This window comes from Pistacia vera, unplaced genomic scaffold (assembly GCF_008641045.1).
Source record: "Pistacia vera cultivar Batoury unplaced genomic scaffold, PisVer_v2 Contig398, whole genome shotgun sequence".
Classification (NCBI taxonomy): domain Eukaryota; kingdom Viridiplantae; phylum Streptophyta; class Magnoliopsida; order Sapindales; family Anacardiaceae; genus Pistacia; species Pistacia vera.
The window spans coordinates 667,129-810,441 of record NW_022196221.1 but is presented as its reverse complement, the minus strand read 5'-3'; the positions used below and the strand labels follow the sequence as shown (position 1 = coordinate 810,441).

Here is a 143,313-nt window from a genome sequence, read left to right as displayed (position 1 = left end):
ATCAAAGGGCTTGGGCCAGACAAGCTGGTGACGAGGCCTAAGAGAATCGGGCTTTTGCTTATTGGGCCCAGTAGTGAGCAACAGGGTAGGTGTACCGAAGGACCTAGTATGCAGACTCAGTTGCAGGCCCAATCAGAATTGGGTCATGGCCCGAGCTTTGTTGAAGTGTCTTCATCTTCAGACCTATTTGGGCCGAGGACCTTTTTTGGCCCTAACATCAACGACAGGTTATTGGCTTTGATTTCATAGTTTGTGAAGCTAGCAAAGGTTGTTAACTTTTAATTCGATATGTTATAAATTTAAGAACATCTACATCAAATACTAACTATATCATAACTCATGTAAGTTTTGTATTAGGAGAAAAGAATATGGATAACTTGATAACATTAATTATTATATTATATATATATATATTGGAAAATTGCTTTTATCCTATGCTTGTTGCGTGACTTATTGTAATAAGTTAATTTAGCCTGTATTTTTTTTCCTTTTTTTTCTAATTTCCCTCTCTTTGTAAATATTGTTTTCTTCCATCACTTCCAAAAATGGTGAATTTTTTTTTTTTAAGTATTAGCTTCATAATTGCATATGAGATTTGGAAAAACGATAAGGCATCCCAATTAGATCCCAAAATCATTTTGAAATGCAAAAATAAAATTAGATATAATCTTTAAAATTAAAGTATACAATACTCGTGAAATAATGTATAACAGAAATCAAACTAAAAGTATCATATTTGAGTAACATGGTATAAACTTTTCCCAAATAAATAATCAAGAGCATCTGTAATTGATAAAACTTAAGTTTAACTTATATTTTAATCTATTTTGACTTCTAGGACAAAATTGTTATGTATTAGAATCTGTGGACCAAAAAATTTTCCCCAAATCTAAAGGGAAAAAATTATTTCTGGAAGACATTAACACAAAACGGTGTTTTGTCTATATATTTACTTTTTTGTCTACATCATAGTTTTTTTTTTTTTTTTTTTTTTTGAGAATATCGAGATCATATATATATACCCTGATATATTGGGTTTGTTTGTTTTAATATTTTGAGTAGATTTCTGAAATATTATTGGTAGATAGAGTTGGGTGAATTTAAAGCTAATTTATAAAATACAAAAAAACCCATAAGTTTGTTAATTTAACTAAACACCCCATATATATAAATTTTATAAAATACCAAAACACTCTCATCCATACCAGTGCCAGATTTCAACCACCACCTCGGAATCTGGTCAGAATCTGGCGTTACAGCTCATGACCGGTCGGATAGGCCGGTCGTGCGTTGATCTAGTTTTTTCCGGCCAGATCCACCACAAATCTGGTCGGAAAAGGCCAGATCTAGGCCACATTTGACCGTCACGATCGAAAAAGGCCAGATATGGCCATCAGCGAAACCAAAGATGGTGTCATTGATTTCAACGATGGTCATTTCTTTGGTCGTTGCTGATGGCCAAAAACCGCTAGATCGGCGCATTACGGCCATTTTCAGCTGGTAGTATGCCGTTGTAACGATTCCGGCCACTACCAACGATGGTGTCAGAATCTAGCAACTAATAGGTGAGGGTGTTTTTGTTAATTTATAAATTTTTTTGTTAAGGGTGTTTTTGTCATTAACAAACCTAGGGGTTTAAAAGGTTTCTTAATTTAAAATAGGATTTTAAAAATAGGGAACAAATATGTATTTTGTATTTGGAGTAAGATAGAATAGTGATAAATATGGAACATATGGAATGTTTAAGTAGGTTATTAAATTTTAAAATGATTTTTTCTCATCAACGTCCTGAGCAAAATTTTTATTTTAATTATATTTTTCCTTCAATTAATGAACTCTTTATCTACTATTATCACATTGAATTACAAGAATATGTAGAGTAGTAATAATTAGATTGAATTCATAGTCCACCATTTTTTTTTTTAATATTATTTTTCATCCCAAACTTTATTCCCTTGACCCTCCTAATTGATTGAATCTTATCTCCACCCTTTCAGATGTAGCTTCAAAATCACTATAACCCCTCATATTCATTGATATTACACTCTGTCCCCCCAAAAAATAATTTTTTTGGATCCGTCCCTGTTTAAAATTACTTTTATTTAATTTATATAGACCCTATAAATTTATTCTCAAGTAGCTATCGGTCCATCAAAGATTGCGGAATAATTAAAAATAATTAGGGCCAAAATAAATTAACTAATATTTGAATTGCACATTGCTTAGGGAGAGCACATAAGAGAACAAATGCCAAATGGCTACAAATTAAGCAAAATAATAACCTAATTGATTAATGATTAGAAACATTAAATTAATTAATTAGTGAATAATTAATCAAGGGCATTTGGGGCCTCCTCTCTTGGTCTTCCAATTGTTGTAGCAAGGGCAAGTTTGCTTGTTGCCATAGGTTCCAGAGGGCACACACAGACACTTTGCACAGCATTTTTGGCAGAAGAACATGCATGGTTTCTTGTATGCTGTGGCTGAGCATCTGTATGTGCATTTTGGGCACATTCTGCACATAAATCAAAACCAATTTCATCAATAAAACTGTTTTCGAAACACTCGAAACACTTTCACAAAACACGATTACAATACTGTACAGTGCATTTACAAGTTTTACGTCATCATACAAGTTTCATCGATAAATTTTGGAACTTACCCTGAGAAGGCTGCCTGGTGTGGTGCCATACTGCAGTAAAATTAATGAACACACACACAACAGAGTTAGCTAAATAATATATAATAATGATATGCAAAAACAAGTTGGCAATTTATGGCTTGAAAATGAGACCACATATTGCCTTAATTAATGAATTACCATTCCATGGTTGCTTTGTGCCTTTAGCTCAGAACTTACACCTTCTACAGTAGTAGCCTGCATTACAAACGAAGAACACGAGACCTTTAGCTTTGATACAATGTTAAAGGATCAAGCTACGACCTCAAATCATGTTATTATGAGATTCGTACTAATTAATGTTTAAGATAATGGGCTAAATAGTTAGGTATTCAATCCTTTTCACCAGTGCAAGGACACATTAAATGTTGTGTTTTGGAATATGCTAAGCCCCCCAGCACAGGCACATGCTATTGTCCAACAATATGGCTTGCAATAGGGCCTCCTTGTAGTTTACTCTCGATGTTTCCGCTGTTACAAGTTTAAACTAACTATCTCGGTTATGATCGATATCAATAGAACTCGATCATAGACTTCTTATATCTTTTTACCGCTAAAGTGTCATTGCTCAACAAACACATGAAGCATAAAAGTAACCCGTTTAGAAGAAGAAACGATGCAAACTTACCCGATTTTCGGCAAGCAAAACAGCATGAAGCCACACAAAGCAGAGAATGCTGAGCAATCTAGCCTTTGTTGTCTGGAGAAGACTAGAAAATGAATGCAAAGAGAGCAAGTGCGAGTGTGAAAATTATGAAGAAACCAATTGATATTTATAGGCAAAATTTGCCAAATTGCACTTGGCGTTTTGCTCTAAGGGTCCCAAAGGAGAGAATTCTTACTCATCCATGTGCACTTTTATCAATTTGGGTCCATTTACATGTGAAATCACATGCCCACCTTGTTCAGATTTTTGGACCCTGAAAAAGCTCAATATATGTAGACAAAATATTGAATTGAATTTTAACAGAAACAAACTGAAACATTGAGAGCTACCCACCACACACTCTCAACCACTAGTTTTCAAGCTTCAAATTATTTCTCTTGGAAATAAAAATGGAGAGGGAATTTTGAGGGGATGACCATTTGCTGTCTTTGTCTTCTTAAATGGGTAATAGGAAGTGGGTAAGACACCATGGGTATTCATTTAACCCTGTCTCTTGCGAATAACAAGTAAGTTATCTGGCTGAGTCTTACGTACACATGTCTTTATTTTTTTAAATCGACAATTCTGTTTACTGTCAGTGACTGTTTGCATTGAAAACGTAAAATTTTGTCTTAATGTTTAGTAATATTTTGCATCTTTTCATTATATATTCTTATCTCTATTCCATTAATCCGATGCAATATATATCTCTTAATTTAGTATAAACTTTGGATCGTGTTAGCTAGAATAATAAATACTAAAAGATTATATTTGGTATACCATATTCATTGTTTTTGTATTATATAATTTATTAATCGGTAACAGTATATATACGAAATATAGTAGGGTGTTCTGTGCATCATCGGTATTAAATTATACTTTTTTTTATTTTAATTAATTATTTTAAACAAAAAATTACTAATTTCATATATTTTTCCTCATTTGATAAAGAAGTTGGAGCCAACTAAATCTTTAAATCTAAAAACATTGGAAACGGATCCTCTTGCACGTGGTGGTGGTTACTGTGACATTAATTTTGCAAATGTTGAAAGCTATATATGCTTCTTAAAATGGGGTGGGTGGTACTGGCCTTTGCAAGCTTATCTCTTTGAATTAGTTATATTATTATTTTTTTTTTAATAATATGCCTGATTTAACACTCTAAAAAGTCAAGAATTATTAGTAATATGTACCATTAAATCCAAAAATAAAAGGGTTATTATTAAAATATTAATATTAAAAATATCATTATAGTTCATCTAGACTCTGAGTTGTGTATTATGTGTGAGAATGACGAATATCATAATAGTAGGTCCAAATTAAGAGTCCATCAATAGTGGCGGAAAAATAACCTCTTCAGCCCTGGCAAGTTAGCAAAAGGAAGGGTCGGGCCTAACTGGCTCACCATAGAAGGACTGGCCAGCCCGACCCGTCAACTGTGAACCCGACGGGTTTTGGTGCGAGTCGGGCCAAGCTAGCCTAGAATTTTTTTAATTTTTTTTTTTGTGTATTGTTTTTAGCTAACTTTTCAAATATTAGTATTCAATTAATTTTTTTTTTTTTGTGTAACATTTCAAATATTAATTAATTTTAATATAATAAATTGTAATATATGAAAAATTAGATTTATTCTTTATCAAAAAATAAAATAAGAAATAAGAAAAATAATAATTATTGTCTCGTTAAAAACATTACCAGAAAAACTCAATGAGACAAAAACTTGGTAAGGAAAAAGAGTGCAATAATTGATAATTAATTTATAAGTTACAAAGTTATAATTTACAAAACAATTAATTTGGGAGTTGACTAGGACCTCCTTCATCTGTATCATCTATATTACAAAATTGAAATAATTTATTAAGTATCGTCGACAACCTTGTATTGATCCTGATGGCGCGATCGTTCCTAATCTCGAAGACATGTGAAGACTTTAATCATTTTTTGTGAATGTCTAGTCCTCCTTTTATTTAAATTCGGTGACCGTGGGTAGAGCCGATAGTTTTTCATATGCTATGACAGGTTGACACGTGTCCAATCAACTAAACTCGGTTGAGAAGCATTAAATTTTAAAGAGGGAACCATCTAATCTCCTGATTGGTTACTTTCTTGACTTTGAGAACACGTGGGGCCGGTTGACTCGTGGAACTACACGCCTCACAAAGAGCAGAAAGCAAAAGGAGTTTTTTTTTTTTTTTTTTTATTGGTGGCGGGGGTCACACGTGGGAAGGGGAGATGAACCTTCATCATGACGTGTAGAGTTAGAGAGAAAGGGTAAAGGCCAATTATATTTATTTTCCTATTCTCAAAATCATATTTTATAATATTCAATTATTTTAAACTCCCATAGGTTTATTAATTTAATTAAACACTCCTAACAAAAAAATTTATAAAGTGACAAAAACACCCCTACCCATCCACATTTGTTAGATTCCGACAACCACCATTGGAAGGTGGTCAGAATCTGACATAACGACGTATTACCTACCAGATCTGGTAGGTAATACGTCGATCTGACCTTTTCCAGCCAGATCCAAGGCTAAAGATCTAGTCATTGAAGGCCAGATCTTTAGCCACATGTAGCCGTCAACGACAGCTAATATATGGCCGTCGTTGATAGTCAACGATGACCATATCTGTGGCCTTCAGTGAGGGCCAGATGTGCCTAGATCTGGCCTTTTCCAATCGAATCTGTGGTGGATCTGGCCGAAAAAAGCCATAACGGCACACGATCGGCCAAATCTGGCTAATCGTGCTCAATGACACCAGATTCCGACAATGGTGGCAGGAATCTAGCAAGTATGGGTTGGTGAAGGTGTTTTTGTCAATTTATATACTTTTTATTATTATGGGTGTTTAGCTAAATTAACAAACCTAGAAGTTTTTTTGTTCATTTTTAAATTTTACCTTGTAATAATAACCAAACCTAATGTCATTTTGTCGGCTCTTATCATTTTGTGGGCTCTTGTGCAGCTACGTAATTAATCTTTTCCACAATGTCCATTATTACCATAAGACTAGAGTAAAGCTTTTAAGTTCTAACATATTAATTTCTTTAAAGTTTCCAAGTTAAAATTTAATTTAACATATTAATCTTCCAATGAGGACACCCTTACTCACTCTTAATTAATTTCTTGGATGTGGGGATGCCTCTTTAGCTGCTGCAGGGCCTCCTCACATGTGGGGGTCCATTCAAATTTCTTGGATTTCTTGAGCATAGCGAAGAAAATGTGGCACTTGTTAGCAGATCTAAAGATGAATCGGCTCAAGGCAGCTACTCGCCCCGCAAGGCGCTAGATGTCTTTAATGCAAGTTGGTGATGGTATGTTGAGGATCGTCTGAATCTGGTCGGGGTTGGCTTTTATCCCATGCTGAGTCACCATGTATCCCAAGAATTTTCCTAATGAGACCCTAAACGAACACTTGGTTGGGTTCAGCTTCATATTGTATTTCCTTAGGATGGCGAATGGTTGGTTGAGGTGGTCAAGGTGTTGTTCGGTTATAAGGGACTTGATGAGCATGTCATCATTTATACTTCCATGGTTTCTCCGAGGTGTTTGGCAAACATTCTGTTGACCAGCTGTTGATAAGTGGCCCCAACGTTCTTAAAACCAAAAGGCATTACTTTGTAGCAGTAGGTTCCCCTCTCTATGATGAAAGTTGTTTTCTCCTAGCATCCGGGTGCATCAAAAGTTGGTTGTACCCTAAAAAGACATCCATAAAACTTAGGAGTTCTTGACCTGTTGTCGTATCGACCATCATGTCGATATGTGGGAGTGGGAAGGAGTCCTTGGGGCATACTTTGTTCAAATCTGTGAAGTCAATGCAAACCCTCCACTTTTTATTCTTTTTCTTCACAACCACAATGTTTGCCAGCCAGTCGGTGTAGTGCACTTCTCTAATCAGTCTATTACTCAGTAGTTTGTCAATTTGTTCATTGATGACCAGTTGCGTTCTAGTGTGAACTTCCTCCACCTCTGCTTCACTGGAGGGTCATCCAGATCTACATAAAGGTGGTGGACGATTGCCTCGATGTTGACTCCTGTCATGTCCATGTGGGACCAGGCGAAGCAGTTTTAATTTTGTTTAAGGAAGTCTATAAATCGTTCTCTCATCTCGGGTCTGAGGCGAGAGCCTATCTGGGTCTTCCGATTGGTATAGTCCGAATGTATCTGCACTTCATCTAACTATTCCATAGATGGTTGATCTGGCATAGTCAGAGGAGTTGGGTGGGACTATAATTGCTATGAAGCATAACCTTTGCCTTTGAAGGCATTTTTGCAGTAGTCTATGGACGCCTTAGGATCGCTCTTGATTTCTCTTACTCCCTATTTTGTTGGAAACCTGATAGTTTGATGGAAGGTGGATGGGACAGCTCGTATATCGTGGATCCAAGGTCAACCCAAAATGACGTTGTATGATGAAGGGCAACCAAGCACTAGGAAGATGGTCTGCTTGTTGACTCCGCTAGCATAGACAGACAAGGCGATTTCACCGATGGTGTATTTCTACTCAGAATTGAACCTGACCAGGATGGTCAGTCATCTGCTGATGTTTGATTCATCCAGTCTCATGGCCTTCACTGCTTCGAGGAAAAGGGTGTTTGTCGAGGATCCCCCGTCTATGAATACTCTCTTGACCAGGATGTTGGCGATCTGGAAGAAGATAACCAGAGCATCGTGATGAGGGGCGGCAAGGGTGATTGGCTCGTCATCTTCAAACTGACTGATCTGGTTGGTATGCACCTAAGGGGATGGATGAATGGACTGAACTTCTAAGTGATGTTTGGCTCGGGTGTAGCGTTTGGCTGAGGAATAACTCACCCCACTAATTTTCAAGCCTCCAGAGATAATGGAGCAGAACCCCTTTGATGTTGGTTCACGTAGAGGGGGAGATGTTTCCTTCGAGCTTCTCTGACCGACTGTATTCTTCCATTTATCTGTCAATAGGTCTCGGAGATGTCCCCTTTTCAGTAGTGCTGCAACTTCCAATCTTAAGGCGATGCAATCGGCGATATTATGACCATGGTCACTGTGGAATTCGCACCACTTGGTCGTGTCGCTCTTCGCGTCAGGATTGAGCTTGGTTGGCCACTTCACAATAGGTCCAATTCCTTTCATGATTGCCATAACCTGGGCTGGTTCGATGTTGAGGTTGTACTATAAAGCCTTGAATTGGTTTGATCCAGATGGTTTATTTTTGGCTCTGGTCGGCTAGCGATCGTATGGTTTTTTTATTCTGCTTGGATTGCGGGGAGGGGGTTGATAAATGGGCTCAAACGATCTCGACTCTAGATTTCTTTCATTCCGCCTTTGGTGACAGTCATCATATCTGGCATGCCTCATCTGGTTCACCTTGTCTTCCTCCCACCTAATTTGGATCACAACTCTGGCTAGGGCGTCTTCCATTGTGGTGTAGTTAAACTTTATCAGGTCTTTGTATAGTTCTCCATCTGAGAGGAGATCATTTCTAAAAGCATCTACCGCTGTCTCTAGATTACAGGATATGATGGAGATTTTTCCTTTATTGAATCTGCTAACGTACTCTCTTAACGGCTCCCCTCTCTTCTGGTAGACTCTGTATAAGGCTGACAGCTTCTCGAGTTTCTTACTGTTGGTGAATTGTTCAACAAAGGTGTCATGTGAGTTGGGTGAATGAGCTGATTGAGTTGTTTGGAAGGTTAGTGTACCATTGAAGGGTTGGTCCGAAAAGGCTTTAGTCGAAGATCTTACACATGCAGGCTTCCCTCAGTGTTCAGGGTATCAAGGCGGCAAACATCCACTGCTTGTATGAGGCTATGTGGTCATCCGGGTCAGTTTGGCCATCGTAAGGTTTCATGCTGGGGATGGTGAATTTGTGTAGCATCTCGTCTAACGCAATTGCATCCACGAAGGGGTGAATTGGTATAGTAGTAAGGTTGGCTCTTTTTGGTTGGGATTGGTACTCCAGGTATACGTCTCATCATTGCGTCTATGTCAGCCAATCTTTTGGCCAATTTATGCACCATGGGCGAGGCGGAGGCCACCAGTTCATCCTGCTTGGCATGATTTGTCACGTGATTCACACTCGATATGTTTCGTTGGGTCAAGTCACTAGGGTAGTTTAGCGAACCATTCCATCGTGTGCCGCTTGGTAACTCGGATCTCCATTTATTCTTTCTAGGTGGTTCCCATTGTGACTGATTAGGTGTTTCAGCCCCAATGGATGGTAAGAGGGGTTATTTGGGAGTCGCTCAGTCCATGGGGATGGACGGACTCAAGTGGGGTGGATTGAAGGTGAGGGAGCCCGCTCGACCCACGAGGATGAGTCGAGCCTAGTCGGGTTTGTGTAGGAATATTTGATTGGATATGAGACGGGATGGCAAGGATGGGTGGCTCTTGTTGTGGTGGGCTTTCTGTTACTTGGATGTCTTGATCTCATGCCTGAAGCAGGTCAACTGAGAGTGGCTCTATTGGCAATCCTCGCTCTATTGGATTATGGGCTGAATCGTCCACTAGCGACAAATAGAGTTGTCGCGATCTTCTGAGACCGTTGGTCTATGATCTGGCGTATAGAGAGGCTGCATGGACAGAACTGATACGCAAAAACGATTAGGTTATACCTGACAAGGCTGAAGCTCAAGGTCATAAAATTGACTTACCTTTTCTTTTAGATACTGGTTTTCGGCCCGGATGGAGACGTTTTTGGTCCGGATGGTAGTATTATTAGCTTCTACTGTTGCCACCTTATCTGAGTGTTGTTGCATAAGGCCAGTCAGAGCTTCGAGTCTGGCCTCGAGGCCAGGATTGGTGTTATCTGAATTTTCAGCCATAGAGAGTTTCCTTACGAAGCAGGGTTTGAAAGATGAATGATTGTCAAATGTAATACCCAAGATGTCAAAGGTATGTTCCTAACTCAAAATAGTCCTTTAGATGTTAATTTTATGTTGAAAAGCATAAAATCTAACTAAGGGCAAAATAGTCAATTCATTTGGAACAGTGTGAATCAATTATCCATAGAAAGGTATTAAGGGCAAAATAGTCATTTTACCTATGGATAAGCATTGAAAAAGTCAAGGATGAGTAGGCTTAATTGCATTTAATGGCATTAATTAAGTAATAATTATGTTTAGTGTGAAATGACCAAAATGCCCTTATATGTAGAATTAAGGACTTATGAGTTATACAATTAAAACAATTGGGCCAATAGCATAATTTTGGAAAATTAATGAAATATTTTCCTACAAATGAGATGAAATTCGTTCAAGCCAGCATTTCTTCCATTTTCTCTCAAATCTTCCATGAAACAAGCTTTCTTTCTCTAAGTTTTAAAGGAGTTTTGCATAATTTTTCAAGGAGAACAAGATGGGAGCCTTGGATCTTCAAATTGAAGGGTTTAAGGTAAGGATTAAAAACCCTAGTTTTGATGTGATTTGAAGATTTGAAGTAGATGTTGATGTATAATGTTATATATGTAGGATTAAGGTGTAAAAGAAGACAAAGGCAAATGATTTGTTGGAGGAATTCTTATAAAAGGTAAGGAAAAACCTCCCATGACTTTAGGGATTATGCTAGGGTTTGTAGATTTTAATGAAACCTCAAATTGAGGCTTTAAGGCATAGAATTAGTTGATGGCAAGTGTAGTTGAACTCATTTATTCTATTTATTGTTTTGAATTCATTATACATGAAGTTATTGCTATTTATGTTTTATGAGTTGTTATGTTTGATTGAAGAAAATGAAGTGTGGATGTTGATTATGGCAAAAACTTATAGTATTGAAAGCTACATGGTGTTGAATGGTTGCTATTAGAAGTGTTGATGTGTTGTTTGCATTAGCTTACAATGTTATAACAATAATGGATGATTATGGGAATGAGATTTTATACTTCCTTTAAGATGTTAAAGACTATTAAGGGAAGGTTTATTTGATCCATAAGTTGACCTATTAGTTGATTGTCAATAGGAATTGATGTGGCATAGTTTAATATGAAATTCGGATTTGGTAAGCTTATGGGTTATGTTAAACATGCTTAAGTATTTCGACCATAACTTGAGTTATAAAAATCGAAATGAGATGATTCTTGAAGCACTAAAAATTTAAGACATAGCCTTACAACTTTTATGCTTAGTCCAAGAGCAATTCGATTATCAAATGGATGGAAAATGGCTTGAATTATAAGCTTCTATTTATTAAAGTTTAAGATTTAACATAATTAATTCTTATGATTATTAATTGATTATATATTGACATGGTTAAGCCATGTACTAATGTTTACCCATTAGTTAGACGCTCTTTAAAAGATATACATGGTCATGATGTCAATGCATGATTAATGTTATGAAATGGCATGAAGATGCAATGTAATACATGTTTTAAGATGATGAATGTGAGCAAGAGGTAATGTAAATGGATTGATAATCCATAGATGAATTAAAAGTGTTAAGCTCACTAAAATATGTATTTACGTACCATAAGATGTTAAAGCTGCATATAGACATGATGGAAAGTGTGTAAGCATATCCTCATATACCGGTTGAGGAAAGATGAATATATGCTTTAGATGCTAAATAACGGGTGAGCATACCTCCCGATGATATGAGCTCTAGATAAATTTGAGACTAGATGATATGAAGTGCTTAAGACGCTAAGAAAAGTTCGATCGCCTACACGTTAATCCTTCATATGCATTTAGTTGCATTACATGAGTTATGATGTTATTTACATCATGAGATGATTTATACTCATGTTAGATGATATTTAGATGTTATATCATGACATGTAATATGTGTGTACTATGTTTACATACTTGTTTGTATGTGTATGCATTGATGTTTATATAGCCATAGGATAAAATAATGAAAAGCATATGAATTATAAAAAATAGGGGGAAGTATACCTAGATGTAAAAGATAAGTGATGTGTTAACGAATATGTTTAAATGAAGGTCAAATAGCACATTTAGAATGAAATAGATCATTCCTTACTGAGCTATTAGCGCTCACCTTTTCATTGTTGATTGCTTTGCAAGTAGACCAAAAGCGAAGGATGCTAGAGACAACGGGGCTACACGTGAGGGGAGATGATTTATTGTCACCTTGATGTTTTTATCTTGATGTAAATAATGTAAATGATACATGTTTGTGAAACACCTTTGGAAGCTTCCACCCTATAAATATGTTTTGATTGTGTAATTTTCGGATAAATTCTTGAAATTTTTGAAATTATAAGTTTGGATCCTGCGTGACATCTTATATGCATGTTTTGGATATTATTATTATTATTATCCTTACACATATTTTTTTTCTAAATACAACTCGTTCTCCAGACATGTATCCCTAGGATTCTCATTGAGAGATATTCAGAGGATACCTGACTGAGGGGGTTTTTACATCAAAGGCCTCACGATGCGCGCCAAACTGTAGATGCAAAAAATCTACCTTTACGGAAATAGGGTATGATCCCGTGAGGTTGAGGCCACCAGCAATCCACTGTACTTGCACACGTAAGAAAACAAGCGTGAAGCGAATGGAAAACACCGAGGTGGTGTTTGCCTTGGACACTCTGACACTCAAGTTAGCAAAGCCGAATGAGGCTAATTTAGTGAGGGTTAGGGAGAGAGAAGGTTACCAAAAGTCTAGTCAGCGACTATAACTACGGCTGTGATACGGAATTCTCAAGAGTAAGAACTGCGGGGTCTGAATGTGTAATGTATGTGTCCTTTGTGAAAGGGTTCACCCCTGTTTAAATAATGACTGTAGGATCTTCGAATCCTAGTAGGACTGTGAGTCCTTGAAGTTAAGGTTTGTGAAAAAGTATAACCTTTGGTTCCCTTACCTTAGTGGGAAACGAAGTCCTAACAGGTCTAAGACATGGATCTTAGACGAATTAGGGTAGTAATGGACCTCTTCAATAGAGTTTGGGTAGTATTGGGGTAAGTAGGCGACCCTGAGCTCCAAGTAGATCCCAAGTCCAAAAGGTGGTCTAGGATCAAAGGGCTTGGGCCCAGACAAGCTGGTGACGAGGCCTAAGAGAATCGTGCTTTTGCTTATTGGGCCCAAGTAGTGAGCAACAGGGTAGGTGTACCGAAAGGACCTAGTATGCAGACTCAGTTGCAGGCCCAATCGGAATTGGGTCATGGCTCCGAGCTTTGTTGAAGGTGTCTTGATCTTCAGACCTATTTGGGCCGAGGACCTTTTTTGGCCCTAACAATCAACGACAGGTTATTGGCTTTGATTTCATAGTTTGTGAAGCTAGCAACAGGTTGTTAACTTTTAATTCGGTATGTTATAAATTTAAGAACATCTACATCAAATACTAACTATGTACATAACTCATGTAAGTTTTGTATTAGGAGAAAAGAATATTGATAACTTGATAACATTAATTACTATAAAATATATATATATAATAAATATATATATATCATAGATAATATATATATATATATTGGAAAATTGCTTTTTATCCTATGCTTGTTGCGTGACTTATTGTTAATAAGTTAATTTAGCCTGTATTTTTTTTCCTTTTTTTTCTTAATTTCCCTCTCTTTGTAAATATTGTTTTCTTCCATCACTTCCAAAAATGGTGAATTTTTTTTTTTTAAGTATTAGCTTCATAATTGCATATGAGATTTGGAAAAACGATAAGGCATCCCAAATTAGATCCCAAAATCATTTTAGAAATGCAAAAATAAAATTAGATATAATCTTTAAAATTAAAGTATAACAATACTCGTGAAATAATGTATAACAGAAATCAAACTAAAAGTATCATATTTGAGTAACATGGTATAAACTTTTCCCAAATAAATAATCAAGAGCATCTGTAATTGATAAAACTTAAGTCTTAACTTATATTTTAATCTAAAATTTTGACTTCTAGGACAAAATTGTTATGTATTAGAATCTGTGGACCAAAAAAATTTTCCCCAAATCTAAAGGGAAAAAATTATTTCTGGAAGACATATAACACAAAACGGTGTTTTTGTCTATATATTTGACTTTTTTGTCTACATCATAGTTTTTTTATTTTTTTTTTATTTGAGAATATCGAGATCAGATTATAGATACCCTGATATATTGGGTATGTTTGTTTTAATATTTTGAGTATTATTTTTGAAATATTATTAGTAGGTAGAGTTTGGTGAATATTACAAGCTAAAATTTATAAAATGACAAAAAAACCCCTAAGTTTGTTAATTTAACTAAACACCCCAATATATATAAGTTTTATAAAATACCAAAAACACTCCCATCCATACACAGTGCCAGATTTCAACCACCACCATCAGAATCTGGTCAGAATCTGGTGTTACAGCTCATGACCGGCCGAATAGAGCCGGTCGTGCGTTGATCTAGTCTTTTCCGGCCAGATCCACCACAAATCTAGTCGAAAAAGGTCAGATCTATGGCCACATTTGACCGTCGACGATCGAAAAAGGCCAGATATGGCCATCAGCGACAACCAAAGAAATGGTTGTCATTGACGTTCAACGATGGTCATTTCTTTGGTCGTTGCTGATGGCCGGAAAACGTTAGATCAGCGCATTAACGGCCATTTTCAGCTGGCAGTATGCCGTTGTAACAGATTCCGGCCACTACCAACGATGGTTGCCAGAATCTAGCAACTATAAATAGGTGAGGGTGTTTTTGTTAATTTATAAATTTTTTGTTGAGGGTGTTTTTGTTAATTAACAAACCTATGGGTTTAAAAGGTTTCTTAATTTAAAATAGGATTTTAAAAATAGGGAAACAAATATGTATTTGTATTTGGTGTAGAGATAGAATAGTGATAAATATGGAAACATACGGAATTGTTTAAGTATAGGTTATTAAAATTTTAAAATGATTTTTCTCATCAACGTCTCTGAGCAAAATTTTTATTTTAATTATATTTTTCCTTCAATTAAATTGAACTCTTTATCTACTATTATCACATTGAATTACAAGAATATGTAGAGTAGTAAATAATTAGATTGAATTCATAGTCCATCAATTTTTTTTTTTTAATATTATTTTTCATCCCTAAACTTTATTCCCTTTGACCCTCCTAATTGATTGAATCTTATCTCAACCCCTTTCAGATGTAGCTTCAAAATCACTATAACCCCTCATATTCATTGATATTACACTCTGTCCCCCCCAAAAAAATAATTTTTTTGGATCCGTCCCTGTTTAAAATTACTTTTATTTAATTTATATAGACCCCATATAAATTTATTCTCAAAGTAGCTATCGGTCCATCAAAGAATTGCGGAATAATTAAAAATAATTAGGGCCAAAATAAATTAACTAATATTTGAATTGCACATTGCTTAGGGAGAGCACATAAGAGAACAAAATGCCAAAATGGCTACAAATTAAGCAAAATAATAACCTAATTAATTAATGATTAGAAACATTAAATTAATTAATTAGTGAATAATTAATCAAGGGCATTTGGGGCCTCCTCTCTTGGTCTTCCAATTGTTGTAGCAAGGGCAAGTTTGCTTGTTGCCATAGGTTCCAGAGGGCACACACAGACACTTTGCACAGCATTTTTGGCAGAAGAACATGCATGGTTTCTTGTATGCTGTGCCTGAGCATCTGTATGTGCATTTTGGAGCACATTCTGCACATAAATCAAAACCAATTTCATCAATAAAACTGTTTTCGAAAACACTCGAAACACTTTCACAAAACACGATTACAATACTGTACAAGTGCATTTTACAAGTTTTACGTCATGATTTGCGAGTTTCATCGATAAATTTTGGAACTTACCCTGAGGATGAAGGCTGCCTGGTGTGGTGCCATACTGCAGTAAAATTAATGAACACACACACAACAGAGTTAGCTAAATAATATATAATAAATGATATGCAAAAACAAGTTGGCAATTTATGGCTTGAAAATGAGACCACATATTGCCTTAATTAATGAATTACCATTCCATGGTTGCTTTGTGCCTTTAGCTCAGAACTTACACCTTCTACAGTAGTAGCCTGCATTACAAACGAAGAACACGAGACCTTTAGCTTTGATACAATGTTAAAAGGATCAAGCTACGACCTCAAAAATCATGTTATTATATTGAGATTCGGTACTAATTAATGTTTAAGATTAAATGGGCTTAAATAGTTAGGTATTCAATCCTTTTCACCAGTGCAAAGGACACATTAAATGTTGTGTTTTGGAATATAGCTAAGCCCCCCAGCAAAGGCACATGCTATTGTACAACAATATGGCTATGCAATAGGGCCTCCTTGTAGTTTACCTCTCGATGTTTCCGCTGTTACAAGTTTAAACTAACTATCTCGGTTATGATCGATATCAATAGAACTCGATCATAGACTTCTTATAATCTTTGTTACCGACTAAAGTGTCATTGCTCAACAAACACATGAAGCATAAAAGTGAACCCGTTTAGAAGAAGAAACGATGCAAACTTACCCGATTTTCGGCAAGCAAAACAAGCATGAAAGCCACACAAAGCAAGAGAATGCTGAGCAATCTAGCCATTGTTGTCTGGAGAAGACTAGAAAATGAATGCAAAGAGAGCAAGTGCGAGTGTGAAAATTATGAAGAAACCAATTGATATTTATAGGCAAAATTTGCCAAATTGCTAATTGGCGTTTTGCTCTAAGGGTCCCAAAGGGAGAGAATTCTTATCTCATCCATGTGCACTTTTAATCAATTTGGGTCCATTTACATGTGAAATCACATGCCCACCTTGTTCAGATTTTTGGACCCTGAAAAAGCTCAATATATGTAGACAAAATATTGAATTGAATTTTAACAGAAACGAACTGAAACATTGAGAGCTACCCACCAACACATCTCAACCACTAGTTTCAAGCTTCAAATTTATTTCTCTTGGAAATAAAAATGGAGATGGAATTTTGAGGGGATGGACCATTTGCTGTCTTTGTCTTCTTAAATGGGTAATAGGAAGTGGGTAAGACACCAATGGGTATTCATTTAATCCCATGTCTCTTGCGAATAACAAGTAAGTTATCTATGCTGAGTCTTACGTACACATGTCTGTATATTTTTAAATCGACAATTCTGTTTACTGTCAGTGACTGTTTGCATTGAAAACTGTAAAATTTTGTCTTAATGTTTAGTAATATATTTGCATCTTTCATTGATATATTCTTATCTCTATTCTCATTAATCCGATGCAATATTATATCTCTTAATGTTTAGTATAAACTTTGGATCGTGTTAGCTAGAATAATAAATACTAAAAGATTATATTTGGTATACCATATTCTATTGTTTTGTATTATATAATATTTATTAATTCGGTAACAGTATATATTACGAAATATGGTAGGGTGTTCTGTGCATCATCGGTATTAAATTTATACTTTTTTTATTTTTAATTAATTATTTTAAACAAAAAAATTACTAATTTCATATATTTTTCCTCATTTGATAAAGAAGTTGGAGCCAACTAAATCTTTAAATCTAAAAACATTGGAAACTGGATCCTCTTGCACGTGGTGGTGGTTACTGTGACATTAATTTTGTAAATGTTTGAAAGCTATATATGCTTCTTATGATGGGGTGGGTGGTAAGACTGGTGGTGCCGTAGTGGCCTTTGCAAGCTTATCTCTTTGAATTTAGTTATTATTATTATTTTTTTTTTAATAGTATTTTATAGCCTGATTTAACACTCTAAAAAGTCAAGAATTATTAGAATAATGTACCATTAAATCCAAAAATAAAAGGGTTTATTATTAAAATATTTAATATTAAAAATATCATTATAGTATCATCTAGATTCTGAGTTGTGTATTTTATTGTGTGAGAATGACGAATATGATAATAGTAAGGTCCAAATTAAGAGTCCATCAATAGTGGTGGAAAAATAACCTCTTCAGCCCGTGGCAAGTTAGCAAAAAGGAAGGTCGGGCCTAACCTGGCTCACCATAGAAGGACTGGCCCAGCCCGACCCGTCAACTGTAACCCGACGGGTTTTGGTGCGAGTCGGGCCAAGCTAGCCTAGAATTTTTTTTAATTTTTTTCTTTTGTGTAATTGTTTTTAGCTAACTTTTCAAATATTAAGTATTCAATTAAATTATTTTTTTTTTTTTTGTTAACATTTCAAATATTAATTTAATTTTAATATAATAAAATTGTAATATATGAAAAATTAGATTTATTCATTTATCAAAAAATAAAATAAGAAATAAGAAAATATAATAATTATTGTCTCGTTAAAAACATTACCAAGAAAAACTCAATGAGACAAAAACTTGGTAAGGAAAAAAGAGTGCAATAATTGATAATTAATTTATAAGTTACAAAGTTATAATTTACAAAACAATTAATTTGGGAGTTGACTAGGACCTGCTTCATCCATATCATCTATATTACAAAATTGAAATGATTCTATTAAAGTATCGTCAACAACCTTGTATTGATCCTGATGGCGCGATTGTTCCCAATCTCGAAGACATGTGAGGACTTTAATCATTTTTTGTGAAAGTCTAGTTCTCCTTTCATTTAAAATTCTTCCACTTGCACTAAATGGTTATTCTGATGAGACGGTTAAGACAGGAACGAAGAAAACATCCAGGGCAAGTCTTAATAATACTGGAAAAATAATTTTTCTGGTTTTCTAATATTCTAAGACATCAAAATTGGCTTTTTGTTGTGGATTTGCTGGTAGCACGTTGGGGGTTCCCAAATATTGGTGAAGATCATTACTCTGTAGCTGTATGGAGGACAGTACATTCGTTGTTGATGCTTCTGAAGATGAGGTTGTGCTTCGGGTTCGGGTCTTCTTCGGCCTATTAAGTGCACTCTAGGAGTCAAAGTCTTCATTTGTTTCTTCTGATACTACTTCCTTAGGTATTTCACCTCTTCGTTGGTTCCCATGCCTGTTTTCATATTACAGAAATACCTCTGCAAGACACTCTCTTATCTCTCATAGTTGATTGGTATATGCTTCGTCTCGTAAATTTTCACTTAATGTGTGTAAACCATTTTCTAAACGCGCTAATTTAATTATATGATCAAATATGACAGCTAAATAATAAAGAAAATGAATAAGTTTCCAATATTTTTTAAAATTTAATTCCATTGCTTCTATTGGTCCCGCCAACATTTTATTGTTTCTGTTTTTTTAAATAAATATGAAATTTTTATAATTATATGTATCACCAATGGACTAGTAAGATAATACACACCAGAAATTTGTAAAGTGAATTGATCAAAATTTTTAAGAAAATAATGAAAATTTTGAGTTATATGTCAATCACTGTCTACTAAATAATGAGGACCTATATTATTTGCTACAAAATAACTAATTAAATTTGCATAAGGTAAACATGAATCAAGCATTAAATAAGTATTTTTCCATCTAATAGACATGTCTAATGTAAAAGTTCTAGGAGACATATTTAACTTTATACAAGTATCTTGAAATTTAGCATTTCTTCTATTACTACTATTAAAAAATCTCTAATTCTATTAATATTATTTCTAATTTTTTTCATACCACTTTTCACAATTAAATTAATAATGTGACATGCAGAGCTTGGTGAAAAAACTTTAAATTGTCATAAAAAGTAAAATTTATTTTTAAAAAAATTCATAGCTCTACTATTAGCACTTACATTATTTAAAGTTAAACTTATAACTTTATGAACAACATCATAATCTTCTAAAACTTCAACAATTTTATTATAAATTTGTTGACCACTATGATCCACATCCATTAATCTAAATCCCAATAAAGATTTATTTAATTTACATTCATTATCAAAATAATGACTAGTCACACAAACATAATCTTGTTTAACTCTACACTCCAAATATCGGCGATTAGAGCCACAATAACATGACAACTGTGTATTTTATTTTTTAATTCTAATTTTATTTTCCCAAACAATTTTATTAAATAATTTCTAATTGCAGTTTTAGAAAAACTTTTAAATCCTGGAAAAAAAGAATTTTTAATAAATCTTTCAAAATATTTATCTTCAACCATATTAATAGGTTGATTGCAGTAATATATAAAGTTAATTGTTTCCTATATACATCAGAATTATAACGTCAAGTAGTACCCATATTAGTTATTTGAGTTTGATTAGTTTCTATATTTCCTTGTTGAGTAATATGTTTATTAACATGTCTTTTTAAAGTACTAGTACCATTATCTGTATCCAGCTTTATAAATATTTCCATAAAACTTACATCTTGCTTTCTTCATGTGAACTCTATTTTCTGTCTCGTAAAACTTATCAAAATGCACCCAAACGTCTGATGTGTGTCTATCGTTAGTTTTGATTACAGTTGATGAACCCGCTTCTGCTTGAGATGAAGTTGGACGAGGATGACTTATAAAACCACCGGGAGCTGTAGTAGCATGGGGAGGAAGGGAGGGAATATTATGAGGTATATCAGATTCTGAGAATGGGAAAATGAGACTATTTGAATCTACTGCATTTATGTTAGTAAATTTAGGGGGATTAGGATAATTTTCTTCATTATCGAAATTGATGGGATGAAAATATTTATCCATTGTTGTTAATAAAAAAAATTGGATATAGAAGAAATAAAAAATTAAAGGAGAATTGGAATTTGAAAATATGAATTGAAAATTGCAAAAACTAATAAAAATTAAAATGAGAGCAAATTGACAACAAAGAGAATAATTTAAAGATTGCAATAGAGAAAATGAGAGAATTTGAGATGTGAGATAATATGAGAGTTTAGGCCCTATTTATAGATGGGAAAAGAAAATGACCAAAAAAAACCCCTCAAACTGCTATAAAATGATTATATTTCAAGGGTACAAGGGGTATTTGCAAAAAAAAAAATTATTATTTTTTTAATTTTTTTGATCCAACCCTCCGAGCTGTCGAGTTGGTCCATGAAGACCCGGCCCGCCCGACGGGGTATATGCCCAATCTGTCTCTTAGGTGGTTCGGGTTAAACCAGGCTTGATGCTGACTGGGTTAGGGTTGACCCGCCTATTCCGGCCCATTTGTTCCACCTCTATCCATAAAGTTGGGAAGAGGCTAGGCCCAATAAGGGTAAGCCCAATCAGGGTCCAAAATTTTGTGTAGCATCACATGAGCCACAATCCACAAAAGGCTCAAACTCAAATCCTGATCCAACACCATTCGACCAAATCTTCTATGGCCTACTATCAACAGACGCTGTAAAAGTGCATTTGGGGATGACCCTCAACGATGCTAGTGGTGTACTTGGACTTGTGGTTGACCACCGCCAACATCTTCATAACTTTACAAACCCTTCTCACTAACTTTCTCTTACAAACGCGACGTGTTAGCTCGTAATTGATTAGCTTATAATAGATCCCGTCTACCCAACAATGGGTTTCATCTGATCAATTACGAGCTGTTACGTCGCGTTTGTAAGAGAAAATTATAAGAAGTATTTGTCAACCTATCTTTATTATTTAATTAAACCATTTTTTAGTATTTTTAATTCAATTTAATTTGTATTTGAATTAATTTATGATAAATTAGTTTTTTTTTTTTAAGTAATTTGCATGTATGGTTATTATCCATAATCTAAACAGAGAAATAAGTGAATGCATGGTCAGCCTAGTAATAATTCCACTTACCACCTATGAAATTGGTTCAAATTTAGGGGTGTTTTTGATAAAAACTCAAACTTCAATTTCATCTTGTTACTTAACACAATGCAGGGGATTTTGCAAAATATTTAATTTTGCCGTAACTTTAAAATTATTACAAAAAAGGCCCAAACGGGCCGGACCTGTTTCATTTTAGGGTTCTAAACTTCTAAGTTGAATCCTAAACACTAAACCCTGCGAATCCCTCCTATTTTCTCACTCACTCTCAACTCTCAGTAACTCGTTTCTTCTTCTTCTCCGCTGAAGAAGCTCAGCTTCAATTCTTTTCCGCCTCTGTTTCCCTCGCTTCTCCCACTTCGCGAGGAAGATAGAGAAACACACACAGAATGAGCAGCTGGAAGAGTCTTCTCTTACGAATTGGCGACAAGTGCCCCGAGTACGGCACCTCCGGCGACTTCAAAGATCATATTGTCCGTACAATTCTTCCTCTCGCATTCTCTCTTCCTCTCCTCTCCTCTCTGTCTCTTTCTTTTCATTATGTTCTTAAACCGAAACCCTAGGTTTTTTTTCTGTTCAATTTTGTTTGTCTTTTTTGTTTTCTTTGTTGTCACGTGCAGTGCATGTGCTGAAGGTTGTTTTTTTTTGTTTTTTTTCTGAATTTTGCAGGAAACATGCTTTGGCGTACTTCGGCGGGAGCTCGAGCACTCAGCTAACGATATTTTGTCGGTAATTTTCTTTTCTTATATATATTTTTTTTTTCTGAATTTTAAACTAATGTTGTAATTTTCGAATTTTGAAGATTGAACTTAAGTGCACTTTATGTGTTTATTTTGCAGTAGAGGATTTGGTTTCCTAATTGATTTTTGTGTGGCAGCAATTTAAGGATCATGAAAAGAAAAAAATAGGTTGTAATGGTGAACAATCGGAAAAACGATTTTGTAGGAATATTTATGATGAATATGGTAGTATTGGCCGAAAAATCTATAAAGCTGCAAAAATCAATTTGAAAATTTTGAATTTGGATGATAAAAATATGTCATTCTACAATCAGTAGGCATTGATTTCGAACACCGTATTTGCAACAATTTACAAGTTTTGGATTCACACATTACAAGTTTTAAGTTCACACATTACAAGTTTTAAGTTTATTCTTCCCAATAACAAAAATGCTTAGTGTTCAACTTAAGTTTTGAATTTGATGCGTAGTTTATTAGAAGTTTTACCTTTAAGTATGTAGGAATTTCGCAAAATATAACAAACTGAGAAGATATATTTTGGAGACGATGGCACTTTCTCATTTCATAGGGAACCTAAAAGTGGCTTTTCTGGGCAGGGTGTGTAAGTGAACCCTCAACCTTATTATTATAGAATTTGAGAGAGAGAAATAAGTGCTTAATATTATCTTAGTACTTGTCAGCAGAATAAAAAGTTCAGTTTCTTGAAAGAAGCTCTAGTAGTTAACAATTTTGTCTGACTTACAACTCTACGTTTTACAGTATTTATGGAATGTAGGTGACAATATTCATAACTGAAAGCTAATCAAAGGTTCTGTTGAGTGATAATAGAGTTTTGGGATTTCTAGTTTGTTGACATGTAATTGTCTGTTACTTATCAGATTCTATATAAAACATTCATTTACAAATCAAGGTTATTCTTGTATCGTCAATGTAACTTTTAGTGCATGTATATAGTGACTAATAAGTTATGGACTTGCACACTTTTTAGGGTCATGCATATCTAGCTGTGTTATTGTCATTTATTTTTTAATTTTTATGTTTGATACTCTTTTCTTTGTATTGCCATACGTATGTTTCTAACAGAGATTTTTGTGTATATATAAATAAGTAATTATTTGTTGCTGAATGTCTATTTTTATGTGGTAAGATGGTTTAACTACCATAAATATGCTGATGTTTTTACTTTGTTCATCTTGACAGTACCTTCTCCAATGTGCTCAACAAATTCCTCACAAAGTTCCTTTATATGGGACATTGGTAGGCTACTTTACGTCCTCATTCTGCTCTCTTCTTTGTTTTAGTGTCTAATCCTTTGAGGATTTTCTTTTTACTTTCACATGTCATGTTTAAACTAATGTGGATTTAGCATAAATGCTTTGTGGATATTTTATATTGGCAGAGTGTATGTATGTATAAGTATTATGGTGTGGGGGAGATATTGAAGTTGCTTTGATGATCTTGAACCCTTTCTAAAGCTTATTACTTGGACTTTAGGCTTGGTACACAAGTTGTTGTATTCCTCTTCAGGACTTGAATACTGAATGCATATGGGAATATTTTTAATCAGTCACTCAGATGAAATGGATGTTGTAAACCTGCTCACCGAATTGTAATTTAGAGAGAAAACAACCATCAGGTAGCATGAACCTCAGAGTAAAAAATTTTCTCTTGGTATCTCATGATCAGGATGGAAATGACCTCTAATTTGGCAATATATACACACATTTTCCTTTGTCTCACAATCAAGGATGACAATGACCCTAAGTTTGCTAGATATAAACACATTTTCCTTTATCAAAAATCGTTGGTTTGTCAAGAGCACTTCTTGTCTGTGGTTAATTACTGTTTTCAGTATTTTCTATGGGTTTTTATTTTATTTTAATTTCATCTTCCTTATTACTGTTGTAAAAAGCAAAGCAATAAGCACCTGAAGCATGTTACTTTTGTTAATTAGTCATCTTTTCTATCTTAGATGTACAGTAAAAGAGCAGCTTAGATTTTAATAGTGTGCTTTTTGATAGTTGATGGGTACTATGAGTCATGTCTGAACCTAGCTTCCTTTTTTCTTTTATCATATTTTTCTTCAGATAAAAAATTTCTGCTTAGTTGGCATATCCTATGTAATTGTATAAACCTCTCTCTAATTTCTCTGTGTCAGGTTGGTTTGTTGAACTTGGAAAATGAGGACTTTGTTAAGAAACTAGTGGAGAATACTCAAACTACTTTTCAGGTGAGAAAGTCCAGTGAAAGTTTACTAGTTATTTTCACAGTGTAGAGTCTATTTTGAATTGATGGGTTGATATGCAAACCAATAATTGAGCTGGTGCCATGTAAATGATATACTTGATTAGATGTTATAGCCTGTTATCAACTGGTACACTGTGAGTAAATAAAACTAAGTACTGAACTGCTGCTCTGTGAGTTTTTTTAACCAGCTCTTCTGATGGCTATATTGGAAATATAGAGAGTTTAGTTTGTACAATTTTAAATTAGGTGGGATGTAAATTCAGTATTTTTACAATAATATATCCTTGTATGATATTCTGACTCTCTCTCTCCCCCTCTCTCTCTCTCTCTCTCTCTCTGTGCGGGGGATTTCACAGGATGCCTTAAATTCTGGAAACTGCGATCAAATTCGTACTTTGATGCGATTTCTAACTGCTATGGTACGTGTGTTGTTGTAACAGTTTTGTTAAGTGGAAAAGGACCAGCATGTTTGCTTTGAATTTTAATTTTTCATTTTGAACCTAAATTCTGAGAGGATAGATGATCTGCCTGTTTTTCTACATCTGTGCTACCTTAGCAACACCAAGGCCTTGTAAATTTTACATTTGTGATAAGCTAGGGCAAAAATGTAGGAAAATATGTTGGAAGAAGTTATAAACTAGGTGCCATGTAACCATGTGATGTGCCTATATAATATGTTTCTTGGTGGATAGTGTTCACTTATTGTGCTATGTGACATGATACATGTTTTGTATAGCGTGTTTTTAGAACCTTTTCACAGCCCTGTTATATGTAAAGAGTTAAGATGGGGGTTTGCATGATGCTTTACTAGGTGTCATCACATGGGCTGGGCTGGCTGTAGGAGGAAAACAATACCAACTAATCATATATATAAAAGATCAGAGGTCTTATATATTTATGAATTTGAGTATCATTCATCCAGATGGAGATGTTAAGTCCTGCTGTTATTCATTATTCTCTCAGGATATTGATTTCAGATATTAGAATTTTTTTGAAATAAGTTGTTAGTGTGTGGTTTTGTTTATATTTATTTAATATTTTTCAAATTTCTAATATGGTGAGAAAATTGTTAATTTTGTTCTTTAATCTATGTCTTTCAGATGTGTAGCAAAGTTCTCCAACCTGCTTCTCTGGTAGTTGTCTTTGAAACATTATTATCATCAGCTGCCACAACAGTGGATGAGGAGAAAGGAAATCCTTCATGGCAAGCATGTGCTGATTTTTATGTAACTTGCATCTTATCTTGTCTCCCATGGGGAGGTGCAGAGCTCACTGAGGTGATGTATATTTTGGTGCCTGGTTGATAGTTTGCTGAAGTTGGCTGACATGATTTCTTATTGGTTTGGATCTTATACTTATTACTGGTGTTGTTGCTTCTTTTATTTGTTATTTTTCTGTACAAAATGGATATTTATTTTTTGTTTGCTAATTATTTATATCAACAAGGATCCTCTGGAAGTCTTGGAAGATCTTATAACTTATTGTTGGTGTTATTGGTTTTTTGTGGAACAGAAATTCAAATAATTTGTTAAGCTTTAACCTAGGGGTTTGATTTCATTAACTGTCTAGGATCTATTGGTTGTAGTGAAGTGTGAATATGGAGTAGCATATCCGATTCTTTGGTTGTAGGATGGAATTACTTTGTTGGTATTCTGCTTGCACTTTTTCTTTTTCAACTTTATTGGATTTTAGTGTTTATAAGCTTAGGCAGCATAATTATTTATCAGCTTTGGTAATAGTTACTTGTAAGTGTGCACGTTACATGTGTGTTTGCTTCTCTATCAGCTTCAGAGTTGTATCGTCCTCACTCAAAATGCATATGATTTCATCTTTTTTGTTGGCTGACTTTACATATTTATGTTCAGCAAGTTCCAGAAGAAATTGAGAGGGTCATGGTTGGTTTAGAAGCATATTTGAGCATTAGAAGACATGCTTCGGACACTGGTTTGTCATTCTTTGAGGAGGAGGAGGATGAGTCTGGGAAGGGTGTTGTTGAAAAGGTATGGTTTCTGTTGTCATTGATAATACTTCTGGGCTATTTGTCATTTATATGTTATAATCTGTAACATTTTCCTTTTGGGAACAAATTATTGAATTTGGATATCAATCATTAGATTTTGAAATGTAGTTCGATGTGTATTTTCTTTTTGTGTATACATTCTTGTCCATGTAATTAACACCATTATTCTTTTCCAATTGAACTAGGAAAATCCAATTTTTCTGTGTCATCTACAGCACTATATGGTTTGTGATATAAATAACTAAAACATCAACTACTTGTGTTCTATGCTTCTATTTTATACTTTATAAATGAGCTGCAGTGTAGCATTTATGCCCTGCAAAGCTGTACGGAATAGCACAAGAAATACACAATTCTCTTAGTATCATTGATAAGTGATAAATGCTTTTTCGGATTCTAAGAATTGGGCTCTGAAGATTTTCTAAACATAGTTCTTCAGAATGACAATGAAGTTAAATATCCTTTTTCAAGTCATTATGTATATTTAGTCCTATTATAAGTTTGAGTTACTTTACTAGCTAGCATTGCCAGGATGCAGTTCTGACCACGTGAGTTGGGGGAAAAATCAAAACATTTATTGCCCAGACTCCTAAAACTGAGTTTTTCCATCATCAATCTGAGGAGGATACATTTGTGAAAAAAACATGATCCTTTCTTCAGATGCTACTATTATTATTTGACTATTTTATTCTTCTATAAGGCTTTGGCCACACACACGCTATCCAGCAAAATTTTAGATGTTGATTTATCTGGGATATACCTTTGCTCCATCAATGTGTTTTGATTTTTTTGTCTTCAGGATTTCTTGGAAGATTTATGGGAGCGGATTCAAACTCTATCAAACAATGGATGGAAAGTTGATAGTGGTAATATACTTTTAGCTCAGTTTATTTCTTTTTCAGTTCATCAATTAATGAGATAGTTCAGTTGATAGTGGTAATATGTCCATTGAGGATGGATATTAAGCCAACATTTACTTATAGTTATTTTTTACTATTGGTTTGCTGTTGAAAATACTTGAAGAGGTTTTGTTATTAATTCTTGAAGTTTCTTGCAACTTTTGTATATGATTTATGTTATTTTACTTTTGTATACGATTGATTTTATATTTCCTAAATTAGCTATTAAAGGTTTTTCTAATCACTGAAACATGTAGAAATAAAGGAATAGAAGAAAAACAAATCCCCTTCACTAATACTTTCTTACCTTTTTGATATCTCAAGTACGTGCTCACTGAGTACTAAGACGAGGGCTACTTCTAGATCCTACAACCTCGGTAGCTAGGAAACTTTTAGATTATAATATCTCAAGTACGTGTCCCCTAGGGGATATGAACTCTTGACCTCTTAGTTGAAAGTAAAAGCTTTTACCATTAAGCCCAACCCCTGGGGTTCAACAGACAAGTGATGCTTAGCTGTGAATTTTTACAGAATGCTTAAAACAATATGAATCACAATTTTCCTTCGTGTGATTGATTGAACCACTTATACACAAATGCATATTTTGTTTCATGATCAACTCTTGTGATAAAGGCTTTTATTTTTTTTAAACCCTTCTTGATCTTGTGTTCTGCACTTTTACTTGCTAGTTCCAAGGCCTCACCTCTCATTTGAAGCTCAGCTGGTTTCTGGAAAGTCTCATGAATTTGGGGCAATCAGCTGTCCTGAGCAACCTAATCCGCCTTCAACTTTTTCTGGGATAGCTTATGGTAAACAAAAGCATGAAGCAGATTTGAAGTATCCTCAAAGGATATGCAGGCTTAATATATTTCCGACAAGTAAGAGTGAGGTAGTAATATTAAAGATCTCTTCCTCATAAGAGTAAATATTTAAGGTCTCAATATTTCAATCTATGTTTTTCTTCTTGGTAGTAAAAAATCTTTTGGTGTATAACGTAAATGCTTCATGGTTGTGTCAACTTTTCTTACTGAATTTGTTGACATCAGCTTCTTATGCCATATATCAGGCTTTTGGGTTGGGAAAAGATTAAGCTCTATCAAGTTCTTTATCCCAAGTTTGATCTGTTTGTGATATCCCTAAGGATCAAAAAACACAGGCTGAAGATTTTCTTTTTTGTGGGAAACAGATTTTTTTACTTTGGCCTCCTTTTCTTTTCATCTGGCTAATTTTGGTTCCTTAATAAGAACATGTGTCTAATTGGACTTCTTGGACAAACCAGGCATTTTTGTGGCAAGAGTAATACTGGTCTTTGAGTAGGGATATTAGACAATTTTTTGTTTAGTTTGTAAGTTTGATACCAAGTTTTGTGACGAGGAACCCACTAGTTTTTCATTTTTGAAGGAAACTGAATAATTTTCTCTTTTTGCATGCAAGCTTTATATGCTATAACGATCAGAATAAATTATGTTATCCAATGTTCTAACGACCGGACCGGATTGGACTGTCCGGTCAGACTGTCCAACCATCGACCGGCCACTTTTCCGGTCCAAGATTTCAATTTCACTGTTCATTCAAATCCTTAGTTTGATTGCTGGTGAACAAGAGGCTATCAAGTGCCGGAGTTAGAAGGCTTTTGTAGAGTGGAGGCCGGTGGTTCAAGGGGTAGTGTTGGATTGAATTTTTGACGCTGGAATAAGCTAGAATTTGACCGGAAAATTCAACCCAATATGGGAGTCACGGCTGGCGAATGAGGGGCTACCAAATGTTGGGGTTAGAGGGGTTTTGTGGAGGGGAGGCTGGTGGTTTAGGTGATGGTGTTTGATTGAATTTTGGAGGCCGGAAAAATCAACCCAATCGCAGCAATGTTCGTGAGTCACGGCTGGCAAACGAAGGGCTGCCAAGTTCCGGGGTTAGAGGGGTTTTGTAGAGTGGAGGACGGTGGTTCAGGTGGTGGTGTCGGATTGAATTTTGGCCTTCGGAATCAGCCGGAATTTGGCTGGAAACGTCAAACCCAAACAGATTGCAGGGTGTATTTGCTATATTTTAAACCTGTAGGGGCTGAAATGTAGTTTTCAGTGGTGTGTTAAAAAGAATTTAAACTTTTTGGACCACTGGTAAACCGGTCAGACTGGTCAAACCGTGAACTGGGACCTTGACCGGGTCAAGGCCCAGTCCGGTTTTCAGAACATTGATGTTATCCCCAGCTTTTCGGGTCTACGTTGCTTATTTAGTGGCCTACTTATTTCTCTACAATGTCATATTTAACTATATAATATTTGTGATGGGATTTAGATTTACTTTTTAAGAAAGATAAAGGTGAAAAAAAGTTATGAACTATCTAAGGCAATGTCGTTTTTTGTTCTGCTTAAGATGTGAGATTGGCTCTTGTTTCACTAGAGTTTGGGGGATGAGGACCTATTCCTGGTATTGGACCAGAAGGAATTGCTTGCATATTAATCCTGTCAAAACTTTAATACTTTTATTATATGTAGATTTTGAGTCTGTACAATATCAGCATGATTCAGACTGCTGAATGTTTTTAAATATACATGTCAACTTGTTGATGTTCATTATGATTGTCCATTGGTGAAAATGTAATATTTTTCTCTGTTTTGCCTTTTTTTTGGGTGACAGGATATGCAACCTATTGATCGCTTTATCGTGGAGGAGTATTTGCTGGATGTGCTTTTGTTCTTCAATGGCTGGTTTGTATATGTCTTTGATAATTATTATTATAATTTTGATTACAGTGTCTTCTTTTTATTGATTGGATAGATAGTACTCTAATTATAGTGAGATTGATGTTAATCAGAAACTTCTCATCCTTGCTATGTTAAATCACAATACAATCAATGTATATGAACAGGATGTTCTCAGGAAGGGCATTTCTGTCTTCTTCTGCCCCAACCAGAAAAAAAAAAAATTGTGATTATGCATGTTTGAGACTTGACTTTTAACTAATTTGCTGCATTTGTCATGACTTAACACATAAGGTCTGTGATTAGAATTGGCTGCTTGTTTTATATTAATGCATTTTTGTAGTTTCTTTCAAATAAATAAATAATATGAAGAGTTTTTTCATGCATCTTCTTCCAAAGGTTTATGCAGCTGGCTTCTGGTTTCTGGTGTTTTTTGTGTGTGTCTGTGTGTTGGTAAAGGTCAGCTTGATTTTATATTCCTGATTTTAAGCCTCTGTTTATTTCTGGCAAATTCTTTGAAAAAAGAGGTTTTAGTGATTAACTTATTTTCCATCCATATCTTTTTTTCACTTTGGAGGTCTTTTGGGCATTTTTAATTATTTATTTTTCTTGATTCATGCAAAGCTAGTCGAAAGGAATGTGCTTCTTTCATGGTCAGTCTGCCCGTGCCTTTCCGATATGAGTATCTTATGGCAGAGACAATCTTCTCTCAGGTAAAATTATGTTACTGTTTCTGTTAGCCAAAGGAAGAACCATTGAATAAATTCTTCAACTTTCCTTTTTGCAATTTGTGAATAGAGTGAAAATCTATTTTATTACAAGTTTGGGGTCAAGGGTTTAAATATGTTTCAAAAATTTGATTTAACCTTGTCCTTTGCTGTTTAATAAGTTATTAAATTTGTGAAAACTGTTGTAATCTCATTTGAAAAATTGGAAAGGGATTGCCCTCCTGAATCCCAGGCTTCAATCCCCATTCTTGTCTGAATCCTGAAAATATATGTAAACGGGATTTCTTTTTATTTGATTGCTGAGAGTAGGTGCGCATAGGAAACAAGTCAAAATTTCAAATTTGTGTTATTCTTTGGGGAGTGTGAAAAATGAGATGGTGTTGTTGAATAAAAAAGGATGACTTAGTTGATTGCTAAAAGATTATTCTTAAATGCTAATTTATTTGGTTTAGGTTAGATGGTAAAAAGTTAAATCTCTATGAAGAAAGTTGGAATTGAACCTTGCGGCAGGTAGAAGGCCTAACATAATATCCTGGCTAACAATGGTTTATTATTTTACTGGCAGTTGCTTTTGCTACCTCAACCCCCATTCAAGCCAATATATTACACATTGGTTATTATGGATCTCTGTAAGGTAATATGGAATATTGACTAAATCATGTCCGTCTTTTTGTCTTTTTTCCTCAATTGTTTTGGGAAATCAACTTTTCTGAGGCACTTAATTAAAGTTTCTGACGATGAGATTTAATGCACAGGCTCTTCCAGGGGCCTTCCCTGCAGTTGTTGCTGGTGCAGTCCGTGCTCTTTTTGAGAAAATAGCTGACTTGGATATGGAGTGCCGGACACGGTTCATTCTGTGGTTTTCACACCACCTGTAAGTGCGGAACTTATAAAATCTACCTGTGTGATACGGGCATTCTGTTGCAGTGACTTGACTCTTGATATTCCTGCCTTTTTAGATAGATGGGTTCTTTTTATTCCAGTGGATACTTGTTCCACTGTCGTTTTCTCTCTTTATAGGATCAACATACATATTTTTGTTTTCCTATCAGAAAAGAAAAATTGTTAACCTCCATGTTTGATCTTCTTACCGAGAGATGGACTCTTTAGATGTTATGTGTACATTTTGTGATGGTTTCTTGTTTTTCAGATCAAACTTCCAATTTATCTGGCCTTGGGAAGAATGGGCTTATGTCTTAGAACTCCCTAAATGGGCTCCACAACGTGTGTTTGTTCAAGAGGTGTTGGAAAGGGAAGTTCGTCTATCTTACTGGGACAAAATTAAGCAGGTAATCAAGCTCACAGCTAGGAGAATTTGTAGACATAGATTTATCCAAAACAGATACAGGTATTTAAAAAGAATGCGAATGAGTCTGTATTAAACATTTCAATATGTAGAGTAGAGCATTACTCTGAAAGCATTATTCAAATTTAGGTTCGAAACAGTTTTTACTGTGTATCCTCAATGTCTAAAATTTTAGTTAGCTTTTGTTATTTCCATTCCTTAGAATTGGTACAGTCCATTTGAGCGTTTCTGTACCCTTGTTTCTTAGGCTCCACATCATGTGACCGATATTTAATCTTTAACAAAACCTTACATGTCGTTGCAGCTAGTATTGGTTGTCATTTTATTTATTTGTTTTGAGATTTACATGCAAAATATTTTTCTTGATTTGTGATAGATAATTTACGTGATTCTTTTGTCCAAACTCTGCAAATTGAAAGTATCCTTGATTTTAGCTGGGTACAAGATCAGGATGTTACCTCTTTTAATCTCTTTCCCTCATAATATTTGTTCTTATAGAGCATCGAGAATGCACCTGCTTTAGAAGAGTTGCTTCCCCCAAAAGGCATTCCAGATTTCAAGTACAGTGTGGAGGATGATCGAGAAAAAAATGAGGGACACACACTTTCTGCAGAACTTACTAGTAAGGTCAAAGGAAGGCAAAGTGCACGTGAAATAATTGTATGGGTAGAAGAAAGTGTATATCCTGTTCATGGTTTGGAAGTAACCCTCAGCGTAGTTTTACAAACACTTCTTGATATTGGATCCAAGAGTTTCACTCATTTGATCACTGTCTTGGAGAGATACGGGCAAGTCATTTCAAGAATTTGTCCTGATCAGGATAGGCAAGTGATGCTGATAGCAGAAGTGAATTCTTACTGGAAGAACAATGCTCAAATAACAGCCATAGCAATTGATAGAATGATGGGTTACCGTCTTATTTCTAATTTGGCCATTGTGAGATGGGTCTTCTCTCCAGCAAACATTGATCAATTTCATACATCAGATCGCCTATGGGAGGTATATCATCACACTTCTTTATGACTTATTTTCTCCTAATGAGCTGTATGATTTTTCTTTTCCACTAAACGTATGGTTTTTACTCTCCTGCACGAGGATAATGATGTCAATCTAGCAATTTTAATTAGATAATATAGGAGGAACTTCCTTTAAATTACTGGAAAAGAATAAATACCTTTTAATACCAATCAAAATATTTCTTGCTTTAACCTTAGCAAAACAAGATCAACTTGCAACCCCTCTCTTGAAACAAATGGGATGTGAAGATTTAGTATTTTTGCTTTGAGAAGTAATTTCTAATATACACTCTGTAAATGTGTGAATTCCTCTTAATTTAAATGATCCAGTTAAGAGTAGAGAAACCGAGGCTTTGCAGTTATTTATATTTTGATCTGAATAAAAATGATTTTTCAAGCTTAAGCAGTTAGGAAAGCTTTGCTCTCCTAAACTGTAATACCTCTTTTATGTTGTGGCATGTATACCTATTAAGCTGAGAGAGGGAAACCTGTCATTTTGTTTGCCCTTCTCTTGTTTGGCACTTAAAACTTGCTGTGCAGAATTGCTTTTCCTCTCTGTATTCCCTGGATTATTTATTATTATGAACTCTCTTTTAAGTTTAATCTGCCCTTTCTTATTCCCCCATTTCAAACTCTACAGATCCTTAGGAATGCAGTTAGCAAGACATATAATCGTATCTGTGATCTAAGGAAAGAGATTGCATCTCTTAAGAAGGATGTTGCATTAGCCGAAGAAGCTGCAGCAAAGGCCAAAGCAGATTTGGAGGTTGCTGAGTCAAAACTTACACTGGTAGATGGTGAACCTGTTCTTGGTGAAAACCCTTCAAGGACGACTCGTTTGAAATTACAAGCTGAAAAAACAAAGAAAGAGGAGGTATCAGCTCAGGAATCTTTAGAGGCCAAGGAGGCTCTTTTTGCTCGAGCTGTAGATGAAAATGAGGTACGTTTTATAGGATTAACTGTTTTCTATCTTTAGATTATCTCACTGCCGATTTTCTGTACATTATTATATTATAACAAAGTGGATGTTGTCATTTGGGAGTTTTAAAAGTTTTGTGGGAACAAAGAAAAAGAAAAAAAGCTTAGATAGTCTCTTGGTAGATGTAGGAAACTAGGCTATATACTTTGTGGCAAGAAAAAAAAAAAGTACTCAAATTGGAATTAGTGATGATGCCTACTCCCTCCTTTGAGTCTCAGTATATTGTCTTTGAGAATGAGCAAGAGAAAGATACTACTTGCCACTGAATGGCAATGTTTATTACAGTCTGCTCATCAGTTAACCTTATTACTCATGTATTGACTTTCCTTGCGTACGTAGTCTATGAGTTCTTGTGCAATTTATAACATCAATTTCCTTATAACAAATGATGGTTGTAAACTTATGATGGCTCATGTCATTTGACAATAATGCTGCATATTTTTAAAGATTTAGTATATTACTAGTCTTCATGTGCTTTTTCTCTTATAATATTCATGTTTCTATTCATCTGATCTTGACTCAATTCATTAACTCTGTTCCTTATATTGACAACAATTGGCATGTACAGGCACTGTTCCTTTCTCTTTACAAAAGTTTCTCAACTGTATTGAGTGAACGCCTGCCTGATGCATCTAGAGCTGGTACATTGCGGGAATTAAAATCTGTCCCTGCAGATGCCATGGCTGTTGACCCTGAAGAATCGTCAGCAATGGACTTGGACAATGAGAATCGAAGACCTAAAAACAGGTTTCCTCCTTGTGATAACTATCATCTTTTCTTTTACATTTTCGATTTCATGTAATGACATTCAAGTCAATCTGATATTTACTCTGCTTGATCACTTAATGATTGCAGTCAGTTAAATGGTGGAAACCCGAATGATGTTTACAATATAGGTGAAAAAGAGCAATGGTGTTTAACAACTCTGGGCTACGTCAAGGCCTTCTCGAGGCAATATGCTTCTGAGGTAAGCATTGCTTATAGATCTTCTGTTCCCTTGTGATTTTTTTTTTTTTTTTTTTTCATTTCTTGCTTATCTGAGTTTCTGTTTCCTTTTGCTCTCTGCCCAATTGGTAGTGGTACACATAATGTGGCATGTGGCTGTGCATTTGGTCTACAGATTTTTTGCATGACTGACGACATATTCTCATATTTGCTGACATGTCTATTTATCACATCATTTATGTGCCTTTTTTTTAAGTTTATTCTTCAAAATAATTATAATGCCTACATGCTCAAAAAACAAACTAGTTTTGTCTCTGACGAATTCAATGCGTTTGCATTTGGTAGATATGGCCCCATATCGAGAAGCTGGACATGGAGGTTCTAACTGAAGATGTTCATCCTCTTTTCCGCAGAGCCGTTTACTCTGGACTACGTCGCCAATCAACTAAGGCCAGTCTACTAATTCACTGTTGCAAGTTACAAAATTTTAACGGTCTTTTTCTCTAATGTAAATGACGTCAACAGATGAAAGTGAAAGAAAGAATTTTTAGCCGGCAACGTTTTCAGTTAGATCTTTTATTTATCCTTCCATTTCACAACTAATTGAACAATCTGGTGGATTAGTGAACAAAACTAACAATAAGAGCTAAGATCATGATAATTCTGTGGAGAAATATTTTTTTGCTTCTTGTTTTGTTTGGCTGTAAGAATCCAAAATAGCTTTAGTTATAAGGAGCTGAGTCTGCCATTAAGTTGTATAATCGCTGTTGTAGAAGTAGAAACATGATTTATTTTAATTTTTTATCTATATTTTCATAGTTGGTGTACATTACATGTTATCTTACGTCGTAAGATTTACATTCAATGTTTAAAAATCTGGGTTTTTTTTTTCTTCTTATTTTTGTGTTTGATTTTATGGAAATAATTCAATGCAATAGTCTACGGTCAAAATTGGGCGGCAATTGGCCTTATTGTAGTTGGATGAACTCATTTTGTGGAAGACAAATGTTTGTACGGTTTTCGATGCTGAAGGCCAATCCCATTGCCATTTAGCTTATTATTGATCAAATAAATATATATATATATTGATTTTGTTATTAAGGACTTTTAAAAAAAAAAAATTATACAAGTCTGATATTAACGGGTTTTTTCTATTAATAAACAATTTTTTTAATTAAAAGTGTTTTTTTATTAATAAAAGTGAGTGTTTCTTTATTATATAAATAAAATTTATGGGTGCGTTTGGTTTAGTATTTGGATAGGATTTTGGGATAGTATTGGTTATTGGATATGGGAGTATTCGAGGTATTTTAAAAATTTATAAAAAGCCCTTAGGTTTACTAATTTAACTAAAGACCCTAACATGTAAAATGACAAAAACACCCCACCATCTGCAGTGTCAGATTCCGCCACCACCGCCGGAATCTGGCCGGAAAATTTCGTTACAGCACCAGACTTGTCGGATCTGTCCGTAACACGTCGTTATGGCCTTTTCCGGCTAGATCCATGGTGGATCTGGCCGGAAAAGGCCAGATCACGTTTGTTTTGGCCGTCGACGCCGGAAAAGGTCAACGACGGCCAGATCTGGCCTTTTCCGTCAGATCCTGGTGGATCTGGCCGAAAAGGCCACAGCGGTGAACTTCCGGCCATTTCTGGTCGGAAGTTTGGCCGTTGAACAGATTCCGCTATCACCGACGGTGGTTGCCGGAATCTGACAAGTTGGGTTGATGGGGTGTTTTTGTTAATTTTTAAACTTTTTTTTCAGGGGGTATTTAGTGAAATTAATAACTTTATGGGTTAAAATGTAATTAAAAAATAGGGTAATATTTTGAGAATATTGTACCAAACGCTATTTGAAAAATAGGATCCAAGGGATAAAAATATTAAACCAAACGCATACTATGTTTTTTAGCTTAATTAAAAAAAAAAAAAAAAAACTGTTCTCCAATTGATAAAAATCTTAACTATTTTGAGGCCTTGTCATTGTTTTAACTCGGATCGGAGGGCAAACCGTTTTGCTATCCGGGTCACAGTTACCGGTCCACCGTTGGACTGGCCGGTTGGATCGATGATGTAAGTAATATTTTATTTTAAAAAAATTATTATTAACCCTTAAATTTTAATTTACAAAATTCTTCTAAAAAAGTTCAAAGTGGTCTCTGAAATTTTTATTTATTTCAAAAATGCCCAATAAAATCACCAATTAATCCTTAAATTTTTGATATATCCCAAAATACTCCTATAAATTACAAAGTAACTCTCATAATTTAAAATATTTAAACCCCCTGAACCTAAACCGGACCGAGAAGCTGTCGGTTCTCGGTCCAACCGGTCCGACCGCCAGTCCGGTCCGGTTTTAAAACAGAGGCCTTGTAGACTGGATTACAAGATCAAGGATTTTTATAACATATTGGTATGGAATTATTATGGATTAATATTTAATTTTTTATTTGGTATCGGAAATTACACTACTAATTCTGCCCGGCAATGTTACTGGGCCAGCACCAGACCATGAAATGTCAATTAGCTCATGGGTTTTCAACTTTCATACAGAAGAGAGGTAAAGTTCACTTCAGGAATAAAATCACAATCAATAAACATCCCAGTTGACAAGTTGGACTAATCTTTTTCATAGTTTGGTTAATCATGTTTCTTATCTCACTCTTCTAATTTCCTTATAATAAAATTATATCAAAATTTAAAAAAAGATCTTAGTTATATTTTTAATATCTTGGATCAATAAATTATGCTTAGCCCCACTTCAAATAAATTATGTTTAAATTTGAGATTAAAAAATGGTTTAATTAATCTAAATGTAAAATTATAGAGGTTTTTTAGACAGTATTGTCTGATTTAATGTTTTATATCTAAATACTTCATGTCAAACTTTTTATATAATTTTTTTATACAAATTAACTGTTCCATATATATATATCAGTGTTTAAAATATATATTGGTTTATGAAATAATTTAATGTAATTTTATCTCTTAAGATTTTTATATGTATTTGTCTATTAATATAATGTTTTCCATGAGCATATGTATTATCTTCAATTATTTAAAAATATCTAAATTATTCATAATTTGCTTAATTAAATTTGAGAATCCATTTCCAATTTAGAGTAAGAAATTTCCAAAATCTTGGAATGATTTTAATAGTGGGTTTTTCAACTTTCTTAGGACTTTCCTCTTATGCATATATGTCAACTTGGATTTTTTTCATTTATTATTATTATTTTTTAATTGGAAACATTTTAATATATTTGGAAGTATTTTTTAAAAGTGTCCATCTTCTCAAATAATAATAATAATGGTTTTCAAATATATTTCCCAATGTTTCAATGAAAAGTAACTTTATTATTTTTGGAGCGTTTTTTTTTTTTTAACATATAATTTGACATCTTAAATTTTTATTATCGTTTAAAAATGGATAAAAATATTTAATAATCCCTTTTGCGAAAATTTGAGATTCATATTTTCAATCCAAAAAAAAAAATTATCCCAATTCTTGGATCAATTACTATTCCCTCCTTTAAAAAATATTTCTACTTTTTTATTTTTGTTTTCAAATATTTTTTATGCTATGTTTTTGTATTCAAATCCATTCCTTTCTCACATAGAGAGAAAAAAAAAGCGAGTCAAAAAAAATTTTTTATTCACATTTTTTTTGGGTCGCCAACGCTCAAGTTCCAAACTTCTTCTTCTTTTCTTCGCACGTCTAACAAATCAAACGGAGCCCTTTCTGCAACTCCCTAACCTTCCCTTTTGACTCATTTTCGTACGGATCCTTTCTAGGGTTTTTCATTTTTTCATGAAAAACCCCAATTCAATTTGTGAGGTTTATTGGCAGAACTCTCAGAAAGAGTTTCAAGGATTTGGGGTTTTCACAGCACTTACAATCATACGACGAGTCGTCCAAATACTTCGAGATCGTCTACGAAGATGGTTCGGAGGAGCTTGATTTCTCGAGGTGGTTTCGTTGTTGGAGAACGATAAGTGAAGTTCTGAAGAAGTTGGTGCACGTGAAGCCGTCACGTGGGGGTCGGAAGCCGAGAAGCGACGTCGGATGGAAGGAAGCGTGGCGAGTCAGGTAAGAGTGATGAAACCCTAGGGAAAGTTGATTTAAATGATGGGTTTGTGGATTTGAATTTAAATAATGGTGATTTGAATTTGAATGAAGAAGTTATGGGGAAATTTAAAGAGGAATGTGGGTTTGAGAATGGGAACATGATTGTGGATGTTGAGATCAAAGATGGGCTTGGGTTTGATTTGAATGCTGGGTTTAATTTTAAGTTGAATGGAGGGGAAGGTTTTAATTTGAATTTGAATGATGAGGGTTTGGAGGAGAATATGGGTTCGGTGAAGAAGGAGAGGGAGTATATTGATTTGAATTTGGATGTGAATGGAGAGATGGAGGAGAGTTTGGAGGTTGTGGAGACTCGGAAGAAAGAGTGTGGTTTTGATTTGAATTTGGGTGTTGATGATGAAGTTGAAGATGATAGTGATGGTGATTGTGTGGGGAAAGTGAAGGAATCGGTTTTGTTGGAGAGTGTGGAAGAGTTAAAAGAAGTTCGTGTGACTCAAGATTTTAGTTATGGATTGGTTGGTGGAATTCGGAGGGAAACCAGTATGTCGGTTGATGATTTTACGGCACGAGATGGTTGTAACGGAGTTCAGTTGAAGGATGAGTCTGTTATTCCTGCTGCTACTGAAATTGATGGGTGCCAAGGTGAAATGGGAAGTTCGCGAATGCAAGGGACTGGTAGAAGAAAAAGAAGAAGAGTTATAGATAATTTGAATTCATCAACTGAACCAGTGTTGAGAAGAAGTACACGTAGAGGGTCTGCCAAAAACAATGTTCTGAGCTCATCAACAACTTGTGATTTTAGTGATTTATCATCTACTGCTGCTGGTGCGTCAATGATGGAGGAGTTGCCAGTTACTCTGGCTGCCGAAAGGTTTGATGAACCTGCGGTTCTCCCTCCAAAGTTGCAATTACCCCCTTCTTCCCAGAATTTGGATTTAGATGGAATTCTTGTACTCGATGTTTTTTCTATTTATTCCTGTTTGAGATCATTTAGTACTTTATTATTTTTAAGCCCCTTTGAGTTGGATGATTTTGTGGCTGCACTGAAATGCAGCTCCCCGAGTTTGTTATTTGATTGCATTCATGTTTCGATTTTGCGTATGCTGAGGAAGCATTTGGAGCACCTTTCAAATGAAGGTTTTGAATCCGCTTCTAGTTGCTTGAGGTATTAATTATGTTTTGCATGCATGTTCTGCTTGCTTAAAGTCATTTTGGTTTGATGTTTAAGTACTCTTTTATCATTGCTTCATAATATATATTTTTTTTGCCGATTATTTGATGTAGGAGTCTTAACTGGAATTTGCTGGATTTGATTACTTGGCCTGTTTTTATGGTTGAATACTTCCTGATTCATGATTCAGTAGTGAAACCTAGTTTTGATCTTACTCGCTTGAAGCTATTTAAAAGTGACTATTACAGACAACCAGTGTCTGTAAAAGTTGAGATGCTTCGGTGTCTATGTGATGATATGATTGAGATGGAAGCCATAAGAATGGAGCTTAGCAGACGATCATCAGGGGCTGAGCCTGACTTGGAGTTTGATCGAAATATAAACAATGAGTTTGGCAAGAAGAGGAGGGTTGCGATGGATATGTCTGGTGGCTCTTGCTTGACAGAGGAGATAATTGAAGATGCCAATGACTGGAATAGTGATGAATGCTGCCTCTGTAAGATGGATGGGAATTTGTTGTGCTGTGATGGTTGTCCTGCTGCATATCATTCGAAGTGTGTAGGTGTTGCCAGTGATCTTTTGCCAGAGGGTGACTGGTTCTGCCCTGAGTGTGCACTAGACAGACATAAGCCTTGGATGAAACCTCGCAGATCACTTAGAGGAGCAGAGCTGTTGGGAGCTGATCCTCAGGGGCGGTTATATTTTAGCAGTTGTGGTTACTTGTTGGTGTAAGTTATTTTTTTTTTTTTCCCAATTTAATATTAATATAGCTGGATAATGAATTATATTTTCTTTGTTATTTGTTAAGATAAGACTGTCAAATTTACCATTTGCCTAAAATTTCATGTAGGGCAAACAAAAAGGTCCATCATCTCCCTTTTTTTACCCAGTGTCTTGTTTCTCTGACATATTAATATAGTTGAAGTTTATTCCATAGTTATTTAAGAAACCAAATGACTTTTGCTTAGTTGGAAGAGTTTTGAGTTTAGATCTTGAGAAATTTTGAATTGCCATCTTGATATTAATAGAAAATGTCGTGTGTATGTGGAATCCTTACATGTGGAGATTCTTTTGTTGATATTGTGTACATGTTGCACTTCATATTTTCTTTTACCTAAATATTTTAAGGACCTTGTGTTTTTGTTATACGATTTTTTTCTTCATGATGTACAATGTTTAACTGTGCATTTGTGCTTACTTCAGAATTACATTTTTTTAATGTGTCATTGTACCTGCAGGTCAGATTCATGTGAGGTAGAATGCACTTTCAATTTCTACCACAGAAATGATCTAAATGTTGTTATTGATGTGCTAAAGTCATCTGAGATCTTTTATGGTGACATAATAAATGCAATATTCAAGCAGTTGGATATTACTGTTGGCTTTAATGGAGTACAGAGTAATTTGGACTCCCTTAACAATGTAAATTCAAGCATGCATACGAAGGCAGAAGCTCCTGATATTAGCATGCCAAATAGCATGCCTTTGGCATCTTCTGAAACTTGTGCAATTATGAGTAAGATTGTTAGAAAGCCAGAAGAAAGTTGTGATGCTGGATATTCTGGTCATCTTGACTCGGATGCTTTTAAATCAGTGAACGTATTGGATTCAGTGACTGCAGCAGAAAGGCCAAATGTAAGTTCGGAAGGATCTGCTGAAACCACCCAACTAAGTTCAGTCATTCAGAATTTTCAGAAGCAAGAGCCTAATTATTCTCATAGAGCTGCTAAATTCTCAAATCAGTCTGACATACCTGGGAAGTCACCACCTCTTGGAGACAGTTCCATGACATCTACTGGTTCAGATGTTAGACAGAAAATTGCATCTCCTGGCAATATTTTATCTGTGATAAACACTAGAAAAGTGGACAGACAAGTGCAATGTGAAATTGCTTACATGAATCACTATAGTTTTGCTCAAACAGCCTCGTCTGTTGCAGAAGAGTTGATGCCTAAGTCATCAAATGAAATCAAAGAAGAGGTTATAAAATCAGAGGAGGAGGTAATTTCGACACAGATGAAGACCATTTTGAAGAAATCGGACAAATTTTGTTGGCCAAATATTCAGAATCTTAATGTAGATACACAGAAAGAAAGATGTGGGTGGTGCTTCTCTTGCAAAGTTCCAACTGATGATATTGATTGCTTGTTTAACATGAATAATGGTAATGTTTTGGGAAGTTTGAAAAGTGAGGTGGTTGGCCTTCAATCAAAGAGGAACAAGAAAGGGCATCTAGTGGATATCATATGTCATATTCTCTCTATCGAAGTTCGGTTGTGTGGGCTTTTAGTAGGTCCCTGGCTGAATCCACATTATACCAAACTTTGGCGTAAAAATGCTTTAAAGGCAGCTGATCTGGCTTCTGTTAAACATTTACTACTTATGGTAATGGGTTTTCCTAAATTTGTAACTTAAAACTTAGGATTTTAGATATTATTTCATGGGATTCAACTTAGCAGTATTAGAAGATTAATGCCACCTTAAATTGAATCAATGATTTAGGAGCATCAGCATAAAATCAGAGCTAACCTATGGCCCCGCTGATATGGTACAATCAAATTAATTTCTATGAAACTTGACAACCTAGTCCAATGCATTACATTTTTAGGATTTTGTCAAATTTCTGTTTGTGGTTGGTTTACAATTTAGTGGATTGATAGTTTTGGATAAATGGTTAATCATGAATACATAATATTTTAAGTGTTTATACTTGGTAGCAGATTAGTTAATTTTGTTATTGAGTTGGGTTGCCCAAATTGTTGGCATTAGCTCAGTGATCCAATTCAGTGGAAACAACTGTGTTTTCCTTGGAATTGTTGTTTAAACAACATCAGTTAAATTTGTAGAAACTATGTTCTGTAGGCAGGCATATCATTGTTGCCTCTTAACTCTGATAATCTTTATTTGTGTTTTTATATCATATGGTTTTTTCCTCTGATACTTGTGCATGTTGTTGTGGCTTTGTACAGTTAGAGTCAAATCTGCATCATCTTGCAGTATCCGCAGAGTGGTTGAAACACGTGGATTCTCTTGCTACGTTAGGTTCAGCTTCTCATATTGTGATTGCTTCATCACGAGCATCAAAGCAGGGAATTGGCAGAAAAAAGGCAAGATTCTTGGATCCTGAGGGTAACCCTTCCTCAAATGGCGCTGGGGGATTGAGCTTATGTTGGTGGAGAGGAGGCAGGGTTTCTTGTCAGCTTTTCAGTTGGAAGGTCTTACCTCACTCCCTGGTTTCCAAGGCTGCTAGACAAGGTCTGCAATTCTTCTTCTTCACCTTGTCTTCAACCTGAGCTGGTGCTGCTTGCACTTTAGTCAACTGAATAAATATTCTGAATTTGTTTGAAGTTTAAAATTCTGCAGCTGGATGCGCCAAAATACCGGGCATATTGTACCCCGAGAGTTCAGATTTTTCAAAAAGAAGCAGAAATGTTGCCTGGAGAGCTGCAGTTGAGTCATCAACCACTGTTGAACAGCTTGCAGTCCAGGTATGATCGCTCAGAATAATTCTTTTTCATCTCCTCTTTGATCCTTATTTCCAGTGGTGATATTCTTCATCTTGATGTTTGAGCATGGAAATCATCTTTTGGAGTTCTTTCTTTGGCATTAGCTTCTTAGAGTTGGACTGTATGTAGGGTTTATAGGGAGCAGGACTAGGAAAGGCAAGCCTTTGCATTCAGATTTTTTTTTTATGTAGCATAGGCAGTGAATATATTTGAAGTAAATTGTAAGCTGTTTTCATCCAACCTTAACTATTTGTACCTTATTTGTCTGCTTTTCCATTTGGACTGCATGGTTTTAGATATGTTGTCTCTATGTTCAGATAGATTTCATCTCTGTTTAAGTTTTGTTTTTTATTTAGGTAGTCACTTCCTGTTGTCTTGGTTTTTCTTTAGCAAGTCTCTTTTCGAACAAAAGAAATGGTAATGGATATAAATGAAGTTCTGGAAAGAAAGAGGCAATATGCCATGCTAATAGTGAATAAATAATTCAAACAGGCAATATTACTTAATATTCATGCTTCCTAAAGTGAATAAATAATTCTCCATTTAGAGATACTAGAGTGGATTAGAAGCCTTCAAGTGATAGTAGATCCCCCAGGTCAAATAGGAAATTGATCTCAGTTAAAAGACCCTGGGCCGGGTATGCAAACAAGCTAAGACAAACACTTGGCTGTCTGAGTCCAGCACAGATAAAATAGTTAAAGAGTTTGAGATTTGCTTTAGCTTGATTGAGCTTGGATAACGAAGCTCAAGTGTGTTTCAATATATGTCAAGAGAGCTTTAAACTCACACTTAGCCCAAAATATTTTTTTTTCCTCTTGAAAAAAATATTGTCTCATAAATCATTACATCTATGTATTATAGATTTACCATAAACAATAGTTAATATAAATGTTTACATATGATGTATTTTATAGTAATTGAATAGATATGATTGCATAGATATAAATTAATACCCGTGGGGTTAACCGAACAGTTAGGCCTGTGGTTTGCTCTTATAAGGTCTGGGGTTTGAGTCTCCTCATGGGCACCTACATGGCCAAAGGCCATTGTTTATTGCTTCCCAAACATTGCAGGGTTTGATGAGAGTTCCAGTTTCGAACTCGGCTTCGTAAAGTGAGGTCGGGGGTTCTCTTGATTATCGAAAAAATTATAAATTAATACATAAATAGGGTACTTGAACTGATGGGCTTGCCCCTGGCAGTTTCAGGTTTTGTTTGTGTTAGTATTTGTTTTTATTTTATTGTCCTTCTCTATTAATCTGTATCCTATATTCAGGTTAGAGAATTTGATTTGAACATCCGATGGGATGACATTGAAAACACTCATCCTCTCTCTATAATGGACAAAGAATTTAAAAAATCAAGTAGGCTGTTCAAGAAGGCTATTATTCGAAGGAAGTGCTTAAAAGAAGGGGAAGGGATAAAATATCTTATTGATTTTGGCAAGAGGAGAAATGTTCCGGACATCGTAGTGAAACATGGATCAATGGTTGAAGAATCATCTAGTGGAAGGAAGAGATATTGGCTGAAGGAATCTTATGTACCCTTGCATCTTCTGAAAAGTTTTGAAGAAAGAAGAATCGCCCGTAAGTCAGCTAAGCTGAAACCTGGGAAACTTTTGGAGGCTAATAGAGCCACAAAGAAGTCCTTGAGAAAACGAGGGTTTTCGTATCTCTTTTCAAAAGCCGAAAAATCTGAGTATTATCAGTGCGGGCACTGCAACAAAGATGTCCTAATCAGGTATTTAGCTAATGTTACACTGCCTTTATTTTGTTTTATTCAAGTGAGTTGCACCAGGATACATCTTTTTTTTTTTTTTTAATATAACTAAAAAATAAAAATAGAAAAAGAATAATAAACAGTGGCATGTTACAGTTAGTTATATTGGAATGAGTATCATTGGTTGCATTCATAAAGAAAAAGGAATGACAACAATTAAATAATTAGTAAATACTGGGCATTTCCTTGAGAGTAGTATTANAAACTTTTGGAGGCTAATAGAGCCACAAAGAAGTCCTTGAGAAAAAGAGGGTTTTCATATCTCTTTTCAAAAGCCGAAAAATCTGAGTATTATCAGTGCGGGCACTGCAACAAAGATGTCCTAATCAGGTATTTAGCTAATGTTACACTGCCTTTATTTTGTTTTATTCAAGTGAGTTGCACCAGGGTACATCTTTTTTTTTTTTTTAATATAACTAAAAAATAAAAATAGAAAAAGAATAATAAACAGTGGCATGTTACAGTTAGTTATATTGGAATGAGTATCACTGGTTGCATTCATGAGGAAAAAGGAATGACAACAATTAAATAATTAGTAAATACTGGGCATTTCCTTGAGAGTAGTAATATAGCTGTGTTGTGTAAGACCTTGATATTAGCCAGTAATGCGACCACATATTTTTTCTATAAAGTATCAATATGGACAATCTCATGTGTAGTTTATAGACTCCACAGTAAACACAAAAATCTTTATGCCAAAGGCCCATTTCTCTCCAGTCATGCTCAACCTTCCCTATCTCTTTTCTTTGTCTTATTAATACATTTCTCTTTCCCTGTATTGACTTAATCTCTTGTTTTTTTCCTTTCTTTCCCTTTTTTTTTTCCTAATTTGGCAGAGAAGCGGTTTGCTGCCAGTTTTGCAAAGGTAAGCTTCTAAGTTACTAAATGTTTCTATTTTGCTCAATCCTATGTTTTGCATAGTTAAAATGGGTTGCTTATAGTCCCATGGTGTTCAGTTTGTGGAGAGAAAGATTCTTCTGCTGTCTTTGTTTTGTATATGGGCACACTTCTCTTTTTCCTGACTATTTCCGAATATTCTTTAATCCTGTTTATATCATAAATTTCTTTCTTATGAAGTGTTTTGCTTTGGAGATGCTCATGATAAATGATCAAGTAGGATTTTTACCTGACTTATTGGCTCTAGAAAGATTTAATGATGGTGTTTGTAAATTTGATGATATTGAGAGGAGGCCAAAAGTACTCTTATAATGAGATTTAATGAAAGGTTGATTTAGGTAGTATTGATGGAAGCCAACCACCAAAAGATAAGGTGTCATTTGAAACAGCTGGAATAAAGTTCTTGTGCAAGTGTTATTTTAAAATATATCATGTTTAGGGATACGATTGTTCTTAAGATTGCCATGGCAATGGTTTTTTCCTTTTTTGTGGTTACTTTATAGGTCTCTGTTCTGTGACAGAATGACCTCACAATCTTTGCCTCTTATTACTCTTTGATGATCAATGATTTTCCTTAACAAAGCACGTTTCTCTTTGCTTGATCTATGTATTTATCTGTCTGGCAGAATCTTGGATGTTGTTATGATTTACTTAATTCTATTTATTTTTAATGGTCGGGCACAATTTAACTCCAGTCAGTGGGGTGAAATTACTTTTCAGAGCTTCCCTATGTAAACATCAATTTGCTTTGTATCTAAGCAGTGACATCTACAGTGTTTTGGGTGTAACAATGTTTTTTCATAGATTCTGTTGTATCGATAACATTCAATTTTAGATGCAAAATGTAATTGCTTTGATTACTTGAAAATTTTGCTTCTCATCCTTTGTGATTTGATTATATGTAGCTGTGTCTGATGTCTTTCATGCACTTCTTTCTTCATGTTAAGTTTGATTTCGGATTATTATGGTCTGTATATCAGGATTCTTCCATAAGAGGCATATCAGAAAGTCTGCTGGGACAGTCACAGCGGAATGTACATATACTTGCTACCGATGCCAAGATGGAAGGTTCATGAAGCCTGGCAAAAAAGCTGCAAAAACTGGCACCAAAAAGGGAAAAGTAAACACAAGAAGTGTGAAAGTTCAGTCTCAAAAAAGTAAAAAGGCAACCACAGATTGCAAGTCAGTGCAACTAAAGAGCCATAAAAAACCAGTGGGCAGGAGACCATTACGATCTAAAAATGATAAACAAATTGCTTCTGTACCACTGCGACGTTCTACTAGAAAAATTAAATTTGTGTCAGTACCAATCAAGAAGCGTGTAGGGCGTAAGAAAGGGAAACAGAAAACTAAAAAGAAGATATCCAGAAAACCAAAGAAGGACCCTTCTTGGCGGAAGCAGAGAACACAGGCCTATTACAGTTACTGGCTCAATGGTCTCCTGTTATCTAGAAAGCCTGACGATGAACGAGTGATGCTATTTAGGAAGAAATTTTTTTTTGATTCTTCTGAAAACTTGACTGATGTCCTTGATAAACCCAAATGCTATCTTTGCTGTGATGCTGGATATACATCTACATCAAATTTTATTGCTTGTGAAATTTGCAGAGGTAATGTATTCTCTATGTTTCTTTCTAGATATTTCTAACCGCTTAACTTTTTTTGAGAGCACTGTCTATCTATTTTTTAGTTTCCTTTCTGGTTTTAAATTTTTTTATAATGTTCCTTTGCACTGGTTCCTCTAATTATGCAGAGTGGTATCATGGGGATGCTTATGGAGTTAATGTGGAGAACATCAATAAGCTTATTGGATTTAGATGTCATGTGTGCCGTAATAGGACTCCTCCTGCTTGTCCTTGTAAGGAACCCTTAGGAAGTGATCGATTGCAACTTGTTGAGGAACAAATTAATAATAAGATGGAATGTTCTGAGGATGTATGTGAACCTGTCCTACCTGAGACTGAGGTGAAATATGACAATCAGTCTCATTCTATTGAAGAACTTCAAGGCTCAGTTCCAGTTGATCAGTGCTTTCATAAAGAAGAGGAATTATGTAGTAGTGTGTTGGAATCTAGGTCGGAAGGAGAAAAAGATCATGCATTTGACAGTTCGGAGTTGAATGTCAATTCAATTGATGTTTCTAACAAGGATTTAAAAGCAGGTGTACTAACATCTAACGAAAATGTTGTGTTAGAAGAAAATACAGTCAGAGTAGTACATGATGACACTGTGATTCATGACCAGGCAGAGCCTAGTTCCTGCAAGGTTGATCTGGATTTGATGGATACTGAATCAACATTGTTACGGCATGATGAGGAAAAGGATGGTTCGGTGAAGACTCCACCCATCCTAAATTCTCCAGTGGATGGAACCCTTTTGGACTCCAAGGAGTTACATTTACAGACTTGTTTGACATCAGAGGAATTGATAGATGAAGGAGAAAAAACAGTGTAGATTAGATTCACAGTTTTATCATTTAATTTGGTGTAGCAAGACTGCCCCTACTGTAGAGGCTAGAGTGATTTGTAAGGCTAGGGTTACTTGTAAATCTTCCTAATATTGTTTAAATCCTTGCAGAATTTTTAGGAGCACCTGGAATGATTCATTTAAACTGAAAAATAAGATCTTATTTGTGACCATAAATCCTTTTGACTTTTTTCATTCCTCTGCTTTTACATCAGTTTAGCAGTTAGAAAATTTGCGAAGAGATGATTTGTGCTTGGGAAGCATATCTGGAGAGTCATTGGACATTCTTGACCAGGTCAGCTGACATCGTATTGTAGTGAAATAGTTATTGATTGTTGTGATGTAGGCATGTCTCATATAAATACTTTTTATTGCCATATTGGTGGTGTTAGTTTTACTTTTTTTTTTCTTCTTTTGGATCCTACCCTTCTCCTGTCTGGGTTTTCAGCTCAGCTCTTTTGTGTGATTGGGCAGGTATGGAGCGGACATGAGGAGTGAAGGCCACTGGGTTGGAAAGGCCAGCGACTTTTACATCTTGATTTGGAAACTTGATTAATGTCTTAAATTCAAGAAGATAATGGAATATTCATCTTCTTGGTTTCTTCATTCTTGGATGTTGTCTTTGGCTAATTTACTTTTTCATTTCATAGAAATTTAATTTGTTATTCATGGTATTTGGAATCTAAACCGTGCGACGTGAAGGACATTGTATGCATAGTGCATAAAACTTTGAGCTGATAATATTACTATTGACATGGCTGAACTCTGAAGTGACTTCATTGTATTTCTGTTGTATGGAATACGATATCAAGTATGCATATCATTTTTTCCTTGTGAATCTTATCATGCAACAGCCCAGTCATGGCTCGCTGCTACATCGACCCAACATTCTTTAGACCAAATGGCATGAGCTTGTAATAGAACATGCCCTCCTCTCTTGGTGATAAAGCTGTTCTCGCCTAAACTTCCTCAGCCATCTTGATTGCCGGACAATTCTTGCGGTGAAAAGGTATTCTCCTTTGCTTCGATAAAGATATCTCTCATCCACATTTTTTTTTTTTAAAGAAGAAACATGTAAATGTCATTAGTTGATTGAAGTAATTACAATAAAGTGGACAAAATATAAATTGCAGGTTATTGAAGGCTTTTTTCTTTTATTTTTGTGGTTCCTTTCGCAGCCTATTCTTGTCCTCCCATTCAGACCATTGCTTTTGAAGCTTAAAGAATAATGATGATGGTCCTTGTGCATTCAATGGTAGAGTTGGAAAAAGTAGACCTAACTTTCCTACCAGCTACAAAATAATTTTTAGGACTGCTCTTTTGTTTTAAATATTATCTTGGGCAATCTGAATTTTCTAGCTAGCCATAAACCAATCCTTGTGGCTAGTATCTTGTATTTTACTTTTGGTTTCTAATGTGTATAATATTTGTTTAAGTTCTCAGCTCATCATCCCATTGTACTTTTGTCTTAACAGGAAGTCATAGCACTCTATTGACCTGCACGGGAACCCAGAAATGGCCAGTAAGGTTCAGATTATGAAAGATTATACAACCAAATCAAAACCAGCTGCAGTTTCTTCTTCTTTCCAAGGCAGTATTCTTGGTTGAGCTTGTATGTTTTCTTATAGTGCCATCGATTGATCTCGGTTAAAAGGCGTTTTATGTCGATCTGATATGCATTATCAAGCATTTACCCCTGTTAATACAGTTTATAACCAAAATCAGAAGCAGTTTCTGCTACTTTCAAATGCAATATTCTTGGTTGAACTTGTATGTTTTCATCTTGTAGTTCCACTGATTGATCTTTGGTTCATACTTCAAAGGTTTTCTCATGTCGATACCATGCATTATCTAGCACTCCCCCATTTATATTCACCGGATTACTTTCTTCTCCTTATTTGTTTATTCTCTATCATGTGATTTATCAGATATTGAATCTTTGATGAGGGGAAAAATTTACGAGATTACTAGCTGCGGAAAATACTCGTAATGCTCGATATACAAACTCATTGTCCATCGATGGATAATGTTGTTAATATTATTGAATTATTTTAGATTGTGAACATGGGAATTGTTGTTTGCTTGCAAAATTGAAGAAGTATATGATTTGTATAGATTGAAAAACCTTACATTAATGTTTGGCTCTACAATAACCAACAAATTAATCAAACCCTTCACAAGAAATATTTATACTAAAAATTTATATTTTAGCATTCGAAATGAAAATTTGTCATTGATTTTCTCTGTTTCGTTATAATTATTATATTTTACTTTTGATCGGTTAAATTAAACACCAAAACTCTAAGGGTCTGCTTGGGAGTATTTTTTTCACTAGTTTTGGGGGGTTTTTTAATTAGACTGGTTTTGAGGTATTTAAAAACCCCCACTTGTCAGATTTTTAATAGGTTGGTTTTGACTGGTTTAAAAAACCTCTCAAAACCAATGTAGTGTATTTTTGAGGAGTTTATAAAACACCTCAAATCGAGGTGTTTTCATTGGTTTAAAACTTTTATCCCCAAAAAACCCCTTTCCACTCCCTTACAAATCTGTCGTGCTGTTCACTTCTCTCTAGCACACAAATCTCTCAAATCTGTCGTTGCTGTTCATTTCTCTCTAGTACACAATTCTCTTGCTGCTGCACACAAATGGTTTTAATTTGTTGCACACAAATCCCTTTGCCGCACACAACTTGTTTGGGTTTGTATTAGATTCTCCTCACTTTCAGCAAATTAGGCGTCAACCAAGAGAATAATTACACGAGATAAGGTGATTTTCCATCTGGGTTCTTGCTTTTTTTATGGATTTGTCAATGTATTTGCATGATTGATCATTCGTCACTTTTGCTTATGTTGAATGTGATTGTCATGATTGGATTTTGATGCCTGTTTATGAGGTGATTCTTTATTTCACTAGCTTTTCTTTGATAATAAGAGGAGATGGTCATGGGTAATGATGTTGATTGATGGACGTTTGGTATTTTCTTGTATGAATTACTGCTTGGTATGACTCCATTTAAAGGTAGTGGAAATCGGGAAACATTATTCAATGTTGGAAGAGTCTGCGGGACTGTGAAGTGTAGGAAAGAAAATATATGTTTTACAATGATTTTGGGTTTGAAGCTGCAGCTCTAGCTGATCGCAAACCCGGGGCCATATTGGGATGAAGTGTAATTACTTATGGCTCACATGTTTTACTTTTGATGTAGGAATTGAATTAATTACAAAGTCAATAAAAGCTGTTTTGTGAAAATTGAATTAAGCTAATGTTTTAAAGTTGAGCCAAAACGTTATCAAGTTCATACTGTGCTGGGGCAAACCATCAATTTTGCAGATACATATTCTTATATATTTCATCAAAATACATTTTAAACTTCAACAAACACGTAATGAGAGAGAGCCTCTTGTTTGATGGGAGAGAAAGAAAATAAAAACAAATAATGTATGCATTATTTGTATTTATCAAAGTTAATTAAGCAAAAGAGAGTGTTTTAACTTTATGGGCATATATGTAAATTTATAATTTTAAAAAACTGTCAGAATCGTTAGAAAATAAACTCCCAATTACAGGTTGGGTGTTTTACAAACCGCTACTAAAAACCTCTCAAAACTATTACGGTGGTTTACCCTCAAAACCGTTACGATAGTTTACTCTCATAACCGTTACCTTGAAACTTCCAAGTAGACCCTAACGGATTAATATACTTTACTTTTGATCCGATAAATTAAGATAAAGGTGGAATTATGAACAATGAGAAGAAATTGTTATTTTAGGTACTAGAGGGGAAAAATGAGTTAACAAATAAATCTCGTAAAATATGATATAATAACAAAAATTATCTGTTGTTAATAAATTGTAAATGAGTTGTTAAAATTTACGCTGACATAAGTTAGTAAATATTATTAAATTATTTTTTTATCGTTGATTTTAACACTTAAAGTAAAAAAACAAAAAGTTTAGGTGTAACGCACGCCCAAGCGATAGCGCGTGGAAGAACAAAAGCAAAATACCATCCTCACCACAAGAACAGTTAAAGCCAAAGAACATCCATAACTGTAACATTACCAGTCCAGAACTCACCGTATCAGATTATGTAGCGGATAAGAATCTCAACTTTCTCTCTCTCTCTCTCTCTCCTCAATGGCATTCTCACAGACGTTTTCTACGCTATCTCCACTCTACTCGGATTCTCTTCTCGTTACTTCACTTAAACCAAACCCACTTCTCTTCTTCTCCTCTTGTTCCTCTTTCAAGCCCCGAAGGTCGTCTCGTCACCGCCCTCTCTCTGTTCTTGCCTCCTCGAATGCCACTCTTGACTCCAAAAACGGCGCCGTTGTTGGTTCTGGTGATGACAGGGGTGACTCCTATGGCCGGCAGTTCTTCCCTTTGGCTGCTGTGGTCGGCCAGGTACTGAACTCTCCCTCTCTGTGGTTTAGAATATCTTTTGGATGAGTGAATTGGGTATGGTGCTTTATAATGCTTTATGGATGTTGGGCATTGTGTCTGTTAAGTGTGGTTTAGTCATTAGTGTGGTGGCTAATGATTTGTTAAGGGTGAAAATGTTTTTTTTTTTTTTTGAGGAGACTTAATGAAGCTGCTGTTAGCTTCGCTAAATGTACTCTTTTCTGCTCAATTAAAGTAGTTCACATAGTGTAATTAAAGAAAAATATGATCTCACTGGTGATAAGTGACCATGACCATGGGGCTTCTGTAAACAGAATTCATCCTTTTTGTGCAGTTGTAATCATTATATATTGTTCTCTCATGCTTTCATATTTTCCTCCCTCCCAACCCAGTAAAAGCCTGAAATAGAACTGGAGATAATTGATAACTCCTTGAGGATAGGTTTTGAGGTGATTAACTCCTTGAGGATAGGTTTTGAGGTGATTTGTTTAAGTCCAAGAATCAGCTTTTCTTATGATGAGAAATTTTTCTTGGTATTAAATACGTCCTTCGGGTTCTATAATGATTTTTTTTTGGTGAAAATTAATGAGAAGGAAACAAATATATGTGGAGCTTTGATCATATGCGCAAGCTCTTAATTCTTTTGATGACAAGTGGCGTTGGCTATGATGGATGTATTTTGTGAATGCAATTGTGTTACAGGATGCTATTAAAACTGCTCTTTTGCTTGGGGCTATTGACCGTGAAATTGGTGGGATAGCCATCTCTGGAAAACGAGGAACAGCCAAGACAGTTATGGCACGTGGGTTACATGCAATTTTACCACCGATTGAAGTAGTTGTTGGCTCAACAGCGAATGTAGATCCTGCCTGCCCAGAAGAGTAAGGCCACCAAATACTTATAGATTGTTTTCCATTTATAGTCTAGATGTTAAGACAGTAAATGGAAGAGAATTTTGTATCAATTTTTCATTCTAACAAATTAAAATTTAGCTACATAAATTGTGCAGCTATAATGAGGGTAGTGATTATAGAAACTTAGCTCACATCACTCATTTGTTGCTATTCCCATGTCAAAATAATTCAAGAATGTATAACCCTTTTCCTTTCATATAATGACTTTTGTTGGTCATCTATTCAAGGTGGGAGGATGGCCTGGCTGAAAAGGTGGAATATGATTCTGCTGGAAACATTAAGACTCAGATTGTTAGATCTCCTTTCGTTCAGGTATATTTTTGTGAAACAAGACCTCTGTATTTAGATCATTTCAATCCTTCAGCTTCCTTATGCCATTTATGCTACAGATTCCGCTTGGAGTTACAGAGGACAGGCTTATTGGATCTGTTGACGTTGAGGAGTCCATAAAAACTGGAACAACTGTTTTCCAGCCCGGCCTCCTGGCTGAAGCTCACAGAGGTGTTTTATATGTCGATGAGATTAATCTGTTAGATGAGGGTATTAGTAATCTGCTTCTTAATGTCTTGACGGAAGGAGTTAATATTGTGGAACGAGAGGGAATCAGCTTTAAACATCCATGCAAGCCACTTTTGATTGCTACCTACAACCCAGAAGAGGGTGCTGTACGTGAACATTTACTAGATCGTATTGCAATTAATTTGAGGTACGGACCTTATATTTTCCTACTGGAATTTGTTTATTTATTTGGTTCTCTTTCGCGTCCCATTAATGTCACACTTCTTCTGCAGCGCAGATCTTCCAATGAGTTTTGAAGATCGTGTTGCAGCTGTTGGGATTGCAACAAAATTTCAGGAAAGCAGTAATGAAGTTTTTAATATGGTTGAAGAGGAGACAGATTTAGCAAAGACTCAGGTAATTATGCCTTGATGATTGCCTGTGGGTGAAATTTTTAATCGTTTAAAAGTGTGTATAATTGGAGTTTAATATTAATATTTGAAATATAGAATAAACGATTGACTACTTGCACATATTTATGCATTGCAGATAATTTTGGCAAGAGAATATTTAAAAGATGTTACTATTGGCAGAGATCAGTTAAAGTACCTGGTTTTCGAAGCCCTTCGAGGTGGTTGCCAGGTGATGGATTGAAACTCTTCATCTCTTTATATGATTTCAGGAGTTTTATTCCCCACTCCCCGGGTTAAATCAAGCCAAACCACTCTGGTCTTTCTGCTCTAAAAATATTCAGACTTCTGCTGCTAGTAGGATCTTTCTGGAATTCTTTGATCACTATATCAAAATTACTTACCACTCAGACTATGATTAATCTCTGGATTTTGTTGTCATCAATGTCACATGTGTACTATTTTGTGGGACATACTTGGCTAAGAGAGCAAATGTTTAGTTAAGAGGTTTCATGGTGATAATTTTAAATATGATATAAGTGATGTGAATTACACTTTATTTGATCAGAAATGTTTATGTATAATAAATATAGTAATAAGATTGAAGTGGAGAAAGACCTTTCTAGTAAAAACCGTAATAAAGATGAAATAGAGTTACTTTGTTTTCATTGGTAAAGATGCACACAATCTTTGCTTTTGACCATGATAACATTTAATCATTACACATTAATGATTCCAGTGTATTTGGAAATTACTAATTATGCAAATTTTGTTGACATTTTAATTTGTTCTTATGATAGGACTGCAATTACTTATCTATTAACTGGCTCTTATGAGTTTCAGGGACATAGAGCAGAGCTTTATGCAGCCAGGGTTGCAAAATGCTTAGCTGCTTTTGAAGGGCGTGACAAAGTTTATGTGGATGACCTCAAAAAAGCTGTAAGTATTCTTCTAAATTATAATGCATAAATGCGTTTCTGTCTTTTGGATATGCAGATGCATTGAAGCTTAATACTTTCGAACAGTCTTCTGTATGAATTAAAATAGAATAAATTTTTTTGTTATTCTGTTTTTGATTGTGGTTGTATTAAATCCACATGCCTTGCATGTGAGGGTGTGTGTTAGAGCTTAAATACTTTTGTTGGGTTATTGCCAATTAAACTTTGGGTGAATGTTTACTTAACAACCACATAATAGTGTAAATGTTACAATCAAACACAGAGTAGGTGAAACCAAGTAATCTGCAGCGTGTTGTTATTATTGTTCACCAACTGCATAGTAACACACAAAGATGGAAAAGGAAATTTAGAGAGATGTTTTGAAACATTATCTACTACAGGTGGAACTGGTCATTCTCCCTCGTTCGATCATTAATGAAACGCCACCAGAACAGCAAGACCAGCAGCCCCCACCACCACCTCCTCCACCACAAAATCAAGATCAAGGGGAAGAACAGGATGAAGAGGAAGATCAGGAGGTTTAGTAAAATGGATCACATTCTACATGATTTAGACTTCATCTTTTACTTTTAAATGAGAAAGGAGTGGCAGTATATGTTTTTTAAAATGTGGTGGTGCACTTTGTCCAGGATGAAAATGATGAAGAGAATGAACAACAGCAGGAACAGATACCTGAAGAATTTATTTTTGATGCAGAAGGGGGTTTGGTAGATGAGAAATTACTTTTCTTTGCACAACAAGCACAGAGACGCCGAGGGAAGGCTGGGAGAGCAAAGAATGTTATATTTTCAGAGGACAGAGGCCGATATATCAAGCCAATGCTCCCAAAGGTTAGCCCTCTAACCTCGCTCCACCTCCCTCTCTTCTCTTAAGTTAGAACTTAAATATTATTGTTGATCCTTACCTACAAACCTGGGATTTACAGTCAAGTGGTCAATCAACATTGTATTAGAGCAAGTTTGACCTAGTGGTCTAGTGCTATAATCCCTTGATTGTTAGTATTCTATGGAAGAAAATCATATTTTTTGCTGCTCTTTGGGTGTCTATTGAAAAAGTTTCCAAAATATCTCATTCTTTAATTTTCTTAACTGGTTAAAGGTTTTGTCTTGATGTCAACTTGCTTTTTTGTGGCTGTCTTGGTTGTTGTGATCTTTCTCTTATTTTTGGGTTTTTCGTAAAGATCTTGCGCTCTTGCTGTGGACATCTGTTCCACCATTGTAAACATTAATTCTCATTATTAATATATTTTTTTCCTATAAAAAAAAAAAAAAAAAAATGTGGAGTCGAAAACTTGATTTTCTTGATGTTGATTTCACTTCATCATTCTGATTAAGCTCCATTATTGTTCACAGGGTCCAGTAAAGAGATTAGCTGTTGATGCGACCCTTAGGGCAGCTGCACCATATCAAAAATTACGTCGTGAGAAGGACACGCAAAAAATTAGGAAAGTTTTTGTTGAGAAAACTGACATGAGGGCAAAAAGAATGGCAAGAAAAGCAGGAGCATTGGTAGGGTTGAGAACTCTTTATCTATCTTTATTTTTTGAAAGAGAAAATATGAAAAAATAATGGAGCTAATTTAAATGCAATAACACGCTTAAAGTTATATATATATCAACTTGGTTGGTGCTTCATAGTTTTATGAACTGTAGTACATTGTTGTGTTGATTTTTTTGTCTTCTATTTTCAGCTGGCATCTCTTGCCTAGAATTTCAAAGTTTTATGTTCATTTGTGTAGTAGACCGGAATCAGATTTTGGACTTATTCAAATTTATTTGATGCTTATGTTTGATTCTGTTTGTTTTATTTATTATGTGGGCACGTGAAGGGAATGCGGTAATTGAATCTAGTAAAAAGTGTAGAAAACTTTTTATGTATTTGTGTTTCTGAATATTTAGTCCTTTGCAGGTGATATTTGTGGTTGATGCAAGTGGGAGCATGGCTCTGAACCGAATGCAAAATGCTAAAGGTGCCGCACTTAAGTTGCTAGCCGAGAGTTATACAAGTAGAGATCAAGTAAGTGCTATGCACATACTTCAATGGCTTGTGTCAAATATGCTGCACATTAATTGGAAGCTGCATGATTTGTATCACAAACTGGGGAACTATTGTTGCTTGCAAAAAAAAGTTAGAATCTGCATGTTTGAAACTTGAAAGTACTATACACATGTTTCTAGAATAAAAGAGTTTTAAATTCTAAAAGATGTATGATCATGTGAAGTTGAGGAAGTATTTAGTTTCTTCCACTTCATTAAATTTTTTTTTTCCCTGGAATATACTATTTCAATAACTTACTTTATTAATTCGATGTGGTACTGCAAAACAAGCAAGCCTCTGAAGCTTGACAGAAGAAGCGAAGCGTCTTTATGATATATTACTGTTTCCACTAATTTCAGCATTTGTTTACTGGCACTACTGTGTAGGTTTCTATTATTCCTTTTCGTGGAGACTCTGCAGAAGTCCTTCTGCCTCCTTCCAGATCAATAGCGATGGCAAGAAAACGTCTTGAGAGACTTCCATGCGGTGGAGGTTCACCCCTTGCTCATGGCTTAACCACGGTGTGTGATTTCAGAATTCTTGAACAAATCTGTTCTTGTGCTTGCTTACCTTTTGTTTTATCATTTTATATTTTTCGTCATTTAATGTATTCCAAGTTCTCAATTTCTCTTTCCTAATTATTCTGTTAACTTTTAAATATGGTAGGCTGTAAGGGTAGGGCTAAACGCAGAGAAGAGTGGTGATGTTGGGCGTATAATGATTGTCGCAATAACTGACGGCAGAGCCAATATATCACTGAAAAGATCCACAGATCCTGAGGCAGCTACTACCGATGCTCCTAGACCTTCAACACAAGAGTTGAAGGTAAATGTTAGAACAATAATTTGACTCCTAGCTTATCAAATATTAACTACAGTGCAGACAAAAAAAAAAAAAAAAAACCTTAATTTCATGATTTTACATGTCTTCTTTTGATGAAGGACGAGATTCTTGAAGTGGCTGGGAAAATATACAAAGCAGGAATGTCCCTCTTAGTTATCGACACAGAAAACAAGTTCGTCTCCACAGGTTTTGCCAAAGAAATCGCGAGAATAGCACAAGGTATGTAATGTGTTTGCTTTAAACATCACTGTTTTTTCTTCATTTACATAAGCTGACTAATACCAAATCTGTTCTGCAGGAAAATATTATTACTTACCGAATGCTTCTGATGCTGTTATTTCAGCTACAACCAAGGATGCTTTATCAGCCTTAAAGAACTCGTGATTTTCAATTTTTTTTCTTTTCTATTGGCCAAACCCCTTGTATAAAATGAGAAAAGAACAGAAAAAAAGAAAAAAAAACGGAGTGAAATCAACCCATTGTGTAACTTCATTGAAATATGTTAGGAGTTTAATTGTGAAATAAAAAATTGAGTTTTGTTTATTTTTCATTGTTCTGCATTTTCTTATTATGTAGTCTCTTGAAAATGTATGTGATGAGCAACCAACAAAGCTGGTGTACCACAGGAAGGGTCATGGTAGGAAGTAGGGGAATATTGTCGAATATTTGTTATGTAGGAAGTTGGGATTTGTTTATAGGAATATTTGTTGGGACACATGGCATGATATGATAGGATGTAAGGTGACAGGAGAGAATAAAAAGAGGAGGAGAGAAATAGGAAGGCATCAAGAATTAGAAAGTAAATTGGAAGGGAGGCTGCTGACCCTCGAAGTCAGTATTTGTGGAGGTGGCTGACCCTCGAAGTCAGTCTTTTGTTTATCATTTTCTGGTTGTACTTTGCATTGTTTTTTCATAGTGTTTGCTTGTTGAATATTGATAGGGTAGGACTATTGGATATAGATTCTATGGATGTATTGTTCTGTTGAGGTTAATATAACAGGGTCTTCTTACTGAACTGTGATTTTGGCTTGTGAGTTGTGGATTGTTTGTTGGTAGTATTGGTTGATTTGTAGGGCAGGTCCTATCAAGTGGTATCAGAGCACTGTGGTCTGGGTAATGGTCTTGACGAGGATGGATTCTAGACTTGATAATGTTGAGAGAGAGGTTACAAAGCTGGGAGTTGAAATGGGTACCATCCGAGAGTGTTTGGTGGAGTTACAATCATGGGTATGACAGAAGAATGAAGAAGAGGCTGGTAGAGCAGAGGTACGTTCAGCAGAAAATGTTCAGTCTCACCATGAAGAAAATGTAAATGGAGCTAATGGATCTAGGAGCAGTAACCAAAACCGCAACGAAATAGGGGGGAGAAAGTTGGAGATGCCAATCTTTTCCGGTGAAGATCCTTACGGATGGACCTTTAAAGTAGAGCGGTACTTCAACATCATGGAATATCAGAGGAAGGAAAGTTGACGGCGGCTGCTTTCTACATGGAGGGAGAAGCTATCAATTGGTTCCAGTAATCCAGAACGCCAGCAAGCTTGTGGGCTATGTTGAAGTTAGCACTACTTCAGAGATTTAGTGGATCCCAAGAACTCAACCCATATGAATCCTTAATGGCGATGAAGCAAACTAGTTCGGTGGTGGAATTCCGTCGTCAGTTTGAAGCAGTAGCAACTCTTTTGGTAGGGGAGAAAGAAGAGATTCTACAAGCTGCCTTTGTGAATGGATTAAAAACAGAGATTAGGGCTAAGGTTAGATTGGTCCAACCAAATTCATTAATCGAAATTATTGAGCTGGCCTAGAGAATTGAAGAAAAAAACCAAGTCTTAGAAGAAGCCCAAGTAGGAGCAAACATGGCCTCACTCACAGTGGGGCCTGGGTTTTCATATGGATCCAGTAGTACAACCCGCTTTGACAGCCACAACCCAACCCGATCTGATATTAATCCCAAATTTCCCAATTCGATAGAATCCCTAAAATCTAACTCAAACTCCTTTTCCCATTTCAGTCGACGGACACCGGAATCTTCCATGTAGGGGTCATCAGCGAATTCCTCCATACGCGAACCATCGACAATGAACTTTCGGCCATTTGAACGACAAGGTTTTCCACGACGCGAGTTTCCCTTTCGTCGGATGATAGATGCCGAGATCCAGAGGAAAAGAGAGAAGGGAATCTGTTTTAGGTGCGACGGGAAATACTCGATTGGGCATAAATGTGGTGAGAAACAATTTCAAATCCTTCTGATTGATGAAGAAGAAAATGACTCAGATCTGATTAGGGGTGGAGAGACTGTTGAAACTGAAATAGGGCAATCGTAGGAAAATGTGGAGCTTTCTCTGAGTTTAGTGGTGGGATTCAGAGTCCAAAGACAATGAAACTCAAAGGAAGAATCCAAGGTAAGGAATGGATTGTGTTGATTGATAGTGGGGCTTCCCACAATTTTATTAGCTCAAAAGTGGTTGAACGATTGGGAATACCAGTGGTAGGGACTCGGTCCTTCGGAGTCAGAGTATGTGATGGATATAGTGTGAGATGTGAAGGGGAATGTAAGGACTTGTGCATGGAGTTACAAGGGGTGACGATTGTTCAAATTTTTTTCCCATTTGATATGAGCAGTGCTGATGTAGTCCTGGGTATTGCATGGCTTAAGACTTTGGACGAGACCATTACGGATTGGCAGAAACAAACTATGAGGTTTACAATGGGACACTAGACAGTCTGTCTATATGGGGATCCATCTCTTAGCAAGACCATGGTATCCCTTAAGGCGATGATTAAGGCGTTACAAAGTGAAGGGCAAGGCTGTTTGATCGAGTTTGGGCAACTACAGACTCAGTGTGAAAATATGGGGAGTATCGATGATAAACTGGGCAACTACAGACTCAGTGTGAAAATATGGGGAGTATCGATGATAAACTACTACAAGTCTTGGGAAAGTTTAGCCAAGTATTCGAACCACTCTCCGGGTTACCACCTGCCAGGTCAAAAGACCATGCTATTCAGCTAGTCCCTGGAACACAGCCACCAAACCTCAGACCATACTAGTACCCTTATTATCAAAAAAATGAGATCGAGAGTTTTGTTAAGAAGATGTTGGCCTCGGGAATTATAAAACCAAGCATCAGCTAGTTGTCCAGCCCTGTTTTATTGGTGAAAAAAAAGGATGGAGGGTGGCGATTCTGTGTTGATTATCGGGCAGTTAATAAGGTGACAATCCCGGATAAATTTTCGATTCCCGTTATCGACGAATTGTTTGATGAGTTACAAGGAGCAACCGTTTTTTCGAAACTCGATTTGAAATCCGAATATCATCAAATCAGAGTGAAACCAGAAGACACACCAAAGACTGCTTTTCGGACACACGATGGGCACTATGAGTTTCTCGTAATGCCTTTTGGCCTTACCAATGCACCAAAAACTTTTCAAGTTATCATGAATGATGTATTCAGGCTGTATTTGAGAAAATTTTTTTTGGTGTTCTTCGATGATATATTGATTTATAGTAAAGAGATGGATGAACATGCGAAGCATTTAAGCATTATTTTGTAGGTGTTATTGGAGAATCAGGTGGTGGTAAATTAGAAGAAGTGTCAATTCGGGCAATTCCAGTTGGAATATCTGGGACATGTCGTGTCAGCTAAGGGTGTGGCAGTTGATCCCACCAAAATAGACAGCATCACTAAATGACTAGAACCATGGGACATCAGGGCTATTAGAGGCTTTCTTGGGCTAACAAGATATTACCGTTGTTTTGTTCGCGATTATGGTAAGATAGCTCTTCCACTCACTGCCCTTTTGAAAAAGGACTCTTTTGTATGGAATCCAGCAGTTCAACGGGCCTTCGAAGAATTAAAAAGAATCATGACCAGTGTCCCTATCCTAAGGATGCCCAATTTCACTCAAGCATTTGTTATCGAGACCGATGCTTCGGGAAGCAGGTTAGGGGTAATGTTGATGCAAGAGGGGAGGCCTATTGCATTTCTTAGCAAATGTTTGTCTATCAATTCCAAACTGAAATCAGCCTATGAGTGGGAATTAATGGCTGTAGTTTGGCTGTGCAAAAATGGCAACATTACCTTTTGGGTCGACGTTTTGTTATCCGGACAGATTAGCGGAGTCTTCATTTCCTAATTGACCAGAAATTATTAAGTGAAAGTTAGCAAAAGTGGGTTATCAAACTATTAGGATTGGATTTCACCATTCAATATAAACCGGGACCACAAAATAAAGCAGCAGACGCTCTTTCCAGGATGCCAGATATAGTCGAGCATCATGCCATTTCTATGGGTTGTTTTTCGGGACTAGACAGTTTCAAGGATGCAATCCAACAAGATGCCAAGTTACGTAAGATTATCCAACAGCTCCTGATTGACCCGAACAGTCACCTTCATTTCAGATTGGTGGGACGCCATCTGTTGTACCATAACATGTTGGTTTTACCTAAATCGGGGCCTCATATCCACCAGATATTACAGGAATTTCACACTTCACCTATTGGGGGCCATTCTAGATTTTTTCGGACATACAAACGAATCTCGAATGTGGTGTTTTGGGAGGGAATGAAGAAGGATATCAAGGCATTTGTAGCTGCCTGCTGCATCTGTCAACAGAATAAGTACGATGCTTTAAGTCCCGCAGGTTTGCTACAACCCTTACCTATCCCTAACCAGGTGTGGGATGATGTTTCTATGGATTTCATTATGGGGTTGCCCAAAGCAAATGGGGTTGACACTATTCTGGTTATCGTCGATCGTTTCACCAAGCATAGCCATTTTGTCACTCTTAAACACCCATATACAGCCAAGATGGTAGCAGACCTGTTTATCAAAGAGGTGGTTAGGTTGCATGGGTTTCCACGAACTATTGTATCCAATCGAGATATGATTTTCATGAGCAATTTTTGGGCCGAATTATTTAAACAGTCTGGGACCCATTTGCACATGAGTTCAGCCTACCATCCGCAGACGGATGGTCAAACAGAAGTGGTCAACCGTTGCTTAGAGACATACCGTGGGTGCTTCGTCAATAGCCACCCACAGCAGTGGCCAAAATGGGTGCCATGGGCAGAATTTTGGTTCAACACCACCTATCATAGCTCCATGGGAATGTGTCACTTTAAAGCTCTCTATGGCCGTGAACCTCCAACAGTGTTATGCTATGCGGACCATACTTGTCCAGTTGAAGATGTTGACCAACAACTTCAGCACCGAAACCATATTATTGAGGAGTTAAAGGCAAATCTTCTAAAGGCTCAAAACCGCATGAAGATGTATGCTGATCGCCGTCGCTAAGAGGTGACATTTGAGATAGGAGAATTTGTATATTTGAAGTTACAACCATATAGATTACGATTCTTATCCCGTCGCTATAATGAGAAGCCGTGCCTGTGGTTTTACGGGCCCTTTGTAATCACGGACAAGATTGGAGCAGTGGCATACAGGCTGGCCCTGCCTTCTTCAGCCCGTATTCACAACGTTTTCCATGTTTCACAACTAAAGAAATCAATGTTCCCTATTCCCAATAGCCAGCCTCTACCGACAGCTCTTAACGAGGATTTAACTTCACAACTTGAACCTGAAGCAGCTCTCAAGAAAAGGAAACTTCTGAATGTCCAGTGGGAAGTGCTCAGTGGAAGGGGTTACCTTCCTATGAAAACATGTGAGAGGATTTTGACATTATTCACCCCCAATTTCCTTCCTTTCACCTTGAGGACAGGGTGGTTCTCCTTGGGGAGGGTAATGATGAGCAACCAACAAAGCTGGTGTACCACAGGAAGGGTCGTGGTAGGAAGTAGAGGAATATTGCCGAATATTTGTTATGTAGGAAGTTGGGATTTGTTTATAGGAATATTTGTTGGGACAGATGGCATGATATGATAGGATGTAGGTGGAATTCGGTTAGAGCAAAGAGGTGACAGGAGAGAATAAAAAGAGGAGGAGAGAAATAGGAAGGCATCAAGAATTAGAAAGTAAATTGGAAGGAAGGCTGCTGACCCTTGAAGTCAGTATTTGCGGAGGTGGCTGACCCTCAAAGTCAGTCTTTTGTTTATCATTTTCTGGTTGTACTTTGCATTGTTTTTTCAGAGTGTTTGCTTGTTGAATATTGATCAGGTAGGACTACTGGATATAGATTCTATGGATGTATTGTTCTGTTGAGGTTAATATAACATGGTCCTTTTACTGAACTGTGATTTTGGCTTGTGAGTTGTGGATTGTTTGTTGGTAGTATTGGTTGATTTGCAGGGCAGGTCCTATCAGTATGTTACAAGTTTAGTTGTGAAATAAAACTGAGTTTTGTTCTTTGTTCAGTATTCTCTGTCATTAATATCATACAGGGGGCGTTTGGTTTAGGGAATGTTAGATTATTGGGAAGATAGATTACCTTGAAGATTATTGAGAATCTTTAGAAAAATGTGTTTGGTTAATTGGTGGGTATGTTATATTAATATATTTGGTTGGGAGGAATGAATTGGTGGGTATGTTATTTAAATTACTGAATTGTTCTCTAATTAAATATTATTATTATATTATTTTTTAATATTGATTATTATAACCCCCCTACATTTAAAAACTTAGCAAAAACAACCCCATAATAAAAGTTTAAAAAATCAACAAAGCACCCCTGCCAACCCAGCCATCGTCGGTCGCAGGCTGCCGGCAACCTAACGGCGCACGGAAGGCAGAAAATGTCCTTTTTGCGCTGTATGGCCATTTCCGGCCAAAGATCTAGCCGGAAATGGCCAGACTTGACAGATCTAGCCATATCATCGCACGATGGCCATTTTCGGCCTTCCGTGCACCATTCTGGTGGTCGCGACAATGGTTACCGACGACAGGTAGCTGAGGGTGATGGCTTGGGTGGGTTGTAATTTGTTTTGAATTCAAGGGTAATTTTGTCCAAAAAGTTAATTAATTGGGGTGAAATAGTAAAAGCCATATTCATGTAAATAAATTTAAAAATAAGGGCATTATTGTCCTAAAATTTTATTAATAAGGGATATAATTGTAACAAAAAAAGATGACCCTGGTAATCTTAGAATACCTAAGAAAATGGAGATAATCAGATTACTTCCAATATTACCAATAGTAACCACTATTGGTATTTGAAGATTACCGATATTTTATATTACTTGACAACCAAGCATGATAATCAAGTAATATAAGATGACTTAACCCCAGTAATCTCCAATACTCCCCAACCAAACGCCCCCATAATGTATTATAGGATTGCATCAGAGTCACGTTTATTTGAAGCGATCATAGGTTTGGACTTGGCCTTGCAAGTGATCATAGGTTTGGACCTAACCTTGCATGTCTGAGTGTGAGGGTTGTATCCGTCTAACAAAGTCAAGTTGGTGGGTTGATATATATGTGGTTAGATTCTCTCTTTCTCATAAGAGAGCATTTAGAATTAGTTCTATCCAATAACATTTATCATTAATTATTGTGAACCTTTCTTCCAAAAGTTAGCCTAAAGAACGAGGGTATCAATCTACAAGCAAACATTATATCACTACAACAACTTGAAGAGTGGGATTTTATTTTATTTTATTTTTGTGACGTAGACTTATAAAATCACAAATTCTTAGCAACCACTGGTATAGTTTTAGTCCATTTTGTTTACGAAAAAATTTTGATGTGCAGAGCATATCAGCAAATTTTTGTTTCTTGCTTTTATGATCACCCAATTAATTAGATTTGTATTGATACATGCCTTAGATTCCAAAATCTGAACAGTAAAACTTGCAATCTATAGTGCAGTATGTTACATAAATCTGGGTTCCTGTAACAAAACCTGTAACATAGATATTTCCCTTAACCCTTTACCTTCATGGAGCGTTTGGTTAGAGGTAATGAAAGATTACTAAGATTATGTCATCTTATATTATTTTATTACCACATTTGGTTATCAAGTAATATAAGATACCGGTAATTTTGTATTACCGATAGTTATTACTGTTGGTAATATTGGAGGTAATCTGATTATCTCAATTTTCTTAGCTGTTATAAAGATTACCTTGGTAATTTTATTTTTATTACAATTCTATCCCTTATTAATAAAAATTTTGGACAATAATGCCTCTGTTTTAAAATAAATTTACATTAATATACTATTTCAATTTTACCCTTATTTAATTAAGTTTTTGGACAATAATGCCCTTATATTTAAAACAAATTACATACCACCACCGCCACCCAGCCACCACCATTGATAACGGGCCAACCACCATGAACCGCCACCGAAAAGTCGTTGAAGTCCTTAAAAATGACCGAGATTCGTTGGGAGGCTCTAGGAGGCTTCGATATGGTCATTTCTGACCATGTTGATGGTCAAAAACGGCTATAACAGGCTACATCTAGCCGGAAATGACCAGATCTATTCTAGCCATTTTCGACCAGATCTCGCCATAGACCTAGCCGTTAATGACCAGATCTATTCTGTCCGGAATAGATCTGGCTTGATATGACTATTTTCGGCCATCATTATAGCTAGAAATGGCCATATCCAAGCCTTGTAGTCACGGTGAGCTACTCACGGCGATTCAGAGACTTCCGACGGTGGTTTACGGTGGCGACAGAGGGTGGAGATGATTTTGTTATAAATTAAAGTTTTATATAAACGGAGGTGTTTTAGCTAAATCTGAAATATTGAGGGTTAAAAAAAATATTCAAAAATTAATAATAAAAATAATATTATATTAATATTTAAAAAGAGGGTGATTTAGTAAATAAATAACATACTCATTAATTTATTTTATCTAACCAAATATATTAATATAACATATCCGTGAATAAATCAAACAGATTTTTCTAAAATTCATAATAATCATCAACCTATTATAAGATTTTAATAATCTAATATTTTCCGTAATCCAGAGATTCTCTGAAATAAAGACACCCTTAAGGGGGCGTTTGGTTCAGGAATGTTAGATTACTAGGAATGTTAGATTACTGGGAAGATAGATTATCTTAGAAGATTACTGGGAATCTTTAAAAAAATATGTTTGGTTAGTTGGTGGGTATGTTATATAAATATGTTTGGTTATGGGGAATAAATTGGTGGGTATGTTATTTAAATTACTAAATTGTCCCCCTTTTAAATATTAATATAAGATTATTTTTATTATTAATTTTTGAATAATTTCTTTTAACCCCCAATATTTCAGATTTAGCTAAAATACCCCCGCTTATATAAAACTTTAATTTATGACGAAATCACCCCTACCTCCTGCCGCTGCCTGCCGCCACCGCAAACCACTGCCGGAAATCTCTAAAAGCACTCGTGAGCACCTCACCGTGACGAAGACGCTTCGATATGGCCGTTTTCGGCCATTTCGATGGCCGAAAACGGCCATATCGGGCCAGATCTGGCCGTTAACGGCCAGATCCCTGGCCATTAACGGCCAGGTCTGGGCTAGATCTGGCCGTTAACGGCCATGGACATGGCCGTTAACGGCCAGATCTATTCCGGCCAGAATAGATCTAGCCGTTAACGGCCATGTCCGTGGCCGTTAACGGCCAGATCTAGCCCAGACCTGGCCGGAAATGGCCAGAATAGGTCTGGCCATTTCCTGCCAGATCTGGCCTGATATGGCCGTTTTCGGCCATCGAAATGGCCGAAAACGGCCATATCGAAGCCTCCGGAGCCTCCCACGGAATTTCGTTCCTTTTCAAGGACTCTGACGATTTTTCGGCGGTGGTCCGTGGTGGTTGGCCGCTGCCGGTGGTGGTGGCTGGGTGGCAGTGGCGGTGGTGGCTGGGTGAGTGGTGGTCTGTAAATTATTTTAAATATAAGGGTATTATTGTCCAAAATTTTAATTAACAAGGGTAAAATTGAAATAGAATATTTATNTGGGATATTCGGACAGTGACTGGGCTGGATCAATAGATGACATGAAGAGTACATCCGGCTATGTATTTTTCTTAAATTCTGGTGCTGTGTGTTGGCTGTCCAAAAGGCAAGCAACGGTAGCTCAGTCAACAGCAGAAGTAGAATACATCTCTACCGCTGCTGCTGCGAACCAAGCTATTTGGCTCAGGAAGATTTTGAATGATCTTAACCAAACTCAGAGACAGCCTACTGTAATTTTCTGTGACAATCTGTCTATAGTTTCTATGGCAAAAAATCCAATTAATCATGGCCGTACCAAACATATTAAGATAAAATACCATGCAGTAAGGGAAGCTGTGCAAGATCATGAAGTTGAGTTGATACACTGTCAGGGAGAAGAACAGGTCGCTGATATTCTATCTAAGCCGTTGTCCCTAGCCAAGTTTGAATATCTTCAGTTCAGACTTGGTGTTTCCAGCAATGATATCAAGGAGGAGTGTTGAAATGTGATATCATGCTGGAAATGCAGAAAGGTGGCAGAATTTTGAACTGCAGTTTAACGCTTGTTGATCTTCCGTAATTCATGCAGAAACAATTTTTTTGGTCACTATGTTGGATTGATTCAGTGACATGTTTACGTGTATTAGGTTTGGTTAAGTGTAGTTTCTCACTTGCTTGTACATGTATTAGTAGGTGTAGTAAATTTAAATTTGAATTTTGAAATGTTATTAGTTGGAACAGTAACGTTTGCAGTGTATATTTTACCCCTGTTTTTTGAATAAAAAACAGAGCATTATTGCAGTCCCTAATTTCTCTTTTGTTCATATGTTTTTCTCTTTCGTTTCCATGCAAAACTAAGAACGAGTCCTCCACAAGGTACCATTAGAAGCATCATTAAATACTGTAAGCGGAATTTATTGATCAAAACCCCATTCAAGCTTCAATCCATGAAAGCGTCTTTCCCTCCCCAGAGCATCTAGTCAAGAAAATTGACCAAATAATTAGTAAGAGGCACACGATTTGCTTGTGGTACGCTAAATCAAGAAGGCAATAGAACGAAACATATCTAAAATGCAAGAGAGAGAGAGGGGGAGAAAAAAGTTCTTTGATGTTCAACAGCAACTATTTTAGACACCAAAATAACTCATCAGGTAAAAGCTGACAATTTTTCTCACAAATTGTGTCAAACAACATACACAAGTCATAAAGTAAAATTAAGTGGAAAAAGGATGTAAAGTCTATTGGCTTTGTCCCAATTTATAAAGTAAACTANGACCATGCATATAGTACCCGTACTATGCCGTTATATTTACACATGATAGTAAGAGGTTAGTAAGATTGTGAGTAAGCATAGTTTTATTGTTAATATATTTGGTTGGGAGGAATAAATTGGTGGGTATGTTATTTAAATTATTGAATTTTTTTCTAATTAAATATTATTATTATAATATTTTTTAATATTGATTATTATTTAGATTATTATAACCCCCCTACATTTAAAAACTTAGCAAAAACATTCCCATAATAAAAGTTTGAAAAATCAACAAAGCACCCCTACCAACCCAGTCACTGTTGGCCGCAGGCCGCCGGTAACCTAACGGCGTATGGAAGGCAGAAAATGTCCTTTGTGCGCTGTATGGTCATTTTCGGCTAAAGATCTGGCCGGAAGTGGCCAGACTTGACGGATCTGGCCATGTCGACGCATAGTGGCCATTTTCGGTCTTCCATGCGCCATTCCGGTGGCCGCGGCGATGGTTACCAGCGACAGGTGGCTGAAGGTGGTGGCTTGGGTGGGCTGTAATTTGTTTTGAATTCAAGAATAATTTTGTCCAAAACGTTAATTAATTGGGGTGAAATAGTAAAAACCATATTCATGTAAATAAATTTAAAAATAAGGGCATTATTGTCCTAAAATTTTATTAATAAGAGATATAATTGTAATAAAAAAAGATAACCCTGGTAATCTTAGAATACCTAAGAAAATTGAGGTAATCAGATTACCTCTAATATTATCAATAGTAACCACTATTGGTATTTGGAGATTACTGATATGTTATATTACTTGACAACCAAACATGATAATTAAATAATATAAAATGACTTAACCCTAGTAATCTCTAATACCCCCCAACCAAACGCCCCTATAATGTATTATAGGATTGCATCAGAGTCACGTTTATTTGAAGCGATCATAGGTTTGGATCTAGCCTTACAAGTGATCATAGATTTGGACCTAACCTTGCATGTCTGAGTGTGAGGGTTGCATCTGTCTAACAATGTCAAGTTGGTGGGTTGATATACATGTGGTTAGATTCTCTCTTTCTCATAAGAGAGCATTTAGAATTAGTTCTATCCAGTAACGTTTATCATTAATTACTGGGAACCTTTCTTCCAAAAGTTAGCCTAAAGAACGAGGGCATCAATCTACATGCAAACATTATATCACTTCAACAACTTGAAAAGTGGGATTTTATTTTATTTTATTTTTGTGACGTAGACTTATAAAATCACAAATTCTTAGCAGCCACGGGTATAGTTTTAGTCCATTTTGTTTACAAAAAATTTTTGATGTGCAGAGCATATCAGCAAATTTTTGTTTCTCGCTTTTATGATCATCCAATTAATTAGATTTGTATTGATACATGCCTTAGATTCCAAAATCTGAACAGTAAAACTTGCAATGTATAGTGCAGTATGTTACATAAATCTGGGTTCCAGTAACAAAACCTATAACATAGATATTTCCCTTAACCCTTTATCTTCACGCAGCGTTTGATTGAAGATAATGGAAGATTACTAGGGTTATGTCATCTTATATTATTTTATTACCATGTTTGGTTGTCAAGTAATATAAGATACCAGTAATTTTGTATTACCGATAGTTGTTATTGTTGGTAATATTAGAGGTAATTTAAATATCTCAATTTTCTTAGGTGTTACAAGATTACATTGATAATCTTATTTTTATTACAATTCTATCCTTTATTAATAAAAATTTTGGACAATAATGCCTCTGTTTTAAAATAAATTTACATTAATATACTATTTTAATTTTACCCTTATTTAATTAAGTTTTTGGATAATAATGCCCTTATATTTAAAACAAATTACATACCACCACCACCGCCACCATCGATAACGAGCCAACCACTACGAACCGACACCGAAAAGTCGTCGAAGTCTTTAAAAATGACCGAGATTCGTTGGGAGGCTCTAGGAGGCTTTGATATGGTCATTTCTAACCATATTGATGGTCGAAAACAGCTATACCAGGCCAGATTTAGATCTGGCCATTTTCGGCCAGATCTCGCCATGGACCTAGCCGTTAATGACCAGATCTATTCCAAGCGGAATAGATCTGGCTTGATATGACTATTTTCGACCATCAATATAGCCAGAAATGGCCATATCCAAGCCTCGTGGTCACGGTGAGCTACTCACGACGACTTTCGAAGACTTTCGGCGGTGGTTTGCGGTGGTGACAGAGGATGGGAGTGATTTTGTTATAAATTAAAGTTTTATATAAACGGAGGTGTTTTAGCTAAATCTGAAATATTGAGAGTTAAAAAAATTATTCAAAAATTAATAATAAAAATAATATTATATTAATATCTAAAAAGAGGATAATTTAATAAATAAATAACATACCCACTAATTTATTCTCCCTAACCAAATATATTAATATAACATACCTGTCAATAAATTAAACAAAGTTTCCTAAAATTTATAATAATCATTAAGGTAATATAAGATTCCAATAATCCCGTAATCCAGTATTCTCGGGAGTAAAGACACCCTTAGTGCAATCTATAGTGCTTCCTCACTTTCTGCATGGGATCACTAACCTCCAAATGCGCGCTTGACTAGGTATACAGAGATGGTGACAGAAACAATAAAAAGACTAAGAATATATTTTTAAGCCGCCTGAGAAATATTTGTTCACTCTATTTCACTTTTCTTCATATTTTCAGAACTTCTTTCCGATAATTCCTTTGTTTTTCTGCAAAAAATACAAGAACTATGTCTATCATTGGAGAGGCCATTCTAAGTGTCTCCGTCGAGTTGCTGTTGAAGAAGTTGACTTCTGCTCAACTGCTACAGTTTGCACGCCAGGAACAAATCCAGGGTGATCTCATGAAGTGGGAGAGAATATTGTTGAAGATTCATGCAGTTCTTGAAGATGCAGAGGAGAAACAGACGACAAAGAAGTCTGTGAAGATCTGGCTCGGCGAGCTTCAGAACTTGGCTTTCGATGCGGAGGACATCTTGGATGAGTTTGAAACTGAAGCTTTGCGGAAGAAATTGTTGCTTGAACCTGAAGCTGAAATTGAAGGTAGAACAAGTATGGTACATAAACTTATTCCTTCTTGTTGCACCAGTTTGAGTCCAGGATCGAGTAAGTTCAATTCCATGGTGAGGTCCAAGATGGAGGAGATCTCTGTCAGATTGCAAGATATTGTATCAGAGAAAAACAACCTGGATTTGAATGAGAATTCAATGGGGAGGTCAGGGAAAGTTAGAGAGACCTTACCCACAACCTCTTTGGTGAATGAAGCAAAAGTTTATGGTAGGGATAGGGATAAGGAAGCAATTATACAATTGTTGTTGAGAAATGAAAATGTGTCTCACGGAGTCGATGTTATTCCTATCGTGGGTATGGGAGGTGTGGGCAAGACAACTCTCGCACAGCTTGTGTATAATGATGTCAGAGTGAAAGAGCATTTCGATCTTAGAGCTTGGGTTTGTGTTTCTGATGATTTTGATGTTGTTAGAGTAACAAAAACTATTCTAAGTTTCATTTCTGATGTGACTGTTGAGGATAGTGATCTAAATTTGCTTCAGGTGAAATTGAAGGAGAAACTATTTAGAAAGAAGTTTTTGTTTGTTTTGGATGACGTTTGGAGTGAGAATTATGATAATTGGGTTGTCCTATGTCGTCCATTTGAGGCAAGCTATCCAGGAAGTAGGATTATTTTGACAACTCGCAATCAAGGTGTTTCATCAATGGTGGCAACCCTTCCAACTTACCTGTTGAAAGAATTGTCAAATGATGATTGTTTGTGTGTGTTTACTCAACACGCATTGGGGATGCAAGATTTTAGCAAACACGGAAACTTGAAGAAAATTGGTGAGCATATAGTGAAAAGGTGCAATGGCTTGCCTTTGGTAGCAAGAACACTTGGTGGCTTGTTACGCGGTAAATATGATCCCAATGATTGGGAAGATATTTTATATAGTAAACTTTGGGATTTACCAGAAGAGGGGGGTGGCATTTTACCAGCTCTTAGATTAAGCTACCATTACCTTCCTCCACATTTGAAACTGTTGAAAGGTGATATCATGCTGGAAATGCAGAAAGGTGGCAGAATTTTGAACTGCAATTTAACGCCTGTTGATCTCCCGTAATTCATGCAGAAGCAGTTTTTTTGGTCACTGTGTTTGATTTGTTCAGTGACTTGTTTAGGTGTATTAAGTTTGGTTAAGTGTAGTTTCTCTCTTGCTTGTAAGTGTATTAGTAGGTGGAGTTAGTTTAAAATTTGAATTTTGAATTGTTTTAGTTGAAACAGTGACGTTGGCGTGTATATATTTTACCCCTGTTTTTTGAATCAAAAACAGAGTATTATTGCAGTCTTGAGTTTCTCTTTCGTTTTCTGTTTTTCTCTTTCGTTTGCATGCAAAACTAACAAATGGTATCAGAGCCTTAATTGATCTTAGAGAGCCTGATAATTAATCTTCTTTCTTCTCACTTTCAACCTCAGTTTCGTCACTCTCTTTGTCAAAAACTCAAAAAAAAAAAAACTTTCAGTTTCAATGGCACAACCTCCAGTTTCTCTCACACCTCCAGTCTTTAATGGCGATCAATACCACATGTGGGCAGTCAAGATGAAGGCATTCCTTCATGGACAGGGTCTGTGGCAGTACGTGGAAGAGAACCGTCAATTGCCTCCCTTGGGACCAAATCCCACCCTGAATCAAATCAGGATGCATGAAGAAGAGGCTGCTAAAGCACCGAGAGCTCTTTCTCATATTCATGCAGCAGTGACTGACCTTGTATTCACAAGGATCATGGCGTATGAAACACCAAAGGAAGCATGGGATAAGTTGAGAGAAGAGTATACGGGTAGTGATACAACAAGGGGCATGCAGGTGTTGAACCTGAGAAGAGAATTCGAGTTGCTGAAAATGCAAGAAACTGAAAAGGTAAGGGAGTATGTTGATAGATTAATGAGTGTAGTTAATAAAATTAGATTGCTTGGGGTGGAATTGACGGATAGAAGAATTGTGGAGAAAGTGTTAGTAAGCCTACCNAGCGTATGCAAGAATGGGAAGAATGGATTCCTTACGGCCCAAGTCTAGAAGCCGAAGGCTTCTCTCAGTTAAAAGAGCTTTTAATTGTAAACTGTTCTAAACTCGTAGGAAGATTGCCGGAATGTCTTCCTTCATTGGAGAAGCTTGTCGTTAGAAATTGTGAGAAATTGCTGGTGCCAGTTTCAGCTTTTCCTGCACTTTACAGGTTAGAAATTGATGGATGTAAAGAGATAGTTCAGAGAAGTGCAGCCAACCTGTCCTCACTAAGCTCGGTTGTTCTTTCTGATATTTCGAGTCAGGTGTTTGTAGAGCAGTTTATGCAACGGTTATCGAAAGTAGAACATCTAAAGATTGTTGGCTGCAAAGAGCTAACATTTCTATGGCAGAATGGAATTGGATTACTCCAAGCTATTAGCCCGCTTCATCGACTGGAAATAAAACAATGTCCCCAACTTCTTTCCATGGTCGCAGAAGAAGAAAATCGACAGCAGCAAGGGGTGGCTTGTAGTTGTAAACTACAATATCTGGAATTGAGCGATTGCAAATGCCTTGTGAAACTACCACAAGAATTGCACCGAATTAGTTCTCTTAGAAAGATATGTATATCAAACTGCCCCGAACTTGTTTCTTTTCCAGAGACTGGCCTTCCTTTGCAGCTAAGATTCATTGAAATTGGCGGATGCAAAGCACTTAAATCCTTACCTGGGGCATGGATGAGTACCACCACCACCACATATCTTGAAAGTTTGTCTATCAAATATTGTGGTTCTTTGCTATATGTTGCCAGAATTCAGCTACCTATGAGTCTAAAGAGACTTGAGATTACATCCTGCCATAATTTACGGTCTCTGATCGATAACGATGAAGCTCCAATAATTTGCAGCTCTTCTCTCGAGTACTTGGATACTAGAGATTGTTCATCTCTCACTTACTTGTGGCCGAAAAGGGAGTTACCTGTCACACTTCAACATATCAAGGTTGTCAAATGTTCGAAGCTGGAGTCCATAGCTGAAAGATTTGAGAGTAACGCATCTCTTGAAAGTATTAAGATTTCGCAGTGCGAAAATCTGAAACTTCTACCTGATGATCTGCACAAACTCTGCCATCTGTCAAAGATTTTTATAAGCCTTTGTCCGAATCTTGTTTCCTTTCCAGAAGGAGGGTTGTATTGCAAAAACCTGACAGAAATATGCATGATTGGGTGTGAGAAACTGGTGGCCCTGCCCAATGTCATCCACAATCTGACCTCTCTTCAACATTTGAAGATAAAAAGATGTCCAGCCATTGTCTCCTTCCCTGAGAATGGCTTTCCCACCAACCTAAAATTACTTGAAATTGAAGATCTCAGGATCCTGAAGCAATTCTTTGATTGGGGATTGCTCAGACTCACCTCTCTTACACGACTCTTCATCAGCGGTGGATGCTCCGACTTGGTTTCCTTTCCACAGGTTCCGACCTCTCTAACCGCCTTATACATCAGGAACTTTCCGAATTTGGAATTCATATCCTTTTCTGATCAAACCTTCTCTTACTTGGAAGAACTATATCTCCTCGACTGCCCCAAGCTCAAATCGTTTCCAGAAAAGGGCTTGTCTCGCTCCCTTTCGCAACTATACATCTTCCAATGTCCTCTGCTAGAACAAAAGTGTAAAAAGGGTAGTAAATATTGGTCCAAGATTGCTCACGTCCCTTGCGTTCGCATAAATAACAAATTGCTCATTTAACAATAATGTCCAAGAAGACTGCAACCACAACTTTACTGGTAATGATTTTGGTGTTTCAGGTGTCGAAGTTGCTTCGACAGTTTGAAGTTTGAAGTTTGGATCAGGAACAGGAACCCTGCATGCACAATCTAACCTCTCTTCAATCTTTGGCGATAAAGAGATGTTTAGGTATTGTGTCATTCCCTGAAAATGGTTTTCCCACAAACCTTACATCACTTGGAATAGAAGATCTTAAGATATGTAAGCCATGTTCGAGTGGGGGTTGCACAGACTCATCTCTCTTAGAAGACCCTGCATTAACGGAGGATGTTCAGACGTGGTGTCTCTTCCACAGGTTCCCACCTCTCTAAATTTTCCGAATTTGGAAAGCCGATCCTCATTGTTACAGATTCCTTCCTTGAAAGAGCTATATCTCTTGGATTGTCCTAAGCTCAAATCCTTTCCAGAGAAGGGCCTGCCTCGCTCACTTTTGGCAGCTCCGTATCATCAACTGTCTCTGCTAAACCAGAAATCGCAAAAGCATAGAGGACAATATCGCCGTATGATTCCCCCATTCCTTTCGTCTTCATATATTGACCCTTACCATCAGTTTTCGATTCTTCTCCACACCAAGAAGACAGCAACGAGGCCCTTTCAATTTGTTCATAAAGGTAGAGTTCTTTGAATTTAGGAGCGAACGTTGAACAATATTAAAAATTTGATTATTTTTAACTATTAACTTGAGAGAATGAACTTCAATACAAGTTTAACAGAATTGCAAAGGATTTTCAAGTGATGTAGTGGTTTGTATGTGACCTTTATGCTGTAGTCTGTGTTCATTCATTAATTTTTTTCTTGTTATGGCTTTGAACAACTCAGTATGCTTGAGTTCTTTTGACATCTATTTCTTTTTTTTCCTCTATATCGAAGAAAAGCTAGCAATTGAAGGTTTGGAACTGTTGTTATGTCCCACATCGATTTAATTGTCGTTTGTTATGATGCATGAAGTGTTGGAGTCCACCCCCCCCCCCCCCCCTCCCCCCCCTCTCTTGATTTAGCTTTTGGGAGTAAGTTCTGCCTAAGTTCACTTTATCATAGTATCAAGCTATGTTTGTTTCTCTCCCCTCTTTATTTGTCTTATGATAAGTTATATTTTGTTGTTACTCTCTGATGTTACGCTAATAGTTTGTATTTTCGTAACATGCAAGAATGATGTCCTTTCATTTTGGATTTTCAAAGGCAAATATATTGTCATATGGTCAACATTCTAATAATCGGCTTTACCGCAGCTGTACTAATATCATACTACTCGTTTGTGCTATGTTCCCCTGTGTATCATGTGCTAACATAGGCGTGGTACACCTGCCCATTATCCAATCTGCCTCCCTCAAGGGAGGTTAAAAGATTCCACATTAATCCTCACCGGAAGAAATGCTGCCCACCCAGAGAAACACTGGGGCGTCCGAGGGTCTCCTTATGCATACATGGCGATGCCTAGGAGGGACAACTCGCCCTCTTACACGAGGCGCTGCTTTCAGACTTACTCTACATTTCGGATCGGATCCTGGCCATCTGACGAGGGGTACAGCACTCGCATCTAAACGTAACGTCCGTCTCGCGCACGAGAGTTCCCTCTCCGCCTCTCAATCGTCGCCTTTCCACTGTTCCGCGGGCTCATCAAAGGGGCAGCGTCCTCGTGCCCTGACGTGCGCATTGGCTAAGTGCCTTTCTTTGGATCAACTTTCTCAAATTCCTTGGAAGAATATATCTTTCGATTGCCCGAAGCTCAAATTGTTTCCAGAAAAGGCCGTCTAGCTCACTTTGCAGCTATACATCTCCATTCATCTCTAGAACAGAAGTACAAAAAGTATAACGCTTGATTGCTCACATTCATTGCTTTCGCATAAATAACAGATTGCTCTTTTTAACAATAACTCAAGAAGAATGCACCACAACTTTACTGTTATTGTTTTAAAGTTTCAGGTGTCAAAGTTGCTCTGTCGGTTTTTAAAGTTTTGGATCAGGAACAGGAACCCTTTCTTTGTCGATGCTGGAAATGGAGAGTGAGCTTCAGGAAATAGAGTCATACTACGAGAAAGGCCAGCCATCCGGGATTGAAAAGATTATGAATGCAGAGTAAGAAGTTTAACAAATACCAAAACACAGAAGCCCACTTCAGAGGACACTAGACATGAAAGAATGCAACTTCTTGATCCAAAATTGCATCGTTTCAGTAGATTTCAGCCATTTTCAAGATTTCTCATAAACTTGTAAATTAAAAGGCTAATTCTGACTTTTTTTTTTTTTTTTTTTTTTTTTAACCAAGGTATTCAGTTAGTTTACCTGTATTTTGACTATTTAGTTTACCTGTATTTTGATTAATTCGTAGAGGATGTTCGCTTGGCAACTCATTGTTACGGCCCCACATTTAAATCACGGATGCTCATCTTGTGAATCGAACATGCATCTATCGACATTATTTCCAATTCACCTTAACCATATACTTAGTCTAAAATTCCTGATTATTCAAAATTATTAAAAACTCCTGATATTTATATAAAAAAAAAAAAAAACCTTGCATAGGAAGTGTTTGATGCTGGTTTTCGGCACCAACCAATTGTCACGTGGGTATCACTATTTGATGAATTAATACACGTGATAATGGATATATAGTGAAATAAATGCAAAGAAGACGTTTAAAGTGTTCGGATGCTGAGGTAGCAGTCCTACTCCACTGATTGTATTATATTAGTGTGGTCAGGTCGCGAAGCGGACTGACGTACATAAGAGTTATGAAAAGTAAGTGTCTTTTTACAAGAGAGAGAGTTGTTTTCTGTAAAGAATGGCCGATCCCCTTAATGGAAGGTCTTTTTCATTTTATATCAAATTGAAGCGTGTAATCATCATTAAATCCATGGGTTGGTGTGTGTCAGGATATAATCCGGCTTTAACGTCCCATTTTCCTTTTTCCAAGCTGACTTCGCCCGACTTGCTGCAGAGGAATGGACGCGTGTGAGCTCCATATTATTTGCAGGTCTGACGTGTGCGTGTTGCCCTGACGGGAGCAGGTCACCCTTGACGTGACTTTCCCACGTCAGCCCTTTATTTTCCCGGGCATAACAGAGCCCCCCTAGTTTTAAGGTTTGTGGAACGAGCCTTGGAACTCAAGTCACACTGGAGGCTTTGGTCGCTCCGACCTGGATGGGGTGAGCTCGTCTCAAGACTCGCACGAACAGATCTCGCGCGATCCCTTGCCTAAGCGACCTGACAATCTTCATCCTAGCGACCTGGACTTGACGGACCTCCTTTCTGTACCTTTGAGGTTCAACGACCCTGCTCTGCGCTGTCAGGCGCTCTGCATGCGTTACAGCGCTTGTCAGACACATTAAATGCGTGGTATGATGACCCGACGCCGTTTTGACGGCATTGACTGTGTAACCATTTGAAACGACAACCCTTATTACAGCATTTAATGCGACGTGGGTTTGAGACGACGCCCCTTTTCAACGGCATTTAATGCGACTGTGGGCGCATTTAATGCGGAGAGAGAGAACTGTCGTTTCGGTTCCAAGGGGGGTAACCGTCGATTCGCAATCCATATAAAACTTTGTATTTTTCAGATGAGGTCACCGAGATTTCTTTCGCTTCGAGTGATAAACTTTGGCAAACCCAGAATCATTCTCTCCCGATCGGCGCTTTTCAGCAACCAGGACGATGTTTGGCCCCGGCCCCATATACCACGAGTAAGTTCTCCCCTTTTTTTTTTTTTTTTTTTTGCATTGGTTTGGTTGAACCACGCGTTGGGTCTTCCGGTGTTTCACCGGAGTCGCGACGCCGTTATTGATTCGAGCCGTGGATGGCACTTGAATCACCGCTAGGTTAGTATTTGTCCCTTGCCGCCGCACGGGACAAACACAAAGCCTAATGACCGTGTCTTCGATGTTGCAGACTGGAATGGAACCGTCAACATCCATGCCAGAGGAAGGAGCCAGCTCGTCCTCGCGGGGAGCCCCGAGGACGAGCTCTCATGTCTATTCGGTTCTCACCTCCGAGGAATATGCTAAATAAAGAGGCATTCGACATCCGCTCGGAGGTGTTCCTCGACTACACTAGGCCGTCACGGCGCCCGGCTGATGGCCTTGCCGCGATCTCTGAAGATCTTCAAGGTTGAAGGGAGGATTCCCTTCCATCCTTTCATCAGGTCGTCCTGGATCATTTCGGGATCGCACCAATGCGTTGACGCCAAACGCGTATGTCATCGCTGTCGCGATTTACATCGCGTGCGTGCGAAAACGCGCTTGGGAGAGCCATCACCAGTGGAGCTCGGCGTCGCCTACTACCTGAAGAAGAGTAGGGACAATGATTTGTACTATTTGTCTCGGCGACCTACCATTACCGCGGGGATACCAGCTATCCCAGCAATGCGGGGCCTCACGAGACAAAGTTTTTTTTTCTTTTATAACGGTCACTGCCATTTTCAGGATCCAAGTAGTTTTCCTTTCGCTGGTTCGTTTCTGCTCGCACATCATTAGTAACGACCTGTTTCTTTTGCAGTTAATAGAACGACCAGCCAAGACTTACTTGCCGACCCAAACAGGCTCGTACTTTCGGTGTATTGACGAGGAACAACGGGACGCGGGAAGCTTGTGACAACCGCGAACCTGCGGAAGTACGATTTTTTCACCGACAAGCGTCGTTTAGAACCCTAGAAGGAAGTTATGCTGACCCCTTTCTGGTCGTAGAATAAATTCCCTTACCGACGAGCTTAAATACAGAGACCATGCCCCCAAAGGAGTCCGGGCAGTCCCGCCGAGCACCATTTGTTTCCTCGATTGAGGAGTGAGAGGGCGGCCGAAGCGGCCCGTGCTATTCCGGCACAACCGCTGCGAGCTTCTGCGCCTTCGCAGCCCCGCCCTGCTAAGAGCGACCAGGATAGAACAGGTCGCTCGGGCACCTTCTGCTCGCCCCAGACGGAAGGCTCCGGCCCAAAGGTCCAAGAAGAAAACAGGTCCAGGTCGAAGAGTCTGAGACCGAATCCGAGGAGGAGCCTCTAAGGACGCGCAAAGAATCGAGGAGGTCGGGCAAAGAGCCCGCGAGCGGGCGGTGACTGGCGACAAGGCAAAGGACGCGCCTGTTCTGGACTCGTTGGGGAGTCTGCCCGAGTACCTGCAGCCATTGTCTATGGCCTGCTCGAGTGCGAGCTATCAAGTCGTACGGCGAATTTGCAGACACAGGGCGACGACCTGATGGCCACGTCATTCCAGCATCTGAGCAAGGTAACCAGCTGTACTTGAAATTTCATTTTGGTTTATTTCTAACTCGTATCCTGCTCGCAGGGTTCTTGCGATAGATGTCCATGAAGAGACCGGCTGGGGGCCGCAAGGGACAAGCGACCTGCAAGGAGGTCGCGAAGCTGAAGCAAGTTTGGAGTCCGTTGAGGCGGGAAGAACCCAAGCGTTCGTTGCAGCGAATAGGTATCTGAACCAAAGGATGCTGCTCAGCGAACAGTGGACTTCCAAGGGCGGACTCGATCGACGTGCAGAGGAAGTTAGAGAACTTCAAAGGACAACCGCCAGGCTCTCTAGGGAGGTCGGAGAAAAGGACCAGGAGCTTCAGGCGACCTTCGCGCGGGCTCAGCGAGCTGAAGAAGATAGGCAGGCCTCCGAGCAGAAAGGCTAGCTCTTGAGGCCGAGCTCCAGGAGAGTGGCAGAGTCGCTTCTCTGACCATGTAAATACAAATCGTCCGAGGAGATGGAGGAGAGGAGGAGAAGCTGCAGACTGGCATCGGGTCCCTACACCCTGCGAGCGGGAACCCGGATTTGGACACATCCGACCTCCCGAGGTTGGCAGGCGACCTTACGATCATGGCCGAGAGGACGACCAGGCTGCCGCGGCCGCCCAGGGACCCGACCAGGCATGTGTGCTCTGGCTCGAAGGATCTTCCCGACCAGCCTTAGGCGTAATGAGTTTCCTTGTTGTAATCGGTTTTTTGGACTCTTTTTGTTTGTAAATGAATGAAATCATCTTTTCATTTGCAATTCGCTCTTTTCATATATTGTGTTTACAATTTACAATTTGCGATTTACATAGGCATTGTTTATCTAATTTTTTACATGCGAACAGAACACATACGAACTGTTTTAAGCGAACAAAGTAATACTTAAAAAGAAATTAACAAAAAAAATGAGAGCTGAGTTCAGGATTACTGATAGTACGGCCAGAGGTGCTCGGCATTCCAAGCTCGGGGTACTTTGGAACCGTTCAATCTTTTGAGATGGTAAGTCCCCGGTCTGATCACTTTGTTGACCCGGTATGGACCTTCCCAGTTAGGTCCTAGTACCCCGGCACTCGGCTCTCTGGTTCCGAGGAGAACTTCCTTTAGCACAAGGTCTCCGACCTGGAAGTCTCTCCACTTGACCTTTGAGTCGAAGAATCTTTTTGCTCGCTGCTGGTAGGCTGCTATCCTTAGCGAAGCCTTGCTGCGGTGCTCTTCAACCAGATCCAAACTTGCTCTCATTAGTGCTTCGTTTTCGTGCTCACTGTACAAGTCCCTCCGAAGAGACCCAGTTCCGACCTCTACAGGGATCATCGCTTCGCAGCCATAGGCTAACGAAAATGGGGTTTCCGAGGTGGAGGTCCTTGGAGTTGTCCTGTACGCCCACAAGACTTTAGGGAGGTCGTCAGCCCAATTTCCTTTGGCTGCCCCGAGCTTGGCTTTCAGAGTGTGCTTGATAGTCTTGTTGACTGCTTCAACTTGGCCATTCGCCTGTGGTCTGGCGACTGAGGCAAATTTTTTATGGATGCCCAGCTCGTCGCAGAACTGCCTGAACTCCTCATTATCGAATTGCTTTCCATTATCTGAGATGAGGGTGTGCGGAATTCCGTAGCGGCACACTATGTTCTTGAAAACGAAGTCTTTCAGCTTTCTGGTCGTGATTGCGGCTAGTGGTTCGGCTTCGACCCATTTTGTGAAATAATCTACCGCGGTGAAAAAACCTTGCATAGGAAGGTGTTGATGCTGGTTTTCGGCACACACCAATGTCCTGTCGGGGGTATCACTATTTGATGAATTAATACCACTATGTAATGTGATAATGAAGTGAAATAAATGCAAAGAAGACGTTTAAAGTGGTTCGGATGCTGAGGTAGCAAGTCCTACGTCCACTGATTTGTATTGATATTAGTGTGGGTCAGGTCGCGAAGCGGATGACGTAAATAAGAGTTATGAAAAGTAAGTGTTTTTACAAGAGAGAGAGTTTGTTTTCTGTAAAGAATGGCGAATCCCCTTAATGGAGAGGTCTTTTTCATTTTATATCAAATTGAAGCGTTGTAATCATCATTAATCCATGGGTTGGTGTGATTGTCAGGATATAATCCGGCTTTAGTCCCATTTCCTTTTCCAAGCTGACTTCGCACGACTTGCTGCAGAGGGAGATGGACGCGTGTGAAGCTCCATATTATTTGCAGGTCTGACGTGTGCGTGTGCCCTGACGGGAGCAGGTCACCCGACGTGACTTTCCCACGTCAGCCCTTATTTTCCCGGGGATAACAGAAGGCCCCTAGTTTTTAAGGTTTGTGGAACGAGCCTGGAAACATAAGTCACACTGGAGGCTTGGTCGCTCCGACCTGGATGGGGTGAGCTGCTCAAGACTCGCAAGCGAACGATCGAGTCGCGGATCCCTTGCCTAAGCGACCTGACAATCTTCATCCTAGCGACCTGGACTCGGACGACGCTCCTTTCTGTACCTTTGAGGTTCAACGAACTGGCTTGCGCTGTCAGGCGCTCGATGCAGGTTACAGCGCTTGTCGACACATTAAATGCGTGGTATGATGACCCGACGCCGTTTTGACGGCATTGATGTGTAACACATTTGAAACGACAACCCTTATACAGCATTTAATGCGACGTGGTTTGAGACGACGCCCTTTTCACGGCATTTATGCGACGTGGGGCGCATTTAATGCGGAGAGAGAGAGAACTGTCGTTTCGGTTCCAAGGGGGGGTAACCGTCGATTCGCAATCCATATAAAAACTTTGTATTTTTCGATGAGGTCACCGAGATTTCTTTCTGCTCGAGTGATAAACTTTGGCAAACCCAGAATCATTCTCTCCCGATCGGCGCTTTTCAGGCAACCAGGACGAGGTTGCCCGGCCCATATACCACAGAGTAATTCTCTCCCTTTTTTTTTTTTTTTTTTTGCATTGGTTTGGTTGAACCACGGCGTTGGGTCTTCGGTGTTTCACCGGAGTCGCGACGCCGTTATTGGATTCGAGCCGGGATGGCAGCTGAATCACCGCTAGGTTTTAAGTATTGTCCCTTGCCGCGCACGGGACAAACACAAAGGCCTAAATGGACGTGTCTGTCGATGTTGCAGACTGGAATGGAACCGTCAACATCCAGGCCAGAGGAAGGAGCCAGCTCGTCCTCGGGGGAGCTCCGAGGGACGCAGCTCTCGATGTCTATCGGTTCTCACCTCCGAGGAATATGCTAGAATAAAGGGCAGTTCGACATCCGCTCGGAGGTGTTCCTCGATACACTAGGCCGTCACGGCGCCCGGGTGATGGCCTTGCCGCGATTCTCTGAAGAGATCTTCAAGGGTGAAGGGAGGATTCCTTCCATCCTTTCATCAGGTCGGTTCTGGATCATTTCGGGATCGCACCAATGCAAGTTGACGCCAAACGCGTATGTCATCGCTGTCGCGCGGTACATCGCGTGCTGTGGCGAAAACGGCTGGGAGAGCCATCAGCAGTGGAGCTCGGCGTCGCCTACTACCTGAAGAAGAGTAGGGACAATGATTTGTACTATTTGTCTCGGCGAGCGACCTACCAGTACCGGGGATACACAGTATCCCAGCAATGCGGGGGCCTACGAGACAAAGTTTTTCTTTTTTTTTTATAACGGTCACTGCCATTTTCAGGATCAAGTAGGTTTCCTTTCGCTGGGTTCGTTATCTGCTCGCACGATCATTAGTAACGACCTGTTTCTTTTGCAGTTAATAGAACGACCAGCCAAGACTTACTTGCCGACCCAAACAGGCTCGTATCTTTCGGGGTATTGGACGAGGAACAACGGGACGCGAGGAGGAGCTTGTGACAACCGCGAACCTGCGGAAGTACGATTTTTCACGACAAGGCGTCGTTAGAACCCTAGAAGGTAAGTTATGCTGACCCATTCTGGTGTAGAATAAATTCCCTTACCGACGAGCTTAAATACAGAGACCATGCCCCCAAAGGAGTCCGGGCAGTCCCGCCGAGCACCATTGTTTCCCTCGATTGAGGAGTGAGAGGCGGCCGAAGCGGCCCGTGCTATTCCGGCACAACCGCTGGCGAGCTTCTGCGCCTTCGCAGCCCCGCCCTGCATAAGAGGCGACCAGGATAGAACAGGTCGCTCGGGCACCTTCTGCTCGCCCAGACGGAAGGCTCCGGCCCAAAGGTCCAAGAAGAGAAACAGGTCCAGGTCGAAGAGTCTGAGACCGAATCCGAGGAGGAGCCTCAAGGACGCGCAAAGAATCGAGGGAGTCGGGCAAAAGAGCCCGCAGCGAGGCGGGTGAACTGGCGACAAGGCAAAGGACGCGCGTTCTGGACTCGTTGGGGGAGTCTGCCGAGTACCTGCAGCCAATTGTCTATGGCCGCTCGAGTGCGAGCTATCGAAGTCGTACGGGAATTTGCAGACACAGGCACGACCTGATGGCCACGTCATTCCAGCATCTATGAGCAGGTAAACCGCTGTACTTGAAATTTCATTTGGTTATTTCTAACTCAGATCCTGCTCGCCAGGGGTTGCTTGCGATGAGGATGTCCATGGAGAAGACGCGGCTGGGGGCCGCAAAGGGGACAAGCGACCTGCAGGAGGAGGGCGCGAAGCTGAAGCAAAGTTTGGAGTCGTTGAGGCGGAGAGAACCCAAGCGGTCGATGCAGCGAATAGGTATCTGAACACAAAAGGATGCTGCTCAGCGAACAGTGGACTTCCAGAGGCGGAGCTCGATCGACGTGCAGAGGAAGTTAGAGAACTTCAAAGGACAACCGCCAGGCTCTCTAGGGAGGTCGGAGAAAAGGACCAGGAGCTTCAGGCGACCTTCGCGCGGGCTCAGCGAGCTGAAGAAGATAGGCAGGCCTCCGAGAGGAAAGGCTAGCTCTTGAGGCGAGCTCCAGGAGAGTCGGGCGAGAGTCGCTTCTCTGACCGATGAAATACAGAATCAGTCGAGGAGATGGAGGAGAAGGAGGAGAAGGCTGCAGACTGGCAATCGGGTCATCTAAACCTGCGAGCGAGGAACACCGGATTTGGACACATCCGACCTCGGAGGGTTGGCAGGCGACCTTACGGATCATGGCGAGGAGGACGACCAGGCGCGCGGCCGCCCAGGGACCCGACCAGGCAGGTGGCTCTGGCTCGAAGGATCTTCCCGACCAGCCTTAGGCGTAAGAGTTGTCCTTGTGTAATCGGGTTTTTGGACTCTTTTGTTGTTGTAATGAATGAAATCATCTTTTCAATTTGCAATTCGTCTTTTTATATATTGTGTGTACAATTTACAATTTGCGATTACATAGGCAATTGTGTCTAAGGTTCCCACCTCTCTAAATTTTCCGAATTTGGAAAGCCGATCCTCCATTGATTAAAGATTCACTTCCTTGGAAGAGCTATATCTCTTGGATTGTCCTAAGCTCAAATCCTTTCCAGAGAAGGGCCTGCCTCGCTCACTTTTGCAGCTCCGTATCATCAATTGTCCTCTGCTAAACCAGAAATGCAAAAAGCATAGAGGACAATATCGCCGTATGATTGCCCCCATTCCTTACGTCTTCATATATTGACCCTCACCATCAGTTTCCGATTCTTCTCCACACCAAGAAGACAGCAACGAGGCCCTTTCAAATTTGTTCATAAAGGTAGAAGTTCTTTGAATTTAGGAGCAAACGTTGAACAATATATAACAAATTTGATTATTTTTAACTTTGAAGAATGAACTTCAATACAAGTTAACAGAATTGCAGAGGATTTTCAAAGTGATGTAGTAGTTTGTATGTGACCTTTATGCTGTAGATCTGTGTTCATTCATTAATTTTTTGTTCTTGTTATGGCTTGAACAACTCAGTAATGCTTGAGTTTCTTTGACATCTATTTCTTTTTTTTCCTCTATATCGAAGAAAAGCTAGCAATTAAGGAAGTGGAGTGTTAGAAGTTGAATTTGTCCCACATCGAAGTTGAATTTGTCCCACATCGCCCTAATAGTGGTTGTTATGATGCATATAAGTGGTTGGATGCCCCCCCCCCCCCCCCTCTCTTGAGTTAGCTTTTGGGAGTAAGTTCTGCCTAAGTTCACTTTATCATAGTATCAAAATCATGTTTGTTTCTCTCCCCTTTTCATTGAGGTATAAGAATGGATTGTTATGATATTTATAAGTGGTTGGGCTCTTTCCTCTCTTGAGCTTTTTTAAAGGACAAAATGTGTCATATACTCCATAGCTAATATTTTTGTACACCTTGATGTTAACTAATATATTTGTACATGCAAAAAAGAGTTTTGTTTTAAAGGGCAAAAATATGTCATGCTATGACACCTTGATGCTAATACATTCGTACATATATTTGTACATGTATTAATTAACGTAAACCTGCATAGAACTCTTTTCGAAAAGTTAGTCCAAAGAAGGAGGGTGTCAATCTACGTGTAAACATAATAGCACTCCGCCAACCCAATGATATGGGACAAATGCAAATTCTAATAACTGCGTACCCCCCAGGTTAGAATTTTTTTTCCTTTCCGGGAGGAGGGTTGCATTCCAAAAACCTGACGGAGATATGCATAATTGGGTATGAGAAACTGGAGGCCCTGCCCAATTTCATCCACAATCTGACCTCCCTTCAACTTTTGAAGATGAAAGATATCCAGGCATTGAATCCTTCCCTAAAAATGGCTTTCCCACCAACCTTACATTTCTTGAAATTGAAGATCTCAGGATCCTGAAGCCAATGTTCGCGTGGGGATTTGCACAGACTCGCCTCTCTTACACGAGTCTTCGTCAACGGAGGATGCTCCAACTCGGTGTCCTTTGCCACAGGTTCCGACCTCTCAAACCGCCTTGTACATCGGGAACTTTCCGAATCTGGAATGCCTTTCCTTTTCTGATCAAACTTTCTCTTCCTTGGAAGAACTATATCTTGTCGATTGCCCGAAGCTCAAATTGTTTCCAGAAAAGGCCGTCTAGCTCACTTTTGCAGCTATACATCTTCCATTGTCATCTGCTAGAACAGAAGTACAAAAAGTATAACCGCTTGATTGCTCACATTCATTGCTTTCGTATAAATAACAGATTGCTCTTTTTAACAATAACATCAAGAAGAATGCAACCACAACTTTACTGTTATTGATTTTAAAGTTTCAGGTGTCAAAGTTGCTCTGTCGGTTTTAAAGTCTGGATCAGGAACAGGAACCCTTTCTTTGTCGATGCTGGAAATGGAGAGTGAGCTTCAGGAAATAGAGTCATACTACGAGAAAGGCCAGCCATCCGGGATTGAAAAAGATTATTGAATGCAGAGTAAGAAGCTTAACAAAATACCAAAACACAGAAGCACACTTCAGAGGACACTAGACATGAAAGAATGCAACTTCTTGAATCCAAAATTGCATCAGTTTCAGTAGATTTCAGCCATTTTCAAGATTTCTCATAAACTTGTAAAATTAAAAAGGTTAATTCTGACTTTTTTTTTTTTATTTTAACCAAGGTGTTCAAGTTAGTTTACCTGTATTTTGACTAATTCGTAGAAGATGATTCACTCGGCAACTCATTGTTACGGCCCCACATTTAAATCACAGATGCTCATATTATGAATCGAACATGCATCTATCGACATTATTTCCAATTCACCTTAACCATAATACTTAGGTCTAAAATTCCTGATTATTCAAAATTATTAAAGACTCCTGATATTTATATTTAAAAAAAAAAAAAAAAAAATCTTGCATAGGAAGGTATCTCACAATTTCTAATATTACTTGGTGGGCAAATTAAGTACACCCAAAATTTGAATCTATTATAAAAATAAATGTTATTTTGAAGGAAAAACATTCCATCGCCATTGAGGCTAGGTAAATTTAATGTAAACCCAGATATTTAGAAAATATTGTATGCTTCCCCTTTGACCAACAGTCAATCCCCAGTTATGGCCGCCTCCTGTAATTGAATCACAGGGATTAACTTATAGTAAATTGAGTTAACTATAGTTGTATCAATGTTTATAATATTGATTTTTTTTTTTAAATATTATCACTAATTAGGGTTAGTTTAGTTTATGATCCGAAAATAATTTAAAAAAATTATAAATACATTAAAATTTTTAATTACATTTAAAATATTTGAAAATGTGTTTAACTTTAACATATTATTCAAAAGTTATTTTGAGAAAAAACTATAAAAAGAAAAAGTTATTAAATTTATTTTCTGATTTTATTCTAACTTTATGTTTATATTTAAAAACTATTTTCATTTCTACTAAAATTATTTTTACGAGATTTTTGGTATTTTTTATTTTCGAAAACCAAAACTCTATTAAACTTTTATATCAAACAAGTCCTTAGAGGCAGTCATCAAACCTTGGGGGATGAGGATGATATTTACCTTTCACTAAATAAAATATTATAAAATCAGATAAAAGCAACCCTAGGGTACAAGCCGCCACACTTCATTTTGTTCTGCTTCGCTTACAATTTTACACTGAGGCGGTACCTCTACTCTCCACAGCCACCGTCACAGGCGGCACCGTTACTTTTATCCGAAGCCGTTACTAGCGGCAGAGCCACCAGCACCGGCGGCACTGATACTAGCACACACCGTCAGAAGCAGCTGGTAAGCAAACCTATTTGTCTCGACTTTTTCAACTATATTTTGAGAGTGATTTTGTGTGTTACTCGTTTTTGTTCCTAACATATACGGGAAAATACTTCGCTTTTTTTTTTTTTTTTTTTTTTTTTAGTTTTGATCTAATGATTAGAATACATTCAAAGCGTTATTTTAAAGAAGAAATTTATTGATTTTTTTCTTCTAATTTTCTGTGATTTTTGAAACTTTTAATGAAATTTATTTTAGCGTCTTTGATTGTTGTTGAGAAATATATGGCAAAAGTAAATTTCAAGTTCATGATAGGGTGTTAATCGATTTTTTTATTTTAACTTTTAATTTCCTTAAAAATAATTTTTATTGGTGTTGTTTCTTGTTCATTAGCTTGTGTTGCTGTTTGGCAGCACCAAGTTATGATCTTTCCTTTATTTTTAGCTAAAAGTGGTGTTTTGATTGTCTGGTTAAATTTAGAATGTAGAGGTCGTGTGTATCATAGTTTGCGAATACTTGCGTACTTGGTGTTACTTGGAGTTTCTCGATGTTATGGTGCATTTTAGGTTGAGTCTTTATTAATTTTGGGTCTTGGTTCGGTAGAGGGATGATCAATCAGGACAGTGTTTATAGATTGTTTCCCCTTTGTTTCTCAGTCTTTGTGCACGCCTCGTTGACAATTTTATTTTCTCATCATCTTGCTTGCAAAGTTTATACTTATCAAAAAAATTATAATACATTTTGGGGAGTGCATCGATATTGACATCATGACTTTGATCGGCCGGCAAATCCATCGGCTAAGGGAGCCAGTGTTTTAGTGTTTCCCTTATGCTTCAAGTAGGGAATAGTTTTGAGTGCTCTTGTCGTGAATACGTTTTTATTTTTAATACCATGGTGGATTGCAAACTGTGAATGTCTAGAATGTATATTTCTCTGCTGTTTCTAGATAGTTAATTCTTACTTTTGCCTTTTAAATTCTTCACAGGCAAGTGCTTAAAGATGGTGCAATATAATTTCAAGAAGATTACTGTAGTACCTAATGGAAAGGATTTCATCGACATCATATTATCCCGTACCCAGCGGCAGACACCGACTGTTGTTCATAAGGGATATGCCATTACTCGTCTCCGTCAGTTTTACATGCGTAAGGTAAAATATACGCAACAAAATTTTCATGAGAAGCTGTCTACAATTATTGAAGAGTTTCCCCGTCTAGATGATATCCACCCTTTTTATGGAGACCTTCTGCATGTACTGTATAATAAAGATCACTACAAGCTTGCTCTTGGCCAAATAAATACTGCTAGGAACCTTATCAGCAAGATTTCTAAAGATTATGTGAAGTTGTTGAAGTATGGTGACTCGCTTTATCGTTGTAAGTCTCTAAAGGTCGCTGCTCTTGGCCGAATGTGTACTGTGATAAAGAGAATTAGTCCTAGTTTGGCATATTTAGAACAGATCAGACAACACATGGCAAGGCTTCCATCAATTGATCCAAATACAAGGACAGTTTTGATTTGTGGGTACCCTAATGTTGGAAAGAGCTCATTTATGAACAAGATCACCAGGGCTGATGTGGATGTCCAGCCTTATGCTTTTACCACAAAGTCACTCTTTGTAGGTCATACTGATTATAAATATCTGAGGTATCAAGTGATTGATACCCCGGGGATTTTGGACCGGCCATTTGAAGATCGTAACATTATTGAGATGTGCAGTATAACAGCTCTGGCACATCTGCGAGCTGCTGTGCTGTTCTTCTTGGACATCTCGGGATCATGTGGATACAGCATTGCTCAGCAGGCAGCTCTTTTTCACAGCATTAAGTCTCTGTTTATGAACAAACCCTTGATCATTGTCTGCAACAAGACTGATTTGCAGCCACTGGAAAGTATATCTGAGGAAGACATGAAATTGGTCATGGAGATGAAAGCTGAAGCATTGAAAGCTGTGATGGCTCCAGGAGGAGAGCCTGAAACTGATGAAGGGGTGCTATTGACTATGAGCACTTTGACTGAGGATGGGATAAGTGCTGTTAAGAATGCAGCTTGTGAGAGGTTATTGAATCAAAGGGTGGAATTGAAGATGAAAACCAAAAAGATAAATGACTGCATGAATCGATTTCATGTTGCAATGCCAAAGCCACGTGACCAGAAGGAAAGGCCACCATGTATACCTCAGGCGGTTTTGGAAGCTAAAGCCAAGCAAGCAGCTGAACAAGAAAAGAGGAAGACTGAGAAGGATTTGGAGAATGAGAATGGTGGTGCTGGTGTATATTCTGCTAGTCTGAGAAAGAATTATATCCTATCCAATGAGGAATGGAAAGCAGATATTATGCCTGAAATTCTTGATGGCCACAATGTTTATGACTTTGTTGACCCTGATATCTTATTAAGGCTTGAAGAGTTGGAACGGGAAGAAGGTATTAAGGAGGCAGAGGAGGAAGATGATGACTTTGAAATGGATGGTAAGGAACTGACCCCAGAAGAGCAAGAAGCATTGGCTGAGATCAGGAAAAAGAAAAGCTTGCTTATTCAACAACATAGGATCAAGAAAAGCACTGCTGAGAGTAGGCCCACTGTACCTAGAAAGTTTGACAAGGAAAGGAGGTTCACATCACAGAGAATGGGAAGGCAGCTATCGTCTTTGGGACTGGATCCTTCTTTGGCAATGAATCGCGCTCGCAGCAAGTCTAGAGGCCGTAAGAGAGAGAGGTCACCTGACAGGGGAGAATATGATAATGGTGATGCTATGGATATGGATGTGGACCAACCAAACAAGAAGCTGCGTTTGAGGTCCACATCCCGGTCAAGGTCGAAGTCACGACCTCCTGGTGAAGTTGTTCCAGGAGAGGGCTTCAAGGACTCTGCTCAAAAGGTCAAGGCAATTAAACTTGGCAAGAAATCTGTTAAGAAGAGGAACAAGGATGCTCGTCGTGGAGAGGCTGATAGAGTTATTCCTACATTGAAACCAAAGCATTTGTTCTCTGGCAAACGCTCCATTGGAAAAACTCAAAGACGCTAAATTTTAAGGTATATAACACATGCACTGTTCTTAGTTAATTTTTTTCGGCATGTACCATCTTAATGTTCTTCAATGTCTCTATGCTTAGCTGTTTATCATATTATATTATATTGATCAATGGACTCTCCTTCGCTAGTTGTTTAATTTCTTCATACTCAGGTATTAGTTTAAGGCTCAATCAGTTCATATCAAGACCTGTCGGAATAATCTTTCTAATTAATTGTTTGTCTTACCTTTAGGAGGACTACATCTTGCAACCTGTTCAGCCTGTCCGCAATGGTATGGATATGGCTTTTGTTCTTGCAGGCGATAATGGTGTATGTCCAGCAGAGGTGCTCGGAACATGGAATTGTACTCGCTGTTCGCAGTTTTGGCTTGAGATTTTGACCTTGGAAAAGTTTTATTTTCTCCTTTTTCTCCTAAAAATGTTTTTTGTTATAGAAATTTTGAATCCGGATATTCTCCAAGTTATGATGTTGCCTTTGAGTTTATACCTCACTGTTTAAATGTAATTTGGTGGGGATTTGCTTAATATTTCATTTGAGATAAAAGTTTTGTCAGATTATTGTTCTCCCGTAATTGCATTGTGATTATGTTCTGCATATATTGCTCTGGTTTATTTTTAATCTATACACCTCAACTTGAGAGAATTAGGTGGGGTAGATAAATAATAAAAAATAAATGCTTAAGAGTCTTTATATAAGAACTCTGTTTGAAATTTCATTTTATGAATTTTGAGCTATAACGGCCTTTTTAGAATTTGGTTTTGGTTTTGGTTGTNGAGCATAAGCTTTAATCTAAAATAACTCAATGCACATCATTGAAATAGAAATCATTAGTATATGTACCTTATCAGAACCCTGTTTATCTTTCTCCAACTTCTCTTTCGCTGCCTTCTGCTTCAGCTTCTCCAGCCTCTCCCTCTCCATTTTCTTCACACAAAGAAATCAAAACCTTAAACTGAGCTCAAAAGAGATAACCAAAACTCCTGCAGAAGCACCTGAACTCAGAGTAAACTGGTTTCACAAGACCACTTAACGAATCCGATAGCCTCCATAAACCTAGTCTTAAAATTTAAGTCTTATGTCTGACATATAAGGATGTCCTAGATGTCTTAAAAGGATCATGTGGCTCCTAACGTATTCTGATCATTAAGTTTCACTAGCTTATGTGTGATGAAGGGCTAAGAATCTAAGGTTATTTTTAATAGCCTGTTATAAATCCTTATAGCTTTTTGTTTCTTGCTAGTGTAATTCAAAGCCCATATTATGAACTTCTTACAGCTAATTGAACCCAAATAGACACTTTCTATGTTCGAACTTCAATCTTTCTTATTTTTCACCTTTTGCTGTAGTCTTTTGTTTAATTGCTGGAAATTCCTCTTCAAACTTCTGTACATGTCAATTAGCTTGAAAAGATGATATCTTTTTGCCATATTTAAATTTTCTATGTTAGACTCTAATCATAAATGCCGCAATAAAGTCACTCAACAAATACATAAAAAGCAATTTAAGAAACAGGGTTATAAAAAAGGGCAGTCATAATTAATCATCAAACATATTGCTTTGACATGAAAATAGACGGAGGACAAGAAAGCAACGACTCAAAGGATACTGTCCTATTTCCAAAGAAAAAGAAGGAAAGTATATCGAATACAATTTTTCAGGACCCAACAAAATGTTAAATAATAAAAATTAAAAGAAAGTTAAAGAAAATCTATTCAGTAAGATATCAACACACGGAATGAAGAAGAGATAATACTAGCCTCACTTCGGCTGCTTATAACCCTCAGTATACAAGTAATATAAAAGAAAAATCACATATCAGACTGCTATCAGCAACAGAAATCTGATATCTCACCTCAAATAAGCACAAACACTCCTTTACATTGCATATTTTACAGAATAATCCCACCAAACAGCTAGCTAAACCCCCAAAAAAGGCCACAGCACAAATAATCTATGAAGCGTTTATTTCACTACACTGCTGTGTCTTATGCTTAATCACAGGTGGATCCTCTTGATTTAAAATATAGTAGAACCTCCTAAATCAACCAATATAAAGAAGTTATACCAATTTGAAAAATTAAAAGAAAAAAAATTAATATTTTTTAAGATTCTAGCAAATAGCTTGATATCTAATACCCAAGAATCCCCTTCTTCGTCCTCAACAGTTTCTCATCAACCAAACAGAAAGTCAACAACAACAAAAAATTAACAAATTAAATTTTTTAAGAACATATGAAATATATAACAACAAAAATGGAACATATCACAGCCAAAAAGCTCACAACCTAACTTCAACGAAGCAAGAAAACTCAAGCGTAAATTTATTGCAAAATTATTAAATAGATAATGACATAAATAAATAAAAACAGTGGTTTTCTCTTCTTATGTTCTTCATATTTCTACAAGTTTTCTCGAGAACCAAACAGAAAAAAGAGGAATTGATTAAAGAAACCTGAATGTAAACGTTCTCAGCAGCGCGTTCCTCCTCGCTCAAGACACGACCTTTGTCGTCGCTGAAGTAGCGAGTTACTCCCCTAGTTGAATCCATCGAGCGCGTCAGGCTGAGTCGGCTTACTACAGCTCTCATCGCCATTTGATTGATTTTGACTGTTGTTTTCTTTGCTTGTGTGTCAAACTCGCAAGACTGCTACTGTCTCTCTCCCTTGATGGTTACTAAATATAAACCTACGAGATTCTTCTGGATGAAACTGTTAACGCGTCGGGTCGGGTCGGGTCGGATAAAAAGTTGAACATATTCTAATTAGTTGATTCTTCTTTCGAGATTTTTCTAATATAGAATAAGTGCTCGTAAACAGTTCATAGATTTGATTTGTTTGTATTTAGTAGAGGAGTCGTGTGTTTAAAAAAAAAAAAATTAGAATATTTCATCCTGAAAATTTTTATTTATTTTAGTATTATAATATTATTAAATTAATATAAATTAGATATATATTGACACACGACTGATCAGATCCAATCGGTTGTACGCCGTTCCAACCATGTTGGCTGACTGTGGTCGTCGGTGGCACTGGCAATGATTGTTGGTAGACGGTGGTAGTCTTGGGTAGATTAATTTTTAAATTAGAATGAGAAAAAGAAAAAAAAAAATGTTTTAAGTTGAATAGAGTTAGATAGAAAAATGTTTTGAGTTGAGTAATATAAAAAAAAGTCCCCCCTCTTTTAATTTTTAGACAAAAAATGTTATTTGATTTAAATTAATTTTCAGAATAATGTTCCCAATAGGTAAACAGACACATCATATTTTTTAATCTAAATAGGATAACAAAATAATAATCTGGAATAGTGTAACAAACATGAGCGAAATTAATTCGATCTACTAGAGGTGGGGCTGGGCCCTCAAAGATTGGTCCCAATTTGGGTTTGGGCCTTGAGGGACCGATTCTGGGCCCATCATTTTTGTGAGGGCCCGGACTGGTCCCAGGCCCAGGCCTCGCCTATATAGGACCGGCCTTGGGACTAGTCTTATGCAAGCTTGATAACATCCATTTAGCCCCTTAATTTTTTATACATTTAATATATAATTATGTAAGGGGGATTTTGTAATTTATCAGGGGTGATTTGTAAATTTTTAATTAATTAGTAAATTTTTAATTAATTAGTAAATAAAAAAATGAATGATTATAATTTTATAATGATTTTAATTTAAAGACATAATTTAATTTTAGATTTGCAATGTGAAAATTTAATTTAAACTTAAACAATTAAATAAAATTATTTTTATTTAATTATTTGGAATTGTTGCGTCAAGAAATGATGAAAATAGATTGAACCCTTCTATTTATTGTGTGGATGGAGGAATTTGAATATAATATTTTTAGAATCGTATGGTGATGATGATCTTCGGAATCCATAACTTAAGGAATTCATTATGATCAAATAATAAATAGCTAAAAGGGATGAAATTGAATAATGAATGAATATAAATTGTAAATTGAATAATAGATGAAATTGAATCATAAATAAATATAAATATTAAATTGAATAATATATGAAATTAAAGAGGGTTTGAGAATTGGAGTTGAGGGTTGTGAGGAAAATTGGTGGAAATTGGGCATTTTTATAGGCAACAAAACTACGAACACTGAAAAAGTTGCACCGAAATTGTGTACCGGCCTACGTGTAACATGCCTCTGATTTTTTTACAATTTTTTTCTAGTGAACGGCCGTCCATCAAATTTGGACGGCCGTTCACTTACATGGACTCCCGTGCCTGTCCATATACAAGGGACGGGTGTCCCCGTTTAAAGGACGCTCGTCCCTGATTAAAATACAATTAAAAAATTTGTTAAACATTAGGGACGGCCGTCCATCCATTATAGGCGGCCGTCCATTAATTTTGGACGGGCGCCCACAAATAATGGATGACGGTCCTTCACCCAAATATGAAAAAAAAAAAAAATCTTGGGGGACGCCCGTCCACCAATTGTGGACGGTCGTCCCTTACTTTTGGACAGGCGTCCGTAAGAAATGGACGCCCGTCCACTATTTTGCTTTTACAAATAAAAAAAAACTCTTTGGACGGTCGTCCCAAAATTATGAACGGGCGTTCATAAGTAATGGACGCCCGTCCATTATTTGGCTTTTACAAATCTAAATAAAAACGATGGACGACGCCCACAAATTGTGGACGGTAGTCCTTTTATTGTGGACGGGTGTCCGTAAGTAATGGACGCATGTCCAAAAGTAATTCCTAAAAAAAAAAAAATAAATAAACTCTGGACGGCCGTCCCTAAATGGTGGACGGCCATCCCTTCATTGTGGAAGGGCGTCCATACTTAATGGACCGTCCATATTGGACGATTGTTTCTTATGTAAAGGACGGCCGTCCAACCCTTATGGACGCCCGTCCACAATGTAATTAAAGTTTAAAAAAAAAAATTAAATGTTTTTTTAATAAAATTTTTTTGTTTACATTAGCTTCTCCAATACGCTTCTCCAACAACAAGCGCTAAAATTCTTCGAGTGAAAGAAAACCAGCGCCAAAATTCATCGTCCCCTTCTGCTTCATCGTTGCCATTTGTTCTTCGCCTCAGTGTTGCGTCTGCATTCCTCAGCCATTTCTTCCTACAACAAACGTTTTTTCCTCATTTTCCAGCTACCGTGTGAAGAACGAAAGCTATAAACTTTTCATCAAACCATAGCCATTTTTTACAGTGGAAAGGGAGATTAGAAAGATTTGTCCAAGTTAATAACCGATTTTTATATAATTTATGCATTTATTTAGTTTTTTACAGTGGAAATTTTTATATAACTTATGCATTTATTTAGTTTTGTATTATATTTTGGATTGAATATATGTTACAATAGAAAAAAACTGATAGAGAAAATTTGTTGGTGATTGTTATGAATCAGATTTCGTGAACGTGAACACTAATATTGGATTTGCATTAAATTACAGAATATGGAAGAGTCCATTTTGGCTCAGAATATGGAAGAGTCCAGTTTGCCTCAGAATATGGAAGAGTCCAGTTTGCCTCAGAATATGGAAGAGTCCAGTTTGCCTCATTTCAATGATGTTGAGATAAATTGTGCTCGAAACGTACTTTTTCGTTAACATGATTTTAAATTTATTGTATCGTATTGTTTATTTTGATGTGTTGTATTAGTACATTCTAATTTTATGTATTATAAAACTATTAAATCAGGAAAATGAACGTGATGAATTAGAAGATATGGGATGTGCAGAGGAAGAAGTAGAGCCTCATATTGGAATGGTGTTTGATTCAGTTGATTGTCTGGTCAAGTATTACAAACGGTATGGTAACAAAATAGGATTTGAAGCAATGATACGTACATCAAAGAAAGGCGAAGATGGAGAGATGAGATATGTGACAGTGGCATGTTCTTGTTCTGGAAAGGAGAGATGTAAGTCCAGAAATACCTTGAAAAAACAACATATTGCCAAAACAGATTGTAAGAGTCGGATTAGTGCAGCTTTGAATGGTGAATGCAAATGGGAAATTAAATCAGTTGTACTTGAACATAACCATGATCTTACAAGTCCAACAAAAAGAAGATATTTCAAGGTTAACCGAACGATACAAGCTTATGTGAAAAGACAACTTGAAGTTAATGATGTGGCTGGGATTAGACCGTGTAAAAATTTTCAGTCATGTTCAGTTGAGGCAGGAGGTGTAGAGAATTTGACGTTTCTAGAAAAAGATTGTAGGAACTACATTGAAAAAGTGAGAAAGTTACGACTTGGAGTTGGAGATGCTTCCGCAGTACTTGAGTATTTTAGGAAAATGCAAAAGGAGAATTCAAATTTCTAGTACATGATTGATGTAGATAAAGAGAGTAGATTACAGAATGTGCTATGGGTTGATGCTAGATGTAGGGCTGTATATCAAGAATTCGATGATGTTATCACCTTCGACACAACGTATCTGACGAACAAGTATAACATGCCATTTGTTGCTTTTGTGGGGGTTGATTATCATGGACATTCGACGTTGTTAGGTTGTGGGTTAATTTCTCATGAGGACACTGAGACATTTGTATGGCTATTTCGTTTTTGGCTTGAATGCATGGATGTCGCTCCTAATGGAATAATCACCGATCAAGATAAGGCCATGCAAAATGCAATTGAGATTGTTTTCCCTGGTACAAGACATAGGTGGTGTTTGTGGCATATAATGAAGAAACTGCCTGAAAAGTCTAAGGGGGTATAAGGAATATGAAACTATCAAGTTTAAGTTGCAAAATGTTGTGTATGATTTCTTTATGCGTGAAGAGTTCGAAGAGCGGTGGAACCAATTTGTTGATGTGCACAACCTTCACGAGAATGCATGGTTATGTGGATTGTACAAAGAAAGAGTATGATAGGTGCCTGCATTTCTTAAAGATACTTTCTGGGCAGATATGTCTACTACCCAACGTAGTGAAAGTATGCATGCATTTTTTTATGGGTATGTCAATTCCAAAACCACTTTGAAACAATTTGTGGAACAATATGATAATGCATTGCGAGCTAAAGTGGAAAAAGAAAGAGATGCTGATTTTAGATCTTTCAAATCTTGAATACCATGCATAACTAATTACCCCATTGAGAAACAATTTCAAAGTGCATACACAACTGCAAAGTTTAAAGAGCTTCAAAATGAGATTGCGGGGAACATTTATTGTGAGTTATCTTTTCTGAAAAAATGTGATTCATGCGAGGAGTTTCAAGTTTGGGAAGATGTTTGGTTTGGAGATAATAGTCGCCGTGTTCCTCATGCAGTATACTTTGAAGAAAGTTCGTGTGATATTCGTTGTACTTGTCATTTGTTTGAGTTCAGGGAGATTTCATGCAGATATGCCATTATGGTGTTGATTCATAAAAGGGTTTCACACGTTCCGAAAAAGTACATTTTACGGCGTTTGAGGAAAATGTGAACAGATGTCATACGAAAATTAAGGTCAGTTATAATAGGTGGAGTACCAACATTGAAGGACAACGTTTTGATAAGTTGTCTAATTTAATGCTGACAGTAGCGGATCTGGCATCAAACAATGAGGAAGATTATAATATGATGACGGAGTTTATGATTGACATGAGGAAACAGTTGGAGCAAAAGGAAAGTGAGGAAAAAATTGGTACAACAATGAACATCTCTTCTAGAACCGGTTTGACTAGTCAAGATGGGGACAGTCCTCCTAAAGAGGGGAATACCCTAATCACTAGTCCACAGGCAGCTCGTAGCAAAGGTCGTCCTCTATGTAGAAGAAAGCAGTCGAAGATTGAAGAAATTGTATGTAGGGTTAAAATGAAAAAATTACAAAAACAAAGAATTAGTATGACTTATACATTATTTCAGTATTTTTTTGAAATATTATTTACTTATTTGAAGTTTAGAATAATATCGACTTGATTATTAATGTGTTATGATACTTTTTAGGAAAATGATCATCGGTACAGCCACAAAAGGAACAGTTTCTTTCATGTACTTTCGTGGCTGATGCGGAAACTCAAGTGTTGTCGAACGATGTTGTTACTGCACAAGTATGTGTTATGCTTGTATAATTGTAATTGCCTTAAGTTTTCTATAACATGTGTTAAATTGTGGTTGTTAAACAATGACAGATGTCCACTGGTCCGGTTCCAAATCTCGCAGGACAAAGTAATTTCTATACTGGACAGGAGTTTGTAAATGATGAACATGTCTCGTTGGGAGATGTTTGATATTTTTGCCAGGTTGAAGCATATAGAATTGTATTTGGTAGAAATTTTTCATGCTTTGGTTAATTTCTACCGAATGCAGTTGAGTTGTCTGCTTATACAGTTGTTTTATTTTTTGTATTTTCTTCATTGATTGTGTAGGATAGTGAATTCATGATAATGACGTTAATGTAACTTATTATGAATGTTTTCAATATATATTATCTTTACATTGCAGACTCTGGTTGTACATGGCATTTTGAATATGCGTTTCTTTTGAGATTTGAATTTTTATGTCTTTGGGTATGTCTAGTATTACATATACATATACATTGAAAATAGTTGTTGACATATGTATAAACAAAAGACAAATCTATTTATAAACAAAAGACAGATTTATTTATAAACAAACTACAGTCTTTATTAACAACATCCGCTCAAATCAATCTATTTATAAACAAAAGGGAAAAATTCTTCATCATAGTGTAGGCGGTGGAGGTTGACTGGAGGATGAGGAGGCTATTGAGAAGTTCTTCATCATGCTGAAAATCTCTGTCATGCGGTCTCCAATGATGTCAACTGTTTCTTCAATTCTTGATGCAAACGTGTTGAAATCACTTTGAATTTGATCATGTTGTTCTTGCATTTGCCTCTCAATACGTGAAAAACACTCCTCTTGAAACTTTTCCATCCGCTCAAATCTGCTTTCTATTTCCTATAAAGTATGAGAAGCCATATCTTCTACGTTCTCAAATGGTCCAAGTTCAGTACTCGTTCTTCTTCTTTTGCGCACATAGACTTGTCCTTCAGTAACCCCTTCTGGAATACTGACACCTTCCTGAACCGTTGCATCTCTCTCCATTTCTCCCTAATCAGATACCATTGTCTTGCCACATTATTTTTAATCAAACCCATTATATTCAATGTCACATCCCCCAACGCATTAGTTGTAGAAAACGTAATCTTATTTGTTGCATCATCAGGGGTGATCTCAATATTCAACTTCTCACATATTAACGTAACCAGCATCCCCTAATATATTTCTCCTTTTTCTGCGGTGATCTCTCCCAACTTCTTAATCAATAACTTCGCTGAATTAACTTGCCTCCCTGCTGCTACTGCTTCCATGAACAATAAATCCTTAACTGTCACATTTCCATTTGTCTCTTTCCTACCATTAAATGTGAAAGTCAAGTATCTGTGAAATACTCTCATAGAAGGAATCTATAACTTTGTAGATTTATACCTATGTGGATGGTAAGTCCCTATTCCGGAAACATCAATCCAAGCTTGTTTGGAATCCCAGTTTCTAGATACGTTTTCCAAACTTTCACAATCAAATCCTATCCAGGTTGTTAAATCTTGTGGTGTCACTACAAAATTCTGATTCTTTAATCTAAAGAACATTGTATACGCCTGAAACTCATCACTGTCTGTCTCTGCAACTTCCAAACTACCAAAAAACTCATATATCAAATGCCTATATCCATCATATCTCATACTAACAAAACGGTCCCATTTCAAAAGATTAATCCAACCATTGATTTCATCACCTAAACCTAAACTTGTTAGAAGTCCTAAATCCAAACTTCTTGCAAGGCAAATATCTCTTTTCGACACGTCCTCGTATTGTTTTTTATGTCGCAAGTCTCGAAATTGAATTGCAGATGAGGATGTGCCTTCCTGAGGAATGGTTGTATTTTTTGCCCTCACCATTTTCTGCTTTCTTCTAAAACTTGTATACATAAAAAAATCGTCATCATAATCTGCCAAAGACACAGACCCAATTACTCTTAACATATACACTTTGAGATAAGAACTCAACTTATACAGCATAGAAATGACATTTCCAAGAAGATTCTAAAGCATAAATGGCAAAAGGTCGAATTGTGAAAAAATGAGCAGCATAGCGGCATTATCCAGCATGTGGAGACTAGTAATAGAGCAAAGTAAATCTACACCAACTTCAAAAGACTGAATAAAATTTCTATACGAACTTGCTCATTGAAATGAAAATTCAAATTTACACACAAAAGAGGTATGCATATTCTTTAATGCAATCAAGAATTCAGTTGTATGGACATCATATTTGTAGACATTTCGACAGTTCAATTGATGAATGAATCTCAGTCCAGTTTTTATTTATTATGAAAATTGGTTTATTTCCCTCTAATTTTGTTGCCTCTTCTAACTTGGCAAATTATGGTATTTGTGGGCATATATATTCAGGATTAATATCAAGCTAGTTACCCAGAGGAGCATTTACACCTTTTACCATTTATACACCATCACTTAATAAACATAAAGAAGAATTCAGATCATCATCTAGATGATTTATAAGAAATAGTCATTAAACACAGCGAGACACAATAGTCTTTTTAAAAGGTAATAATTCACTAATAATAAGTTGCATTGAAGCTTAATATATCTTATATGAAAATCCAACAGAAAGAACTGTAAAATTTCAGAGGTTAAACAAGCTACCAATATCATAAGAAATAAGAAAAGAGGTAGTAACTGCAAAGCATCAGTGGTTGGAAAATAGATCCGTAGCTGAGAATATTTCTTAGGAACATCTCTCTCACATACCTCGGATAGCAAAAGTATGCACCTATGCTTCTGGGTTTCTCAAATAAGTAGGTGACATTAAAAGGAGGTGGTGATGATAATTAGCAACAAGTTGTCGCTTTTGAGTAAACTTGAGGCTGAGATTCAAGCCTTTCTCACGCCACATTTGAAAACAAATAAATCAATAAAAGAGCAAACAACAATCCAATAATCATCACAAGTCTCAATCATGCCCATCTATTTCTGCATCACCAAAATTTTATACCATGAGAAATTCAGAAAAGTACTATATTGAGAGGAATCATACAAGAACTCTTCATTGCCATATGCAGCAATTAAAATGGATTGAGTTTAGACATTGTTAGTAGCCATGGTCCTAGGCTAATCATCAAGTCATCACATTTGTTAGGAACCATGGTCTGGCTAATTATCATTTCAACAGAAGCTGTAACAATTTCAGTTGATGCTAAACTACTATTATGGTCAATGATAAACTAAAGCTCATCTGAATTCTTGACTGCATAAAAGAATATGCATACCTCTTTTGTGTTACGTATTGTTCACATGATTAAGAATGTTTGAATTTGACAGAAACAGTTTCAAGATTACATGCAGTGTAAATGCAAAGAATCAAATTCAGGCCTAAGACATTCATCAAAATAAACTACATTTCTCTGTATCAATGGCACAACACTTCTATTTATCAATCACACAAACCAATCCCATCAAATTGACTGGATTTCTCTTCATCAACTCAACTCCATTCAACACATTCATCAAAAAAAAAAAATTTGAAAAAAAAATTGAAAAAGAAATTGTCTAATTACCGATGGCAGATGACGAAGACGAAGAACAAGCGCAGAATTGCAAATCCAGAAGATCAACAACGTGAAGACGAAGAACACCCTATAACGCAGATGGAAGACGAAGAAGATGGTAATGGCTGTCAGTTTTAGTTTTACAAACTTCCCTAAAATGTTTTAACCTAGCGCGAGTTTTTTTTTTTTTTTTTAAATTTTAATTACTTATGGACGCCCATCCATTCTTTATGAAAGCCGTCCATAAGGGTTGGACGGCCGTCCATTACATAAGGGACGGTCGTCCAGCCCTTATGGACGGCCGTCCATAATGAATGGACAGGCGTCCATTAAGTATGGACGCCCGTCCACAATGAAGGGACGGCCGTCCACCATTTAGGGACGACCGTCTAGTGTTAAAAATTTTTTTTCTTACGAATTACTTTTGGACAAGCGTCCATTACTTACAGACGCCCGTCCACAATAAAAGGATGGCCGTCCATCGTTTTTATTTAGATTTGTAAAAGCCAAATAATGGACGGGCGTCCATTACTAACGGACGCCAGTCCACAGTGAAAGGACGGCTGTCCATAATTTTGGGACGGCCATCCAAAGAGTTTTTTTTTTTAATTTGTAAAAGCAAAATAGTGGACGAGCGTCCATTTCTTACGGACGCCCGTCCAAAAGTAAGGGACGGCCGTCCACAATTGGTGGATGGGCATCCCCAAAGATTTTTTTTTTTTCATATTTGGGTGAAGGACGGGCGTTCATTATTTGTGGGCGCCCGTCCAAAATTAATGGACGGCCGTCCATAATGGATGGACGGCCGTCCCTAATGTTTAACAAATTTTTTAATTGTATTTTAATCAGGAACGGGCATCCTTTAAATGGGGACACCCGTCCCTTGTATATGGACACTCGTCCATATAATATGGACGGACGTCCATGTGAGTGAACGGCCATCCAAATTTGATGGACGGCCGTTCACTAGAAAAAAATTGTAAAAAAAATTAGAGGCGTATTACACGTAGGCCGGTACACAATTTCGGTGCAACTTTTTCGGTGTCCGTAGCTTTGTTGTTTTTATAGGTTAGGCGTGAGGGGAAAGTGCAAAACAACAAAGTATTATTACACTTTCCCTCATAGGTCTTTTTTTCCTTTTGATTTTTTAAAAATTATTTTAAATCCTAAATTTATTATGTATTTCATATATTGTAACGGTTTTTTGTTATTTGTCATAGGGTTTTGGTTATTTGTTAGGGAGTCTTTTGAAATTAACTCAACTTCTGCTTGAGACCGGTCCCAAGCCCAAGCCCTAGAGGAGGGATTGGCCTAGGCCCGATCACCTCTCTCCAAGGCTTGAGCCGGTCTCGAGACCAGGCCCTTTGGGCTCGGGCTTTTTACCCACCTCTAGTTTTTACTAACTGGGAAAATCCCACCTGACCGTGCCCAATTTTTGGGTCGGTTCGGGATTTATCCCTAAGAGATGGGGTATTAACATAAATACATAGAAATATAGGACTATAACTGTATCAACTCGGCTAATTTTCAACAAAATAAACACGAACTCCGTCTTGCGAGAGTCCTTATCGAGCTTTGAAACCACCTTGATCGGCAGAGAGAAATTATGTATCATCCTACCAGAGGCGGTGTTCGCGGCGGCCGTGATCGTAAGCTTTCTTTTTCTTTTTTCTCTGTCATGTCTGTTTATGTATGCGTTTATCCGTTTCTAGGGTTTTGTTTTTTGAGGAGAAGTTTTATGGCAAAGTTATAGGTATATATTGCGCTATGCGATTCAATCAGTGAGTCGTTTTGATTTATGAAGTCGGACGACAGAATTTTTAGTGCATTCTAAGAAAAAAAAAATGTTTTGAGTAAACCCTAGTTTGCATCTAGTGTTAAATGAACGAAAAGTTAGATGTATAATTAGAATAAAGGGCTGTACATGTCAAATTCACGAACTGTAAATTAATTTTTGTTTTCAAGGAATTCAGTATCAATTGTTGGAATGATAGCAAGATTGAGGAACAGATATTAAAGGTTAAGATGCTAGCAGAATTGCTTATTGGGTGAACAGATGTGAAATTCTATATATGCTTATTCTGGTGTAATCTAATTAGCCTCAATGGGTTTGATTTCGTGTTGATTTAATTGGTGTAATCCAGTTAGTCATCTTTCTTGTGAGATTAAATAAAGAAAATTGCTTTGTAGCTTTACTACCATCTTAAGGTCCACCCACGCTCTTGATGCTACTCAAGTCTCTCTCAATTAATAAATGTATTTATTATAATGTAACTAAGTCATTAGTTTATATTACTTCCAAAAATATGTGGGTGATATAATTGTTATACTGCCTTTCCAACATTGTATCACACTTTTTCTAAATGCAATTTATATCACACCTACAAGAGAATTTGGAGTAATTTTGGCGGGTAATAATGTAAACTAGATAATTTGGGCTGTTGAGTTGGGATATGTTGCCTTAGGTCTTTGTTTGATAATGTATTTCATATTCATTCACTTCTGGCAAACATTTTTTTTTTCCTTTCCGCTATTTGTTTGTGAAGCTTAATATCAGTCAGAGTTGGCTAATTATCTTTAATTTTCTCTATTCCTGCATCTTTTGTTGGTTTATGGTTCCTGATCTATTCATGAAAAAGGACATATTCTTTTTGTGCAGAATTTAGTTGGGATGATGTGAAAGTTGACAAACATCGTGAGAATTATCTTGGTCATAGCATCAAGGCCCCTGTTGGAAGATGGCAGAAAGGTATGGCTTTTTGATGCTTTTATTATTTTAGCCTGAAATATTGAATTAGAATTAAGAAATAATAGCAGCAATTATTTTGTTTAAACTTATGGCATTTGATATTGAGCTTCTGCTGGTCCTTGTTCAGTGTTACAACATGGAGGTTATGACCATTTGCCCTCCATATCCCTAGTTCTTGCCAACCCTATTTAGCTGTAGTGTAAGTCCATTCATTCCAGTCATTTCTTAAACCTCTCACGTTACTGACCCTCAACTCAGGAGATTTTTTTTAGATGGTCTTGTGTTCTGATTGTCTGGCAGTGGATATGCAAAATTCTCAGCACTTCTTAAAGTAACTGTACGTTATCTTAAATTCCCTTAATACATAAATCCCAAACTATTTATTAGCGGAGTTAAACTTTTTTTTTTTCCTTGGTTATCTTTATCCAATTGATCATGCTTCTCACTCTATCCAATTTCTTAGTTCAAAGACCAAAATAATAAATAAAAACAAAATAAAAGTAGATAACCTGTTTGGTGGTTACATTTTTGGCTTTTTTTGTTTCCCCTTTTATACCGCTCATAGTTGGAGAATCTTCTTTAGCATTTCTTACGTTCAGTTAGTAGCCTCAAGAGACCTTTATGTTATGACATAACAACCTAAACCAAACAAAAACTTCTGCAGATGATGTCCAAATTATAAAAAACAAATATCTTGGGCCCCTTTGGTTCACCATTTTTACCCTATCCTATTCTACTATCCTATCCAGTCCTATCCACATACACATTTGTTTCAATATTCAAAATTCTCTTCAAAATACAATACTATTCTATTCAACTCAAAATATTTAGATTATTTTTAACCCCCTAAGTTTGTTCATTTAGCTAAACACCCCCCAACAATAAAAGTTTATAAATTAACAAAAACACCCCCTAACAATAAAAGTTTATAAATTAACAAAAACACCCCCTAACAATAAAAGTTTATAAATTAACAAAAATACCCCCATCCATCCACATTTGCTAGATTCCGACCACCATCGTCAGAAGATAGCTGGAATCTGTCGGAATGGCGCACTACCAGTTGGATATGGTCGGTAATGCGTTGATTTGGCATTTTCCGGCCAGATCCACAGTGGATCCGGCCGGAAAAGGCTAGATCTTTTGGCCGTTGACGATGGCCAAGATGGCCATATCTTGGCCGTCGTTTGGCCGACAACGACGGCCAAAAGATCTAAATATTTTTAGAAAATGCTATTAAAAAATGTACAAAAAACTTCTCAGAATATACTCACCTCAATTTTTTCCAAAAGACTATTCTGAAAATTCCCAAAATAGTGAACAAAACGGAGCCCTCATTGTTATAGTTTCGGCATAGGGGTAGTATCGCGAGTTTTAGAGTTGATGTTTTAAATGGTAAACATGAAAACTTTCAAAAAAATTCGAAGGTCAGATTCAGTTTCTCTTTTCATTTGTTGCCAAAACTCTCGAATTCTTAACTTGCTACTCTATTCCCAATTGAAATTTGTAGTACAACTAATAATTTAATTTGAAAGTCCATTATAACAAAATTAATTGATATTACTTGTAATGACACTACCTCACAGTTTTCTCTGAAAGTTGCTGATCATAAAAAACAACTGTTGATAGAATGGTTTAGGTGTTTTCTTATTCTTTTGTAACTATTCTGAGTGATACTGTCTCCACAGTGCCATCGATCAGTTTTCAGTTTGGGGAGGATGTGCTTCACAGAATGACCTTGCTGCATCCAGAATAGTACTTGGATCACTTTCTGCCTCCCCTTTGAAATATAGTTGTGACGAACTATCCATGTTGTGGGGATCATATAGATAATCCTTTGTTTTTGTTGATATGTTGTTTAGGAATTTTGCTCGCTAACTTTCATTATCTGATTATCTGGTTAGTTTATGTAATCTATTGCTTGTAGAATGGAGAAAGTTTTTTTAAAGTTTCATGAATATGAGGGCCTGAATGCTGAGGCTGAAATGATTCTGGTGGGCAGCTTATAAGCATATTCAGTCATTGCTAAATTCTGTGTTATTCTTAATTCTTTCTTTGATATACTTCATTAAGAATGTCTGAATTTTTTCTTTTATCATTTACAATAGGGAAAGATTTGCACTGGTACACCAGGGACAAAAACTCTGGTTCCGATACAGATGCTTTAAAAGAGGAGATAAAAAGAATTAAGGAAGAGGAGGAGCAGGCCATGAGAGAAGCTCTTGGCTTAGCTCCTAAGCGGTCTATTCGACCTCAAGGTAATCGACTTGATAAGCATGAATTTGAGGAACTTGTGAAACGAGGTTCGACTGCAGAGGACATGGGTGCAGGGCATTCTGACGCAGCTTGGGTTCATGGAATTGGTTTCGCAAGGTATAAAAACAATCAAGTATATATTCAAAGTCTTAACCGTCCAACACCTATGTCCCTTGTTATTTTATGTCATTCATAGAAGCAACCAACTGTTTTAACTTGCTTAAATTAACTTTTGGTGGATTTTACAGCAAGGCACCTCGCCCATGGGAAGATCCTAGTACGCTTAAATCCAGTGTGGAGCAGGCTTCACCTGAGTCAGTGAAGCCTGCTGATCCCAGTTCACCTGTTGGGGACACCGAAAAAGAAGAATCGAAGGATGAAAAGGAGGATGAACGGAGTAAGAAGAAAAGGCGGCGTGAGGATAAGAAACACGAGAAGCATGAAAGACGTGAGAAACGCCAATCTCGTGACTCAGATGACAGGAGGAAACATAGGAAAGACAAGGAGAAGAGGAGACATGATTCTGACTGATCAAGTCTCTAGAGTGATGTATGGTACTTGGTTTGTTTTAGATTTTTCTCCCTTTAAAAAAAATAAATTAATGTAAAATCATTTTATCTCCTCTTCTTCAATTGTTGTGATGACATAGAAGCACAGAGATCTCATATATCGCTGTAAAGTTAAGAAAGACTAGGGGTCAATTTGCTAAGTTTGTAGAATCACTTTTAAAAGCAATTCTGAGGTCCCTTTTGCCTTCTTAGGATGAAACTAACAATCACCCATACCTTTCTTTTCTCGCCCTTCTCTGTTTTTTTCTTTTTCAGTGAAAGTGAGAGATTTTCTTTATATTTTAACTTAAAATTACACTAGGTTTGTGATTGGCATCTAGGGAAAGAGAAAAAGAAGCAATCTTATTTAAGCGTAACAATTTCTTTTAATAATTGTTTTCACGATGGGGGTTTTTGTTTAGTTTATACGTATTTTAATTAAATTTTTGGAATCTTATAAATATTGATAGGGTGAAAGTTCTAACTATTATCTTTGTTAGTAATTGAGGGAAGAGATTCGAATTTATTAATATATTTAAAAAAATTTATCCATCCACTCAAATACCTTGAGCTAGTTATGAATTTCTTTTATCTATCTCCAAGCTAATGGGGCGCCAAATTTTGGATTAGGATGGTTTCCATTGACCTCATCATTCTCATCCAGTGACCTCAATGATTAGTTGTGACTTGTGAAAGGATTTTTTAATTTTTGTATTAAATATAGTACTCCTTATTGCGTGTGGGATTGGTCCATTACGTCGATTATATTATTTGATTGGTTCGAAGGTGAGAAGCTTGGCTATGTTTGTCTCCAAGAAATTGCTTAAATTTTTTATTTTGCTCTTAATTGTCACATCATCATATACTAATAATGTTGGTTTGACAGGTGAGTCTTAATTTATTTTAATAAAAGAAAAGAATCTCTTTAATCCTATTCCTATCCGATACTTTTGAGCAACTTATAAGTCATAATCACTCAAAACACAAGTAATCATATTATATGACTAAAGCTTTATTCGATTAGGTTGATTATCTAATGAATAAACTTTATGGGTACTAAATTTGGTTTAAGTGGCTTCCATAATTTGATAGGACGATAATGATAATGGAGTTTGGTGTCAATTTTATAAGGAATTTAAAAATTCTAATGTGAAAGCATGGGTTTGATGATTTCTACCCATTTCAATTAAAAATATCAATTATCATCAACCGTCCAATTAATTTGAAATGACATTCTGTTAAAACAAATTTCAACAGCTACTACAACCGTCAATACATTTTTCTGTAATCTTCTTGGATGGAAGACATCATAATAAATGTTAGTGGGTCTCACCTAAACCCAAAAAAGTAAATTGCTTTGCAATAACACTGACAACACTCCCTTACACATGGCATCTGACATGGCAGTGTCACCTCATCTGCCAGCGGCACAAAATGCCACGTCACTTCCTCTAAAAAATAAAAAAAAAAAAAATTTCTCTAACCCTAATTTCAAAATTTAGCATAACACCATGAATCAAATCTTAATACAAAATTCATTTTCAAAAAATTCGAAACTGTGAAGTTCAAATCTCTCTCTCTCTCTCTCTCGGCCTCTCCTGTCCACCACTTGACCCCTCTTGTCCTCTCCCCCTAACTTCATGGACTCGAGAAATGTTGTTCAGTGTCAAGAAAGATTTCAAAAAAATTCCAAATTATACCTATTGAGACCAACCCAATATATTAAGACCTATCACAAGCTTTAAAGTAACAATTCTAAAATCTAAGCTTCACGCAAATGTTCAGAAAAATACTGACAGACATACCAGCTGCAAATTTAAAGCAAAAGAAACACAATGATACATTTTTGAACCGGGATAAAGTCTCAATAACAAGTCATGCTATTAAAAACAATAACAATATATAGTTTAAAAATAAAAATTAAATGCTGCAGATTAGAGTTATATAATTTAATAAAACGCCCCCACCTTGGCTTAGTCTCTAGCTCAAATCTATCATTATCATGAACTGTGAGTTTTTAGATCACAATAATCATAATTAGTCAAGCAATTTGCTACTTCACTAATTTCTTCCATTTGTTTCCATCTCCCTAATAGATTCCAAATCAAACTCGTACTTAGTTCTAGAATCAGCTGTATTGAACATCTATTTGATACTGGTAACTAATGTTGATCACATTCTGATGCCTCTTTATTTGGCATTTTTAGTAATAAACTTCCGGCAACAAATTATAATGTCACCAACCTCACAAAACGTTTACAAAACAAGTCCATGACTAGATTCGATGATATCCAGCACCCACCAATTCTCATTTTTGATCGCTGCCATATGTTCACTCTCCAGCTAATATCTTGGATGACGCAGATATACCTTAAACACCACATACCCTGAAGTTATAAACAACTTTAGCCTGTTTTGAGTAAAACATAAACCAAAAAATTACGAATGGTGAATGAAAGTTATTGAAAACAGAAATTAGAAAATGTGCATTAAACAAATATAATGAATAGAGATTGAGGAACTAAAACCATGTCCTACTCAACAAAAAACCAATCAGCATGCGGCAAAAAACATATCTATTGACTAACATTTAGGTTAGCATAATTCAATAAAAAATCAAAAATAAATACCTGCACACCACCACCTAGACCATTTGTTTCTGTATCATCTTCTATATCAAGCTGCGATCAAGCTCAGGTTTATCATTTTTCTGATGGGTATCAGTGGCAGGTGGGTTTTCCCCATCTTCATTTATTTGCTTTTCCTGTATATATTCCTGTAAACTTCAATATCAATTAATGAAACACAAACATTTGATAAGAATATGCTTTGTAGGCCAAAACCAAGCCCCATAACAAATGCAAAATAGTTGCTTAAAAAAATAACCATACAAATGCATTATCGCATCGAATGAACAAAAATTTTGAACATTCAAAGAAAAAATCACCTTACATTGTTGCTATCTGGTTCAGTATCTGTCCCAATTACTCTACAAACAATCTCTCTCTTTTTCCAGTAAAATATACATTAAACACAATACTTCATTACTTGAGACACCAAAAAATAAATAAATTAAGAACAAAACAAACTAAAAATGTACCTTGAATGTATGAACTAAAACTTGCAAAACGACAACATTCTAGGCGAGGAACATGTAAACAAGCTAAAAATGGCTGGAAACGAATGGCAGCAAGAACTACGCTGGCAGCAAACTCAAGTTCCCGCGAAACTTGTCGTGAAATTCATGTTTGTAATCGAAAAACGAGAAGTTTTAGTTGGATTGAGCAACATTGTAAAGCTTGGAGATCTTAAGGTTTTTGGGTGTAAATTTGGAGATTTTTTTTGAAATCTTATCTTGACACTGAACACATTTCGAGGTCCATGAAGTAAGGGGGAGAGGACGAGCTGGAAGGAGAAGAGGGTCAAGTGGTGGCAGGAGAGGCCGAGAGAGAGAGAGAGAAAAGGAGATTTGAACTTTGGGTTTGCAAAATTTTTGAAATGAATTGATTCATGGGGTTGTGCTAAATTTTGAAATTTAGGGTTAGAAAACTTTTTTTTTTTTTTTTGGAATAAGTGACGTGGCATTTTAGTGAGCTGGTATATATGAGGTGGCACTATTACGTCAGATGTCATGTTGTAAAAGAATGTTATGAGTGTTGTGTGTGCAATGTTATGAAGCAAAAAGCCCCTATAAAATGGCAAGTTGAGGTTATCCTAGTACTTTGAGAAAAAACCAAGGGTAATATAGGCAATTCAACCCTCTTTTTTTTTTTTTTTTAATACACTATATGATATTATTTTATAATATGCGACTCCTACATTTCTATCACTTCACTCACTGAAGTTCAAGAAACTACTAAAAAGCGCCCTTAAAGTATGTCAATCTAGAATTATCACCTACCTACTTACCTTAACCATGAAATCAAAGTCCGAACGCCAAAGAGGAGATAGGTGATGATTTTTATACTTATAGGTTATTGTATAATTTCTTAAACCTCAGGGAGGTAAGAATAATAAGCCTTAAGCTTTTTTTATAAAATCAAATGAAATTTTCTTTTTCAATTTCGTAAACTATAAATTTAAAAGAAATAAAAAAAAAAAACTCTCTCTATCTCTCTCCTCTTTAAACAAGTAAGCAGAAAAGCAAAGCTTTCTTCTTCAATTATTTTTATACATTCTGTAGCTCAACACAACAAGAAGAAAGAAGAGAATTCCATTCATCTTCAACGGAGACCACCACCATTTCTCAAAGCTTCGCAATTTGAAAACAAAAATGGTGTCGGCTAACCGAGAAATGGCGGTGTACTGTTTCGACACTCTCGTGGCTCACTACAGCAGCCAAGATGCTCCGCCTCCTGCCTTTGATGAGGGCCAGCAGTAATTTCTTTTATTTATTTATTTATTTTTTGCTTATTATATATATCTTTTCATATATATTTCGTTAATACGCTGCGTTTTTTTTTTTTTTTTGTGATCATCGCCTCTTTTTGCGTTCTATTTTTGCTCCAATTTTAATATTTTAATTTTACTAGTTGGGTTTAGTGTTTTTGCTTCAATTATGATGATCTGCATGTTCTTCTATCTAATTTTACTCAACTTACTGCAATCTTATTTTTTTCAATTATTCCGAAATAACTATGATTTCTTTATGGGTTTCATATATATTTTATTAAAAGTTTTAGTTTTTGGGAATTTAATGAGAGATTTACTAAACGTATTAAAATTATTTCTTTATGTAGTATGTTTTTGCTGATTCTTGTGGCTCTGTATTAATTTGCGGATGGATTTATAAGTTTTAATGTGTGTTATAGTTGGCTCTACATGAATAAATGGAGGGCTGCTCTCTAAAATTTTGCTATTTGACAATGCACTGTATGCTTTTTTTTTGTGTGTGTATGGTATAAAATTTTGATGGTAAGGGTTTGGTTAAGTACTCCTTTGGTTCTGCTTTTGGAATGACCAAAAGAGCTTTTTCAATGTGAAAGCATTTTTTTTCACTAATTTATCGTCCTTTGGTTAAACTTTGAGAGGAGATTCTCAAAACTAGAAAAAAATTTATTGGCTTCAGTGATAAATTCTTTTTGACCTACTGAATTCTCCAAATACAGATGTTATTTCAAAAATCTCACCAGACACTCATAACAGAGCTCCATTTTGCTTAAAAGGACTTATGTTTAATGTAATTGTATTTTATTTTACTGAAAGCTGTGATTAACAGCCAAACAAATGGATATTTTTGTTAAAAGATTTTTTTTTTTTGAATAAGCATACCAAACAAAGTCTGCTGACTGCTTTAGAACTTATGACCACTTTGTTACTTTTGTAATGCAATATTGTCGATTCGGTTTAAAATTCACCTGATTGTTGTCATATATTGTGTTCACGTAGTTGTAATGCAATGCCAAGTTCAGAAGGCCCTTGAGCTAATTTCTTGTTATTTTTCTTCTGTTTGCCATGGTGGTTGTAAGATTATTGAGCATAACTTTTCATTTTACTTTCTTGCCCTCTAGAACTGTTTTTCTGTTCACTTTTTCTGTCTTTTAATCGATGGAGATTTTGCTGCTGCAGTGAATTTGGGGGTTCATGAAACAATTTTGATTTAGAGTTGCTTATGCCTTTACTTCTTTTTTCTTTGCGTTAATTGGTGGTGCTTCATTTTCTTCTTTTATGGGGGGTTTGGATTTGCTTCTAGTGAAGTAAGAATATCATACCATTTTATATGCCTTATGTGTTCTTGATTTTCTGTTAATACTTTCGTTGTATTGATTTTATATCATCCAATAATTCTACAGTAGGTTATACTTTAATATGTGCTTCTTTGGTGTTTGGTTATAGTGTACAAGTCATTCAGTCTGCTCAAAGTTGATATGCAGAAAGAAAATATTGGCCCCTGTGCTTTGTATGAAGAACTGTGTTAGAAATGATGTCAACATTTAATACTCATCTTATTCTGGTTTCAGCCCATTGTTTGTGACTTGGAAAAAAATGGTGAATGGTGGGGAGCCTCGTTTGCGTGGATGCATTGGAACCCTAGAAGCTCGTGCCTTGATTAATGGCTTTAAGGACTATGCTTTGACCAGGTAATTTGAAAAACACATGCTTTAGATCTGAGTTATATATGTGTTAATCGTGGTGTTGTTGCTATGGATTCTTTCTCTCCTTGACATGTGTGACACTTTTGCTGGGTGAACTCTTGATTTTAGATCCACTTGCAATTTGTACACTGGTGTCAGTACAATGATTTTCTGTGTCATATTTTCCCTTTTGTTTTGGCTAATCTTTTGCAATGTTTTCTTTTTGACAAGAAAGAAGAAAATATATGAGAAGTTATTTTGTGGTATAAATTGATAAAGCAAGAGTAATGGATCCTATCTTTATTCAATTTGTCTATGCTTTTGTGTGTATTAGTTCAATGGTAGAGTTCACCTCTGATATTTATGTCATTGTGCCTAGAGTATGAAGTTTCTTGGCCACATGGACATTGCGATGTTTGTGTATAATATTTAAAGTAAGTCCTGCTCAGCTCAAAGGCCTCAAGAATTGTTAAATTTGAGGATGAGTCAGCCTTAGAACTCTGGCCCTATGCTGTAGTTTAATGGTAAATATGAAATAGTTGTTAAGCATTTCTCTCTCTCAATATCTTTTTTTGTAGTTGGCTGGTATATAAGATGATGGGATGGTTAGGGAATTATGCCGTTCAACAGTTCCACTTGCTTTAATTAATTTTCACCTTCTTTCAAGTCCTTAATTTTTTTTTTTTTTTATTTATGAAATGCTTGTAAAACAAAGAATCTTTATTTGTGATATTTTGCAGTGCTTTGAAGGACCGCAGGTTTCCTCCTATACAAGCTAAAGAATTGCCATATTTGGAATGTACAGTATCCATTCTGACTGATTATGAAACTGCTAACAACTATCTTGACTGGGAGGTATGTCCTTTTTTTTAACTTGTTTTAGTTCTTGGAACTCTAGGACTAGGATATGGGTGCATCAGCTCTGGAACAGCAGCTTTCCCCTCTAGTTACTTGATTTATGCTTGAGTGGATAGAGTATTGAAATTCGTTGATGACATCCAATCTTGGTTTTGATTGGATATCTTCTCTTTTGCATTGTGTGACGGGGATAAATCATGTAAGCTTTTTGCTTGGTGTTCCTACTGCAAATTCTGCTAGTCATTGTTCAGATGCTGAATAGATTGATGATACTTCATAAATTATAAACAGGATCCACCGTAAATGTTGTTTCATTTTCTCTCCTTTTGATCTGTTGACCATTCTAATTTTGGTTACTCCAATTTCAGGTTGGAAAGCATGGTATAATTATTGAGTTTACCGACCCTGACTATAATGCAAGGAGAAGTGCCACATACCTGCCTGAGGTGCCTGCCCACGAAGGTAAAATCTTGCATGCTCGGTTAAGAGAAGCCACTAAATTGGAATTTGTTTTTGCAGAAGTAAGGGAGGGAGTGTGGAAAACGGAAGCAATTCTTTGACCTAACGTAGTTTCAATCATTAGGTTGAGAAATTAATTGATGCAAAAAATTTGTTTTCATTCAATTTGAAGGCGATGATGAAGATATTATTTTTTGAGTGGATAAGCCATACTTCTCTTTTCCTTTTATTTTTATTTAATTATTGCAGTTGTTATCTGAAAGGTAGCCTTACTGCTACTTTTCACTTGAAGCTGAGTCATATTTTCACTAAAGTTTTCTTTTTCCATTTCAAAGACCAAGTTATTCCTCTGCAAATAATTTGTAGCTAGCTATGCCACTAATTCCCTATTTGTACTGCTAGGACAACGAAACTGCTTTTATGGTACTCATTGTGTTTTCATTCATTCAGTATTAACAAGATACGAAATTCTTATTTGTTACAACAGGAAGTTGAGCGACACTGTGATTTTCCCTTTCAAAAACACCTTTTACATGCCTGTATGAAAATCAAAAGCCCTTTCCCTTCCCAATGTTTGTCATTACCTGCTTTGAGCGGTTCCAATCATCACTGTGTGATGACAAATAACATTGTCTCTGAAGTGAATGATATTCGGAAAAAACATGTTATTTCTTTTTTCCAAGTTTTGCATTCCAGTGCACAAGCAATTCATAATACCATGGACTAAATTTTTTCCTGATGACTGTAGGTAACTTGGGTACACCTTTTGTGACTGTATTTTGGTTTCAGGTTGGACCAAGATGGAAGCAATTAACTCACTTATTCGTAAAGCTGGCTATAATGGCACCATCACTGAATCACTCCGAAAGCGTATACGACTAACCCGTTATCAGAGCACACTATTTACTTTGCAATACAGCGAATATGTCTCATATGTCAAGGAAACTAGGGGCTCACCTCCAGCTGTCTAAGCCGGGCAGCAGTTGATTCTTCCAGACTGCTTTTGCTGAAGCTGCAAAGCTGGTTTGGCCAAATCAAAATACTTACTCCAAAATAATTTGAAAAACAAAAAAGGTGGGTTGGAATGGCTTTGTTTGTGTTCCTGCCCATGTTGCTTTAATTATTGTGATGAACTTTTCATACAATTCTTCAACTTCATGTAATTTTGAAGAAGGAACACAAATTTCATTGCTGTTGTTTCATGACATTCTCTCATTTGTCAGCTTCTCTGGTAATGCTGTACAAGTTTAAACTATTTAGTCTAAGTTGTGATATTCCAAAGTGTGTTGTTTATTTACCTCGTATTTTTTTCTGTTTCTCTTATTTTCTCGTGTATGGTAGATTTCATTGATTTCTCCTGCGTTTTGGTCTAAGTAAACTGAATCTAATGAGTTTCCTTTGTTTCGAAAATATATAAATAGTTTTCCTGGTAAAATTGAGAAATTTCAGAGAGATTTATAGCGAATACTGAAGGAAGTTTATGATGATTTTCAAAACTTTAGAGAAGAATTTGCCTACATTTTAAATCAGGAAGATTAATCTGCAGATCTCAGGAATATCAATGAGATTTTCCTTAGTTGTAGTTGTGAAAATAATTTTACATCAGTGAGTGATTTCTATCTTTCTATGTACATGATTACATTATGACTGCTTGTTTTTACTGTTAATTTGATTTTAAACAAACCTTACAGATTGGTAAAGCCTTCAGAATTGGCCACCAAAGTTTTAAAACCCGGGCAAGGTGAAACTCGGCACAGTGGCCGGGTCTTGGGTTGATTGATTGAACCAGTTTGACCCGGTGACGTCAACATGTTCAAAGGTTTGAAAGCCAGCAAAAATTACTCTTGGCAAATTACATAAGTCCTCACAGATTTGAAATCCTACAAAACACCCTTGACAAGTTTCCATAAGTCCGTATAGGTTTGAAATCCCATAAAAACACCTCAAATTACACTGTCCGCATTGACAACCCATGCCAAATAGGGCTTGTTTCCGGTGTCGACAACACACCCCATCAACACAAAAACTCTCCCCTCAGCCTCTTGACCATAACTCATCCCACCTCACCCTTGTTTGCCTTACCAATCGTCGACAACAGCCAACTATTGTTGTCGTGCGATTTTTGTGATTTCTTGTCGTTTCATTCACCGAAAATCACCTCCGTCACTACCTTTTAACTCATCGGCCCTTCCTCTTCAAAACCCCTAACATCTCAATCACCAATTGCTCGCCTATCTTCATGCTCCTCTTTGGGGTTTGCCATGAACAATCGAAATTGGTAACCCAACCCATAGAAAACCCTGGGTCCTGGTTGAACCGGTTCAACTGATCGGGTTTTACCATATAGACATAAAGTATACAAATTCTTCATTAAAAACCGGATGAAATTCTTGATATCAGATTACTATATTATCATGTTTTAACTTATAAGCTACAATATAACAGGAGCAATATATTTATATTTTTATGAAAGTGAAATGTATACTAGATGCATTGTGAAGTATTTAGATTGAACTCAACCTTACTTCATATAATGAAATATAATTTCATATAACGTATAAATATGAACTTTCATATTACCACAATCTATAAAGTTGAATTTTACTTTTACAAAACAGAATAATCATCTTACCGCTCCAATTAATATTGGATCTTTCCATCTTATGCATGTTAAAAGTTGATTCAAATCCTATAGTTTATATTAATCTGGAATTGTTACAAAAGTGTTTGTATCATCTTAACTAAATAAGGTTAAAGACATTTAATTGATTTGCACGCATTGAATGGATGCAGGCATGTAGCCACACTCACCCTTTTTTTTTTTTTTTTTTTTAATACACTATATGATATTTTTTTATAATATGCGACTCCTACATTTCTACACTCTCAATTCCCTGAAGTTCAAGAAAATATTAAAAGGCCCTAAAGTATGTCAATTTAATTATCACCTACCTACTTTAACCATGAAATCAAAGTCGAACCAAAGAGGAGATAGGTGATGATTTTTACTTATAGGTTATTGTATAATTTCTTAAACCTCAGGGAGGTAAGAATAATAAGCCTTAAGCTTTTTTGATAAAATCAAATGAAATTTTCTTTTTCAATTTCGTAAACTATAAATTAAAAGAAAAAAAAAAAAACCTCTCTATCTCTCTCCTCTTTAAACAAGTAAGCAGAAAGCAAAGCTTTCTTCTTCAATTATTTTTATACATTCTGTAGCTCAACACAACAAAGAAAGAAGAGAATTCCATTCATCTTCAACGAGACCACCACCATTTCTCAAAGCTTCGCAATTGAAAACAAAAATGGTGTCGGCTAACCGAGAAATGGCGGTGTACTGTTTCGACACTCTCGTGGCTCCTACAGCAGCCAAGATGCTCCGCCTCCTGCCTTTGATGAGGGCCAGCAGTAATTTCTTTTATTTATTTATTTTTTTGCTTTATTTAATATCTTTTCATATATATTTCGTAATACGCTGCGTTTTTTTTTTTTTTTTTGTGATCATCGCCTCTTTTTGCGTTCTATTTTTGCTCCAATTTTAATATTTTAATTTTACTAGTTGGGTTTAGTGTTTTGCTTCATTATGATGATCTGCATGTTCTTCTATCTAATTTTACTCAACTTACTGCATCTTTTTTTTTCAATTATTCGAAATAACTATGATTTCTTTAGGGTTTCATATATATTTTATTAAAAGTTTAGTTTTTGGGAATTTAATGAGAGATTTACTAAACGTATTAAAATTATTCTTTATGTATATGTTTTTGCTGATTCTTGTGGCTCTGTATTAATTTGCGGTGGATTTATAAGTTTTAATGTGTGTTATAGTTGGCTCTACATGAATAAATGGAGGGCGGCTCTCTAAATTTTGCTATTGACAATGCACTGTATGCTTTTTTTTTTTGTGTTGTGTATGGTATAAATTTTGATGGTAAGGGTTTGGTTAAGTACTCCTTTGTTGTCTGCTTTTGGAATGACCAAAAGAGCTTTTTCAATGTGAAAGCATTTTTTTCACTAATTTACGTCCTTTGGTTAAACTTTGAGAGGAGATTCTCAAAACTAGAAAAAAATTTATTGGCTTCAGTGATAAATTCTTTTTGACTACTGAATTCTCCAAATACAGATGTTTTCAAAAATCTCACCAGACACTCATAACAGGCTCCATTTTGCTTAAAAGGACTTATGTTTAATGTATTGTATTTTTTTACTGAAAGCTGTGTATAACAGCCAAACAAATGGATATTTTTGTTAAAAGATTTTTTTTTTGAATAAGCATACCAAACAAAGTCTGCTGACTGCTTTAGAACTTATACCACTTTGTTACTTTTGTAATGCAATATTGTCGATTCGGTTTAAAATTCACCTGATTGTTGTCATATATTGTGTTCTCGTGTTGTAATGCAATGCCAAGTTCAGAAGCCCTTGAGCTAATTCTTGTTATTTTTCTTCTGTTGCCATGGTGGTTGTAAGATTGAGCATAATTTTCATTTTACTTTCTTGCCCTCTAGAACTGTTTTTCTGTTCACTTTTTCTGTCTTTTAATCGATGGAATTTTGCTGCTGCAGTGAATTTGGGGGTTCATGAAACAATTTTGATTTAGAGTTGCTTATGCTTTACTTCTTTTTTCTTTGCGTTAATTGTGGTGCTTCATTTTCTTCTTTTATGGGGGTTTGGATTTGCTTCTAGTGAAGTAAGAATATCATACCATTTTATATGCCTTATGTGTTCTTGATTTTCTGTAATACTTTCGTTGTATTTATTTATATCTCCAATAATTCTACAGTAGGTTATACTTTAATATGTGCTTCTTTGGTGTTCGGTTATAGTGTACAAGTCATTCAGTCCTTCTGCTCAAAGTTAATATGCAGAAAGAAAATATTGGCCCCTGTGCTTTGTATGAAGTGTTAGAAATGATGTCACATTTAATACTCTCTATTCTGGTTTCAGCCCATTGTTTGTGACTTGGAAAAAAATGGTGAATGGTGGGGAGCCTCGTTTGCGTGGATGCATTGGACCCTAGAAGCTCGTGCCTTGATTAATGGCTTTAAGGACTATGCTTTGACCAGGTAATTTGAAAACACATGCTTTAGTCTGAGTTATATATGTGTTAACATGGTGTTGTTGCATGATTCTTTCTCTCCTTGACATGTGTGCACTTTTGCTGTGTGAACTCTTGATTTTAGAGCCACTTGCAATTTGTACACTGGTGTCAGTACAATGATTTTCTGTGTCATATTTTCCCTTTTGTTTTGGCTAATCTTTGCAATGTTTTCTTTTTGACAAGAAAGAAGAAAATATATGAGAAGTTTTTTGTGGTATAAATTGATAAAGCAAGAGTAATGGTCCTATCTTTATTCAATTTGTCTATGCTTTTGTGTTTATTAGTTCAATGGTAGAGTTCACCTCTGATATTTATGTCATTGTCCTAGAGTATGAAGTTTCTTGGCCACATGGACGCGATGTTTGTGTTATATTTAAAGTAAGTCCTGCTCAGCTCAAGCGCTCAAGAATTGTTAAATTTGAGGCTGAGTCAGCCTTAGAACTCTGGCCCTATGCTGTAGTTTATGGTAAATATGAAATAGTTGTTAGCATTTTCCTCTCTCAATATCTTTTTTTGTAGTTGGCTGGTATATAAGATGATGGGATGTTAGGAATTATGTCGTTCAACAGTTCTACTTGCTTTAATTAATTTTCACTTCTTTCAAGTCCTTAATCCTTTTTTTTTTTTTTTTTTTTTTTTATTTATGAAATGCTGTAAAAAAAGAATCTTTATTTATTTTGTTATATTGTGTATTTTGCAGTGCTTTGAAGGCCGCAGGTTTCCTCCTATACAAGCTAAAGAATTGCCTATTTGGAATGTACAGTATCCATTCTGACTGATTGAAACTGCTAACAACTATCTTGACTGGAGGTATGTCCTTTTTTTTAACTGTTTTAGTTCTTGGAACTCTAGGACTAGGATTGGTGCATCAGCTCTGGAACAGCAGCTTTCCCCTCTAGTTACTTGATTTAGCTTGAGTGGATAGAGTATTGAAATTCGTTGATCGACCATCTTGGTTTTGATTGGATATCTTCTCTTTTCATGTGTTGACGGGGATAAATCATGTAAGCTTTTTGCTTGGTGTTCCTACTGCAAATTCTGCTAGTCATTGTTCATGCTATAGATTGATGGATACTTCATAAATTATAAACAGGATCCACCGTAAATGTTGTTTCATTTTCTCTCCTTTTGATCTGTTGACCTTTCTAATTGTGTTACTCCAATTTCAGGTTGGAAAGCATGGTATAATTATTGAGTTTACCGACCCTGACTATAATGCAAGGAGAAGTGCCACATCCTGCCTGAGTGCCTGCCCACGAAGGTAAAATCTTGCATGCTCGTGTTGAGCCACTAAATTGGAATTTGTTTTTGCAGAAGTAAGGGAGGGAGTTGGAAAACGGAACAATTCTTTGACCTAACGTAGTTTCAATCATTAGGTTGAGAAATTAATTGATGCAAAAAAATTGTTTTCATTCAATTTGAAGGCGATGATGAGATATTATTTTTTGAGTGGATAAGCCATACTTCTCTTTTCCTTCTATTTTTATTTATTATTGCGTTGTTGTCGAAGGTAGCGTTACTGCTACTTTTCACTTGAAGCTGAGTCATATTTTCACTAAAGTGTTTCTCTTAGTTCTAGCAATCAGCTGTATTGAACATCTATTTGATACTGAGTAACTAATGTTGATACACATTCTGTATGCCTCTTTATTTGGCATTTTTAGTAATAAACTTCCGGCAACAAATTATAATGTCACCAACCTCATCAACAACGTTTACAAAACAAGTTCCATGACTAGATTCGATTGATATCCAGCACCCACCAATTCTCATTTTTGATCGCTGCCATATGTTCACTCTTCCAGCTAATATTCTTGGATGACGCATGATATACCTTAAACACCACAATTACCCTGAAGTTATAAACAACTTTAGCCTGTCGTTTTGAGTAAAACATAAACCAAAAAATTACGAATGGTGAATGAAAGTTATTGAAAACAGAAATTAGAAAATGTGCATTAAACAAATATAATAGAATAGAGATTAGAGGAACTAAAAACCATGTCCTACTCAACAAAAAACCAATCAGCATGCGGCAAAAAACATATCTATTGACTAACATTTAGGTTAGCAATAATTCAATAAAAAATCAAAAATAAATACCTGCACACCACCACCTAGACCATTTGTTTCTGTATCATCTTCATATCATCAAGCTGCGAATCAAGCTCAGGTTTATCATTTTTCTGATGGGTATCAGTGGCAGGTGGGTTTTCCCCATCTTCATTTATTTGCTTTTCCTGTATATATTCCTGTAAACTTCAATATCAATTAATGAAACACAAACATTTGATAAAGAAATATGCTTTGTAGGCCAAAACCAAGCCCCAATACCAAATGCAAAATAGTTGCTTAAAAAAATAACCATACAAATGCATTTCATCTGCATCGAATCTGAACAAAAATTTTTGAACATTCAAAGAAAAAATCACCTTATCATTGTTGCTATCTGGTTCAGTATCTGTCCCAATTACTCTACAAACAATCTCTCTCTTTTTCCAGTAAAATATACATTAAACACAATACTTCATTACTTGAGACACCAAAAAATAAATAAATTAAGAACAAAACAAACTAAAAATGTTACCTTGAAACCTGGTATGAACTAAAACTTGCAAAACGACAACATTCTAGGCGAGGAACATGTAAACAAGCTAAAAATGGCTGGAAACGAACATGGCAGCAAGAACTACGCTGGCAGCAAACTCAAGTTCCCGCGAAAACTTGTCGTGAAATTCATGTTTGTAATCGAAAAACGAGAAGTTTTAGTTGGATTGAAGCAACATTGTAAAGCTTGGAGATCTTAAGGTTTTTGGGTGTAAATTTGGAGATTTTTTTTGAAATCTTATCTTGACACTGAACAACATTTCGAGAGTCCATGAAGATAAGGGGGAGAGGACGAGCTGGAAGGAGAAGAAGGGTCAAGTGGTGGCAGGAGAGGCCGAGAGAGAGAGAGAGAAAAGGAGATTTGAACTTTAGGGTTTGCAAATTTTTTGAAAATGAATTGATTCATGGGGTTGTGCTAAATTTTGAAATTTAGGGTTAGAAAACTTTTTTTTTTTTTTTTTTGGAATAAGTGACGTGGCATTTTAGTGAGCTGGTATATATGAGGTGGCACTATTACGTCAGATGTCATGTTGTAAAAGAATGTTATGAGTGTTGTGTGTGCAATGTTATTGAAAGCAAAAAGCCCCTATAAAATGGCAAGTTGAGGTTATCCTAGTACTTTTGAGAAAAAACCAAGGGTAATATAGGCACTTTTCACCCCTTTTTTTTTTTTTTTTTAATACACTATATGATATTATTTTATAATATGCGACTCCTACATTTCTACACTCTCAATCCCTGAAGTTCAAGAAAATATAAAGCGACCCTTAAAGTATGTCAATTAAATTATCACCTACCTACCTTTAACCATGAAATCAAGTCGAACCCAAAGAGGAGATAGGTGATGATTTTTATACTTATAGGTTATTGTTAATTTCTTAAACCTCAGGGAGGTAAGAATAATAAGCCTTAAGCTTTTTTTATAAAATCAAATGAAATTTCTTTTTCAATTTCGTAAACATAAATTTAAAAAAAAAAAAAAAAAACTCCTCTATCTCTCTCCTCTTTAAACAAGTAAGCGAAAAGCAAAGCTTTCTTCTTCAATTATTTTTATACATTCTTAGCTCAACACACAAGAGAAGAAAGAAGAATTCCATTCATCTTCAACGGAGACCACCACCATTCTCAAAGCTTCGCAATTGAAACAAAAATGGTGTCGGCTAACCGAGAAATGGCGGTGTACTGTTTCGACACTCTCGTGGCTCACTACAGCAGCCAAGATGCTCCGCCTCCTGCCTTTGATGAGGCAGCAGTAATTTCTTTTATTTATTATTTTTTTTGCTTATATATATATCTTTTCATATATATTTCGTTCAATACGCTGCGTTTTTTTTTTTTTTTTGTGATCATCGCCTCTTTTTGCGTTCTATTTTTGCTCCAATTTAATATTTTAATTTTACTAGTTGGGTTTAGTGTTTTGCTTCAATTATGATGATCTGCATGTTCTTCTATCTAATTTTACTCAACTTACTGCAATCTTTTTTTTTCAATTATTCCGAAATAACTATGATTTCTTTAGGTTTCATATATATTTTATTAAAGTTTTAGTTTTTGGGAATTTAATGGAGAGATTACTAAACGTATAAAATTATTTCTATGTAGTATGTTTTTGCTGATTCTTGTGGCTCTGTATTAATTTGCGGATGGATTTAAATTTTAATGTGTGTTTAGTTGGCTCTACATGAATAAATGGGGCTGCTCTCTAAATTTTGCTATTGACAATGCACGGTATGCTTTTTTTTTTTGTGTGTATGGTATAAATTTTGATGGTAGGGTTTTGTTACTCCTTTGGTTCTGCTTTTGGAATGACCAAAAGAGCTTTTTCAATGTGAAAGCATTTTTTTCCACTAATTTATCGTCCTTTGGTTAAACTTTGAGAGGAGATTCTCAAAACTAAAAAATTAGTCTTCAGTGATAAATTCTTTTTGACTACTGAATTCTCCAAATACAGATGTTATTTCAAAAATCTCACCAGACACTCATAACAGAGCTCCATTTTGCTTAAAAGGACTATGTTTAATGTAATTGTATTTTATTTTACTGAAAGCTGTGATTAACAGCCAAACAAATGGATATTTTTGTTAAAAGATTTTTTTTATTTGAATAAGCATACCAAACAAAGTCTGCTGACTGCTTTAGAACTTATGACCACTTTGTTACTTTTGTAATGCAATATTGTCGATTCGGTTTAAAACACCTGATTGTTGTCATATTTGTGTTCTCGCGTAGTTGTAATGCAATGCCAAGTTCAGAAGGCCCTTGAGCTAATTTCTTTGTATTTTTCTTCTGATTGCCTGGGTGTTGTAAGATTATTGAGCATAACTTTTCATTTTACTTTCTTGCCCTCTAGAACTGTTTTCGTTTCACTTTTCTGTCTTTTAATCGATGGAGATTTTGCTGCTGCAGTGAATTTGGGGGTTCATGAAACAATTTTGATTTAGAGTTGCTTATGCGTTTACTTCTTTTTTCTTTGCGTTAATTGGTGGTGCTTCATTTCTTCTTTTATGGGGGTTTGGATTTGCTTCTAGTGAAGTAAGATATCATACCATTTTATATGCCTTAGTGGTCTTGATTTCTGTTAATACTTTCGTTGTATTGATTTTAATCATCCAATAATTCTACAGTAGGTTATACTTTAATAGGTGCTTCTTTGGTGTTCGGTTATAGTGTACAAGTCATTCAGTCCTTCTGCTCAAAGTTAATAGCAGAAAGAAATATTGGCCCCTGGTGCTTTGTATGAAGACTGTGTTAGAAATGATGTCAACATTTAATACTCATCTTATCTGGTTTCAGCCCATTGTTTGTGACTTGGAAAAAATGGTGAATGGTGGGAGCCTCGTTTGCGTGGAGCATTGGAACCCTAGAAGCTCGTGCCTTGATTAATGGCTTTAGGACTATGCTTTGACCAGGTAATTTGAAAACACATGCTTTAGATCTGAGTTATATATGTGTTAATCATGGTGTTGTTGCAAGGATTCTTTCTCTCCTTGACATGTGTGACACTTTTGCTGGTGAACTCTTGATTTTAGAGCCACTTGCAATTTGTACACTGGTGTCAGTACAATGATTTTCTGTGTCATATTTTCCCTTTTGTTTTGGCTAATCTTTTGCAATGTTTTCTTTTTGACAAGAAAGAAGAAAATATTGAGAAGTATTTTGTGGTATAATTGATAAAGCAAGATAATGGATCCTATCTTTATTCAATTTGTCTATGCTTTTGTGTGTATTAGTTCAATGGTAGAGTTCACCTCTGATATTTATGTCATTGTGCCTAGAGTATGAAGTTTCTTGCCCATGGACTTGCGATGTTTGTGTATAATATTTAAAGTAAGTCCTGCTCAGCTCAAAGGCCTCAAGAATTTTAAATTTGAGCTGAGTCAGCCTTAGAACTCTGGCCCTATGCTGTAGTTTAATGGTAAATATGAAATAGTTGTTAAGCATTTCTCTCTCTCAATATCTTTTTTTGTAGTTGGCTGGTTAATAAGATGATGGGATGGTTAGGGAATTATGTCGTTCAACAGTTCTACTTGCTTTAATTAATTTTCACTTCTTTCAAGTCCTTAATTCCCTTTTTTTTTTTTTTTTTTTTTTTGTATTTATGAAATGCTTGTAAAAAAGAATCTTTTTATTTATTGTTATTTGTGATATTTTGCAGTGCTTGAAGGACCGCAGGTTTCCTCCTATACAAGCTAAGAATTGCCATATTTGGATGTACATATCCATTCTGACTGATTATGAAACTGCTAACACTATCTTGACTGGGAGGTATGTCCTTTTTTTTAACTTGTTTTAGTTTCTTGGAACTCTAGGGACTAGGATATGGGTGCACAGCTCTGGAACAGCAGCTTTCCCCTCTAGTTACTTGATTTATGCTTGAGTGGATAGAGTATTGAAATTCGTTGATGACATCCAATCGGTTTTGATTGGATATCTTCTCTTTTGCATTGTGTACGGATAAATCATGTAAGCTTTTGCTTGGTGTTCCTACTGCAATTCTGCTAGTCATTGTTCAGATGCTGAATAGATTGATGATACTTCATAAATTATAAACAGGATCCACCGTAAATGTTGTTTCATTTTCTCTCCTTTTGATCTGTTGACCTTTCTAATTTTGGTTACTCCAATTTCAGGTTGGAAAGCATGGTATAATTATTGAGTTTACCGACCCTGACTATAATGCAAGGAAAGTGCCACATACCTCCTGAGGTGCCTGCCCACAGTAAAATCTTGCATGCTCGGTTAAGAGAAGCCACTAAATTGGAATTGTTTTTCAGAAGTAAGGGAGGGAGTGTGGAAAACGGAAGCAATTCTTTGACCTAACGTAGTTTATCATTAGGTTGAGAATTAATTGATGCAAAAAATTGTTTTCATTCATTTGAAGGCGATGATGAGATATTATTTTTTGAGTGGATAAGCCATACTTCTCTTTTCCTTCTATTTATTTAATTATTGCAGTTGTTCGGAAGGTAGCGTTACTGCTACTTTTCACTTGAAGCTGAGTCATATTTTCACTAAAGTTTTCTTTTTCCATTTCAAAGACCAAGTTATTCCTCTGCAAATATTTGTAGCTACTATGCCACTAATTCCCTATTTGACTGCAGGAACAAACTGCTTTTATGGTACTCATTGTGTTTTCATTCATTCATTATTAACAGATACGAAATTCTTATTTGTTACAACAGGAATTGAGCACACTGTGATTTTCCCTTTCAAACACCTTTTCATGCCTGTATGAAAATCAAAAGCCCTTTCCCTTCCCAATGTTTGTCATTACCTCTTTGAGCGGTTCAATCATCACTGTGTGATGACAAATAACATTGTCTCTGAAGTGAATGATATTCGGAAAAACATGTTATTCTTTTTTTCCAAGTTTTGCATTCCAGTGCACACAGCAATTCATAATCCATGGACTAAATTTGTACCTGATGACTGTAGGTAACTTGGGTACACCTTTTGTGACTGTATTTTGGTTTCGTTGGACCAAGATGGAAGCAATTAACTCACTTATTCGTAAAGCTGGCTATAATGGCACCATCACTGAATCACTCCGAAAGCGTATACGACTAACCCGTTATCAGAGCACACTATTTACTTTGCAATACAGCGATATTGTCTCATATTCAAGGAAACTAGGGCTCACTCCAGCTGTCTAAGCCGGGCACAGTTGATTCTTCCAGATGCTTTTGCTGAAGCTGCAAAGCTGGTTTGCCAAATCAAAATACTTACTCCAAAATAATTTGAAAAACAAAAAAGGTGGGTTGGAATGGCTTTGTTTGTGTTCTGCCCATGTTGCTTTAATTATTGTGATGAACTTTTCATACACATTCTTCAACTTCATTTAATTTTGAAGAAAGAACACAAATTCATTGCTGTTGTTCATGACATTCTCTCATTTGTCAGCTTCTCTGGTAATGCTGTACAAGTTTAACTATTTAGTCTAAGTTTGATATTCCAAATGTGTTTTTTATTTACCTCGTATTTTTTCTGTTTCTCTTATTCTTCGTGTATGGTAGATTTCATTGATTTCTCCTGCTTTTGGTCTAAGTAAACTAATCTAATGAGTTTCCTTTGTTTCGAAAATATATAAATAGTTTTCCTGGTAAAATTGAAATTTCAGAGAGATTTATAGCGAATACTGAAGGAAGTTTATGATGATTTTCAAAACTTTAGAGAAGAAATTTGCCTACATTTTAAATCAGGGAGTTAATCTGCAGATCTCAGGAAGATCAATGAATTTTCCTTAGTTGTAGTTGTGAAAATAATTTTCATCAGTGATGATTTCTATCTTTCTATGTACTTATTACATTATGACTGCTTGTTTTTACTGTTAATTTGATTTTAAACAAACCTTACAGATTGGTAAGCCTTCGAATTGGCCACCAAAGTTTTAAAACCCGGCAAGGTGAAACTCAGCACAATGGCCGAGTCTTTGGTTGATTGATTGAACCAGTTTGACCCGGTGACGTCAACATGTTCAAAGGTTTGAAAGCCACAAAATTACTCTTGGCAAATCATATAAGTTCTTACAGATTTGAAATCCTGCAAAACACCCTTGACAAGTTTCCATAAGTCCGTATAGGTTTGAAATCCCTAAAAACACCCCAAATTACCTGTCGCATTGACTACCCATGCCAAATAGGGCTTATTTCTGGTGTCGACAACACACCCCATCAACACAAAAACTCTCCCCTCGCCTCTTGACCATAATCCATCTCACCTCACCCTTGTTTGCTTACCAATCGTTGACAACAACCAACTATTGTCGTTATGCGATTTTTGCGATTCTTGTCGTTTCATTCACTGAAAATCACCTCCGTTGCCACCTTTTAACTCATCGGCCCTTCCTCTTCAAAACCCTAACACCCAACCACCAATTGCTCGCCTATCTTCATGCTTCTCTTTGGGGTTTGCCATGAACGATTGAAATTGGTAACCCACCCAAAGAAAACCCAGGTCCCGGTTGAACCGGTTCAACTGATGGTTTTACCATACAGACATAAAGTATCAAATTCTTCATTAAAAACCGGATGAAATTATTGATATCAGATTACTATATTATCATGTTTTAACTTATAGCTACAATATAACAGGAGCAATATATTTATATTTTTATGAAAGTGAAATGTATACTAGATGCATTGTGAAGTATTTAGATTGAACTCAACCTTATTTCATAATAAAATATAATTTCAGATAATGTATAAATATGAAACCACAATCTATAAAGGTGAATTTTACTTTTACAAAACAGAATAATCATCTTACCGCTCCAATTAATATTGGATCTTTCCATCTTATGCATGTTAAAAGTTGATTCAAATCCTATAGTTTATATTATCTGGAATTGTCGAAAGTGTTTGTATCATCTTAAACATAGTTAGACATTTAATTGATTTGCACGCATTGAATGGATGCAGGCATGTAGCCACACTCACACTTGTGACGTAACCGTTTTGCTGCCCAGGTCAATTGGTTGGATTGATGACATCAGCAGCCACACCACACTTTAGCGTAACCGTTTTGCTGCCCAGGTCAATTGGTTGGACTGATGACGTCAGCGATATTTTATTTTTAAAAATTACATATTAATCCTTTAGATTTTAATATATTACAAAATTTCCCTAAAAAGTTTGTCAGTCCCTAAAATCTGTATTTATTTCAAAAATACCCCCAAATTACCAACTATCCCTAACTTTGACATATCCTCCAAATACCGCTATAAATCACCAAATAGCCCTTATATTTTGAAATATTACAAAACCCCCCTAATACCTGAACTGGACCCAAACTACGGGTCCTGGTCCACCAGTCCGATTTTTAAAACAAAGCTTGTGGGTTCAATTGAACGACCTTGTATATTGTGGAATTTACAACTTTAACCCTACTTAAATTCCTATTGACCCCATAAAAAATTGTATTAATTAACACTTAAATTCATTTCCTCCCTCTCTCATATTTTTTCTTCCTTTAATTAGATTACTCGAAATGCTATTCCTTCGAAGGTGACAATGTAAGATGATGGTCATTTTTATGTGCTTAAAAATATTTTATTTTAGTTTTCTTAATTGATGAAAATCATAAGTTATGAGTTTTGTTGAGTTTAATAATGGGTTTGAAATTAAAGATTAAATTCCTAATTTTGATGTGGTTTTGATTTAATCTTGTTTTTGTTAAGGAGGGATTAATAATTATTATTTTAAGTTAAGTTCGATAAAATTTGATTAATTATTAGTTAATATTTAATAGATTTAAAGAATTGATGAAACCCTAAGTTATAGAGATTTGGAGATTTGGTTTAATTTTGATATATTAGTTAATTACTTAATATTTAGAGTTAAATTTAATGTTTTCATGGATTTATGAGTCTAATTTTATTAGATTAGTAAAAATTTTGAAAAACCTTAAGTTATAAGATTTGAGGCTTCTTTTTAGTCTTTTTTAATGATAAAGATAATAAGTTATAGATTTTTGTTGAGTTTAATAAATAATTTGAAATTAGAAAATTAAATTTCTAGATTTTGAACCCACCCACTAAAAGTACTTACTGAACGGATATACATATTTATTTTACGTGCAAATTGAACATATAAGTGTAATTTAGTCACATTAGATGGGTATGCTACAAATTATTACTAAAGTTTTTCCGATCTAACTGCCTTTTTTTTTTTTTTTTTTTTTTGAATTGTTGATTAGCAAAAGCCAAACGTGATTCTAAGGAATTTCACTTCCACAATTTCACATTTTCACTCTTTGGTTCCTTCAAAGAGAGGCGACTACACAAATGACAATAAAGTCCAAATCTTTTATATTCTTACTGTAAACCCATTTCTCTCTTCTCTTAACAAACAAAACAAGACGTTAACGATTCATTCCACGGTCTTAAACTCAGTTGGGCCACGTCTCTAATTCAATACCTTCATCGAACCCTTAAACACGAAGCAATAACACAGCATACTTAAGATTCCAAACTCTTTCAAATCCTTTCCGTTTCTGGGTTCAATTCACTTCACTCCACTTCAGATTCGCAAACCCTCCGGTTAGATCATCTACTGCTTTTGTGATTCTTTCTTTTATTTGTTGTTGTTTTTTCAGATTTTGTTGCATTTCTTATGTGGGTTTTTAATTTTTGCTGTGTTTGTAGATTTAACTGAGAGATGAATCAGAACGGTTTGATATACAGCTTTGTTGCAAAAGGGACTGTGGTTTTAGCGGAACACACATCGTACTCTGGAAATTTCAGTACCATAGCCGTTCAATGTTTGCAGAAATTGCCTTCTAATAGCAGCAAGTATACATATTCGTGCGATGGCCACACTTTTAACTTCCTCCTTGACTCTGGATTCGGTATTTTCTTTTTCTTTTTCTGTTTATTAATGTAGATTTTTAATGGTGATTGCATTGGAATCTGAGGTTTGGTCTAATTACAGGCAGAGAAGAGGCTGGAATGTCTCTTATAAGTTTTAGAGTTTTGATAAATTTTATGAAACGTGAAAGAAAATTTGTGGTAAAAGTTTAGGGAAGGTTTATGAAAATTTTCAAAACTTTGGAGGATTACTAGAGGGTTTGCCTGTAATTAGGCGCAACATTAGAGAAGGTTGATGTAATTTTTTCTGGATTTGTTTTGGATTTTTTACTTTTGATGTAGGAAATTGTGTTGTTGAAAATGCTTTGTTTTTTTGGTATTTGGTGCAGTATTTCTTGTCGTTGCAGATGAATCGGTTGGGAGGAATGTGCCCTTTGTATTTCTTGAGCGAGTGAAGGATGATTTTAAACAGCGTTATAGTGCTAATATTCAGAATGAGGGTTCACATCCTCTTGCTGATGATGATGAGGATGATGATTTGTTTGAAGATCGATTTAGCATTGCGTACAATCTTGACAGAGAATTTGGGTTCGTTTGTGCTTGATTATGTCGAAGTGTTTGTGTGTTCCATTACAGTATTATATTAGCTTCTAATGTTCTGCCATAACTTGTAGGCCAAGGCTTAAAGAGCACATGCAATATTGTATGGACCACCCAGAAGAGATAAGCAAGCTCGCGAAATTAAAGGCGCAAATAACTGAGGTCAAGGGGATTATGATGGACAATATTGAGAAGGTAATTTTTTTTCTTTCTTGAAAATTAGTTTAGGAAATGGGGATATTTACATGTAATGAAATAAATGGAATCATACCTTTATCATTTTGGGTATCATATAGATTTCGATCATGCTATTTGCTTTTTATTTTAGAAGCTTGAGTTGAGATATGACTTATTTTGGTGAAGTGTTGCAATACTTGTGTGGATATATTTATATTGTTAGAAATAGAGATGTCAAACTGCAATGGAGATGGGTACTATTTAACTAATTTAACCAAATGATATATTGAAATTTTTGGCAAGGGATAGTTTGACTATGTTGCCATTGTGCATGTTTTTGGACACAATACTTTCTCAAAGTTACCTGAGATTTATCTTCTCATAAGAAGGGAAATTCCCATGTTTCAGTAACCTAATGTTGATGGTTGAATTTGGTTTAAAATCTTAGTTTTTTAGTTGTTAATAGTAATATTTGAGTTGTTAACACACTAGCTTGTTCTAGGCTTCACTTGGGCATTTTATGGTATTAGAAAGGGCTGATAATGGGCATCAATTATTTGAAGGTGGTAGAAACAAGATGAAAATTGCATTTTTCAAAACATATTCTGAGATGGATTTGGTTTTGCTCCCATGATCAGTGGTCTTTTTAAAAAAAAAATTACAATATTATTTCATATGGGAAGTTGATGGATCAATTTAAGGCACAGTCTAGGTGTTTGCTCTTTTGTTTATTGCTGTTTTTAGTTTTGAATTGCATAGATTCACAGCTTGGGTGACACACGGTCACTCTTCAAAACCCAAGGCATTACACCTAGGTAAAATTTGCATAACAAAATCCAAAAGGTAAAAAAATGTCATTCATATTCCATAAGAACGGCATAGAATCAACTTACACAACAAATGCCAAAAGGTAACAAAACTCATATTCCATGAGAACAACATAGAAACAGGTTATAGAACGAACTCCAAAAGGTAACAAAGTTTCCTTGAATTTCATTCATATTCCATCTGTGGGTGTCTATTACAAGAGATTTCCAAGATACCTATTTTTTCTTAATTTTTCATAACCGGATAGGGGTTTTGAGTTGATGTGTTTTGTTTTTGTGGTTTTTGGGATACTGTAGTTTCTCTCCCTTTTTGTGTTCATATACACAAGATTTTTGAGTTTTTTGTAAAGCTCTTAAGTTGCATTCAGTGGACAACTGGTCCACCTTTGTATCCCTTTTTTATACATCAGTATACTAGTGTTTCCTATCAAAAAAAGGAACAGCATAGAAACAACTTATATAAAAGGTTTGTTATATATTTTAAACTAACTTAGAGAAGTTATTTATGAAACTTAAGGAATAGAGATGACAATGACTTTTGAAAAATAATGATGTTTTGAGGCTTTGACTCTTGGAGTTTACATTTAAAACCCTTGGAAACAGAGAGAACAATGATTTCTAGAAATAAGAACTCTTAAAGATTGAAGAGCAAATGAAAAAAAAAAAAAGAAAAGTGAAGTGGAAGATAGTGCCCAAAGCCTAGTTGTAGGAGCATAAAATAAAATTAAAAATGACACGTTAGCAAGTCAAGCAAAAAGTGTGACATACTAATGAAAGGAAGGAAAACACTTTTTTCCCTTTAAGGGCTCAACTATAAAAACGCAATTAGGATAGAGAAAGGGGGGAGGAGCATTAAATAGAGATATTTCTTAAAAGGTTCTCTTAGCTCTCTACAACAGTCTCCTATTTTCTAATCGTTTCCCAATTTTTCTCTTAACTTTCTTGTCAACTAAAACACCTCCAAATTACTTCAAAACTAAGGAAATCAAATGAAAATCTTCTTGTTCTGGATATGGTACCTCACAAAGCCATTTGGAAACAAGTTCTATGAACCTTTCTCGTTACAAAGTTCCTCATAAAATGGAATATCTATACATTTGATTTCTATAGCTTTAAAGTAATTTGCAGGGTGTTTGGTTGCCAAGAAAGTTAGAAAAAATCTGGGAAAGGGTCAGAAATTAGGGGAAAGTTCTAGTGAGCTTTTTAAGAAGATCTCTCTCCTTTCTTGATGATTCCCCCTTGCCCCTTTTTATCTATCTTAAACGTGTTTTTATAGTTGGCTCTCTTAAGCCAGAAAATTGTTTCCCTCCTTTCTTAGTACATCACACTTATTGTGTGACATGTTGGTGTGGCATTTATTTATTTTATTCTATGCTCCTACACTCTACATTAGTAATACACTATTGTCTATAGTATTCACTTTTTGAGGTCTAGTCATGAGACTTATAAGAGATGTATCCTACATGAAGTTTCAAATATTTATTCATTTGTTACTTTAAAATTGTGCCTATATATTTGCTTTTGTGAAGCGTGATTAATATGTTAATGGTTAGAGGAGAGATATGCTCACATTAGGTGTTGCAAATGTTATATATGAAGCCAGTAATAGATAATCATATACATTATTGGAATTAGAATTGAGTGTTCTTCAATCTAGATCTCAACTCATGTTTCTAAGTATATATCAACTTTTACTCATCTATGTGTACTAATCATGTTCGTGACACATCTTTTTATAGGTTTAAAACCATAATGAAAGTATCTAATGGACATTATGTGAGAAATAGTGGGTACATGAAAGTTGTAGATTTAGTACAAAAAGAAGTCTTACCATCATCATTCTAAACACAAAATGAAATATACACATGAGAAGTTATATGTGATCACAGCTCATGATTCATTCTTGTGAATAAAAATGATGGTGATAACGCCTCCTTTTATAGTCTTATTAAAGCTTAAATTTATAAGCATGTATAAAGTGGGTCACTATAAAAAGAAAGGGAAGGTAGTGGATTAATGAAAGGGTGTAACTTGTATAGAAGTAATGAAGAGATGAAATGTAATGATTTACATGAATCTTGTGGACATCTATCATCGTGTGTGTGTGTGTGTGTGTATGAATTTGATAAATTCATATAATGACGTTATCCTTCTTTCACTACTCTACTACATCTACTAATTTTACACTTTTCATATCCCTTGTATCTCTTACGTATTTCCCATCATATGCCTTGTTATCATTATTAGTCTAATAAAAGGAGGTTTTACCAACATGTAATGCGAAGTACACATGAGATGGAGTTGATAAATGAATGAAATACATGAGTTAAGATCATTGTTGAAGAAGATTGATTTTTCAAATTCTATTGTGTTTGTGTTTAATTTTCTTGTATGAAGTATGAGTCATCTTATCAACCACAGTAATTTTCTTGAATTAGTTCTTCTAGAGTGATCTAGTTTTTACAAATTCGTTTCCTATATTTCAAACCAGGCTTATCTACTTATAATTAAGGCAAATCTGAAGGAAGGCGCATGAAGTTTACCCATAAGAATATAAAGTATGAACACTTTGAGATAGGAAGGAGAATTCTATTATAACCGCATGGTGGATTTTGTTTGAAACTGAACTGGATTATGGCAGACTTGGGTGTTAAAAGTCTAGGAACATTTATAGAATCGATGTTGAACAAACATAGATCTAGTTGTGTCTTAGGTTTCTATTTAATAGAAAGCCTTGTAACATCACTTTTCCTGAAAGGTCTCTTGTTGTTGTAACTTGTCAGGTGATTAAAGATCTCTTACAGTCGGATTTGTCATGTTTATCTAAAATCGAAACCAAGAACTTTGTGAGCAAATCAAACTCCAGCCTATCTCCCAATCTTGTGCAGATTCTCATGTAGATTTTCTCACCAAATGTTCCCATTCACTCTGGAAGAATTCTGATTTCTTTATTCATCTTGGGAATTGGCAATTACATGCGCAATTTCATTCCCAACATTTCTCAACTTACCTCTTCACTTTCCCAGATAAGATGGTGCCAAAAGGTTTTAGAGTTTATGCATGTGGGAAACTATGATAGTCGACTTACATGGAGATAGCCGATCAACATAGCGATCGGTCGAATCTATGGTCAAGGCTCTCCTCTTATTCCACACACACTTACACCCACACACCTTTTAACATCATCTAAAATTACTAGTGGAAATAAAAGCGCATTAGAAGCAAAAATGAAAATGATATGGGAGATTTTTTTGCTATTCTTACCATTATCAGAATATTACTACATCCTTGAGGTTGAAAGAGAGTTTAAGAGTATAAGAGAAACATGGAAAGAAAATATGGAAGAGAAATTTGTACACAACTTGTTCTCCTCCCTCAAAACAAGAAGAAAACCTCTTATTTATAGGCAAATACAAAGAGCTTACATCCACGTGGAATACTACCATCATGTGAGAGAAAGAGAATTAAAATACATTTAATACATGGGTTGATATTTTTTACTTTTTTTTTTTTTTTTTTTTTGTTTTTACATTTATTACACTATGCCTACAATTGTTGACTTTTTTATTTCACACAAGAGTTATTATACTTGATATAGCAAACTGTCATATGTGTTAGAAGTTGAATTTGTCCCACATCGCCCCAATAGTAGGCTATTATGATGTATATAAGTGGTTGAGCTCTCTCCTCCCTTGAGCTAGCTTTTGAGAGTGAGTTCTACCCAAGCTCATTTTATCATGGTATTAGAGCCACGTTTGTTTCTCTCTCCTCGTTGGTTGGAGTGATAATAGGTTTAGACCCCATCTTTGCACGCCGAGCGTGAGGGAGGGTATTAAAAGTTGAATTTGTCATACATCGCCCTAATAATGGGTTGTTATGGTGAATATAAATAGTTGAGCTCCCTCCTCCCTTGAGCTAACTTTTGGGAGTGAATTCTACCGAAGCCCACTTTATCAATATGGTCCACATATATTTTACAGATAAACATAAAGGACATAAACATTTATTTTAAGACCCGTAGTATTTTAGATAAACGTGACAAATCCGACTGTAAGAGATCTTTAATCATCTGCGACTGTAAGAGATATTTAATCATCTGATAAGTTTGTAACGAGTACGTAGTAATATTCTGATAATGGTAAAAATAGCAAAACTCACCCTTGTTCATACTTCTCATGTTCAATCCATCATGATGATTCAATCACCTGATCTTCAAAAGATAGGACAAAATTTCAATTATGACGCAAATTTTTCTTCTCTTAAGGAAACTGTGACTCAACAGCCAAAAGTAGTTCCTTCCAAAGCCATAGGTCCAAACCACTTCCTTGTTTCATGTATCAACCACTAACCTAGTTTAGTTCTTGTTCATCTTCTTCTTCATCAAACATATGCCAGACACACCTCCTGAATTCAATGGTCTCATCCACACCCATACCATTGTGAAAATGGCACCATCCTCGTGTTTTCTTATCAAATCTAATGTATTGAAAAGTGTAGACAATCCATGTATGATATACTAGGTGTTCGAAAACATCTTTGCATTATCTAGATTGGTAGAATGCAAAGGAAATTTGTCATCATGGAGAAAGAAATTCAAAGGCTGAGGATCTCTCTCTCTCTCTTGGGGAGCTTGGTCTTTGTGAAGATTTTGTACTATAAATAAGACATCATTTTATCTATCATAAAGTAGGCCAATCCATGAGCTTTCCATTGTTGATCTTAAACCAATAAAAAATTTCATTTTCCCTTTTGAGCAGGTTTTGGATCGTGGGGAGAGGATTGAGCTACTTGTGGACAAAACTGAAAACCTACAGTTCCAGGTACCTATTTTGATCTCTTTGGTCTTACATACATGAAAGGGATTTGGAGGAAGTTTATGACTGAAATCGCATTTTATCTTGATTTTTAGGCGGACAGCTTCCAGAGACAAGGCAGGCAACTCCGGCGAAAAATGTGGCTGCAGAATCTCCAAATGAAACTGATGATAGGAGGCGGAATTCTTATCCTAATCCTCATACTTTGGTTTATTGCCTGTGGAGGATTTAAGTGTTGATGGGGGCAAACCAAAACCTAGCCTTAATAGCATTCACTGTTTTTCACGTTCTATGTACAAAAAAAAAAAAAATGGAATAAAAAGATAGAAGATGAGTTTCTGGCTGTGTATGTGACCACTGGTGCTAATACTGTAGAATCCAACTATCTGTCTGTATTCTGTAGTACCTGATGGTTTTGTTAATACTGTAAAGGATATGTTTTGTTAGAATTTGGAACACTTTTTTGCTCATTTGAGAATATGGCTCAATTGATTTTATTATTATTTCTGTAGGTTCTCTTGTCATCATTTTTTAATGTGTTTGGTGAATGTTTTGTATGATTCCTGATTATTATATGCTCAACTAGTTGATTTGCTTCCAAATCTTAGTTTATCCAAAGTTTAAGAATGTTTGTTATGTTGCTGATCCTAGTCTTCCAGTAATAATGTTATCGAACCAATATCATTTAATCACTAGTAAGTGGTTTGATGATAAAAGAGCAAAAATGTCTAACATGTGTTCTTGAGTTTGACTCTTGTTAGACTATGTTTTAAAACCCAACTCGGGGTGAAACCTAACAAAATTTTTGGGTTCGGGTTGATCGGTTTAACCACTAACAGTCAAACCGGTTGACAAAAACTTCTAAAATTTAGTAAATACACTCCTAATAATTTTTAAGTCCCTATAGGTTTAAAATTTAGCAAACACACCTCAAACATAAATCGGCCGACGACACCTCAGATGCAACCTAAATCGTCCCTTGAGCCCATTCTCTTTAAAATATACCCAAGATCTAGCCGAAATAGGTTCGATTTCAGCCAGATCTTACCAACGCCGGTGTCGACATCCCCACCCCCGTTAGCCTCGCCAATCGCCGGCAAAAGCTGGTTGTTGCTATTACCAGTTTTGTTCGATTTTCGATTGATTTACTCACCGGAAATAAACTCTGTCACCACCATTGCATTCACCGTCATTTTCTCTTCAAAAGCCCTAACATCCCGACCGTCAATTGTCCGTTGATCATCCTCCCAAATCCTAGGGTTTTGGGTGAATAGGAAAAATATAAACCCGACCAATTGAAACTTCCAGGTCCTGATTGAACCGGTTAAACCGGTCGGGCCGGGCCGGGTTTTAAAGTATTGCTCTTAGGCATTAATAGAGGTGGTCATTGAAGGAGTTTATTCGGTCGTTCACTTCAGGGTCTTGAAAGATTGGATAAGATGTGCGCAAGCTAATCCAAACATCCTAATCACCAAAAAAAAAAAAAAAAAAACAGCCTACTTCCTAGTAGATGTAAATGTTAGTGATACACATTGAAGAGATTTGGTCATTAGATTTTTGTTGCTTGAATATAATATAAAGTATTCTAAACTTGTTTTTATGAAATTATTAGGTGTGAATAGAATTCTCATAAGAATTATAATATTTGTAAATATAGAATTTATTATTTGAACATAATTTACCTAAATTTAAGGCTGGTTAGATTATAGTGAGTGGTTTTGATGTTAATTAATTTAGAATTAAAGGTGGGCATTTAATATAAAATTAGACCTCTACAAGAAGTAAA

General features: G+C 36.4%; 11 protein-coding genes, 1 long non-coding RNA gene and 2 pseudogenes across 13 annotated transcripts; 11 read left to right on the top strand and 3 right to left on the bottom strand.

Annotated features, from left to right (window-relative positions):
* Window positions 1–15,586: 15,586 nt before the first annotated feature.
* Window positions 15,587–16,841, bottom strand: LOC116141414 (protein GAST1-like). 2 transcript variants are annotated; one of them, XM_031426929.1, is made up of 4 exons: window positions 16,735–16,841; window positions 16,230–16,286; window positions 16,066–16,099; window positions 15,587–15,913 (listed from the first exon to the last, which is right to left on the bottom strand). In XM_031426929.1, the coding sequence occupies exons 1-4, from the start codon at window positions 16,801–16,803 to the stop codon at window positions 15,732–15,734; spliced, it is 342 nt and encodes a 113-aa protein (XP_031282789.1). In that variant the 5' UTR covers window positions 16,804–16,841; the 3' UTR covers window positions 15,587–15,731. The 2 variants fall into 2 exon arrangements, with proteins under 2 accessions (XP_031282789.1, XP_031282790.1); XM_031426930.1 differs by lacking the exon at window positions 16,735–16,841 and adding an exon at window positions 16,397–16,542 and having other exon boundaries at window positions 16,230–16,355.
* Window positions 16,842–22,072: 5,231 nt separating this feature from the next.
* LOC116141372 (nuclear cap-binding protein subunit 1) lies at window positions 22,073–36,254 on the top strand. The gene is made up of 19 exons (XM_031426883.1): window positions 22,073–22,332; window positions 22,529–22,588; window positions 23,800–23,856; window positions 24,758–24,829; window positions 25,203–25,265; window positions 25,947–26,123; window positions 26,712–26,846; window positions 27,666–27,732; window positions 28,455–28,654; window positions 30,400–30,470; window positions 31,093–31,177; window positions 31,758–31,826; window positions 31,948–32,066; window positions 32,343–32,481; window positions 32,997–33,497; window positions 34,155–34,454; window positions 35,062–35,240; window positions 35,349–35,460; window positions 35,784–36,254. Exons 1-19 carry the CDS (start codon window positions 22,249–22,251, stop codon window positions 35,943–35,945), a joined length of 2,652 nt encoding a protein of 883 aa, XP_031282743.1. The 5' UTR covers window positions 22,073–22,248; the 3' UTR covers window positions 35,946–36,254.
* Window positions 36,255–37,954: 1,700 nt separating this feature from the next.
* LOC116141349 (DDT domain-containing protein PTM) lies at window positions 37,955–51,122 on the top strand. Its single transcript, XM_031426861.1, is given in 14 exon segments — window positions 37,955–37,998; window positions 39,277–39,401; window positions 39,404–39,523; window positions 39,556–40,690; window positions 40,810–41,424; window positions 41,935–43,081; window positions 43,666–43,951; window positions 44,060–44,184; window positions 45,478–45,941; window positions 46,817–46,845; window positions 47,858–48,487; window positions 48,631–49,638; window positions 49,818–50,352; window positions 50,819–51,122. Coding segments are annotated over 12 exon segments (5,421 nt in total). The 3' UTR covers window positions 49,332–49,638; window positions 49,818–50,352; window positions 50,819–51,122.
* A 2,319-nt stretch (window positions 51,123–53,441) lies between these two features.
* LOC116141420 (magnesium-chelatase subunit ChlD, chloroplastic) lies at window positions 53,442–59,947 on the top strand. The gene is made up of 15 exons (XM_031426935.1): window positions 53,442–53,747; window positions 54,447–54,625; window positions 54,886–54,970; window positions 55,048–55,364; window positions 55,450–55,573; window positions 55,706–55,798; window positions 56,410–56,505; window positions 56,906–57,043; window positions 57,155–57,355; window positions 57,878–58,033; window positions 58,433–58,540; window positions 58,948–59,082; window positions 59,228–59,386; window positions 59,503–59,623; window positions 59,703–59,947. The coding sequence occupies exons 1-15, from the start codon at window positions 53,481–53,483 to the stop codon at window positions 59,786–59,788; spliced, it is 2,265 nt and encodes a 754-aa protein (XP_031282795.1). The 5' UTR covers window positions 53,442–53,480; the 3' UTR covers window positions 59,789–59,947.
* A 13,947-nt stretch (window positions 59,948–73,894) lies between these two features.
* Window positions 73,895–74,644, top strand: LOC116141348 (putative disease resistance protein RGA3). Its single transcript, XM_031426860.1, has one exon. It carries the CDS (start codon window positions 73,895–73,897, stop codon window positions 74,642–74,644), a length of 750 nt encoding a protein of 249 aa, XP_031282720.1.
* Window positions 74,645–75,049: 405 nt separating this feature from the next.
* Window positions 75,050–77,363, top strand: LOC116141347 (probable disease resistance protein At4g19520). Its single transcript, XM_031426859.1, has 3 exons — window positions 75,050–75,439; window positions 75,514–77,241; window positions 77,331–77,363. Exons 1-3 carry the CDS (start codon window positions 75,050–75,052, stop codon window positions 77,361–77,363), a joined length of 2,151 nt encoding a protein of 716 aa, XP_031282719.1.
* A 13,563-nt stretch (window positions 77,364–90,926) lies between these two features.
* On the top strand, window positions 90,927–94,661 carry LOC116141364 (nucleolar GTP-binding protein 1-like). The gene is made up of 3 exons (XM_031426871.1): window positions 90,927–91,093; window positions 92,061–94,107; window positions 94,339–94,661. Exon 2 carries the CDS (start codon window positions 92,075–92,077, stop codon window positions 94,097–94,099), a length of 2,025 nt encoding a protein of 674 aa, XP_031282731.1. The 5' UTR covers window positions 90,927–91,093; window positions 92,061–92,074; the 3' UTR covers window positions 94,100–94,107; window positions 94,339–94,661.
* A 234-nt stretch (window positions 94,662–94,895) lies between these two features.
* Window positions 94,896–96,779, bottom strand: LOC116141395 (uncharacterized protein At2g27730, mitochondrial-like). The gene is made up of 2 exons (XM_031426906.1): window positions 96,560–96,779; window positions 94,896–95,031 (listed from the first exon to the last, which is right to left on the bottom strand). The coding sequence occupies exons 1-2, from the start codon at window positions 96,698–96,700 to the stop codon at window positions 94,897–94,899; spliced, it is 276 nt and encodes a 91-aa protein (XP_031282766.1). The 5' UTR covers window positions 96,701–96,779; the 3' UTR covers window position 94,896.
* Window positions 96,780–107,169: 10,390 nt separating this feature from the next.
* LOC116141322 (multiple myeloma tumor-associated protein 2 homolog) lies at window positions 107,170–111,368 on the top strand. Its single transcript, XM_031426841.1, has 4 exons — window positions 107,170–107,303; window positions 108,314–108,403; window positions 110,512–110,776; window positions 110,908–111,368. Exons 1-4 carry the CDS (start codon window positions 107,261–107,263, stop codon window positions 111,188–111,190), a joined length of 681 nt encoding a protein of 226 aa, XP_031282701.1. The 5' UTR covers window positions 107,170–107,260; the 3' UTR covers window positions 111,191–111,368.
* A 3,922-nt stretch (window positions 111,369–115,290) lies between these two features.
* Window positions 115,291–119,895, top strand: LOC116141327 (uncharacterized protein At2g38710-like). Its single transcript, XM_031426846.1, has 5 exons — window positions 115,291–115,584; window positions 117,168–117,287; window positions 118,022–118,136; window positions 118,508–118,601; window positions 119,388–119,895. Exons 1-5 carry the CDS (start codon window positions 115,481–115,483, stop codon window positions 119,567–119,569), a joined length of 615 nt encoding a protein of 204 aa, XP_031282706.1. The 5' UTR covers window positions 115,291–115,480; the 3' UTR covers window positions 119,570–119,895.
* Window positions 119,896–121,903: 2,008 nt separating this feature from the next.
* LOC116141346 lies at window positions 121,904–125,019 on the top strand (annotated as a pseudogene).
* A 254-nt stretch (window positions 125,020–125,273) lies between these two features.
* Window positions 125,274–126,700, bottom strand: LOC116141397. Its single transcript, XR_004129790.1, has 4 exons — window positions 126,287–126,700; window positions 126,132–126,191; window positions 125,803–125,951; window positions 125,274–125,552 (listed from the first exon to the last, which is right to left on the bottom strand). It is a non-coding gene; the product is annotated as an uncharacterized LOC116141397 (long non-coding RNA).
* A 777-nt stretch (window positions 126,701–127,477) lies between these two features.
* LOC116141343 lies at window positions 127,478–131,459 on the top strand (annotated as a pseudogene).
* A 3,188-nt stretch (window positions 131,460–134,647) lies between these two features.
* LOC116141373 (vesicle-associated membrane protein 727) lies at window positions 134,648–142,038 on the top strand. Its single transcript, XM_031426884.1, has 6 exons — window positions 134,648–134,842; window positions 134,948–135,150; window positions 135,499–135,697; window positions 135,784–135,904; window positions 141,471–141,533; window positions 141,623–142,038. Exons 2-6 carry the CDS (start codon window positions 134,961–134,963, stop codon window positions 141,764–141,766), a joined length of 717 nt encoding a protein of 238 aa, XP_031282744.1. The 5' UTR covers window positions 134,648–134,842; window positions 134,948–134,960; the 3' UTR covers window positions 141,767–142,038.
* Window positions 142,039–143,313: the final 1,275 nt, after the last annotated feature.

Coding starts and splice junctions, on each gene's coding strand:
- LOC116141414 (XM_031426929.1), bottom strand. CDS start 16,803: ATGGCTAGATTGCTCAGCATTCTCTTGCTTTGTGTGGCTTTCATGCTT. Junction 16,287..16,734: donor TTTTGCTTGCCGAAAATCGG/GTAAGTTTGCAT, acceptor TTTGTAATGCAG/GCTACTACTGTAGAAGGTGT. Junction 15,914..16,065: donor AGGCAGCCTTCATCCTCAGG/GTAAGTTCCAAA, acceptor ATTTATGTGCAG/AATGTGCTCCAAAATGCACA.
- LOC116141372 (XM_031426883.1), top strand. CDS start 22,249: ATGAGCAGCTGGAAGAGTCTTCTCTTACGAATTGGCGACAAGTGCCCC. Junction 25,266..25,946: donor TGCGATTTCTAACTGCTATG/GTACGTGTGTTG, acceptor TATGTCTTTCAG/ATGTGTAGCAAAGTTCTCCA. Junction 32,067..32,342: donor CTGTGGTTTTCACACCACCT/GTAAGTGCGGAA, acceptor CTTGTTTTTCAG/ATCAAACTTCCAATTTATCT.
- LOC116141420 (XM_031426935.1), top strand. CDS start 53,481: ATGGCATTCTCACAGACGTTTTCTACGCTATCTCCACTCTACTCGGAT. Junction 53,748..54,446: donor TGGCTGCTGTGGTCGGCCAG/GTACTGAACTCT, acceptor ATTGTGTTACAG/GATGCTATTAAAACTGCTCT. Junction 55,799..56,409: donor CCCTTCGAGGTGGTTGCCAG/GTGATGGATTGA, acceptor TATGAGTTTCAG/GGACATAGAGCAGAGCTTTA.
- LOC116141348 (XM_031426860.1), top strand. CDS start 73,895: ATGGGAGGTGTGGGCAAGACAACTCTCGCACAGCTTGTGTATAATGAT.
- LOC116141364 (XM_031426871.1), top strand. CDS start 92,075: ATGGTGCAATATAATTTCAAGAAGATTACTGTAGTACCTAATGGAAAG.
- LOC116141395 (XM_031426906.1), bottom strand. CDS start 96,700: ATGGCGATGAGAGCTGTAGTAAGCCGACTCAGCCTGACGCGCTCGATG. Junction 95,032..96,559: donor CTGAGAACGTTTACATTCAG/GTTTCTTTAATC, acceptor CTTTGTGTGAAG/AAAATGGAGAGGGAGAGGCT.
- LOC116141322 (XM_031426841.1), top strand. CDS start 107,261: ATGTATCATCCTACCAGAGGCGGTGTTCGCGGCGGCCGTGATC. Junction 107,304..108,313: donor TGTTCGCGGCGGCCGTGATC/GTAAGCTTTCTT, acceptor CTTTTTGTGCAG/AATTTAGTTGGGATGATGTG. Junction 110,777..110,907: donor CATGGAATTGGTTTCGCAAG/GTATAAAAACAA, acceptor TGGATTTTACAG/CAAGGCACCTCGCCCATGGG.
- LOC116141327 (XM_031426846.1), top strand. CDS start 115,481: ATGGTGTCGGCTAACCGAGAAATGGCGGTGTACTGTTTCGACACTCTC. Junction 118,137..118,507: donor ACAACTATCTTGACTGGGAG/GTATGTCCTTTT, acceptor CTCCAATTTCAG/GTTGGAAAGCATGGTATAAT. Junction 118,602..119,387: donor TGAGGTGCCTGCCCACGAAG/GTAAAATCTTGC, acceptor TTTTGGTTTCAG/GTTGGACCAAGATGGAAGCA.
- LOC116141373 (XM_031426884.1), top strand. CDS start 134,961: ATGAATCAGAACGGTTTGATATACAGCTTTGTTGCAAAAGGGACTGTG. Junction 135,151..135,498: donor CCTCCTTGACTCTGGATTCG/GTATTTTCTTTT, acceptor TATTTGGTGCAG/TATTTCTTGTCGTTGCAGAT. Junction 135,905..141,470: donor TGATGGACAATATTGAGAAG/GTAATTTTTTTT, acceptor CCTTTTGAGCAG/GTTTTGGATCGTGGGGAGAG.